Below are 142,297 nucleotides of genomic sequence, written 5' to 3'. Positions count from 1 at the left end.
GATTTACGATCGCGTCATCGGTCGCTCCTCGAATATCCTACCCTGTGGCTCGCCAGACGGTCCCTGATTGGGTTGAACAGGAAGCTGTTAGATAGTTGGCCGAATGTCTGTCCGCAGAGACTCTGGAATGGCTGTCACTGGGGGACAACAAGATCTTCGGCATCCCCACGCAGGCGCTCCGCGGTCTTCACCGGCTCAAGCAGCTCGACCTCAAGCACAACAACATCTCCATCATTCCGGAGGACGCATTCGAGGGCTTTGGGCAGTCGCTTAAGTTCTTGTGCCTGCAGAAAAACCAGTAAGTACCCCCCCCCCCCCCCCCGCCAACTTGATAGAAATGTGACGCGTGCCCCCACCCCCCCACCCCCATACCCCTCTCGTATTTAGGACGGCACGCTCGGTGCACGTCAAGCCGGCCGGCTCAACAATACGAAGGCTACCCACACATCCATTCAGACAGACAGCAAAGGACCCCGGACCTCGGACCCCGGGCCCCGGACCTCAGACCCCGGACAGCTGCTCTGAAGACGCGAGCTGGCGGCGACAGGACCGCACCGCTCACCTCACCGTCAGCGCCGCACCGCTCACCTCACCGTCAGCGCCACACCGCTCACCTCACCGTCAGCGCCGCATCGCTCACCTCAGCGTCAGCGCCACACCGCTCACCTCACCGTCACCGCCGCACCACTCACCTCACCGTCAGCGCTGCACCACTCACCTCACCGTCAGCGCCGCACCGCTCACCTCACCGTCAGCGCCACAGTCTGAAGGGTGAACTGCACGCAGTTCATGACATTCTCCGCTTCGAGAAGTGCCCACTTAAGTGGTGTAGAGTTCTCAGACAACACATCCAGCAGCGGGGCGCGTCCGGCGCAGCTTGCCCGCCGTTCGCCTTGGTCACATCCATGGATTTAGGGAGATATCGAGTGAATTACGCGGGCCTGAACGGCACCTTTGCGGCGCCAGTACGTAGAAGTGCCACCTACGCCAATGGGGTAAACTTGCCGAGAACAGCGCGGAGGCGTCGCTGCCCTCAGCTCTGCTCCGCGTCAGTCGCCGGCTGCCCCGGCCGTCCGGCGGGCTGGTGAACTGAGGGCGTGGGAGAAGCGGGCCGGCCAGCTGGCCGTCCGACAGCCTCATTCATTCGCCCACCCAGCCCACTTCACACGCCCGCATATACCAGACTCCCAGGCGAGACGGGGGTCACCCAGCCCACCGACGCCCATGTAGGCTAGCGGACGGCGTCGGCTCTAGGACCGGCCGTGGGATACGCGGACTTGAAGCAGCCGCGGCGCAGCACTGGGGCGCAGTCCACACTGAGAACGGTGGCTAGCCAAGTGGCCCTTCAATACTGACCGCATCATAACATGTCAAGGAGGGTAGCTCGACGGGTGTGAGTTCGCCGTTGTTCATATCTCAGAATGGATGCCAGGCTGGGACAGCTCGCTGCAGCACGCACTGCGTCCCCCCGTGGTCTGCGGGACTGCATCGCACTGCGCCCCGGGACTGCGTCACACCGCCCCCCCCCCCCCCTCCGCTGGTCCGCGGGACTGCGTCACACTGCGCCCCGGGACTGCGTCACACCGCCCCCCCCCCCTCCGCTGGTCCGCGGGACTGCGTCACACTGCGCCCCGGGACTGCGTCACACCGGCCCCCCCCTCGCTGGTCCGCGGGACTGCGTCACACTGCGCCCCGGGACTGCGTCACACCGCCCCCCCCCCTCGCTGGTCCGCGGGACTGCGTCACACTGCGCCCCGGGACTGCGTCACACCGCCCCCCCCCCCCCTCGCTGGTCCGCGGGACTGCGTCACACTGCGCCCCGGGACTGCGTCACACCGCCCCCCCCCTCGCTGGTCCGCGGGACTGCGTCACACTGCGCCCCGGGACTGCGTCACACCGGCCCCCCCCCCTCGCTGGTCCGCGGGACTGCGTCACACTGCGCCCCGGGACTGCGTCACACCGCCCCCCCCCCCTCGCTGGTCCGCGGGACTGCGTCACACTGCGTCCCGCTCGCGGCGGTCCACACCTGAGGCGCACCCCAAAAACGGCCGTTCCCAGTCATGCAAGCCAGAGAAGGGCTGCAGGGGACGGCCGCTCAACCATGCTGCAGTCCATCGACCAGCTCAACCTACCAATCCCCAGGAGAAATCCCCGTCTGCAGTATCGAAGTTCACCGCAAGAACATAGAAAATGAATGAGCAACGAACTAGTTTTGTACGTAACAGCCCCACGGCACGTGCGCCATAATGGCGTGCGCGGTCTGGCGTTCTGTCCATTTTAATTTGGTCACGACAGCAGCCTAACGGCTTCCTCGTCACGTCAGCCTTAGCTGGTCAGCTCCGATAACAATTCGCCATCACCGATTACCTTCGGCCGTGACTTCACCACACGGGACACTGACAATCGCGTGTCGATAACGCGACAGGCGCAGCTGCACACACACGTCTGACGCGCACGCACGCACGTACGCACGCACACACGCACACACATCTGACGTCAGAACTGCCAGGCCTGCATCACGCCAGGACTAGAGGAGGGCGTGACCCCACTCTGGCACTAGCCCGCCGTCTCGCGGGGGCAGCGCGTGGCGGCCGCCCTCGCGCCAGCTGATGTCGACTGCCCGTCCACAGCATCAAGACCATCCCGCCGGGCACCTTCATGCAGATGCACTCGCTGGAGTGGCTGAAACTCAGCAATAACGAAATCACCACCATCCCACTGGAGACGGTGGAGAGCTTGCTGGACTCACTCGAAGTCATTGACCTTTACCGTGAGTAGCGGGACACACGTCGCACAAAGTACTGAAATGGAGGAACAAATGCAGTTTTCGTTCGCCTGACGTGGATGTGCGGGCCATAACCTACCTCATACTGCTAACTTGTGGTACTCATCAATGACTTGCCTATTAATCTGACTGTCAGGTAAAATTAGCGGGCATGTGATGTGTTCATACGGGTGCACGGTGGATAGAGGAGTGTCCATTACGCCACCGCCTGGACGGTCGCACTGCCGGGCCGGCGGCACCTACAGGTGTCCGCGCGCCGGGCGAGTCGACGTCCTGCTGGGCCGGTGCCAGAGCGTGTCGGCCGGGCGCGTGTTGGGCCGGCGCCGTTTGTCTCCATCTGAGGCGGCGGGCGGGCCGCGCCATTAGACGGGCGGCCATCGATCGGCGCGCGGCCAGGTGCGGTCGGCAGGCGGCGCCACCAGCGCGCACCCCCTCCCCCAGACACCGCCCAAAACACCGCCGGCAAACACGCTCCGCCGCGCCCGGCCAGCTATTTTCAGCGCGCTTTGCACCGGCCAATGGTCCCGGAAGCAGTCAAGATTCCCCATCTTGAAAAATACGCTGGCTGTTGCATTGCATCACTAAGTCGTTTCCAGAAGCGACTGGCACCCAATTCGGTAATACAGCTCTGAAGCACGCAATACCCGTAACACTGAGCGATATTGTCATTATCAAAGTTGCCGGTCCGTTATAGAGTCGCTCGTTTCCTTCTCCACAAACGGATGCTGGTGTGCATCCCTCCTTCCCCCCACTCTCCCCAACGCCAACGCACCACCCGCAGGCTCACGAACTTCAAAGCGGCTTAAATAGCTTGCCAGAAGCACGCATCCTCGATGCCAACGCGTCACAAACACTCAAACCGGATGTCAATTTTGTCCGCGCACAAAAAAGGCGTCCCAGGGTGCGAAACGTGCCGGATCGCGGCATGCGCTGCGAGGCGGTGCTTCAGACGCCGCCGTGGGCACCGCCTGCCACCCGCGCGACCGCGCCAGTCGCCGGCACCGAGGTCCCACTGACGAGCGGCTGCTTTCAGAGAACCCGCTGGTATGCAACTGCGAGCTAGTCTGGTTCAAAGAGTGGATCGACCGGCATTCGGACGACGAAGAGTTCCAGACGTTACACCACGAGCCGCATTGCCGCAAGTTCGACAGCAAGCACATTGTGAGCGTGAAGAAGCTGCCCGCCTCCGAATTCAACTGCCCGACCAGCGGGCAGCCGTCGGCTGCGGAGGCGGCCGCCTGGCCGGCGTTGCTGGCCGCCGCCTGCGCCGCTGCCCGACGCCCGCAGTAGCTCCACCCCGCCCTCCCACGCTCGGACAGCGGCACGTCCGCCGGCTTCCGGGCGTGACGGGCGCAGACGTCAGACGACGCCCAGCTGGATTTCGTCGCCATTTGGACCTGGCGACCCGAATATGGCGGCATCCTGGGAAGCCGATCCGAATACGGCGGCGTCGTGGGAGGTCGATCCGAATACGGCGGCTTCGTGGGAAGTCGATCCAAATATGGCGGCTTCGTGGGAAGCCGATCCCAATACGAAGGCTTCGTGGGAGGCTTTTAGTCCAGATTCATGTGCGGCGTTACAGAGGCACTCAAAGCAAAAGGGCAGCCGGAGGGGTTTCCGTTTGACGTAGAAACGAGAGCAAGAGAAGTGGATAATCGCTTCGGCGAGCCAGTTTACCGTCGGATAGCTGCGGGACCTTGGAGCATTTACCGCAAAGTGCGTAGAACTCTCCGGCACTCCAAGCTGAGCTGCGACAGCCAAACAGGGCTCAAGCATCTAAAAAGGTTTGTCTTAAATTTATCTTCGAACCGCTGGCCAATGAGGAAACGTAAAAAGGAAACAAGAAAAACTAAGCGTGAACGATGGCATCTTAAAATAATTACACATGTAATTATTTGAACTTATGCCATTCAAGCACATTGGGTGCACCTAGGAAGTAAGAAGTGATGGCAGAATCTCTCCGAGGGCATGAAGCCGACACGGTCGATGGCCCCCTAAATAAGCGGCGTAAGCGGCGCAGTCGCGTTCAGGCCTGGAAAATTACGAAGTTTCACCGACCGGGTTCGGGGAAAACCTGCCCGTCGGCAAGAGGGGCCCCAGCCACCCTGTCCGCCAGGTGGGGAGTTTCACCCCGTCCTCGCATGCGTGGCATGCTCGCCGGGCGGACCACGAGACCAGCGCGGCATGTAACGCCGCAGCGTGCAGGGAGTGTGCCACGCCCACGCCCGTGCCGCACACATGCGCACGCGAGCAGCCGCGACTAAGAGGGGCGCAAGGGGAGGAGGTGGCTGTTTTCAAAGCCAGTCGTGTGGCTTAGCTGTGTCAAATGTTCCACCGCGCACGTGCCCGTCTTGGCGCTCGCTGGCGACGGGCGTGTGCGCGCATCGCGGCGGCCCGCCCGCCAGGCCTTGCTGCCTCCGTTCGCGGCACGCGCATCAGCAGCTCAACAGCCTGCGCGAGACTGCGGTGACGGTGGCGGCCCGGCGAGCCACCGGAGGGGCAGGCGTGGGGCTCGAGCCCGGCCGGCCGCTGCTCCCAGTGGCAGCGCCGGCCGAGACTAACCGCGGCCACCGTCGGCAGGCCGCCACCGCAGCGCCCGCACCCAGCGGCCGACGCGGCGCGCTCGCTCGCCGCAGGCATCAGTTGTGATTTGCCAAGGTGTTACCGCTCGGCCGGTACAAAGATCATATCATTGGTGGCCTCCGTGTGTTCCGTCTCCGGCGCGGCTGTCGACCGGTGGCAGCCGGCCGCCGCTAGGCTAAGGTTTGCTGTTGTTTCGGTTGTCCGCTCTACGTCACTGCTGTTGCTTCGTCTCCTGCGCCAGTTAGCGCGTCGTTTTAGCTCCGTGAGCGTTGCCGTTAGCGAGCTATCGGTGTCGTGTTCTCTATTCCCTCCCTGCGGTTTGACGCGACCGGGGCACCTCCCACTGCCCTCGGGAAGGTGGACGGGTGGCGACGCTCCACTCAGAGGACGGCGCCGGGGCCCCGATTGAGGCCGGGGGGCGCCTGGCCCGCCTGCGGCGGCAGCGACGACGCAGGCCAGCTCTCGGCCAGCAAGACAAGGCCCTGGCTCATCCCAAGTCAGTCGAGATCGCCACCCCGCCACGCAGAGGTGCCCAAGGCTCGCCAGCCGTTTCGACACTGTTGCCGCGTGCGTTTTGATATAGTCGATCGTTATCGCTGTTTCCATTTCTCCGTCTCTGGTATGACCAATGTTGCGGTCCTGGCGATGATCCGCGTATTTTTCTACAGAAGTGGGGCTGCTATCGAGGCAGGACCGCATCATTGCTGCGCATACCTCGGCTTGCTATATACCTCTCAATTGTCGTGAATAAAGTACGATCTACACCCGACCGTCATCCGGCGCACCCCGACAAGGGGCCGGCAACTGGAGCGGGGTCGGAGATTATCGGCCATGACCGGCTCAACGCGGCCGACCACGCTATTGCCCGCCGGAGAAAGGGGTGCACAAAGAAGGGTACCTGCGACAAACCTTCCCAGTTTAATGCGACGAGAGCTCGTGCCGCAGGTCTTTCACGCGATTCTTCTCGTGTACATCACTAAATGACCTCCATAATGTCCACTCCAACCAACACTCGCCCCTCCCTTCCTCGAAACGCAGCCTGCCCAGTTATGTTCAGACACATTGCCGAGCGAGGCAGCCGGTCATCGCCCGGTGCCGCAATACCGGAGAACAGCCGACGAGGTGCGGCCTCGCTCATCCGACACCGGCCTGTCCGGCTGAGACGGCCGGCACCCCACACACACCCGGACGTGTAGCGCGCCGCCGCTGCCAGTGCGGCGCGCTGTGATGGGGCAGCCCCGAGCCGCGGCACACGGGCGGCTGGCAGAACGCCTTGCAGCCGACAGCCGCTGCGCTGCGCATGGCCGCGCCGACCGGTCGCAACGACCACCGCGGCTCCGGCCGAGCCTGCCCGTGTCGGCGCCGGGCCGGGGAGCGGACCCCTGGAGAGCGGACTCTTGGGGAGCGGACCCTCAGGAAGCGGACTCTCGAGAAGCGGACCCTCGGGGAGCGAACCCTTGGGGAGTGGACCCTTGGGGAGTGGACCCTTGGGGAGTGGACCCTCAGGGAGTGGATCCACGGGGGGGGGGGTGACCCTCGGGGAGCGGATCCTTGGAGAATAGACCTTTGGGGAGTGGACTCTCGGAGAGCGGATCCTTAGAGAGCGGACCCGTAGCGGTGCCGGGCTGGGGAGCGGACCCTCGGGGAGCGGACCCGTGTTGGTACCAGGCTGGGGAGTGGACTCCCGGGGAGCGGATCCTCGGGGAGTAAACCCTCGGGGAGCGGAACCGTGTCGGTGACGGGCTGGGGAGCGGACGCTCGGGTGCTGGCTCGCAGCCCGGCCCGGCCCGATTCGCCTGCTATGAAACCGGCAGTGACAGGCGGCTGATGGCGCGGCGCCGGTCTCAAGCGCCGGCTGCTCACCGTCCCATCTGCGAGCCAGACATCCCGTTCACACGCTCACGCCCGCCCGCACAAAAAGCAGTGTCGGAGAGACGAACCAATCAGCTGTCGAGCACGCCGGCGCTGACGACCGGCCGGGCCAGCCAATTTGTCGCGTGCGCCGTGCGGCTCTGGTCACGTGACGTGCCCACACAGCTGACGGGTGGGGGGCGGCGAGGCCGAACTTTGTGCTGGCAAGCAGGCGGCTGACTGTGCCGGCCTAACCCGCGGGGCCGGTGCCCGGGGTCAGCCCGGCGTCCCAGCCCGGGTCGCTGGCAGCCGGGCTGACCTCGGCAGCATCACGCCCGCGGGAGGAGACTCGCCAGACGCCGCACAGCGCCGTCCGCCCAGGGGACGTGTTTACCGTGTGCGTTCCCGGCACCCGGGTTCTCTTGGCCGGTGTGCGGGGTCCGCCCGACGCCGTCCGCTGGCCCAGGCTGGGTCTGCGCGCCGCCGGCGCCGCCGCACCACCTGGCGCCACCTGATTTCCCGCGGGAGCGAGCGGCCGGCCGGGGCGGTGCAGCCCCCCGCCCGCTCTATTAAAACTTGGCGCCGTCCGACACGTCAGGTGACGGCACGAGGAAGGCGGGCGCCGCCAGGCCCGGACTGACCTGGACGGAGAGTGACAGCAGCGGCGAGACCGGGACCGGCCCGCCTCCCCGCAGACGATATGTTCACTCTGGAATGAACCCGTCATCCGCTGAGTAGTTGTGGGGTGGGCTGACCACAACGCTGCAGCACAAAGTGATGACCCATCACGTCTGCAAAACATACAGGTCAACACTGTTTACCTCACCTTACGTAACGAGCTGTTGGTGCTAGTCAGGCGAGCAAACGCCTGAGCTACCAACATTCACTGAGATACAACTATCCAGCAAGCCCATATACCCGGTGATTGTGGCTTTGTACCCACCGTTCCGTCGAGGCGATTAAGATCGAGTCCAGGACGTAGCCCGGATTCCCGGAGCGTCGCCACCACACGGCTGCCCTCTGTCGGCATCCCGGTGCTGCCACCCTGCATCTACGTGGCGGAAGGTAACCGTGATGGTCTGTGTGAGGTTGGCGCGCTGGTCTCGCGCTCCGACCGACGCTACAATGACGTCCACCATGGCGTCCACCACCTCCGAGCCGTTCCAGCGGAACACCACCGCCAGCTCCCGGAGTGCACCCTACAGGTGTCGCCGTCCAGTTGGAGGGGCTCGGCGGCGCAGGGGGCGGCCGCGCTCCTGCCCCCGTGCGACGCTGCAGCAGGCTCGCAGAGGCGCCGCACGCTTGCGCGCACCACGCGCTTACTCAGCGGGCCCGCACGCACAGCAAGCGCGCTGAACACGGCCGGATCGAGCGGCGAGCCGGCCTCTGGCCGGCAGCTGCGGCGCACGTCATGCACGGCGCAGCTGCCGGCGGCGGCGCGCAGGAAGCCGACGGGGACGGCGCGGCCGCAGCGGCCGTCCAGCAGCGGGCGCGGCAGCAGCAGCGGCCGGCCGTCGGCGGCTCGCAGCGGTCGGCCCGACCGGTAGGCAGCGTCGGTCGGGCCGGCCGCCGCCGCCGGCAGTCAGCCGCCAGCCCGGCAGGCGGTGAAAACAGCGACAGGTCGGCGGCCGGCGCCAACTTGTGGAAGCTGCCCAGGAACGGCGAGTTGTCGGCCACCACGCAGAACACGGAGTGCCATGGGGGTCGGTTGGCGGCCGAGCACCGGTGCACGGCCGGCGGTCCCAGCCGGTCGGCACGCGGACAGGGAGCGGCGGTGTCGGCGCAGTCCTACGGCGGCATGCGCGGCCCGTCAAACGGACGACGCGGAGCACACAGAGCTGCGGCGAACGGCGCCATCGGATGTGACCAGTAACGGAGGCAGGCACTCTCAGTTGGAGGACACCAATGTCAGTGCATTCAGTCATGCAACAATGTGATGATGATGCAAAGTGATTGTTCCGTTCCTCAATGCCAAAAGACTCACGTGTTGACAAGGCGCCGGCCTTACATTCTCAGCAGCATTCAGTAGTACTGGCTGATATGTCTGGGCGAAGCCCCGCGGGAACGGGCAGGAATATCATATGAAGTGAAAAATGCCAAGCATTGAGTTTAAATAATATTGCACTCACCTGTGGATCCTCCGGTATTATTGTTCCTAGTGTTGCCCCCAATTTAGCATGGAGCGTGCGGTAACGACTCCGTTTACTAAGGGTATCAAAGCACATGCTGCCAAAATACCCCAAAACCCTCTCCATTGCCCTCCACCAGCCAGCCCAAGCCAGAATGGTTGGGTTGGCTGGCGGAGGGCGATGGAGAAATGGTCAGGTCTGGGCCGGGGCGGGCCGGGCGGTGCGTAGCGGAGGCCTCACCGGGTCACAGCAGCAGTGAGGGTCGCACCGCGCGCCTGTCAGGTCACATTCGCAGACAGCACTGTCCAGCAGCACCGGCCGTCGGCCCAGGTTGAGCTCGGCCGCGGCGGCCGACGCACCAGCTGCCTGCCACATTACTGCAAATGATGGCCACCAGGGGTCCACAAGTGGGCTGCTTGCCTCCACAGCATGGAAGGGTACTTGTCATAATAACTTAACTAAGGCTAGAACTAAAGGCTCTCCTGTGGTTTTTGTGTGATAGGTACATAAAAACCAGAGCTCAACATGTAGATAATTTGCAAAACAATGTGCCTGAGCTCTACTTGAAAGTGAGTTAATGACATAGCATATTTTGAATTAAACTTACAATTTTAAATGTTATTTACACTTTTTGCTTTACTCTGTTGTACCTGTGTAGCCAGGGACATTTGGGGCCTCTAATTGCTTCTAAAAAGCTTTGCAAAATTACTCATTGCTTTTCACTTAGCATAACATTCTTAATAAATATTTGCCCAGTTAGGCTTAGCCTGCCACAAGACAGCATCACAAAAATAACTGACAAAATTCTTACCAGCATGAAGTGTGGTGAATGGCAGCAGCCAGACAAAGAGGGGTGAATACATCTTGCTTTATTTAGATGCTATGCACATAACATTAATGCCATGGACCTGGAATCAATATCATTGATCACTGATAATGAAAACGTAGCCCACAGATCAACGTACCCACCATCAATGACGTACCTTTGCTTCCGTCGAAAAAGACACCAATTTACTTGGCCACAACAACTTACAAGCAAAGGGTGCAAGTACCCACTTGCCATTTTGAAAGTCTCATGGGCTTCCTGACACAGCATAAGTACAGAAATAGTGCTTGCAAGCCATGTCACTTAACTGTTTTTTGCATGGGTGGATATATATAGAAAATCTGCACATTATGCAGATCCATGTGGCAATGCATAGCCTCGATGACATTCAGAACAACAAAAATATCTGTAGCTAGGATGGCTATCTGATTTTCTGTTCATTTTATGCTAATGCTCTGCTTCTGATAATGAGTTGTTTTAAATATGTGAACATGAATTGATCAGCACAGAACAGCACCACGGTAGGGATTTCTTTGTCTCCACCGAATGGTGACACACATCTAAGACATTCATGAAACCACACCACGCAAGCATGAGGACATAGCTCGAAAATAATATCCTTTCATCACATGGTTTCAATCCCAGAGCTGGAACTCATCTCTAAACTTTAAAAGCAAGTACCGCCTCCTTGCAACTACCACATGGTGTCTACCAGTTATTTCAGTTTCACAGGTCAAGTTGAATATTTTGTCCAGGCCGCATTCCTGTGTGAGGGCAACGGTGACACCATCCGGCAATACAACGGTTACAGGGCCTTGGGCAACGCAATACGCGCATAACCACCCGTACACCACGCCGCTTCTCTTGTTTTGTTTTGAATTTTGATCCCGGAGCAGACGATGGAATGCTTCGGTTGGCTAGATTCAAGGTCGTGGCTGCTAAAGTACTGCCAAATTTTCAAGGCTGCTTGCGGCAACTATTTTTGCGAGTGTGCAGGTGAAAATAGTATTGTCGTGATGGTAGAAAATGTAGTCTTTCTCATAGGTATTGGCGCACGTACAAAGGCCGGTCTAATTTCAAGGCTTATGCCAGCGCTTTACAAAAAACGGGTGTTCAGCAGTAATTTGGGACTTTGTAGTGAGAACAGTTCGCCCGGAGCCTGCGCAGCGGGCCCACCGGAGTCGAATAAGGTACGCTTTAGCGCACCGCAACGCTTGGGTAAGCAGTACACACACACACACACACACACACACACACACACACACACACACACACACACACACACACACACACACACACACACACACACACACACACACACACACACACACACACACACACACACACACACACACACACACACACACACACACACACACCACACACACACACACACACACACACACACACACACACACACACACACACACCTATTCACATTAATTTGTTTTGCGGGGACATGTGTGTTGGACCTTGTTTGAGGGCGCACATCCAAAGCAGACTTGTTGTTAGTAGATTTGGGCCTTGAAACTCCAATTTACAACTGATTTTGGCTCAATTCGAGCTTAGCCCCAGAAATATCTCGGGATTCTGACAGCGAGTTCTAACACAGCAAAGATTTCGAGATGGTGTAAAAATTTGGTTCATGGGTACATTACGCATGTCCATATTTGGCAGGTCCCCACATACCATGGCATTTCTATTGTGTGTGTTTACCAGCGATTGGATTGAGATTTTACGACGCAGACATTTGATATCGAAGGTTAGATTGTTCGGAAGTCAAGATGTGAGTTTCTCGATTAACAGATTTCACGTTTATTTCCAACGTCCACAAATTTTACCTCAGTTCTTTCAAGATTAGCCCGCGGGCATTAACGATAAGTTGGGTACTGCTCGATTTCTTTCGTTGAATGAAGTAAGCTGTCCATTGTAAGCAATGTGGGATTTTTACATGAGCTTCGATCGTATCCTTGTTCATCATCTGTCCTGCGTGTTTCCATTCTCAGCATTTTTATATGACAACATTTTCCTGCGATTAAGTACTAGCTACTGCTACTGCTGATGTAGAGTGTGGGTCACCTATTCTTTTAAAACGCGTAGGTTCATAAATGTCCCCAAAGTGTATCTCAAGAAAAAGGAGCTATTTTCAGAGGCAAAATGTATCCCTGGACGTTTTAAGCTCGCCCGTGCATCGTGTCCATGGCGATTTGTTTTCCAACACCAATTTTCTAAGCAGCTTTATAAAGCAGTATGCTCCGCAGCCCGGCTCAAAAGAAATGTCATACGGGAAGGAACCGCTCATTGAATACCCATGCAACATGTTTTCAAGCGTTGATTACACAACTTCATAAGCACCGTTTGTTTCACGGGCAGGTGGCACATATACGTTTTCATATGGGTAGGAACGGGTGTGGGCTCCGTGGGTGCAATGCCACCTCAACTGTCTCAGAATGCTTAGCATAAGTGTAATGGTAACGCATAAAGATAATCGATTCCAAGACTGGTTTTGCCTCCCTCCAACCGACGCACATGCAAACCTTTGAGCCACTCCAAAAGCTATGCACATTTTGAAAAAAACGGCAATGATGTATCTAACAAAAATGAAACAGCCGATATATGGAAATGATCACCGGTCCTGTAATTGGGTGGCGTAGCCTGTCATTTGACCATCAGTTGGGTCGCACTTCGCGTAACAGGAACAAATCGTTCAGTTGTAAATTTGCATAGAATTTTGCGCATTATGGATGTCACCAACGCAACAACATAAACAACAAGTATTTGTACTCTGCATGTTTGCACATGCACGTACACAATCGTTGAATACAGAATCATGCGTGATTTGTTTGACTGAGGGCTCATTTATCACGGTTACAGTCTCCGAGCGAATGCTATGGTTTCTTTACCAATTTTCACCTTCTCGCCGATCCACAGACGAAAAACCTCTGCGCTCACAAATGCGATCAGGCCTCTGTACAACACAAAAGCGATGCTCATTAAAACAAAGCTTTGTATTCTGCATCTTAGCACTTGATGCACGTGTAGGATTGTCGAGCACACAGTCACGCCAGTCTTGTTGGACAGAGCTCATTTATCACAGCTACAATTTTTGGGCGAATGCTATAGTTTCCTCATGAACTTTCACATTTTCATCGGTCCACAGACGAATCGCTGCGAGAACATCCTAATCTCCATGGAGTTTTGTCAATGGTGCAGTTAAAAATAGCATGGTTAACTGTGATAGTAATTACTGACACATGGTGCGCTCCAAGCCGACAGCACATTTGACAATTAGTACAGGTTGCATTAGCGCTAGCAATTTTTTTCAGCAGACGATTCACTTGAGGATCTTCAGCACACTGCAGGACCAGTCTCCTCTCAAAAGGCGTGTGATATGCTTCAGAGCATCCCCGCAAACAAGGCCACAGTGTATTTAGATTCATGCGCACATCGGAGGCCAAAAGTTGATGAGATAAGGCGTGACTTGGGAAACGGTCAGCTTGGGATTCACGTCGCTGATTGATGTTTGCAGAAACAACAGTTTTGTAAACGTTGGATGGGCGATGATTTTTTCGCGCTAAGTAGCCTCATACTGAGCAAATGTGAGCGCTGGGAAAACAACTGACGAAAGAACATGTTGGGAAGTAACCGAAGGCACGCTAGTGGTCAACAATGTCACTGTGAAAGCTAGCGCCATGTTCTTGATCTTACGTACAAAGACTGACTACATGCTGGCCCCAGCGATGCACCTTGGTACATAACAACCCTAGCGCCCGAAGTTGGTCGTCACGGCTGAACCTGACGCTGAATACACCGGGACCCGCTGCAAATGTCTCACAAGGGAGCGGCGCCGAAGGGAAAAATTAAAACATGGATTATTAGGCCCACGAGGAGCAAAATTCGTGTGCATTGTTTACCATGACATGGGTTTTGTCTCTTTTGCCAGTTCTCAAAATAGGAGAGGTGAAATAACAAAAGCGTAAAACGGACACCGAAATTGAAGACAGGGGTATTGGGGTACAGGGGCCTAGGTGGAGCACAAAAGGCACAAGCCCCCATCACCCCTTGGTCTCGTAGGAAACGGCGATTAAGGGCCCGATTTTAGGGCCCGAAGGGCCAGCCGGAGAAAGTACTCAAGTGTCATTCCGACCTCCCGAATTGATGAGGATATAGGGCCTGAGGGCCGATTTTCCACTGCGGCAAAGCCGGGGCCCGACGATTTACACCAGTCGGGGTCCCTGCATCCTTCAGGGGCCACAGTCCCTGATATGCAGCCCTATGTTGGCAAGGGGTCCAAATCGGCGAAGGACAGTGTTTGATGAGGCCGAGGAGGGTCCCGGGTATCACCGAAACCGACGATCAAGAGCGCGATTGGAGGGCATGATGGACCGACGGACCAGAAAAAAGATAAGAATCGACTAGGGAAACAAATTACTTCAAAACGTTTCCAGCCTGCCCGGTCGCAATCTCTGAAGAACAGCCTTGGTCGGGGTTGCAGTCTTTGTATGACGGAACGGCGTTCGGCCACTTTAAGCAACGCCAGGGGATGGGAGCCATGCGCGCTAGAATGGCCGTCGTGAAATAATGTTTCCGAAAATCTTTTAAGATAAACCCTTACCGTATAACATTTAACGGTGGCATATCGTTTGTCTGTTTTTTATTACAATTTTGAGGTTTTCCACCTTGTTCCCCAAATTTTCTTCCACCCATTGTCCACCGCTTGCTATTGGCCGCCTTGCTGACGCCGAGCAGCCTGTGGGGCTGCAACGCCGGACGTAGAAGCTTTTGCTGCTAAAATTTGGGAGTGTCTACGTTCAAAACTACGCTACATTGTTTGTATCACTATTCGATTCTGATTGTATGTTCAGCATCTCCAAGACCAGCATGGGCTGGCCATGTTTATACAATTCTTGACGTCTTTCGATCTACAATCTACGTTCACCGGGTCCTCAGTAGGGCTCTGCACGCTCAGTATGTTAAAGTCATCCGTAGAACTCAGATCAAAATTTTGGCAAAGGCTCTCAGTCCTATCATTCAAAAAAGGGTCCGATGCGCCATTGTGAAAGTAAGTGCGCGGGAAATTTGCTACATGCAGTCGTTTGAGACGCCTGATTTCTTAAGTTTGCTGCCTTATCACATAACTCCTCCCACTTCCTACAATACGTAAATCACAATCTAAGCAATCGATTCAAGAATGTAAGAGCTTGGTGGGGTACCCTATGGAATGCTAGTAAATATCTCTGTACAACCAAGATCAAAATGTTCGAAAAATCTTGTTCGAAATATTCGAAATAAAAAAAATGTTCGAAAAATTCGAAATCGAAACTTTGAAAACAACGTTAGTTGACAAATCTTTGGCTTAATTTAGGTGTTCCGCTGTTTGTCAGTCCGCTTGAATTCGGTCATGCAGGCAGAGCCAGCAGACAGCTTGGATGTAAACTCGCCTCAAAGTGCTCTGCGGTACAACAGGTGCCAGCAGATTGTTAGTCTTTGCGAATGCTGCTTCTGGCTTTTGTTGCTATCTCCCACCGGTCTTTTCCTGGAGCCTCGTGATATTTTGGAATGTCACGAGGGGTATGCATTAGGGTGTGTCATCGAGAGGGTGCATCTTTTGGAATCAGCTGAGACAAAATTTTTCCTTGGCACACGGATTAATGATAAACTTGCAGGTCTGTCGCACCGCACCAGTTTTGTTATTCGTGAGGCGAGAGCAGTTTTTCTGTGATAGGCCAATAAAACCGTATTTGATACTAGCGCCACCTATTTTACGCACTGGGATCATCCTCCAACAAGCCTCAAAGCTGCCACTTTTTACGCTACTGGCACGTGGTGGATTAAGTATACAATAGATAGCATGAAAAGCACGAGAAAAGCAGTTATAAACAGCTTTTAAACTGACTCTTTAGTAGCAATAGTAATTTTGGGTAAAACCCAAAGCTGTGCAGTTATGAGAATGCATCAGCAGACCGGGATAGGTTCAAGTTCGTTATTGCTAACGCATCCTTGTGATGTCGATTGGCAATTAATGTGCTTTTTACGTGGGAGATACGAGTTTATTAGTTTGGTTTTGCTGGTACTCAAATATTTCTTTCGAACAATTAATTGCATAAGCATGCCGAAGGCCACACGGTCGCACATGAAACGATTTTTGATAGGCCACCCGGCTATTCTGTCCTACCACCAACTGCCGACCACGGGTAAGCCCTGAGCTACATCAGGTGGCTGAGCGAATCGAAGAGGAATCTCACTGATACCATCTTCAAGACCGCAACGATAGAAATCAGGGTTCTGTGGACCAACGAAGCAATCCCTGCTCATGATCTGAAATATGCAACAAAATTAAATGAGAGGAATTTATATAATACCAACAGAGCTGTCAGCAAGGAAGCAAACAAAGAAAAAGAGTGAGACAGCAACGCTGCCATCGCGAAATTCAGCAAGCTTCTTGATGTTGCGAAATGCAAGTGCAAGCCTCAGTGCTGCTTCCCATACCCAGTTGCCTGCACAATGTGTCAGGAGGAGGTTGCCATGAAGGACCGGTGCAGGCACCGGAAGCTTCCCTGGGGTCATATGACCGGGATACGATTGTGGCTAGGAAGGCTCGCGAGGTGCGGAGGATGGTCAGACAACTCCAGGGGTCGTCGCTCGGCCGCCAGTGAGGCGGCGTCTGCTGCTGAACCTGAGTCGCCTTTCCCGCCGAATGCTGAGCTCGCGTCGCCTGCCGAGCCAGCGCTGGCTGCTAGTGCTGACCCCGAGCCTTCGTAGATTCTGAGATCCAATTATATTGTAGATCCGATTGCTCGTTCCGGCTGAGACCACTATCACTGCAGATTATAACGTTAACGATCTGACTAACACTGCACTGGCGGTTGCCAGCTACGGTGGCTCGAACCGGGCCGCTGCTGTGACCATCACTGCCTTTCAACAAGACAGCAGAGACGGACTGGCTACTTGAAATCAAATATCGTAGATCCTGAGAAGATCTGCTGCGCAAGAGACAGAGCAAGAAAAGAGACGGCACGTTAAAATTTTAAAGCAATCCACGAGTCAGGTTTGACATCCTCTACTCTGACGACCGCGAAGGCAGGGGTTACATGAGCCGCACGGAGCCAAATGAATGCTATCGAAAATCACGTGGTTGTTATCACGGAGCCAGGCGGCCGCTATGTGGCTCATTTTACGTCCGAGTTCGGCCGCGCCCTGCACTTGTTCAACGAGCTACACTCCGTGAACCCGCAGTGCGACGGTCACATCAATATGCTCGACTGCGATGGCACGACTGTCAACACTGAAACGATAGGCAACGTGTTCCGGCTGTCTGAGCTGGCCACCGAGTCACCCGTACACTGGTTTATCTGCCAGCTGCACGGCAACGAGCTGAACCTCCTCCATCTGCTGCTGAGCTTGGACGGCACGACCACAGGATCGACATTTCTTCTGGACCCATCGGCAAGACCTGTGCCGGAGAGGTCTGGGAGAGGGACGTTGTGGCATTCAATCTTAGGTCGGGGCAAGTGCCAAACCTGCCGGTCGACCTGATTCAGCAACTGAGCACCAGCCAGCAGCTGCTGTACCTTCTGGCCTCCGGCGTTCAGAACAGCTTTGTGCGAAACGTGGCAGCCCAGCGGCGAATCGGACCATCGAGTCATATCAGCTAAATATGAAAACGCATTATCTTCGAATTTATAGAAATGAGTGTTTAAAGTTCATCAAGTATCCATTGATTTTGCATGTGCTCACTGCTGAGCATTTCCTTATTATCATACTTTGTGCCGTAGTATGCATGTTATTTGCTGGTTGGTTCATGCTTACTAGCATGTTTGTTGATAGGTGTTCTGTCACATTTAAGGACTCTGGATATCAGCATAATTGCATACACTAAAGAGGCGCAACAATTTTTGTATGATCCAATGCTCAGTTCGTAGCGAATTGTTCTAATATATTCGCTTTTGTTTTCAGATGATTGACACTGGCCGCTCGCCTCTATTTTACATCTCTACCGAGACCTCCAGCAGCGCTCTCAAGGACCTCGTCCAGTGCGTGGTCGGCCACTACGTGCCGGTATGGTCCGCCATCCGGCAGAACAGCATCTGCGACTTTGACTTGTGCAACTTGTTCCGGAGCATTGCGCTGCTCTGCGAGCTGCCGCAGCGCACATAGGTCATGGTGCAGCCAGTCCTCCAGCGTAACGGGTGCTGGGTCCGTACGGAACAGCTGCTGCTGGACATGGTGTGAGATGAGAACCACATGGTCCGCGAACAGGTGGTTCCGATCGTCGCGCCGCTCGTGAGCAGCAAACCGAGGGCCTTTTTCAGCCCAGGGTCTTCGCTAGCTCAGTGGCTGTGGGGTCGTCATTGTGAGGCTCAGCGGTCATCTCATCTTCGAGGCCGTGAGGTACACCGAACTGATATCCTGGCACGGACCAGTCACACAGCCTCCACTGCGAGACCTCAGCGACTGCGAGCTGCGGAACAAAGTGCAGGCACTGCTGGCTATCTTGCTCTTTCTGGTTCACACTAGGAGTGCGACGCAGCGCCGCACTGCCGAGGACGTCTGTGGCTAGAGCTAGAGCTTCGGCAATATGTGAAGCCCAGCTGCAACTGTATTTCTGCTACCGTGCGATATCTGCCAACACGCGCTTTGGGTTACCAGTGTGTGAACAGTTGCTGTTTGGGCCGGTGCATCGAAAACACAGGCTCGGCAAGGAGCAATATGGGCATGGGACCACCCTACCGCCCCTCCCCCTCCTTCTAAATGTCCTTGGTACAGGCTGCAGAACTTGCTGTATGTATTAAGTTGTACACCAGACAATATATCCTAAGTCATATGTTATACCCAGTTGTGTCTGCATCACGTGAGTTGTCTTAGAAAAGTGAAAATCTAAAGCAATACTAACCAGCATACTAGTACAAGTTCATACTCAACAGCACATAACGTTTCCACCAAATGGCAATCAAGGGGGCAATGTCTGATCCAAATATTAGACCTTAGACCGGGACATTCTCGTACGACGGCTTAAGGAGCGCTCGGTAGCATCGTTTCTATACGCGAAGGTATTTTATGGCGGTTGCCGCCCGCGGCTTGGTGTTACCTGCGGCTGCGGACGCCGCCCAGCACCGGGTGACTGCAACGTCGGGCGTCAGCTTACGGCAATATTTCGATCGACTCGCGCCTCACGAGTTTAAGTTTTGGGGAAGAACTTCTCCTAGGTCGTGTACTGTTGGACTCCTGCGCCAAATGATTTCTTTGTCTCACTTGGTTTTGTTACTGATGACACACCCTAGTATGCATGTGTGAACATGAGATGTGGGGCGCTCCCTTTAAAGCCCCAATGGAGGATTGCGTTTGGAAATAACTTTCTACGTGCAGGACCTCAACAAAGCGGCACGCGCCTAGCACTATGCGCACACTGAACTGTGATGTGTCGCTGTTCGTGATCTCTTTGCACTGGGGTAGAGAGCTTGTGCGGCAGTTACATTCCGAAACCTGTTGTGGGAGAGCTGCGACGCTTGCGTGAATAACGATTGTGTTACAATATCCCAGATATCGCAGTGCGTGTATGCGCCCAAAAATGTTGTGGTCTGAAAGTCCATTGCGCACATTCTCGAAACTACGCACATCTGGTTCATCAGCCACATGCCATTGAAAGATAGGTGTGCATTGCGATTGCATTCGTACCCACGAAACATCTTTGAGGCAAAAAAGCCCATCAGATTGCTGATTTGTAAGCAAAATTGTTGAGTCCTAACAAAAAGCAATGCCACAGGCGTTCTCACACCTAGCTGCGTAAAGCCACGTGAACTTGAGACGTGCGGTGGCGTAATATCTAATCTACCAAAAATTTTAATATTTGGGATCAATAATGAAGTAGACAGCTTCGTGCACACAATCACGGGGTTTCGTCAGCTAAAAAGTCTTAGATGTTTCCTTCAATAACCGAATTCCCCTACATCCTTAATAGGCGACAAATCACGCGAAAAATGCTAACTTGCTGAAACGCCATCGTTTTGCGGGCAACGTTCAACACATGTGTATGCAGGTAAGGTCATGATTTAAACACAAAAATTAGATTTCAGACTGAATGCACAACTGCACTACAGCGATGCCGTCCCATGGAACTCCCACGGACTCCATACACATTGCAAAAGCAATTGGCATCTTACCTTTGTTTGTATTTCTAGAACGCTTGATGTATGCACGTCCCCACCACCCTTAACTTGCCCGATCACTGTCACACTGACCTCGGCAGCACTGTCCCGACGGTGCGGTTATCGACGCGTCGGCATCTTCTCGTAGACTGATCGGCCTGGACTCGGATTTGAAGTTACCAGCGCGATTTCCTATTGTTCCCTTCCCGTCATCTAACTCTGACTAGACTGACTAGTTCCTTCTAGACTCGCGCTCTGATGCAACAGCCCGTCATTGTGGGCACATTCGTACTCCACGCCACATCCGGAAAATTCCACGAGTCAGGGATGGCAAGTGTGGGCAGTGACTGCTATGATACAGGAGGCCAAACACACCCGACATGGCAAATGCCTTGTAGCCTAAAAAAGCCAGTCACGGCCAACGGCCCTGAAACTGCTACCGCTCAACGCAGTCAGGGACTGAAACAGCCATCGGCCCAACATGATCAGGAGCCTACTTACCGCCATAGCGTTCGGCCCAGACCACCGTTCTCAGTGTCATGGCACAGGCAGACGTTCAGTGTCTTTATACAGTTAGGGGGCCTGATACATCCACGCGCTCAACGTGCCCAGGTGCTCTGAGACAGTTGAAGCATTAACGGCCAGGGGCCCCGTCATGTTGAGAGGTCAGCAAGGCCAGGAGTTCCGACACAGTCATGACCCATAACGGTCAGGACTCAGCACAGACGAGGACCCCGCCACAGCCATAGACCTCCAAACTTATGAGGGCTCCGACACGACGAAGGGTCCGACTCAACCGGGGCGACGTGTTCAGCGGCCCAACACGATCCGGGCTCCGACACCGACACTGGTCATCACTGTCGCTGCGCCCCCTGACGTATGGAAGGGGCCCAAAAACGGTCATAGGCCCCGACATCGACATCGCCGAAGTCAGGGACTTGCTGCAGTCGGGGACTTCAAACGACAAGGTTCCAAACGACAATCACGGCCAGGGGTCTTCGACACGGTCAGGGATAAAATAAATACGGGACAGACGTTATCAGGGGTTACGACACAATGGGGGTTAAAGCAAAGCCATCGGCCTCATATCATCATATATCTAGACATCGCTAAGTGTTACATACGATCATTGACGTCCGCAAGAATATCAACAACGTCTAGAACACTGAGCAGGTCATGGGCCGGATATCAACAAAGCTATCGACCTGTCAGGGGTCCGAACCACGGACCCTGGCGTTGCCTTTGAATTGCACCCATGGCATAGACCAATTCACTAAGTGGATTTCCCCCTGTTTACGTCAGCATACACTCAGCTGACCAATATTTGTGTTTATGTGTCACTCCTGGTATGTGGGTACATTCAACATACGGGAACTTCCCAACCACAATCGGCTCGGCCCATTTATTTTACATTACACACATTCCTTTGAAAATAATGTTCCACATTTGAAGATATTGAGGTAGATATCTGATATGATGGGATCAGCTTATTTGTAACTATTGGTAAGCTTTCAATGTTAAAAAGCGACGCTAAGTAGCAAAATTTCGAAGTTTGTAAAATGCGCCCCATTACGTCATTGTTTGATGGCGTCATGGAATGGTTTTGTGACGACAGCAATACCTAGCAGTGTCTGGCAGCCGGACCTAAAGAATATCTCGAAACACACGAAAGCTGACACTGGCCGGCCATTCTCGTCGCGGGGGCTGCGCCGGGGGGCGGATTGGTGGGTGGTTTGTTTTGGATTTTTGGTCTTGGTGCTGGCCGTAAGAAAAGCTTTGGTGGACTGTTTGACATATACAACGTAGTAATCGCCAGCTTTATGGAAGATTTTTCATATCAAAGCACGATATGCTGTGCTGTCGCTGTTGCTGTTATGCTGTTGATCAGTTTGTCAATACTGTGTTGTCGACCCATCCTTGCCTGCAGCGCTGTAGTCCAGACATTGATGTCATGTGATGTGCACGGTAGCTACTTTCGTTATTGTTTGTAACTGGAATGTGGTGTCATGCAAAAATTAATGAATTTGTAACGTTACTATGAGTTGGCTGTCAATGCACTGCTGTTGCTATGGCAAAGATGGTTAGGGTGAGCTACCAAGAACGTTTTTCTTGCTTAGGATTATTTATGCATTTAATAGTTAATCCTGATTAACCATTGTGGTGCAATGACATTCTTGCTGTTGATAGTCCCTTGGCATTGTTAAATCAGTTGTTACCAGTCATTCATAAATAATAAGCTGCTGTCTCATAGGCTTGAAATAGAGTAGTCGACCAATGTGGTACATCGCGTAATGGCACAGGTCGACAGCGCCATTGTGGCACTACCTCAGTGCTGTCCTGTGGCATGACGTAATGAACAGCCATATGGTTTTTGTACTGCAATCCATGCTGCTTTCATAATGAATTCCATCATCAAAAGATGGGTCGAGCTTTCTGTCTTGTATTGACTCCCCATGTGACATATGGCTCACCAAAAACACATGATTTAAAATACAAATCACTTTCAGCAAAGCAGACAACCAATAAGTGACATGACTTGCTCAGTCTGTCTGGGGAATCCACAAATTGTAGGTGAGAAAGATACAAACACATCTTTCACTTCCACTGTTATGCAACATGCTACAGCGATCAGGCTGCTTTCTAAAAAGTAATCATAAAATTTGACGTGTGGTGAAATGACAGTGCAAGCACGCTGGCCTTGCACAAGACTGGAGACATGACAAGTGCATGTAGCTATGGTTGGTTGAGCAAAATGCAGGGAAGGGATGAAGCTGCCAGTGCACAGAAGGCTCATGATAACAATATTATTAAGTGCTATCCAAGACACCAACAGCAACACTTCTCCACCTTTCTCAGCACCCCGCATATCACACGAGTTGCAGTGACTGACATTGGTAACTAAGAGCAATGCGAGCCTGCATACAAAATGTGTGAGGGCAGTGGAATGTGCATCGGTAAAAGTTAGCACTATATTTTCAAAACTTTCAGGAAAAAGCAGTTTTGAGAAGCCATATCATGTGAGCCTATACTGAGCATGTCCAGTAAGGAGCTGCTCGCACCAACCCCTACTGCCAAAATGAATCGCTGATATAGTGACATGCAAATTACATGATGTGATACCTCATTAGGTCCAAAATGTTGGCAAGATCATGTTATAGTATGAAGTTGTCTTCGTACATCCCTGCAACATGGGTGCTAGTGTTTTCCTTGGTTTGCCGGCACTCGTTTGTCATGTTCAAACACAAACATAAAGGCAGAGGCAGGTATCGATATATTGCATTTTATTTGGAGCAAAACTATGTAATGAGGTATGATCATCCGGGGATTTTTCCGGCACTCTTCCCTCACCATTACAGTGACGTCACAAAGTCGCAGCCTGGCATCACTGCGCCGCCTGCATTACCTTCGCGTCTGCTACACCGGTGCACCTACTAACAAATGCATCGGGTGATCGACACAGGGCACTTCAAGAAATACTATGAGGAAATATACAAGGGGATTTTTGTCACGCCTGTTGTAAAACAGCGAACTCAGGCCTAGGAACCAGGAACACATGTGCCATGGCACTCCCATTTGCTGAGAATGCCAAACATTGAGTCTATGGCGATGCACTGAAGTTGGCCAGGCTAAAGCTCCTTAAATGCAGGTTAGCGAACCTGCCCAAGGTCCAGCCACTGCCAAAGGAAGAACTGAGCGGCACCAGGATCATCATCCGACCTGTGGCGTTGAAGCTCAGCACCACACACAATAACGCGCTGGGTTGCAATGATGTGCGATTGACGCAGTTGGAGACGACGGAAGTAGTATGCTGCATGGTAGAACATAAGACATTATGGGCATTGCACTTTGTGTCAACTATGCCACGAAGCCTCCGAAGGTCGTGGCGCATGGCGTATATTAAGATTATTTCCGTCACGCCATGCAGCCAATATATCGAACACACGTATGACTCATAAGTCGCCGTATTTTAATAAAACGATCCTTGCACCCAGCATACACTTCATTGTGCACATTTGGCGAGGACCCAAAATAAGCAGGGGGGGGGGGCGAGAACACAGCCATAAATTTTTCAGCATAAGTCCAGAGTTATACGATATGATAACCAGTCTGAAATAACCCAAATGTTTATGTGCGAAGGAACCGTCTATGCCCCAGACAGACACACAAGCATGTAAGACAAAATAGAACGCGTAACGATGCTTATTTAAGCTCACTTTCGTATGCTCACATAAGCACAACGATGTTCACTTCGCGCTGTCCATCTGATGTCGCACCTGTTAAGCTGCGCGCCTGGCAGCAGCTCGCTCAGTGCCAGCCTGATTAAGCCATCTGAGGTGCAGATGGATGCGCGTCCTCACCAGCTTCCGAGTAATCCGCTTTTCCAGCGCAGAACTTTCTCAGCAGGAGGTTTGTGGGGCGGTCCATGATGCCAATGTCTCAGTCCATGCCTCGGTCCATCGGCAGTTGGAACACGATCTCGAAAGCCTCGATAACGCTCGTCCAAGCTGGCAAAAGCACCATCAGACCACCCTGTCTAATCGTGTGTATCCAGCTGTCTGGCACACAGCTGGGTGGTGCCTCTCGGGTCGACTGACCCATACTTGGATCGAGGTGTTTGCACTTGACCGCCACGAAGCCCGCAACTAAGGCCAGCGCCTCGTGCTCGATGTGTGTGTCCTTGTCCATCTCGTCGCCACAGCGGGACCATTTTTGGTCCTCTCGCCGTCACCGTCATGGAGCTTGCCTTTGCCCGACTCGTTGAGCCCGCCGTTCTCGTCCACTTTATTCAGGACGGGCATTGAAGGCATCGCGGCTGCTTGCTGGTAGGCGGCCTCTACGTCGTCCGTATGCGCTGCCACTTCCCCCTAAGCTGTATCTTGGATCTGTGACACAACGAAACAGTCATTTTTGCGCATCATCAGGCGCATTAATCAGACCCTTTTGCAAATCACCGGTTTTGTTTTTTATTACGACAACAAAACGTCTTGGACCCGGACATGCCCATTATTTCGCTATCGCATCCTTGTTTTTTTACACAGCCACATTTATTGTGGTACAGCGTGACATAATCCGAGCGGGTAGGAGGGACGGTCAACGGCCGACGAATACTGCAGTGCTTGCACCACTCTGATATCTCCCGCTCCTGGCCATAACCACGGATCTGTCTGGATGGATCCGTTTCATGGTCCCATTTCATTGCATCGGCTGCCCGAGGAGGCTGGCGCCGCCATTACTGTTTTTCGACGCAAAAATACACGAGAACAGCACGGCCCTCCGCCTCCATTCGTGTCTGCCTGTGAGGTTCAAGGCCTATGGTTTAGGCGCAGCAGCGGTTTTTACCACGATATTACTGTATGTAATTCCGGAGCTTGGCGGCCAGGTGAATAGCCTTAATTTGAAATATCAGACGCTACCATGAACAGTAACACGAACAGCCCAAAAGTGGTTCAAAAGTAACAAGGCCCGCAAAAAGCCGAGTGGACATGTACGGTACGCAGGTGAAAGGACTGTTTAGGGCACCAGGGTAAACCAATATTAGTAGCTCAAGCTCAGTCCAAAAATGTCGTCGCGAGAGGAGGAGAGCATGCCCAAGCCCCCCCCCCCCCCCATTGTTCTTCCCAATTTTCGTCCGTAGAAGTGATCTCCGAACGAGAAAACATTATCCTGGAGATACTGTTCTAAAAGACCACAGATATCCTCTTTTGATAGATCGAATGCATTATTTTCATTGAAATGTTGGTCTACCTTAGCTTTAACGGCAGCTTTAACGGCCTTAACTTTATAATATTTTTAGACCAATTTGAAACGAAGACCCTGGCCACCAGCTCATTAACATTAACTTTTTTAGCTGGATGCATCGATGATTATGTTTGGGTATGGACGCACGGACAGCGTGCCCTTGAGGAGTTTTTGGAGTTCATGAGCCACCAGTATCCAAATCTAGCTTTCACGATGGAGCATACAGGGGGCGGAAAGGGGTCCCATATTTGGATACGCTAGTAACGGTGGAAAGGAGGAACAACCGCGCGACGTTTGAAACGGAGCTCTTTATCAAGCCAACCAACTCTGGTATCATGCTGCACTGCGAATTTGCGCATCGAGCTTCCACTAAGCACAACATAATTTGTAACATGTTCCATAGGGCTCTAAACAACTCATTAAGTAGTGAAAAGGAAAGAAAGAGCATAAACAAAATATGGGCTTTACTGTTGGGTAACCGATATTCTCCGCAGCTTTAAGGCAGAACGTTGAAAGAAGTAAAAGTCTAGAGCGCGTGGAGGGATGGGTGGTAGGAGGCGGGAACACGTCCTATCGGAAAACGGTTTCTTGACGCTACCTTACATAGATGAGCATTTGCTTTGGAAAATCAAACGCCTTGTTAATAAGTCAAAATTGCGCCTACGCATAGCTTGGAAAACGGCAGTAAGCTGGTGAAATCTTCCGTCTTGAAGCCTAAGTGCTCGGGTAGCAACAGATGCTATTTACGCAGTTCTGAGTTTCAAGGGTCTTGCACGCAAAAAACGCGGTGTGCGAAATCAAGTGTAAACTGTGCGAAAAACATGGGACGGACATAGTCTATGCCGACAAGTCCATGCACCATATTCGTTTGAGATATAATGAACACCTGCGAGACGCTAAAAAAAAAACAGGGAATACCCCTTTCGATGACCAGTTTTTCGCAAAACACGCTCAGGCTGCAATCGATGGACGTATGCAACCCAGGGAGGTATGGACCCCATGCCCCTTTTAGATCTCAAGGTCATCTACAGAGCACAGGAAGGAAAATAAGCAAATCTATTCGTATAAAAAGTAGGAGACCAAATTCTGATAAACTCATCATGACCGATTATACGAACGTGATATGTGCCTTTATGTGTGATGTGTGCTACCCTAAAATCATTTGCATGTGTAAGTGATGCCTGACGCGTTGTGCCATGTCTGTTCAACTGAAATCGTTTGTACGCATAATTGATGCGCGATGTGAGATGCACACTTACTTCAAATCGCTTGCATGTTTGAATGAAGCGTGATACGTGATGACTATTGACTTGAATTTGTTTGCATGTACACGTATGTTCGCGCATCATAATCCTTAGATAGGCACTGTATCGTGGTAATGGCTGGCAATCCCTCTTTGCTTCATTCTCTTAATATTGGTGTGCTGTAGAAACTGTGGCTTGCTGTTTAAAAAAACCCTGAAAAATGGGGTAGGATCATTGGCGAGCAGTTTTGAATTTACTTCTGCTATTGTTTCAATAAAGGCATGTTGCCGAAATATCAACCCAACGATATCTCCATTCTCCCTGTCTTTTCTCCGAGGAACAAGGCTAATGCTACTGCCTTATATATGTGAATAATGTTCCTCGCTAATGAACCGAACAATTTACGTAACTCGCTTTGCTTTCATTAAACCATAAATCAGCTCTATAGCCATTGATGGCTTAACCTGGTTTCATTACCACGTTTAAGCTTAATCTGGTAATGTTTCAAGCAACTTGTTCTCCATTCTCAAAGCAATATAGGCCAGTGCAAGGCCCTATGGGTCAGTTGGATGAAATATATCGGAATATGGCGAAATACGCGATATAATGAGACGTGTGCCATCAGTCAAAAAATGATGCATCCCGATATACTACCAAATGGATAGGAACAACGCACAACACGTGTCCAGTCATTTTGACACCATGGCAAGTTCAAGACATTGAATCACCCTGCTGCCATTGGGTGGATGAACAGTTTTAGTGATGCGTGACCTAAGCTGTCAGGTCAGGTCTGTCTAAGTCAGGCATTCCTTCTCTGGTAAAGATGACTTCGAGAACTTGTAAACGGCATTCGTTTGTACGTATTTTGAGATCGGTGTGTTTTAAGTTAGGTCAGGGCGTAGTTTTTTATTGTGAGTCTTGCGCTTATGTTGGCCTCGTGTTCCCTCCTGCGCGCGCGCATTATTATGCGTCGTGATGGGGATGTAATCATTTCAAAAAAGGCCGAGTTGCGGAGCCGGCGGCCGTGCGGGTATCTTAACACATATCCTAGAATGGAACGCTTTAATTGGGTTTGGTGTGCTAGCAGATTGCTTTTTATTGCACGGTTGCTGGTCGTACTGGTCCTGTCATAGATGGTCAGTTTGATTTCGGTATATTCGTCAGTCGGTGTGATATGTGTCCTGATGACGTTCTGCACAACTGTTCCGTCCATCTTATGTTACGGCGGCATTTGACTCCTGTAAAAAGTCGGTGGCTTCTTGAAAGTTCTGAAAGGTCTGTTGAAAGATTGATGATCGGGTTTTTTGTCGTGTGGCTTCAGGTTTCGTCGATTCAAGGTGGACCTACTTTCCCGTCAACTACGCTGTTCGAACAGCCGTTATTAACGAGCAGTTGCTTGACTCGTTCAAGTTCGTGGTGCGTGCTGGACCAGCTGGAGCAATGCTTTGGAGCGCGTCCTACAAACAAACGGATGGCGGCCGCGCGGTAACGCTCCGGGCATTCGCTCGCCGCGTTTGTACATTTGCCAGTATGAATAGGTTTGCGGTTCACTTTCGTAACAAATGGTCCGTTACTCGCAACCACATTGATGTCAAAAAATGGGAGACGATATCGACGCTCAGGCCAGTTATAAATTGTAAGAATGGAACCCTCTGCATAGCGGCCCCATCTCTGGCATCAACACATATACCACACACATGCTCACAGTATATATGTGGTTTAAGGTTTAGGTCTTTGAGGACATGGTTCTTCAGTCAGCACATGTACCTTTTCGCGAGCGAGCATCAGAGGGGTGACCCCATCGCCACACCATCCACCTGACGTCAGAGTTTTTGTATGCAGACAGGAAGGGTGCCTTTGTAATGCAATTTGGGACCATTTTTCAAGGATGGATCCTGCCAGTTTCTATGGTCGCAAGGAAGGATGATTGTAGACGCGCCGGTATAGTCTGGATCATTTTATCAACGGGTGCGCCTATGAGCAGGCTTTCTGCGTCTAATAAAGCAAGTAGGCCAGTGGTATTCCTAGACTTAATAATTAAGATGAACTCTCCTGTCGATTTCGAGCCACACTCTGCCGGTGTGTAGGGTTCAGTCATGGCCTTTAAAGGTTTTGTCTGATTATAGGTTAGGATTTGAGGTGTAAATCATTCAAGGGCGTTACCCGTCTCATGTGTTCTGCGTCTCTGTAGGCATAACCAAGACTATATTCACATGCGAGCTTTGTCAAATCCCCTGCTCACTCACCACGGCGTTCGCCGCCTCGATCAAGTTGCTAGTTTTTGCAGTAAATCTTTTGGTTGGATCCCCTGAGATACGGGTGAACTGGGAGGTGTCAGAGAGAGGATGGCTCATCTTACTGACAAAGGAAGCGTTTCCATGGTGACAGATATACTGCATTTGTGTGCTCTTCTTACGACAGTATGCAACAGCCTGCTCTCGCAACACTTTCTGGTTTTTGTACTTCCACCCACTAGCTGGTCTTTCATGTTTGGGTCAACGGTTACCCTGTTTCCCTTTTTTGAGCTACAGCATATGTTGACATAATAACTGTACCCCGACTCTCTCCTCGACATGATCAACTTTCGGGTATATATATATATATATATATATATATATATATATATGCATGTATATGTTTATATATGTTAGTATATATATAATTATACATATATATGTACATATTTTAGGATAGGGGAAAACAGGGCAAAATGAGGCACCCGGGTAAAACGGGCACCCCGCGATTTCGGCTGTTAGAGGTGGCGCCATCGGAAATCAATGGTTTAAACTAAACCTTCTCTGACAGGGGACGGAAATGACGTGCACCGGGCCTTTCTGTCGGCGGCCGTCGTTGGAGGAGTACGTGAGTTTTCGCTTTCAATTTTTTGTAATTATTTTTATGGTGATTTGAACGTTGTTTATTCCACGAGTATAATGAATCGTGAACTAAAGGGGGCTGCGCTTTGATGGTGTATGCATTCAGGTTCCTTGTGAGCAATTGTGAATTTTTCAGGCCAGTTTTCGTTGCGTGTCAAATCATGTTGTGTTGTTGGCGTCCATCGGGCAGAGTGGTTGGGGCAAAATGGGCACTCGGGGTAAAATAGGACACAAAAGGTCCCGTTTTGCCCCATCTGAAATATGACTATCGCAAGGAAAGTTTGGCTTCAATAAGCCATGAACACAATGTTTCAATGGTAATAGCAGGCACATGAGTAGAGCCCGAAACAAGTGAATCGATCCCGTTCCAGTTCTACGATTAAATAGTGATCAAACTACTGCGTCAAACTGGGAATGTGCGGCCTTGCGATTTGTCGTTTATGATTCATTAAAGGTGCGCTTGTGATTGCTCTATATTTATCGTTCCTGTTAGGCCTGATTTGTTGTAATTATGTTGTTTAACAAAGCTTATTTGTGAACATGAGAATTGTAAGTACATACCTGTGATGACTTGATTCAGTATCACGCAGTATCACGCAGTATCACGCAGCAACTAATTTAACAAAAGAAATGAAATGCCCTACTACCAACTAGTTATAGGCATGCAGTTAGGCATTTCGCCTTGATAATTGTACTTAATTTTTCATAGCAGGTAAATGTTTTCCTAGTTTATAAAAAGGAATGTAGGTACACTGACGGGTCCAGGGAGGGATGGAAAGGGGGGGGGGGGGGCTTAAGGTGCAAATGACCCTCCCAAATCCGTTCAACGTTCACGCTGACGTTCTTTTTTGCAGAGGAACTACTTCGTCAGACGGAGAATGGTTCGAAATTACAAGGGAAAAACCGATCGGCAATCCTGGAAGCAGGATACGATGGCAAAGGTCATCAAAGCAGTCGAGGTGGGAAAAATGTCCACCAAAGAAGCGACACGCCGCTTTCAGGTCCCGAAGTCGACTCTCGACAGACGGCTGAAAAAGGCACGGGCAATGTCAATAAGAGTGGCCTCAGAGAAGATCCTGGGTCGACACAAACCTGTTTTCACGGAAGCTCAGGAGCGAGATTTGGGACAGCACATAATGGAGCTCCAAAACCGGATGTTCGGAATAACGCTGACTGACCTCAAGAAGCTCGCATACGAGTTCGTAGACATAAACAAAATCACTCACCCATTCAACACGGTGACGAAGATGGCAGGGGAGGTGTGGATACGGTGCTTCCGCAAGAGGAACCCCACGGTCTCACTAAGGACATCAGAGGCCACAAGCATTGCTCGCGCCGCGGCGTTCAACTCAGTCAATGTCAACGCGTTCTTCGACAACCTTGAGTCGCGGATGGATTCTGCCCAGTTCGGTCCCACACGCATCTACAACGTGGATGAAACGGGATTCAACACGGTCGCAACAAAACAAGGGAAGGTGCTGGCGAGGAAAGGGTGCAAGCAGGTCGGCCAACCGACATCTGCGGAGCGAGGCACGCTGGTTACCGGTGTGATGTGTATCAACACTGCGGGGAGCTACATACCTCCAGGTGTGATATTCCCAAGAAAGAGGGCCAACCAGCAGTTGGGGAAGTGTCTTCCCCCAGGTAGCCTGGTGCTGAACCATGAGTCTGGTTGGATGCAGAAGGAGCTGTTCGTGAAATGGCTTGTCCATTTCATACAGCACGCTAAGCCCTCGAAACAGGATCCAGTCCTTCTCATACTGGATGGACATGCCAGCCGCACCAAGGGCCTCGCAGCCTCCTGCTGTGCAGGAAAGCAGGTGTGGTGATGCTCACCATTCCTCCGCACACCTCGCACCGTCTTCAACCACTGGACCAGACGTTCATGCTTCCCGTCAGCACCTTCTTCTTCCAAGGTCAGAGAACGTGGCAACCGAGAACTGAAACAACCCCGGTAAAGTCATCACACTGGCAGAGATGGGGTAGCTGATCGGGTCAGCCTGCGTGCAGGCGGCAACAGTGAAGATGGCGTTGAAGGGCTTCGAAGTCACGGAGATCTTTCGCACAAACCGCCACGTGTTTGGCGAAGAAGACTTCGCAGCGGCAGAAACAACGAACATCCCGCTGACCAAGACCGCAGACGCACCAGTGGGTCTCAACTCAGCGGCAGCTCCTCTGCCCATGCCTGGGTCCTCTGACGGTGATGTCTCAGTGAGCACGAACGCTCGGGAGTCCCCGGAAACTGTCGCCGGATGCAACGCAGGCTGGAATATCGGGCAGGGAAGCTCGACTAATGCCGAAACTCAAGCGAAGTTGCCCACCGCTGGGGTTCTGCCAGATGATTCCTCAAGCTCTAGCGATGACGAAGATGACGTTCTAGAAGTGTCATGCTCAACTGGACCGAGCCATGCTTCCCAAGGTCGAAATGACACACCCGCAAGGTCCTATGTGTCTCCCTGCGAAATCCTCCCTGTGCCAAAAGTGCACTCAAGGGAAGAGAGAGGTAAAGGACAAAAGAAAGGTAAAACATGTGTCTTGACTGGCACACCATACAGGGAGGATCTCGAGAAGAGACTCGAAGGAAAAGAAGGTAGACAGGGAGGAAAGAAAAATGACAATATAAGTCAGTCTAAAGGAAAAAAGGAAAAGTGCAGAAACTCAGAAACCGCAGCGCAAACAAAAGAAGCGTACGCCGCGAAAGCTTACCTTTGAGGAGTCCTCGGACGAAGAAGATGTAGCTTGTCTGTACTGCGGGTCCTTCTTCTCCATGTTCAAATCGAGCGAGTCTTGGTCGCATTGTGCTCTTTGCGATAAATGGACGCACGATGTCTGTGCAGGGATTGATGAAGAGGACGAGTGCGTGTTCGTGTGCGAACTGTGCCGGGATGACTAGGCAGGCTGATGTCTTGTCTAGTTTCGCCACTGGTCGTACCTGCTGACGGGTTCACTAGGCTGTGCTCTTCTCGTGTTTTGCGTTCACAGTGACTAAGAAGTGGACTGATGAGAAGAACGAGTGAGTGTTCCTGAGCGAACTTTGCTCGATGACTTGTGTGTTTGAGACTCGATCGTTGTCGTCTCATTGTGTAACCACCAGGCTGTGCTCCTCTAATTCTGTGTCTAAGCCGTGCAGCAATGGCTGTCGCCTCATACTAAGCTGTAATACACATTTGCTGGCCATTATAACTTTTATTCGTGGGATCATACTGAGGAAGCGAGTATGGAGTGGGATGGCTCGAACAAAATATGAGAGCCCAAACTTAAGCAACATAGCTATTGGATGTCCAGATAAATACCTACTCACCGAGCAAGGCATTTATTGATGCGTTTTCATTAAAAAATTATAACTTTGAAAATATTTAATTCGCCTATTCAATATCATCACTTGTCCGTTTTTCCCCGAGTACTGCTTCGTTTTGCCCCAAGCTAGGGGCAAAATGAGGAAAAAACATTGCCTGATTTTTGGGAGGATCACACTTTAACATGAACAGATATCAAACCAGCGCTTTTATAAGGGATAGACAATTGATCAGCCTTCAGTATCTACCTGCTAAAGACTTTCTGGACGGAATTATGAACTTTCCATATTAAAAACCGTTAAGGTGTCCGTCTTGCCCCGCTTTCCCCTATAATTATACATATACATACATACATACATACATATATATATATATATATATATATATATATATATGTGTGTGTGTGTGTATATATATATATATATATATATATATATATATATACATGCTCTATCATGGAAAACTATAACAACACATAGCCACTATCACGCTAACATTAGCTTCCGCCCAACACCTTGTACCTCGAGGTCTGTGCAAGAATTTAACCATTTGTTTAAAGTTGGCAAGGTTTCATTGAGAATCGGAAGCTTACTGAAAAAAGCACATCTATGAACGCTACCAGAGTGCCGTGGTGCGGCAAACGCCAGACGCACCGCCGGCAGATCCTTGGCAATGCCGAGGCTCTAGCGCGGCGTAGGGCCGACCGGTCCCGTCACGGGCAAATGTCACGACTCTGCGACTGGGGTCAGCTGGCTGGGTGACCCCTGGTCCGGTCATCTGGCCACGGTAGTGCCGCAAGTGGTGAGTCAAGTCGGGTCTGATGTTTGCTATATCAAGCGGCTTATCAAGTTTGCTATATCAAGGCTTAAAACAATCCAAGATTCCGGAGTTTTTAGTGACGTCACAGGAACGATGAAGCCATGCGGATACTATCATAACTCGGCAAAATTGCAAAAGCGGCGTGCGCAACACGAGCCACCGTACCATAGTGGTGCGACAAACAACCCACGGTGATGCGACAGACACTGAGGCACGGATACTGCAGCACAACTCTCACCTTATCATCCATATTGGGCAATTCAAAATCGTAACGCGGCGCTCCATGCGTCGTTTTGGCAAGTAAAGTTAATAGGCATTCTCCCAACATACCAACCGACATTACGCGCACACATAACAGACGCACACCAAATTTGACAGTCCCGCACTACCGAAAGCTGGCAATCACACACAACATCGGAGCGCCTCTCCCGCCTCGGCACCATCCGACACCAGCGCCAGCTATTTCTCGTCGCCCGGGACCGGCTTGTAAGGATTGTTGACAAGCAGCCAGTCGGCCAGCCAGGTGATGGGGTCTGCCGGCTTAGTTTGGCAGAGCTGCGTCAGCCCCTTCACCAGCGTGGGGCTAACGTAGTCGTCCATGTAGTCGCGCGCCTCGACTCCCGTCAGCAGCGGCTCCAAGTTTACTGCCGGAGAGGCGACACCGTCAGCCGGGGCCCAGAGACGCTCTACAGGGTCCAAACGCTTACGACCGCCTAAAAAATATACAACCTTACGAAATGGCGGCGAGGCCCACTCAACAGGGTTCATGCACAAGCGAATTGCCCACAATGCATGCTTTGACAAGGCTAAAAAGTACACATTACAATTCCGTTCAGAGAATGAAAGTCAATCTTTTCTCTCCGTCAAGCATTCCTTCAACCATCTTACAATTGCCAAACGTAATATCAACATTGCAATATCTGCACCCATGTCGTCTTGCTCAGAACAGCTAACGGCACTACAATCAAACCGTTCTCGATGACAGGCCAAATGACAGACAGACAGAGATGCTGGCAGTTAACTGTCCGCGAACATGAGTTTGCAACATACCTGAGGCATGCGGATCTCTGTCAATCACCGTCATGCCTGCCTTTTATTTAAAGTTTTTTTAATGTCCGACGATTGAATGCACCCTTCCTACTAAAAATAGCAAGGATAAAGGTATGTTGCCGAAGTATCAACGCATCTTTATCTCCATTCCCCTCGTTTTTCTACGATGAGTACGGTCATCACTGCTGTCTTAAAGGGCAGTTTTGACAACAGCAAACACTTCACGATGACAGTTCGCCCATCCACAAAGACGGAGACCTGATCCTCTTAGTGCCACCTGGCTTTTGGGATAATTACCAAACAGACATTCATAAATTCCGCTGCACATTGTTTACCGTCTTCGACTTCTCTCCCGCGCGGTTACACATTGGTTATGATAGGTACAACCCGCTTCACCTCTTGTGCCAAGGGTAATTTCCCAGAAAAGTATCACCTATTTTAGCCGCTAATTGAGCCAGAGATGCAAACAAATAAGGGGCACGTTCTTCGTCATGAAGAAAGCCAGGAGCACCCGGCTTTTATATTTTAGTGCTTGCTTTTTAATATTGTTACATGCCTTGCAGCCACATCTGAGCGCGACGTTACGTTGTCCAAAACATCCCCACCCCTCCTTCACTTACTACGCTTCCGTTACGCTCCATCAAAAACAGTATTCCACTTCCATGCGTAACACTATGTATAGGCGTTCCAATAGCACATGCTGTCAAGATCGCTTTGAAGGGGTTTTCTTAACAGATTCAATCGGCTATACCACATTGGTACAATCAACACATTTCAACTGTGACTTAACGCGGTGCGATGCGTCTGTCTCGCCCTTGTCTACATGTTCCCACGCACGGCAGGGGTATATTCCATGTTCGGTTTGAGGTCGGCTAATCCGGTGTGAGTACCAAATGGTTCACACCAGACACGTAACATAAAAAATCCAATTTGGCACGATTTACCACTTGAACATGCTTCCGACGGTTACGGGTTGAGCGTGTCGACGGAGTGTGGTTGGCAATGCTTCTCGCTGGAGAACACACCCTCACGTAACCTCCTGGACCATCACTTGAACACCAACAGATATAGCGCCTCTGAAGTAAGGTTTGGCGGCTGTCTGGGGGCGCCTGTGCGCTGGCAGCGGCCAACTCGTCGCCGCTCACCGTCAGGAAAGAAGAAGCGGACCTCTCGCTCAGCGCTGGCGGCCGAGTCACTGCCGTGCGCGGCGTTCTCCGTGTCGCTGGCGCCGAACTTAGCCCTGCAGAGCGAACAGTGGACTCCGTGGAAAGGATTAGTGACCTGGAGGCATCCGCGGTCACGCCACGTCATCAGTGCTCAGGATTTGGCACGCTGTGGCGACAGGCCACAAGTGTGACACGTGGTGTTGGTCCATCATACGGGGTTGTCGCTAAGTCACGGGTCATCAGACCAGGCAAAGCGTCTGCGCGCACAGGCTGTGCAGTTGAGGGCCTTTGGAATATAGCCTTATGTCAGAAGGAGACACTGTCGAAAAAGTTATTGAGGGGAAAATGTCAGCGCGGAAGGGCACAAACGGCCCTTTGAAACGTCATCTTCGGCACAAGAGTTCACGATGAAGAGTGTTAGGAACTGTTGCAAAATATTGTAGAATGTCGCAAAAGCGGTTTATGGTTAAGGTGAGCATCCCACATCTTTTGTACTTCCCAATGATGGTTACATCATTACGATTTGGTCAGTAGTACCAGTTTTCTCGAAATCTTCCTGAATAGCTCAGAATTTCGATTCAAAGTAGGCGACCCTGCGGGAGAAGCCTCACTTGGCTCCCTGCTCACCAATATGAAAATATTACATTTCATTGCCTTGCCTTTTGCAACGTGTGTGTTCGGTAATGGTTGCAGCACAGTAGTGTTAACATGGTGGTGTAATAAATGCCACGAAAGCTTGAAACGTTCTATTTAACTAGAAAACATATGCAAACCTGAAGCCATTACCCCGCGAACAAAACGAAACGCTATGCTTGGCTATGCTCTGATTTCCCTCCCACGGCGTTTACCACCGTGGCTCTTTTAGGGGCGCACTTTGGCTTTGGGAAACGGAGTATCACATGACCCACGTGACGTACTGGTTCAAACTTCAGCCGACCAACTTCTCGATGGCAGGCCCTTGCCCGTTGGGCTAATCACAAACGTCCTTTTATTCGCACCAGTAGCGGCGCGCATGGTGGAGTGCTTCACATTTCTATGAGACTTTGAACTGAGATAGCCACCCTCAAGATCATTTGGTGCAGCTGACATCCCTGCCCGTCCTAAAACTTAAGCCCCTCTTATTTCCAAGCTACATGAGCAGTCTACAGAGCAGAGCAGTCCAGGGCAGTCTTTTCCATTTTAAGATACACCAATATCTATAAGTGAGCTCATGTCATCATACCTGGTATTTGCTTCAATTTTTCAAACGTGGAACACTCCCTTAAAAACGAAGCAATGTAACACCAAGACCCTATCCGTTGTTGTTACGAGGCACAAGAGCTCCCAAAGAAAGATGTGGCAATCTGTCCCAATGGTTGCATAGTGCGGCAAATCATTTTATGGTTAAACAAAAGAGGGCACGGCAATAAACGTATATCCATTGCTCTCGCATGGCACAATAGCACGCAACGAAGGATTTCAGAAGTTGTTGCAAAAATTTGCAGAACGCTGCGCAATCAGCTAACGGATATACCAAGCAAGATAATCCCTAGAATTATGGTTATTGCTGTTGCGAAGTACAAGAGCGCCCACAGGACTTTTTATCCTAAAAATGCAAAATTGCACACAATGTTGCGTATGTTGCCCAATGCTACCCGTTGCAACGCGACACAAGTAATAAGCCAATCTAGGATCCAGAGACCACCAATCCTCGACGATCTGAGCAGATTTTCTTGCCCATGAGGACGCTTCGCCCAGACCACGGCGTTACAAACATGCTACAAGTCGGACGGCAAGATGCCCATTCCGACCACCTGGAAAGAACCTGACCTTATGATGTTTTGGATGTGATGGTAGCCTCTATCCATGTCTCTAGGCACTGCAGGTGAATGCAGTACGTCAGGTATGGCACATATTGAAATTTTATTGTTTCGCTTTGATTTAATATGCCGGTTTGGGTAGGTCTGTCACGCTAACTTCTCCGTCGTGCTTCTCCACCGGTGGATCTCGCGGGAGACCATTGATGGCTGGTGCCGGGGCGGACGCGCGTCAGAAGAAGCGCGGCCGGCCAGCCTTTCTTAACATTGATGCCCAATTTTGGATATGAGACGGCTCAGCCAAGCTCATTTCACATCAAATTCAGTTTATAAGAACTGTCAACGAAAATGAGGATCTTGAGAATGCTGCAAACAAAATGAGTTCTTCCTGCCAGGAGATTATTGAATACACGTCAAGACAGATCGAGGATGTCACAATAGGTAAAGCCTTAAAGTAGATCTTGAATGGCGGAGTATGTGGGGCCCAGCACCTACCACCTAGATCCCGGCACCCCCGTTTGGGATCGACGCACGCCCCTTCTCCGCAAGCATTGGCTAATTAACAGAAGTCAGCATGTCGCGAGGCAGGTCAATGTACGTCCGTTAGTACGTCGGTGCATTCATCCCATTGCCCACCACACGATGCACATCAACGAAGTTTCGCGGAACGCACGGTTCCTCGTCTCTCCGTCCATCAATACCTGACGCTGTCCGGGTGGTGTTTGATGGCGGCGGCCACCCGGGTGGGCCCAAGAACGCGGCGCCAGGCCCGGATGGCGTGCTCCTTGCCGAGCACCATCGCCTGCACCGGACCTGCCACACAGGGTACACAGGACACGGAACGCCAACGACGCACGTCAGAAGGCTGCCAGAAGTGGGAAGCAACGGGGCCATACAGCAATACGCATCACTAAAATAGTAGACACCTTCTTTAACAGTTGTGTGACAGTCACCTACCCTCAGCCTCAGACGATTACCTGGACACTGCACGTAAATCGCAAGCAATCACTCGGCATTGTCTCGTGCCATATCATGTGATGAGTGCCAGTTTAATTTGCACTTCACACTTCCTTCTGTGTAAAGACAGCACAGCATGTCCTGCTCTCGGTACCTGAGGTCATAAAATTGATCAGGTTGCTGAAGAATGGTTTGTCACGATGCTCCGAGTAGAACTCCATGGCCTGTTCTTTCGACAGCTGGATGCGACGACGCTGTGATGACACTTAGTGAGACGCCATCTACCGTGTCGTGGCGCAGATCACAGACAACTGCAGCGAATACAGGTAAGAATGCCGCAATAGACACCGGCAATATCTGGGACCACCATGTGACAAATGACGACCGGTTCGCAATTTCCTTTGAGCATGCCTCCTCAACAAAGTGAATCTCATTATACGGACAAATATAAGAGTGCTTGACAAGGGAGTGACGGCCGGACCTCCTGTACGAGTCGCACTCATCGTGTGACAGATAAGCGTCCCGCCTCCTGTTTCTGAGCATGCAATCCGGCGCAGATAACTTTGGGCACCATAAATACCCAGATATAATACTGCTTACGAACAAACTTACCACCGAGCATGAACAACAGTCGATTGGTAAATCACGTAGGGACACAAACCTGAATGATGGTAAATCCCTCCTTCAGAATGATCTTCTCAATTTCCTCTGCGTGCCCCATGGCATTTGGCTTTATCATTGCAAGTGTCTTCTCCATGTTCGTCTCAGCCTTGTTGCCAGCTGCCGACCAATAACGGCCACCTGCGGTATGACAGCTTGGTCGCAGAATGTCAAGAGAATAGTTGCCGGCCACGCCAGCGAGCAAGCGTCAAAAGGTGAACGACGTCGGTGCCCATCGCTTCCGCCGGACTCAGGCGCCTCGTTTCAAAATGGGAGCTCAGCAATGATTTCGAATCCGGCACTACTCAGGGCCTTCGGAAATCTAGCCGACTCGTGAAGCCTGTCAAAACGTGCCACTTGTATTGGCATGTGGCAAGGCAAATTCAGCACATCTAGGTTCAACCAAATGCGGCAAAATGGCTACCTCGATGTCAGGACTTCAAAATGGCTTCCGACTGATCACACACGCACAGAGCGCACAGGGCCGCAGCGCCGGCCGCGCAGGCCGAACGCAGGCATGTCATGTCATGTCATTGGGACTTAACGATGCACTCAGCTGCTGAGACTATATGGCGTCGCCCGCCTCTCACCCTGGCAGGAAGGGCGGGGACCGTAGGAAATCGAATCCCATGCCTCTGGTTTCCCAGACGCGCAGTGGTCAATGCAGACGCGTTAACCACTACACTACCGGCACCTGACGCAGTGACTGCAGCCTGCACACCGCTAACCCGGGACCCGCTGTGGCCTGCACCCTGACTACTGCTGGGCAACAGGGATCCGCCAGTACATGGTTCATCATACCTGCGCTTAGGGGCGTCGCTCTCTAAAATCGGTTGGGGGGTGGGAACTGAGCCGATGAGGTTGACCAAACCTACCCCAAAGCCTGGTTGCTCCCCCACTTCGGCCACTTTCACTTTCGTCTCGGTTGGAAAATGAATTTATAAAATGATGTTTTGATGCGGAGGAATGACTTCCCATTTTAAGGAAAGGATGAGTTGCACTTTTGTCAACAGCGTCCATGGCAAATAGATTGGTGAAGGTTTCATGGTAATGAGTGCTACAGGTTCGGAGCATGGAGCTGTTGTCTGCACCCAATTTTTGTGGTTTCGATTGTTTTTTTATGGTCTTTGACCTGACCCAAGGTCATCACGAGCTGGATGGGACAGGATACGGGCTATGGTGCATCAATCAGTAAAGGGTTCATGGTGATTGGTGCCATAGGCTCAGAGCACGGGGTTGTCTGCAACCCTCTTTTCTGTTTTTGTGACCTTTGACCTGGCCCAAAGTTACCATGTTCTGGAAAGGATAGGCTATCGACCAAGCGGCATTGAATGGTGAAGGCTTCGTGTCAATCGGAGCCATAGCCTCGGAGCACGGGGCTATCAACAGGCTTCGTCGACGTTAGTCCCTCACCGGCAGCGGCCACTCTTCAAGGGCGCGAATGAACACGGCCCAGTTGACCCCCGCGTCTTCAAAGTCTAAATGGAAGTTTCAGATTTACGTTGCAGGGGACACCAGCGCTAGCCATTAATTCCTTCCAAAGAGACTGGGCGAGGAACAAGGACTAACCAGCCCCGCCATTCCGAAAAAGGGTTTATCCCTACTCCCTACATTTGTTCCACATTTCTCAAAGTTCGGGGGCTGGGCACTGCAACTGAATTGCTGATGAGTGGGGAGTAAATTACTACGAGAACATACTCACACTAGTCGGCCACAAGCACCACACCTACCACCTGTCCTCGATATCCCTCCCGGGCAAGAACACGCCCACCGCTAATACCAACACGCAGCCGCGCGGCTGCCGTCGGCGCCATGAACGATGCTAGGCCAGTGTGCATTCTGGTTGTCATGGATACGTTGCGAACAGCACGTGAAAAGCTTGGACTGGTATGCTGTTGCCGGTTAGGTATTTGCCGTATAACGTTTTAAAATATAAATTGAATAAATCGACCTCAAAATAATTCTACTTTAGTGCGTAATGAAGTGAATGGTACGGCCAAATTCTATAGTTCTCTTGTTCTGTAACATTTTTGTAGCTTGTTTTTTTATGTGTCGAATCATTATTGGGATATGGTAACTAGATATGGAAGCAACAAGTGTTCCTTGATTCGACTTCTTTGCGCAGATCGGGTGCGCATTGAATTTTTGTATCATGCGTATGAATGTAGGGCCTTGTGATATATTACTTTAGGGTCTTCAGTTGTGTACAGCAGAAGGCAAGATTCAAGGTTGGTTGGGATTCGTTTTGTCTGTTGATTTCCTTTTGTTTTGGACGGTGGCGATGCTGGCAATGCGTCATCGTTATCAAAACATGTTTAGGCAGTATCTGAGATTTGGTTTTGGCTGTTGGGGGAGAGAACAAAAATAGTAAAACCACAGCTTGCAGTGAGAACAAAACAGCTCAGGTGAATTTTCAATGCACTCACAGCTTACACTGAAGGACATTCCGTGGCTGGAGATGATAGTAAACACCATGCTCAAGCATGGCTTGGTGATTGCCAAAGACACCTAGAGATGGGCTGCTTGTGATTTTTAGATTTTTTAGCTTCCTAAGTAAGTGCTTTATTCCTAAGTCTATGCTCACATGTATTTATTTTTTAAGCTGTGTGGCTGGTTGAAAGTTGCTGATATTGATAATGTCATTGTAAAGGTGTCAGTCCCAATTAAGGATGAGAGAGCTGTCCCACAGGGTGCAAGAAACCCTGCTTTGGCTTTAAACTCAGGTTCAGATTCTGTGGTGATGCTCTGTAGATCAGTAAAAAAATTCATGCTCTTGTTTATTGCCTCTCTTATGCATTTTCATCATGTATTCAGCTCAGATTTCTTGGAGAATATGCCTTCTCTTCCATGCTAAATTCTTCCCTCAAGAGAGACTTCCAGAGCCATGGTTTTTTGTGTGCCCAAGTACATGCTTGGGATGGTGTTTGACATCATCATTATACCTTCTATACAATATCCATTTTTGATAGTTTCAAATGCAGCTTTAATAAGAGTACTGTTTAAGAAAAATTGCAGCAAGTTTTTCCATCAAGATATGATTAATTAACTATATATTTAGAGGTACATCTTAGTATGGCATCATACACTTTCATATAAATTTGTATTGCATTACAATGATTTCCAAGTGCAATCCAGAAATGCTGAGTCATTATGCAGACAGGATGTTCTCTGTGCTTCTACCAGGCCCCTGAAGAGGTGCTGTTGTTTTGAGTGGGGGCTTGGGCCCCATGTCTGTGTCTGAGCATTTTGGTGTTGTTGGATGGTAGGTGGGTTATATGTGTGCTGGTGAGCAGCAGTTGACCGGGGCACTGAGAGCACTGCAAGGAAAGATTGTGCGCGATATGGCAGAGAGATGTGGCTGTAACTGGCAGGCGGTATCCCTGGTTTAGTTTTGAGTGTGGCGCTGGATGCTGTCAGAAGTGTCATGAACAGCTTGCATTTAGCTATTGTTGTGCACAGAGAACAATTTTTGCATTCTTTGAAGTGCACATTGTGGGAACAAAGTGTCTTGGGGCTTAATGCACCAAGAAACAGCCAAGTTTTAGACCCTATGTTTAGGCTGGATGCCCACTTTTGATTGCTGGGGATGATTGTAGTGCGTCAGCATTTGTTAAATACATTTCCATAAAATGCAACTGAGCTGCTTTCACTCGCTAGTTCATAAACATGTCCAACATCAAAAATGTCTCCAGTCCACTAGGTTAATGCACATGTGATTGAATGGTGCATGTCAAGCATGACATCAGATGAACATTGATGTCCAGCCAACAGAGCAATAGTAACTGCCCATGCTTTGGCTGGGCTAATGCGTGGTGAGGCATCATAAATGTATGGGCTGTTTGCATATTATGCAATGCTTAAACCACTCTCATTTGTTTGATTCGCCACACTTTTTGCTTGTAAAATTCAAAAGTAACTCCAGGGCCATACACAGTCTGGGTGACTCAGGCTGGATACAAATTGGTAGTAATGTACTTTGTTCAAAGTCAAAGGTAAGCTGATTCTTTTTTCCTCTTCTCAGTGTAATTAAAATCCTATGGAAGGATAGATGACAAGTGTCTTAGTTTAGCCACTATTTAAAATAATGATAGCATCCCTGGGAGCAAGATACCAACCATGAAGGCACCAATTGGCAACCTAAGATATGGCTTAAATCATATTAATACCAAAAAAATATAGGATTCATGCACCACTGCCTGTGTTACAGACATTTTCACTAAATGCTTATTAGATTGCATTTATTTATGGTTTTGTGAAATAATTCTGCTGTGGATACACAGCACGGGGTTAAGGTGGTCTCATCATTTCATATATATTGATATGAAATAGCATTGTGATAGAACTGCAAAGTCATGGCAGAATGAGCCTTTTGTAATTAATCCATCACCTTTGAGTAGGGAGGTTATGCTCTTACATTTTCTTTCATTATGTAAACATTTCTTCATGCAGTAGCATAATGTACTTGGGTTATGGAGCATGAGGTTTGGGTATATCAGGAAGACATATGAAGAAGGATTTCCAGTCATGATGCAATGGTATTGGGTCTAGAGTCAACATTGCATGATGATGCATGATAGGCATGCATCATGGGCATGGAACCTGAACAGGTTCATACAAAAAGTTTATTATTGGGGCTGAGTAAATGTATTACTTGATTCATCAACTCTTATAAAGATATGTTGAAATGATGGGCAGTTTTGTATCATTTGATTGTGCTGAGTTATCATTAAGTTTCGAATTTAGGAACCAATGCAATTTAGAGTTAAAAGCATGGCATACCCCTATGGTTATGGTATGGTATGGTTATGGAACAAACTCATGCTTAGCTGTGAAAGATGTTAGAGGCAATGTTAGAATAAATTAAATTTGTGCTGAGTCATGATGGAATTGATACCCTTGGATGCTTAGTGGAGTTAAGGTTAGAGTTCATATGACAAAAGAAGTAGCAGAGGAAGTCGGTCAACAACAAATACTATGATGGATATGTAGTGTGCAAGTACTCATATAGACAAGTGGAATACTCTCATTGATAGTCATTGCTTAAACAAAAGTAGTGTTTTATGTGGGCCTATTGAACAGCATTTCATACTAGCATTGCCTGCATCAGATTGACTTTCAGAATTGAATAATTTGCCTCGCACTTGGATTGAAGATCAGGATAGCCCCCCAATCATGGACACATATTATCAGGTTGATTAGTCGCGTTCATTTCAGATGACTCGCGGCTCTGGGCCGCCACGGCCTGTCTACCTCTGGTCTGTGGCGTTCATTTCAGATGACTCAAGCCTCGACACCCCCACGGCCTGTCTACCTCTGGTCTGTGGCGTTCATTTCAGATGACTCGCGCCTCGGCGCCGCCACGACCTGTCTACCTCTGATCCGTAGCGTTCATTTCAGATGACTCGTGCCTCGGCGCCGCCACGGCCTGTCCACTTCTGGTCCGTGGCGTTCATTTCAGATGACTCGCGCCTCGGCGCCGCCACGGCCTGTCTACCTCTGATCCGTGGCGTTCATTTCAGATGACTCGTGCCTCGGCGCCGCCACGGCCTGTCTACCTTTGGTCCGTGGCGGACGTGCAGAAGTGGTTCCGCCGCCACCTGAGCGAGTACCACACCAGCTACTCAGAACACTTTGTACAGGTAAGTATGTGCTATCTGCCTCCAATGCCTGCTTACAGTTGTGGAGCTTAGGAAACTTGGTGACACAGCATTCTTGTCAAAAAAAATAGAGACTTTTCACTTGTTTTTGTGGTGTATCGTAGTTGTGTTGTCAGTATGGGGTCATGGTAAGTGGTTGGGAAAAGTATACCTCAGGCGTTTGCAAGGGTGTATATTGCTAAATAAGTCGGGAAGGGGGTTGAACAGTGGCATATGATGAAAGCCATTTACAAAATGGCCAAAAAACGAGGTTCGCCTCGATTTTGGTCAACTTCTTTTTCAAAGTTGGGAGGGTGAGAACTGTAGCCTTGTGTGTGTGAGAGGGTATGGACGGGATGGATATGACATGGAATGGACGGGACTGCAATCCTCTACCCGAATTGAAATGGAAATTACACCCCTGAACATGTGGTACCCCAGTGGAGTCACTCATCCCCATTTATTCCTCATTTTAGTTCTGCAGCTCGATCGTCGTTTAATGATCCTGTTGTGGTAAGGCAGAAAGTTGTGTGTTCATAGGTGCCATGTCTCTTTGCTTTTATGTCAGTTACCATAGCATTTTTACCAGTAGGTGATTCAAGCATTTGTTTTTTTCAAAACTGGACCCATGAAGTTCATTACCTCCTACGCATATTGCCCTTTCATCCATTTCGCCCAGTGTTATGCATCATGGTGCACCTCCCACATCAGAGTTTGACCGCAGGCATTCACCAAAGGGAACGACCTCGATACCCCCATCTCACCCAAATTTTCCCAGAATCGACCGTCAATGCAGCGGAGGCACTTTTGTGATATCGTTTTGTCCCAAAAGTATTCCTCCTTTTGTATTTCTCTCTCATTAATATCTTGGCTATGCAGCGGGCTGCGCGCGCTAGATGAACTCGAGTCTGAGTAGACCAGACGGCCGTCGCTTCTGCTCACCGCTGCTCCGGGCCGGCCGCTGGTAGCCTTGTGTGGTGCCTGACCAGCCCGGGCCCTCGGCAGCACGACATCACGGGCGTGGCGCTGGTGCGCCTAACTCGCCCCCAGCTGCAGAACATGGGCATCGGTGACCCGCGGCACCGCGAGGACATCTACCGCGAGATCGCTAAACTACGTCTCAAATCGGACCTGCTCGAGATCCGCAACGTTTACACCAACGTCAAGGGCGACGCCGTGCTCGTGTAGCGGCTGTCGGGGAAGCGCGGACAGGCTGGTCACGTCACCAGGTCGGCTGATGCCATGGAGGTGTGGTGTTCCGGTCAGCCAGGCTGCAGCAGGGCGGTGTTCCCGTCATCCAGGCTACAACGTAACGGTGTTCAGGTCATCCAGGCTGCAGCAGGACGGTGTTCCGGTCATCCAGGCTGCAGCGGGACGGTGTTCCGGTCAGCCAGGCTGCAGTGTGACGCAAGACAGTGGTTCAGTTAAGTAGCGTCAAGTGAGTGATAGTACGCAAGTGGCCAATCATGTATGCGATCAGAAGGGATCCGGCCGTCGGAAGTGGTGAGTGTTGACTTGACGTCAACTCTGGGGAAGGTGGCCGGAGAATGTGACTAGTTGGATGCTGGGTGGGTAATGATGGACGAAAAACGTGTCTGACTTAGATGCTAGATAATTATTGTCAATATGTTTCGCATGGAAAGCTGTGTGCATGGTTTTTACATGAACTTTTTACGAAAAAACATGGTCTTTGAAGCGTCGATTTCTTATTCAAATCAAATATCGTGCATGGTGCCGTCAGTTGGAGCGATCCGTAGCCCACTGCATCTCTCAATTCTAGTCAGGCTCTTACATGTATAGGGACAAGGCGCACCGAAAAGTGTTTTGGGTTGAAATGCGCGGAAACTGCGGCACCTTTCCCCTGAATTATTTGCTTTTTATAGTTTGTTCTTGCCAAGAGTTTGCTTTGAGCACCTTCATCACTCAGAAAGCACTGCTCCGAACACGTAAACTCTAGGGAGAGAGACGGGTACGTTGTAATGTTATTTCAATCGTGACAGTTTGGCAAAGATAGAGGTGTATTATTGCCTCCATGCTCTCGGTCGTGTCCAAGCTTCACAGCTGTATATATAACAGCACCGCAATTGTTACCCCGTTTAGTTGTGTTGAGAGCTACGCATTTTGCGGTGTTGCCATGTGCAACTGCATTCATGCATGTCTATGTTCCGTGCAGTTGGTCAAATAACTTTGCATCATGACGAATTCTAAGCACAGCTTGCAATTTTTGTTACGCGAAACCGGCCATTGCCGGCGATGATCAAAATTGGCCTCTTTGGGACGGCTTTGCCTGGTTCCCACATCTGAGATACAATGCTTGCCGGTGCAGCCGTTCCCTTTCAGGATTTCAAGTGCCGTTCCTGATGCAATGGTGGTGTAGAGTTTGTGCAGGAACTCTGGTACCCACCAGCTTGCACCGTTTCGCAGTCTAAGGGCTCCGTCACTTCATTGGGCGTTGACGGAGTGACTGTTTTTCCCAATCTTGATACGCACGTTGATCTGAATACCTATGTCGTCGTGGATGGTGCTGGCAAGCCCCGAAGATATCACGCCCGCGGGACCTTTCCATTTCTTCATGAACTGTTGTGATCAACTTATACGTTATTCGTTGTGTTCATTATGGATACAGAAATTAAGAAATTAACTGAATTGCGTTAGAGGTTGAAACAAACAACGCTCGTCTATGTGTATGTACCTGAACTCGCCACGTTACATGTGCCTATCTGCATCAACGGCTGTTCCATCTGTGTAATATGTAGCCTGCATGACTACAACGTTCCTAATCAAATTTTTTACCTTGATCACTGTGTAAACTATCTCCATGGTGCACCACGGGAAAATACATGTGAATACTCCTCGTCTCGACTTCGTCGTATCAGGACAACTCAGTGGTCGCTCAAAATGCGTGGTCATGCAGATGGCATGGATTGGGCGCGTCAGACACATGGCGTGAAGGTTTTTCACCACATTACTCGTGTCATGCGCCAAATGCTCACGTAAAACACAAGTTATTGCATCTGCATGCGACACAGGAGAGCTTAATGTGCTGGAAGCATTATTTAGTTCAGTGATGGCCATACACCACTACTCGACATACAACAGAATCAGACTTGAACTACCTCCTTGGATCAACGGGGAAAAAAAATCATGCAGACGAGGAACCGGACACAGAGAACGGCGCGGAGATTTCGCCAGTGGCATCCCGTATTGTAATTTGCTACGTCGAATATGCATATCACAGTGTGATACGAATGATACTTTTTTCGTGGCTATGGAGTTCTGATTTTGCCAGGCTGAAACGGCCGCAAGTGTTATCCAATGAGAAGTCCGTTGCTGTTTGTGCACTCGTGTTTTATGTTCTGATCTTAAGTGCGTCAGTTGCCAACATGAACTGAACAGCGGATGTTGCTTTTCAGAATGGATAGACGACGTATCTGAAACGTTTAACGAAAATATATAAAGAAGACACATGTCTCGGTGAACTGCTTTTCTTTTGTTCATTGTCATGAAACTTGGTCCATTTTTCAACGGATTTATTATTTCAAGGTCCACAACCTCTAATCTCGCTGATCAACGTGAAGAACATCGTGGACGCATCGATCAAATGCCAGAACATGCTCCTGCACTTGTTACGGTACAACGCCACAGCGGTGCCAGGGAAGCGGCAGCTGCTGCCCGACTTCCTCACGTCATCTACTGAAGAAGCACGATGAAATCAACGCTGTTCTGCAAGAGGACGTGCATGAATTCTGCGAGGTAATCTTCAACTATCTTCCCGCCCCACTGTAGCGTCTGGTCGAGATCGGCAAGGTGCAAGGGCAGGGCATCGGCTTCGGTGGTGTAGGGGAGTAGAGCACCTCGGGTTTCAGCTTTGGTAACGAGTGGACAGCGCAAGCTATTCATATCAGGGCATAACAAAGCTGCCTGTACGTAAGCTGTTCCCTGTCGTGCTTGTTCCCTTCCCATCACCCCCTCCTCTTCCGACATCCATCCCTCTCGCCTCTCCTCATCCCCGTTTTATCGGGGTCCCCGTGCCCCCTCGCCTGCGTTCCCGGGTTGATCATATCCTGTTGGCTTAGGGGATTGTCGTGCGGGTCAGTCACAGCACGTTCCGACACTCCACGCTGGCCAGGATATTCAGGGCGCGTGTGTCCCTTCGGGCTCCATGTGGGTCCGGCGGCCCGCCTCCAGCGCGGCGCGGTGGGTGTTCGTCACCGGTTTCCGCTCGGGCGCCCGGCTGTGCGCGGATACTTAAAGAGTGAAGGGGCGGCGGTGCTGAACCACGCTCCGAACGAGTAGAGGTCTCCCCGGTTGCACTTTGCCCAAAGGGAGGCGTCGTCCGCCCCGTATAGCACCGGGGTAGCCCTGGTGGTGACCACCACCCGGGGGAGTGTTGGGTTGCCCTCGAATTGGGCTCTGCGGTGGATGGGGAGCTCCAGTGCTGAAATAAAACTTGCATGACATCTTTCCACTCTAAATACACCCATCCCCGAAAGAGAGGCGGACCTCGATAACCCTAAGGTGCAACGAAGACTGCTCTCCTCGGTCCACGGATCCTCATCTTCGGAAGTGATGGTATTACGCTGGCTTCCCTGTCACCGTTTCAGAGAAGAAGCGGCTGCGTCAGGTTTTGGAAAATTATCCGATACGACAAACTCCGAGATGGAAAAATATAGGTTGAGCTCGCTAGGGGACTGTCGACGAGCCGGGCTATGACAGCAAAGGAATTTGCGTATAATGTTCGGGATGGAACTGGCAAGCATGAAAAGACCGTGACAATATCAGACCGAGACCGTGAGAGACCGAGACCGTGACAATATCAGACCGACCGAGAGACCGAGACCGTGACAATATCAGACCGACCGAGAGACCGAGACCGTGACAATATCAGACCGACCGAGAGACCGAGACCGTGAGAGACCGAGACCGTGACAATATCAGACCGACCGAGAGACCGAGACCGTGACAATATCAGACCGACCGAGAGACCGAGACCGTGAGAGACCGAGACCGTGACAATATCAGACCGACCGAGAACCGAGACCGTGAGACCGAGACCGTGACAATATCAGACCGACCGAGAGACCGAGACCGTGACAATATCAGCCCGGCCGAGAGACCGAGACCGTGAGAGACCGAGACCGTGACAATATAACACCACACAACACCAAAAATGCATCCAAGGGCGTGATCAGCTGTTGTGATCTTCGTGACGTCAACAAGAGCGAGATAGTCGAGGAAATGTCGGAGTTTGGCGTGCCTGTCGCTCGTGCGATTCTTGTCAGAAAGAGGATGAGACCTGTTGCCCGCCAGCAACCTCGTTCTCACGTTCAGTTGTATTAATTTGCCGGTCGAGCTACGTATGAGATACGCTTGCGTGAAGGTCCGCCCTTTTGTGCATAACCCGATGCGGGTGCTACCAGCGCCAGTGATTTGGCCACACCAAAGTCCAATGTCGTAACCGCGCGACGTATGATAAATGTGCGTCATTCGGGCACATGAGCAAAGTTTGCATCTGTCAACTGCGGCAAAGACTACGCCCCACATACGACGTACGGCTGCACATGCCCACCATACGCGAAAAAACGGATTATGTTGATTGGAACCTCTAAAAACGTCTCTTTTCGTGCAGCTTGTGGGATTTACAACGAAACTCACCCGAAAGCACAGCATTCGTCATTAGTGAAAATCTCGTTGCAAATACTAACGTGACCGAGCAAATGACGGCAATTCAGTTCGTGGTACTTTTGAAGTCGTTTGACCTGTCAGTTGTTTCAGCGGTCCAAACGCTGGACTCCCAGCCGGCGCTCCAAGCTGGCTCCCCACCGGCCGAGCGATCAATGGACACCGCTCTGTCGGCCTCCCCGGCACCAGCTAGATAGTCATCGGGCGACGGGTTGACGACGGTTCGACGCAGCTGCAGTCCTCGCGCGCTGTCGGGCGTTCCTTCGTCTGAGACTCCACCGGTCTCCTCGTCGCAGACACCGACGCCGCCAGTGCCTGTGGGCGTGAGGCAGAGACGAAGAAGCGTCAAGAGGCTGACAGGCGTGCCTACGAGGCCAAGGGGCGCTCCTGGCTGAGCGAGAGAGGACGAAGGCGATAAGCCGGCTGTCGGGGGCGCACCAGGGACTCGCTCTCACAAGGGAAGCCGTTCCACCGCACCCTTAAGCCAATGAGAGTGCGGTGGAATAACACACTGGAATAATACACTCAAAGGCCGTGGAGCGTCTTACGTGTAAAGGCAAGGAGTTACACGTGGCAACTTTTCTGCAGAGAAATATTTTTGGTGAACACTAGGCGAGGCACTCTGGGTCGACCAGTTGCACGATAGTTTCGTCATGCAATACTCTTGGGAGTCGAGAAGAGCTCTCTCATCTGCGTTTCGCTAGGTTTTTCACGCATTCTGCCTGTTTTCATATGAATGACGCGATCCATACTTAAAGGGAATGCTCCATATTTGAAGATATTGAGACTAGCGTCCTATATGATGAAATTTGGTCACTTTCCAGCTACTGGTGTGTTGCTAAGTGAAAAACTGCTCTAAGCAACCAAACTTTACTATTTTAAAAACATTCCCCTTCAATACGGCATCGCTTGATTACGCCACAGAACGCGTGTATGATGTCAGAGTCGCTGTTAGACTGGGCGTGTCGTAATTGCCACTTAGCGGACGGACTGACTCACTTGAAATACTTAATCCTGCCGAAAAGTGGGGGTTAACTGGTGCGTATTTATTTAACCGAAAGTCATTGTGTGCGCTTGCTTTGGCCTTTTTGGTGGTTCCCGGGATTTTATATATTTTACTTGCATTCACACGCTCGGTTACGGCGCAATTCTAAGTCATTCGATACTCAGCCTCATTCCTGTCATAACCAGCACCGCTGTATGATCCTGTATGATGTAGCCCAAACGTGATACTCGTTCGAAACTTGCATTCAACACACTAAACTGGTCGTAGGCCCACCAATTTTCATTGATTCCCCAATCGTGCTGACCTACATCAGACATGAATGATTCGATGAGCATATTCTTCTGCACACCTTGAGCCACTGAGTAGGCGGTATTCGCGTGATGTTTTTATGACGTCATGCACATCTGGATGATGTTCTAGCTGGGTCTGGGTTTTGTCATACAAATCCTTCAAATAAGCTGCGCGAAATGATCCGCACAAGTTCACGTGCGTCTAGCTCAGAGACACAAATACTTAAAGTCTTAAAAGGGCATCGCTGTGAATCGCATTGAATGTTCTCTTTCCACATGACTATCCCAATTCAAAACTCCACACAGATGCGGAACCCGCCCTCTTAACACTCACCGAACAACATAATTTCAAAGCTTAGCATTTCTTAATGTTAACGAGACGGAGCGTTTTTGCTTCAATGTACTTGCCAGTCGCAATTCTGGCAATAAAATCATTGGTTATCTGAGCGACAACCATAACCTTGAAAAGGAGGGGAGGAGAGGGAGGGAAGATTCGCGTTGTGACTCCTGTGGGCACGTGGCCCGTATGAAACTTATTACGCGTATCCATATGTGTGAATGCATTTTGATGATGGCGAATTTGAGATGAACAGTAAACCTTAACAGATCGAGAACATGCGATGTTGTGCACCTTGCAAGGAATTTCTCGCGCCTGCAGCTGAACTGAGCTTCCAGGGAACTTTTTGAACTGTGTACCCCCATGGTGGCATTATGTATACAACCCTCAGAAGATTCTTTGTCGTTGACCAGGCAGGTAAGGACTAACTAAAGCATGAAAAGACCAGGATCGGAATGAGGCACGTCGATGTTGGCTTCGTAGTGATGCGTTTAAACTTTTTAATGGTGATTCGCAACGCAAAGCAGAAGACTTCACGGGCTCTTCTGTTTTGAGAATGGTGTAGTCGGATGTGGCCCACTCTATTTCTAGGGGTCACAATTTGCTTCGTTTTTTACTTTTTAGCTGGAACTTGCTCAGCAGCTACTGATAAATGTAGATCTGTTTATATCTTGGTGTCAATGAACTGAAGGATCCGGGCATGGAAACACTGCATGTGATAAACCATCGGCCTTATTCATGTTCACAATGATGTGGCGGGCACTTTCTAAACCAATAGCACTCAAAATATTTGCAAGTGTTAGGGTCTCGTCAACTCAGATTGCATATTGAGATGGAATCAACAACTTGTATTAACATGACCCGCCCACGCTGCTGCGGGAATTTTCAGCCTTTATTCAGAAACGATTGACAAAAACAATTTTGGAGCATAGTTTTGAACACGTGCGCTTGTCGGTCTTAGAACCAAACAGCCGGACACCCGGTGTTGCAGTCTCCGTAGGCTGTGCGGCGTCGGCCACGTAGTTAACAATGAGTGGACAAAAACGATGACGTGTCGGCAAGAAGCACCTTTGAACGCTTTTGGACATAAAGTTGCACAGGTAATGCGGTAGCATATTTTACTTGTGCGAACTGGATATTGATAATAGAAGCGGACGTGCATTTATAGCACCGTGAGTTGATGCTGCGATCTGGTGTTGGAACAGTAAAGGCAGAATAGCTCTCTTTCGTAATGCTGTAACTGGTTATTGCTTGAAATGACGATCCTCGAGTTAAAGGAGGGAAATGCAAGCCCCGCTTTAATCTTTGAAGGCGTCATATGGATTTTGAAAGGCTGAAGGAAGCATTATTTCAAGACGGGTGTTCTCGCGCGCCTGGCTCCCGCCGTCTGGTGTTATCTAGAGCGAACGACGCCGGTGCGACGCAAACTGCAACCCCGGCCATCGGCGTTCTTGCTACTGAGAATGGGAACGCGCGGCTTCTAAACTTGTTGATATAATTTGCTTCATTAGTCGATTCGGCAAAACAGTGGATGTCATCAGGCAAAAATGAATTGTCCTTGCCCATTTTTTTTTTGCCTCAGTTTTCCGTCCATCCAGGCAGCTGGCCGTGGACCGACGCAGTGGCCATTATTAACGAAAAGCGTGCCTCATTGCCGCAGGATGTGCAATAATTGGCACAGACTCCTGTTTGGTTTAACAGGCCCTTGGTTGAAATGGCCTGGAGGACCACTGTTCGGTACTGGGACCCTTGACTGGTCGAAAATGCCCTTACACTCTCTGATTGTGGACTCCCATCGTAGTACCTCATATCTACTTTCATTGCCAAAGGACCCCAGCCAGCGTAAAAGGCTCTCTGGCATCCGGGGCTCAGTCTGTCCCTGTTCAGCAAATGCTACCTGGGCCGACTCGGGCCTCTTGCTGATACAGGACCCTCTGTTAGATACTGTAGACCCATGACGAAGCAGGCGCCCCTCAGTATTTCGGGGCCCCGACCAGTGAAAATCGGAGGTCCTGCCTTGTTCCTGCTCGAAAAATGGGCCCCGGGGCCCGGACCCACACGGGGCCAACTTTTCAGTGTAGTGGTCTCTGGCCGGAATAGAGGCCCGCATCGTCCCAGAGGGCCCCCAATCCGTGCAAGAGGCCCATTGACTGGCATTCCCCCGAGGCCTAGAGGGGGGGGGGGAGGACGCGCACATGCCCTATGTTCCCCTCCCCTTGACTGCGCCATTGGTTGCGTTAGATGTTGTCCGCCAATAGTAAAAACATAAACGGTCAAACTGCACCAGCATGGAAAGTGTTAAATTCAGCATATTGGCTACTGGGGAGCTTTGTGACCCTTTGTGGGGGGGGGGGGGGGGAGCGATCCAGCGGTCGTGACTGGGGACCTGCCGGCCTCACCGGAACGCGCTGGGAAGGTGATGAGATTGTCGGTCGTGGTGCCCGGTTAGGTCCATCCTTTTAGAACACAGGGGGTGCTGAGATACTGGAGGACGACCTCGAGACATCAGTCCGCGCGCGACTGACTAGTGTGGGGCCCAAGCGCCGTCGATTGCAGCATTTTAGTGTGGTGCAGCAATTAATTGCGCTCTGCGCCGCCCCGTAGCCGGCATCGTCTTCTATTGTTTACGTGTACCACTGTTTACGCCTTTGTGCCGAGCGCCGCTATAACAGACATAATCATTTTGAATCACAAAATGTTCCCTGTGTTGAGAGAGAAAAAGGTGATTACAGTATATATTTTTACACCTATATATTGTTTTAAATGTGCAGTTATATATTTTTATTTCATTTTATACATGACAAATAAGTAGTCAAACCATTTTGTCTCGTTTTCAGTACCATATGAACCGGCATCCATGCATCTTCTCGATCTCTCAAATGCAAATATGCGCCTAGAAAAATTGAATCACTTACTGGTATTGTGCAATAACGCACAATTTACGTAGTCACACCGCACGAAAGTCGTAGTAGCGATTTATCACGTAAAGCAGTTCGCACGTTGAAAGTGATACCCAACAATCGTTAACACAGGGACGTATTGCATGGTGCGTCGGGTATGAGGGGCCTTGAATACGTTCAAGATACCCTTTTCGATGGATGCGTATTGAAACATCCAAAGTTCATAGTGCTCAATAATCTGAATGTTCAAAATCGCAGGCATCCAGCGTTCATAAGCATCCAGCAATTGGGAAATGTCCGTAGGCAGGGGAAAATCACAACATCCAAGCTCGCAACATCCGAAATTGCATCATCCAAAGGTTATGACGTCCAAAGGTTGGAAAACAGTGCCAATCAAAGCCAATCAAGTGGACATCGTGGCCGCTGCATAGTGTGAGCGTCGGATGTTATGACTTTGGACGCTGCGAGCTTGGGTGGCATGAAATCCGCCAATGAGCCCGGAAGTTGGATGCATTTTGGATGTTGTGATGTCATGTTATGTTATGAATTGTCATGTTTGATGTTATGTTATGAACGCTGGATGTTTCGATTTCGGGTGATATGATCACTGCACGCTACGATCTTAAACGTTTTGATGGTTTTATGCTCCCCCCCCCCCCCACACACACAACCCCAAAACAGATTCTTCCTGAATTTGTCCCAATTTCTTCTCAAAGTTTGGGCTGGCGTTCCCTTCCAGTTCGGCCATGTGTCTGATGTGCAATAGAGGATCGGCTGGCTGACGGCGTAACAACTAGCGGGCTCCTGCGCACTGAGCCTAATGTACAAGGTGATGGTGCACGGCGAGTCATGATGACCTCATGATGACCGCATGTTTAGTCCATCACATGTGACTCGGGGATTGAGAATCACCGCAACAGTGGACCGCCCCACGACGTTAATACACGTATGCATACATCATGTAGCAATGTCTCACTCACGACTGATCTGATATAGCTTCCCATCGTTGCGTGATATGTTTGAAATTGGAATAAATGTCGAACCACTCGTGATCTTCGAGCGTCTGTCAGTGGTAAGCGACGACATCTTGTTTCGGGGTTGTTACAAATGGGCCTAAATGGGAGTCCGACACCTAAATAGAAGTCTTGTCTCGCAGCATGATGTACTATAACATGGCTACCAGTCCTGTAATTGTAACGGAACTATCAAATTCCGTGTGAGACACGTGGCGTTTGTCATTTCTATCCCGTTGTCCATCTCTAGTCATTGCTTGCTCGGCATACACGGCTTTCTGTCTGGATCCAAGACGAGCGATCTAAAACTGGAGAGCCACGATCATTCGTACCCTAACGGCAACACTGGACACTGAACAACGTGTCAGAAATAGCCCCGAGGGCTGCTGACCTCATAGGCCCTGAGCGTGTCGGTGGCCTCTGACCGTTTCGATGTTTGCTTGTGTTCTGACACTTCTTGGTTACCTGGTGGTGGGGAACACAACGGCATTTTGTCATCCTTCGACCGACCCGAGGATTCTAACCAATCACCTCGGTGCCTTCCACCCATCGCTTTGCGTCCATTGATATAAACTGACCGCTTCTAAAAAAGACTGACCCGTACTATATGCTATTTCATGCAGTGAAATGAAATGCTACTGCGTTGTCTAAAAAATATGCGCTTTTTACTGCGGTCGCATCAATCAATGCCCAGCGATCCAGCAAACTGCTGGCGTGCGCACGTCACTCGAAGTTGACATAAGGGTTAGCTCAAGGCAGGGCCGGATCTACGATTTTCGTTAGGGGGGGGGGGGGGGAGTCACGCAAAATTAGGATCCCATAGAGGGTAGGGCCCTTCCCAAAAAATAATCGCACTTTGGTCGCTAAATTTTAACATTCTTGGCATGTTATTTTTATGTGAGACGACAAATGTGGTGGGCCCCTGAAGCGATCGGGAGTGGCTTGACAGGCTGACATATAGGGCCCCGGCCAGAGCACAGGGACCTCTGAGCAAAGGTGCATTACCCAACACTCAGCAGCTACACAAGACCAAGACAATTATCCAAGCGCGTGAATTAATGCCCCTGTACGATCACGAGCACCCAGGTAGGTTAACAGAAAGGGCCCCGATAGGAGTGAAGGGTCCTCCGCAAACGAGATCAAAGGAAAGAGCCCTAGTGGTGAGTAGTAGTAGTAGTAGTAGTAGTAGTGAGCATCGAGTGGCTTGATATCTTACCTTGCGTGGGTCCCATCAACAGGACGAGGCCCCCAGAGCGATTGAGGAGAACTCAAGACTAATATGGAGGGCCCTGAGCAACTGAATGTTCCCGTCATATGCCGCCCCTCCCCCCCCCCCCCCCCCCCCCCAGCGTATGGCGCCCCGGCTAAAGCACATAGAGCCTTTCGGACCAATGGAAAGAATCCGTGGAGGGCCCCTGATCGACCAAGGGATGTTACCAGAAAGTGCCCCAACAGCAGCGTAGTACACAACAAGATAATGCAAAGAGATCAAGTGCAATGTAGGAGGCTCCTCAGCGATTGGATTGACCCGACAAGTAGACATATAGGGCCCTAGTAGCAGCGTAACGCCTCTGGACAGGGTAATGACCCCCTCAATGTCGTCCAATCCCCACCGTCTCATTCGGCGAAGAATTAATGTCCGGTCACGGGCTCTTTACTTTTGCTTGCAACTGTTCTTGATCGTCTAGAGGCCCAGAGACGCTCAATTTTGTTGTGTTTTTTGTTAGAAAACTGCGTCCGTTCGGCCGGCCATGAACCCCTTCGAAGCCTATGGGTCCCCTCGCGTTACAAGGGGGGGGGGACGTGGTTCTTTACACCTATAGCTCTCTGGATCCGCCACTGGCTCGAGCAGCTTAATGAATGGTGCCTAGGCAAGAACATAGGGCTATGAACTCAAATAAGATATACTCTAGGCACAATATGGAGGTCCCAGGAATGATCGAGTGTGCTCGAGCACGTTAACAGATGGGGCTCCCGACAAGAGCATAGGACTCTTCATTCAAATGAGCAATAACCACGACACATGTGGAGGGTCCCCGAACGATCGAGTTTACCCGAGCAGGTTGGCAGATAGCGGCCCCCGACAGGTGCGTGGAGCCCTCTATTGAAATAGGAAGCGCGCAAAACTCAATGTAGATGGCCCACAATCGATGAGTGTGCCCGAGCGTGTTTTCAGAAGGGACCCCGACAGGGATGTGATGCCATCTATTCAAATAAAAAGCATCCAAGGCCTATGGGTGGAAGGTCCCTAAAATATGGAAGATAATCTAACAGGCCACCAGATGGCCCCTGGCAGAAGCGTAAGGCCCCACATTCAAATGCCAAGACCTAATGTGCAAGGCCCCGAACAATCCAGTGCGTCTGAGGACGTGAACAGATGGGGCCCCAACGCGCGTAGGGCCCTCCACTCAAATAGAAAGTTCCCAAGACGCCATATGGAGGGTTCCGGAGCGATCGAATGTGTCCTAGCAGGTTAGCGGATGGGGCCCCGACAAGACCGTGAGGCCATAAACAAGTGACAGAGAATCGAAACGGCCCTAGACCAGTGAAGAGGGCCCATAAGCATATCGTGAGTGTGTCGGTAGGTCAACCGAGACCAACGTGAAGGGCCCCTGAGCAAACGAGAATACCCCGACAGGTTAACATATGGGGCGCTGGGCTGTACCGCATAGAGCCTTTCGGGGGAATGAAAAGAATCCATGGAAGGCCCCTGACCGACAAGAGCACCCCGAAGCGCTAGCAGGAGGGACCCCAGCACCAGCGCAGGGCCCGCTGGGCAAATGCAAAGGAATCAAAAGGCAACGTAGAAGGCTCCTTACCGATCGGATTGACCCTGCCAGTGGACAGATAGGTCCCCCGGAGACAGCGTAGGGCCTCAGGACAGCGTAAGTAGTCTTAAGACCTGCCAATAACTACGCTCTCAATCAGGAAAAATAACTTGTGTCTACTCGTGGACTCTTTACTCTCGCTTGCGACTGTACCTAGTCGCGTGTAAGCCCAAAGGCGTCGAATTTTGTTGCGTTTTGTGTAAAAAGACCACGTCTTCTCGGCCGCCTACGGAGTTCTTTGGAGTCGATGGGCCATTCAGGGCACAAAGATGGCATGACCCAGAACCTCCCTGGATCCGCGCCTGGGTCACGGGCACATTTGATGCTTACGCAATTTGTGTAGATCTGATGCTTATCCAGAAGCTAAAAATGTCTTGGGCATTCGCCAATTAGGATGTCAAGATCAGCGAGTATCCCTTTTTTGTTCGCGTAACGTGTGTGGACTCCGACAACGCTTGTGGTGGTTTGTGGTTTAAGGGCGCGTCATCACAGAGGTCATTTTGCGTCCATGGTGACTGGAGGCGAGGGGGATCCAGCCGACTGTGATCCGGCCGACGATGACCTTGACAACTCTCCACAGCGGAAACACTATAAACTCTGTTTTACACTTATATCTACTTGCATTCGGTACACCATGTGTGACCTGGTGTTGCAGCAGCACGCGTTACTTCACGCCGCCCAGACAGCCTCTGCTGACATTGAATCCAACATCGAAATTGGGGGCAGCAAGTGCCAAATAACGCGACAGCTATAAAACAGCAAGCCTTGGGGTGAAGGAACCTGTTTTGAAAGTATGGAGGAGTAGCAGTACGTTGTGGCCTGATTCAGGCTGTGCCAGACCCAGGTTAGGTCCGCCGGCCCCGGGGCCCGGCGGCCAGGGCTGCCCGGGTGACCGCTGAAGCGGCGCTGGCCGGCGGAGGCCGTGGCGGTGGCGTGACTATTCAGCCGTGGGCGGAGGCCGCGGGCGGCCGGCCGGCGCAGGGCTGTCTGCGGCGCCCCAGCGGCGCGCGCGCGCGCGCCCGCCCGGCCGGCGGCCCCGCTAGCTGGCACAGCGCGGCCCCGGGCGGCCAGAGCGGCGCGCGCGGGCAGAGCGCGGGCGACGCCGCAGGCGGTGGCGGCTGGCGCGGCCGCCCGGGCCGCCCGCCAGTGTAGGCCTGGCTCCGCCTGCGAGCAGCACGGCTGCTGTGACGATCCATGTGCCATAAGGCCGGTCCGCAGCTCCCGCCAAGCTAGGTGAGTGAAATGGCTCAGACGAGGGAGGAGGATCCCTGTTGGCAAGAGGGGCTCCAGGTGCTTGGACATTGGTCAAAAGCTTACCAGTCCTCTTGTAAAAAGGAGGCCGCATTGTTGACCTACCAAACGATGGTGCTGGATTTCCACTTGCCTTGCCACCGACCATATCTCCTCGTCCCTGTCTTGGTCATGGACTGACGGCGTTAGCGAACTACGACCTCTTGCCATTGTGCTTACGGCGATCACCGCTGCTCTACTGACCTGTTTGCTCTGTAGGACAAAGCAAACCCCAACTTCAGGTTATACAGATTTATTTTGCCACGCTCTAACAAGTCTAGACAGATCATGAGCCATAGCTGTAGTCCAAGAAAACAAATCACGCCTGTCAAGATGTGTTTTACGTCCCAGCTAGTCTGCGTGCCCAGCTGTGCGTGCTCATGCTGTTAACAAGAACTGACTCGCTGACGCGCAGTAAATAGACAAGTTTTTCTGGTGTAGGTCAGACAACGCGACATACGCTAATGCGATTCTCGAAATTCTTCGACACGATAACCGCATTCAAAGTTTCCCAACATCTTGAAGCGAAAATGTGCAATACAATATATTCGTTTTCAGTAACATAAGTGTGAAATCAGAAGAGTATCTCGATCCCCTCAGAATATTCATGTCTTCAGAATAGGTGCCAGACTGCTTCACAGTCAGCTGGTGGGGCGACCCTGAGGTGTGGACGACCCTCTGGTCTCCGCCCAGGGAGAATGCATTGTCCTCCGTACATGCTACTTACCATGCTTCCGCTCCCGGCATTTCATGTCTGGTCAGCTCTGCTTTTGTTACGGATAATTTTGCAAAGGTGCGACTAACGCATTTTTAAACACGTTCGCCATCTGCTCAGAAGCCCTCAGTGGATTGCTGCAGTGCCTTCTTGTTCCTTGATACATCGATTAGGCCTAGAATACTAGACACCCTAGTGATTTGTAGAGAAAGTGATTGTTTATAACGCTAGCTTGCGCCCGTTTCCTTAGAAACCGCTGCTGCCCGGACTTTTCACATCGTTTTGACTTTTCGATCCATGTCTTTTGTGGCGCTTAATTCAAGTTGATTTATCTTACAGGATGCAGGTGGAACGAATGATCACCAAGGCTAATACGAGGTACGTGTCAATTCGCTCATCTCTATTGGTGGTCTGAGCCCCAGAAATGCAGACGCCGTGGGCCATTGGTACGATTTGTGGTGGGATCTGTCACATGATGTCACGCCCTCCAACCTATTTGGCTCATATCTCTAATGCGACAACGTTTGCACCTCAAGGTGGGCTTACGTGGGCCGGTGGTTGGGAGACAAGTCTGTCGAGGGCATTTTGTAAGCAGGGACATTCCAACTGATTGCACTTGTCCTGACGGTTGGTTTATATCGCGTGCATGGAGCCGATTCCAGTTCAGACAACCACTTCGAATGGCTACGACGCTGAGGGACCGTCGGAGCTTTTGAGCAGGATCTACCTCGATCGTCGACTTCGGACCTAAATCAAGAAGATTGTGGTAAATTTCCTAAATCGATAGCAAAAGCTGTGACGTAGTTGGTCACCAGATCAGCTTGGTGTAAAAAAAAACATGGGGCCTAGTCCAATTTGAATTAAGTTTGAGCATAGGCATGAGTCTACCATCGCCTACATTATGCATAACGAGAACATGACGGGGATTTCATTTGGCTGTAGAGCAGAGCGGCACAAACTTCACAAAAGCTGAACAAGTTAAAATACATTTGCTTGCATTCTTTAGAGCTGGAAATGATGATGAGAACAAAATGCAACCCATGATATAAGACGATCCATCGCCGTGCTGTTAATGTGCCAGGAATCAGGTGCCACATACATTTAGCTCGCAGTAGTCTTACAGTAATTGGTTATGATGTGGTGTGATTTTGAAATTATTTCAAGATGAAGCGAACTAGAGACGCAGATTAAAGAAATATGGACCTGCCATCACTATGCGTTTCTCTTTCTTATCATTTGTCGCCAGACAACGTCCGAACTGCAAAAGGGGGGTTCATGGTAGCCAAATTACACGGCGAAATGATTGGTTGGCGCAGTTGCGGAGTGCGACTGGGCGGCCTCATTGAAATCAAGGATGGAGAATGGACAGTGGCAGGCGTTTCTCCGGTCCAGCTAGTGCCCAGCTAAGTTTCTGCAGTCTTTCGTCTTAAAACCATCGAAAGAGGTAGTTCCTTTCTAGGTGGCGCCCACCACCTGTGGTCCACATTGGTACATACCTGAGGCCGTGGCCACGAGCCCAGGGCGAAATCCTTCAGGCCTTTCCCCGGTCTCGATAAGTCTGAAGCATTCCGGTGCTCTGTTCACACTGCGAAGCGAAACATAGCAGAAGAAAGCGTAAGCTGAGCTGATCTCTTGTTACTTTTCAGCCCACGCAGCTGACAGCGTTGTATTTTATAATGTTGAGGTAGCTTATGGGCAGCTTGACGTCATGACTGAATGCTGATGGCGCTGTCATTAAACCAGCTGTATCTAACGCTCACTCTGCATGGGTTGACATCGTGAAAATTACATTGACCTTGAACCATGCGCTATGTCACATTTACGGATGTTAAAACGACCGTCGGATGAACTTAATCCGGCGTTGTTTGTGCATGGTTGGCAACAACACAAGAGGCCGCAATCTGCATTACTTTGAGGACAGGTAATGAGGACACTACGCGCACAGGATTGGCTGTATCGTGTTTGTAGTCTGCAAACTGCCCGCAACTGCACGAGTGACTTTATTGCTAGAACATCATTTGTGACCCTGAATTGTCATTGATGCTGGTTGGCAGTGCCTTAGGTGCATGGACATTGCTTGGATATCACCTGTTGTGTGCATAATACCATATCCACTGTAGTTTAAAAGCAAAAGCAGCACTGGGTCAGGACGTAATGGTAGTAACATGGAGTTAGGTAGCTAATGTTTACAGAGGGGCGGCAGGCTGCAGGCTAGAATTTGGGAAAACTTTGATCTGTACTGCAGTCTTACAGGATCATTTGCAGTGCTGTTTGCTACGTCAGAGAAGGGACTTAATGTCAATACTCCTGTTTTTTTTTTTTTGTTGCGTCCGCTGTCTATGCAGTGGATTTTCGGTTTAATTAAGGAACAAACAGTTGTCCTGGGGTCACGGGAAGTCGCCAGATGTGATAGTTTCAGTCACGCACTGCACCAAGTAGCCTTGGAGCTGCGTCTGGAACATTCCACGATGACATTTCAAATAAGTTACGTGTTCCAAAAGGATCTTTGCACAAGATTATGGCTTGATCCAAGATCCCAACATATTTTTTTTAGCAAACATGTAGCACAGATCTAAGGTCACAAGACAAAAGCTTAGAGTAGATCCTGGATCAATCAAGACATTCCGAAAATAATCAAAATGTATCCTGAATCCCGGCAAATCCGAGATGCGGGACACAGGCATACGATCCCATAATCCATTTAAGGATTTAGGTACAAACCTGATTTTGACAAACATGACTGGCTCAGCTACGAATCCCAGTCAGGCGTTGTTGGTGGGGAATTGATTCCATTCCGATCCTGCCAGATTCCAGATTCCAGAAGTAATTCCGGACATGACTCAGACCCCATCTAGACTTGGGCACAGGTCTGCACTTACAGTCGCAGCAGTATCTCCGGGGCATTCCCGAACTCGGAACCTCAATGGCTGCCTTCGTGTTGTGCACAGCATGTCCATATTAGTCCAGCCATCTGAACGACTGTCATTGCGGCCCTTCTCCTCACAAACGCCATTTAGCGTGTCTCGCACGTCCCGTCGGACAAGTGTCCGTGTGCTGCGACCCCCTCGGGAGCCGCTGCAGCATTCGTTGTCAACCAAGCTGGGCCTTATTTTCAACTCTCGCGAGCATAAATATCGTTGGCGCTCTATCACAGCTGATTAGGCTCTGTTTGACAGCAAGCCATAACCAGTCGATACATGTTTGACACATTCGGGCACAACTTCACCACCAAGTGTGTATGTCTGTCTGTATCTCTCTTTTTCTTTCTTCCCCTGTATCTCTGCCTCTGTCCCTCTGTATTTCTGCCTCTTCCCCCCCCCCCCCCCCCCACTCGCTCTCCCTCCTTCCCTCACTTCCCGTCTTGGCCACCTCTCGAGTCCCGCCTTTCCCGCCGCGCATGGCCGGATGTCCGCCTCTCGCCCCCCCCCCCCCCCTCCCCCCGGCCGGACGCCTCTGTGTGTATGTGTGTGTGTGTGTGTGTGTACACCATGTACCGTGTACTGTGTGCTGTGTACTCTACAATCCGTTGCGACTGGCCGGCAAACAGCTGGCTGGCCGCGAGGTGCGGTGGCCGACCGCCACCCCCTTCCCCTCCCCCTCCCCCCGCCGGTGCCGCCCGTTCGCACCCCGGAAACGCGCAAACAGGGTGCGTCTCCTGGTACGTGCCAGCTGCGTGCCTAGTGCGTAAAATCAGCGAGGCGCGGTTCACAGGAGCGGATACGGTGTCGACCGCTGCCCTCGTGCTGTTTATAGTAAGCCCAGGAATACGGATGATCTCTCAATCTGACGGTTACTTGATGACGCTTGTAACTGCCACGACCATCGGGATCGGGATCTCCCTCGCCAGCGGAGCAGAAAGTTCAAACGCAGTCTGTAGCTGGCTGGAGGACGGCTTCGCACCATGACACCGGCACCTGCCGCCAGCAATATCGCCCCCCCTCTCCCCACTCCTCTCTGCGTCAACGGCGACTGCCGCAAGTCACCCGTGCTTGCAATGTTGCGCAGTTTGCCGTAGTGGTAATGCAATTGACAGCCTGGTATAAGCCTCTCTCTGATATTTTTCTAGCCGTGAACGCGTCATTCTTGCAACCAAGCGACCCTGTTTGTTTCCATGTCATTTGGCAGGGTGGACCTGAATGCCCCCACGGCTGGCGTGCCTACCTGCAGCTGGTGCACGTGCATATCACGTGCCTCAGTCATATTATTGACTCCAATACCTGCCAGACATAAACAGACCCCTTCCAGAGCCATTGGTTGCTTGGATTGAGCATTGCATTAATGTTAAAGCGGGTGACTGCAAAAGGGACGGTCACGTTACGTTTTGGCCACAGGCAAGCAAACACACATCTGAAACTTATGAGGAAGCGAGCATCCAGACGTAAATGCACAGGACCGCATCTTGTGACGGGACGAGACGTAATGCCGCCCGCCCATAACATAAGCCGCCGTGGATCAGCCGTCGCATTACGATGTGCATGCAGTCTGCGGCTCCGTGCGGTAGCAAACGATGCAATAATGCTATGCATAAATCTGTCCGGGCAGCTCTGTTTTGCCTGCGTGCTCAGGGACCGTGTCATCAATGCCACGGTACTTGTCATTTGTACTAGGCTGGCTCTCCGCTTAATGTGGTAGGTGGCTATCTCGCTCAGCGTGGCTTTGGTTGTTTGGATTAGAGCCCTTTTGACCAGAAATGATCATTTCAGGACTATGGGATAAAACAGAATGGATAATGGGGCAGGGCTGCATGCGCCTGGGTTTAACCGCCGAGTTTTAGCTCGCGCGTACGTCCCTCTGCGGGGTGTGCGCTGGGCACCCGGTGGGGGGTTTCCCTCCGTGGGCCTCTCGACCCGCTCGTGGCAGACGCATGCAGCCTGCCCCGGACAAGCGGGGCGTCCCGAAGATGCAGGATACGGCTAGAAAGAGGATAAGAGGGTCGGGTTACCCAGTGTTGCAGCATCTCGTGCTGCGCCACATCGTGTAGTAGCATCCCGGGCTGCGCCACCCAGTGTCGCAGTATATGGCTGCTGTGACGGCGCTGCGCCCAGCGCGGCAGCGGCCGCGGTTCAGACAGCGTGACAGTCGGTCCGGGCCGCCCAGAGGGCGCCGCCGGCCGCCGGACCGCGCCGGGCAGCCGTGGAGCCACTGCCGGCAGGTTTCGGCGGCGGTGGCGGCCGGGCGCTGGTGGCTGGTTTTAAGGAGTGCCGCGAGCCGCTGCGCTGTGTTCGGTACTCTAATATCACGTGAGTCTGCAGGCTGTGGCGGGCCGTCGCCCGGCCCGGTGCCCCCACCCCGGCGCTCCCCGCAGGGCTCACCAGGCCCTCCCCGACAACTGACATTAGGCGACAGCGCTGGACAGGATACGTTTTGTGAGCCTTACGCTTGCTTTGTGCAAGAATCTCTCCTAGTTTTACAGACATTTACCAAGCTTTGTTACGGTTTAGCAAAGCTAGTGAGAATGGAAGCTTCCAGGTACATCGCCCACGACCAGGAAATAATTAAAGCAAGGTAATATTATCTCATTGCCATAAATATCGATTGTTGAAAGCATTGTTATGGCTTGAGCGTCTGTAATCAGCTGCTCAGCGGTCCGTTACACCAGCTGATTGCTATTGTAAGCTGTTTGGGTGAGCTCTTCTCGCATCACTGACTGTGCCGGTATTTGCCTAGTTTTGTCTTCCCAACATTGTGGGCGCTTCTCCTTGCGGCCGTCTTGCTATTGGAGAAGCTCCCGAGTTGGCGATTGCTAGATGCATGGGTTGTGATAGTCCAGACATAGCTGGTTGGCACTGGAGCCGTGGCCTAGTTGTCCTAGTCCGCCGATTTTCCATCGGTATAAATCACTGGCCGATTCCGATCAATGTTGGTTGGACGCGGTTACGGCCTAAAATGCAAAAATTTGGAATGGGGCGGGGGAGGGGGTGGTCTGTAACTCCGACCTTTCTGGCCAACGACTAAAAATGCACCAGATCAAAGGTAGACCTGAGAGGGAACCCAGCAGTTCAGGAACATCGCAACCTCTCCATCTGGATACGAAACCGCTGCACCAATTGTTGCCGGTCGAGGCTGTACTACACAGCGCTGTGCCGCGCCGCCGGCCGTGCGACACAGCGCTGCGCGGCTGGCTGTGCGACGCAGCGGCGCTGTACGCGTCCGGCGGCTGCAGGCAGCGGCTGGGCGGCGGGCGCTGGCGGCGCCGGGCCGGCGGCGGCGCCGGGCCGGCCGCGGCCGTGGGCGGCGCTGCGGCGCGGCCGGCGCCGGCGGCGCTCCCGCCGGCCGCCCCGCCGTACCACATTCCAGAGGTGATCGGGGCCGCCGCCGGCCAGCGCGCCGCTGCCGGCGGCGCCGCGCGCTCTCTCCCTCCCCCCCTCTCTCTCTCTCCCTCTCTCGGAGGCACCGCTGCGCCCAGCTCGACTCTAACCGCTCTCCCGGCTGCCGGGCCGTCCACACAGCGGTCCGCTGATCCGCCGCCGCCGCTGCCGCACTGACACGGCCTGGGTCGCTCCTAGCGGCGGCATGGTTTTTCCCACTGCGGACGGGCTGCGGCTGGGAGACCCCGGGGCTGTCCCCCCTTCCCCTCCCTCCCCGCTCCATCGGGATGGCCCGTGCCCATGACGGTGTTTAGCCCTTGTTTTTCACGCCCGCAATCCAAAGGAATCTTTAAAAATTTTGCCGGTAATTGCGCCAGGAAAGGCCAACCTACTGCTGGGTTCAGAAAGTCTGTTTAAACCGAGGATGAAAAGGCCACGTGATGATAAATGAATTGAAGGGATCTGTATTTGATGCGCATGCAAATATGTATATGCATATAGAAATGCGGGTGTCAGCATTGGTTTTTCGCTTTGGGGTGTGGCGGTAAGCATTTAAGAGTGTTTGAGTGTATTGTTATCCTCGTACACCGACTACCGCGCATGTGTGCGGATCCCTCGAGGCCACTAACACTAGAGCACTAACACTAGGGCACTAACATTAGGGTACTAGCACTAGGGCACTAACATAAGGGCGCTAACACTGGGACACTAACACCAGGGCACTAACACTAGTCTTTTTCAGATCGTGGTTTTTGAACGATTAGTTCAATGTTACTTGCCCTGCCTTTAGATATTTTATATACGGCCCAATCGTTGCGTGGATGAGGGATGTTCCAAATGCTGTTCAATTAATACCTGTTTACACTGTTCGCAAAGTTGTGGCAAACCGTAAAAAATTACGTTTCGATGGCGGTTGACGCTCCTCGCTCCCCCTCCCGTTGCATTGCAGCTCTTTTGTATACTACATTTTCAACAGTGGTGCAGTTGCTAACCACTCCCTTCCAAAGCCGTCTTTATATATGATAAGTGACGTTTTATCCGCTAGACTTGAACTGGCCGTAGATTTGTGCTCACATGTCACTTCGTCCGATCCATGTGTGGTCATGTAGGGAATGTCTTACCCGTCAGGCCCCACGCAATCACCTTCATGACGCTAAACCTGGCTGCATGGCGTGGGTTGGGCGGTTTGTGGTGCTGTGACACGTGAGACGTATGCCTCTCCCCTGACACGGAGAGGCCCGCTGCGACACGTGAGATGTGTGTCCCTCCGCTGGCACGGAGAGGCCCCCTGTGACACGTGAGATGTGTGTCCCTCCGCTGGCACGGAGAGGCCCCCTGTGACACGTGAGATGTGTGTCTCTCCGCTGGGACGGAGAGGCCCCCTGCGACACGTGAGATGTGTGTCTCTCCGCTGGCACGGAGAGGCCCCCTGCGACACGTGAGACGTATGCCTCTCCCCTGACACGGAAAGGCCCCCTGCGACACGTGAGATGTGTGTCTCTCCGCCGGCACGGAGAGGACCTGCGCACGGCTGGCGAAGAAGGCGTGATTCCCGTTGAGTGTGCCTTTTGCAAGGCTGGAGACAACGCGAGCGTCGATAAAGCAGACTGCACACCTCTCATAAACAGTAGTTTTAAAAATAAAAAAGAGCTAAAAAGCACCAGAGCCTCAAAAAACATCATGGGTTTCTGAAAAGTTAGAAATCTCACTCGCGTCAGGTCCTCAAAAACTAGCAGACAAACCGGCCTCGAAGCACCATGAGCAGCAGCAACACCAAGGCTCTGCCAAAACTTCCGGATTTATGCAAAAATATAATGGTTCCCAGAACAGAAAATAATCGGAACCAAAGGCTTCCAAGTCCCCAAAAATCTCAGGGATACCAGCGTAGCTTACAAAAGCATCAGATACCTCAGATATATCAGGGCCCCAAAGAAACCAAGTGTCAGCTTGTGAAGGCGCTCGTTGCTGCATGGGCCGCAATAGAAACTGTCAGCTCCCAGAACGCTTCCCTGCAGCCCTCGACCGATGTGGAAAGCTTGCATTCATATTCCTTCCTAGAAGGGGTCATTTTCCAGCCAAAGCCGTAAAATATTAATGCATCGATCCAAAAACTTGTCTGGTTCTGCGCCTGAAGGGCGAAGGTTACTGTGCATTGGTCCAGAGTGGTGGGGTGCTGTTGTTGATTGGGTGCTGTACAACGTAGCATATTACACCTATGCTTTTGTTCATTGCTTTTTTGTTGGCGGCTGGATTGCTGATTGTTTATTGCGCAATTGTGGGTTGTGGCTTTTAAGCGCATGGACAGTCCATGTATTGACCTGTTTCCAGAGACGGTACTGTCCGCGGCGCGCAGTGCTGGTCGTGCGCTCCATCTCCGGTACTAATCTTCTTGTGCGGAACCCGTTTACGGTTGAAGACATTTTACTTCGATGAGGCATTTTAATTCTCAAATGGATGCCTTGATGAACTCTTAGGTTTCTCCTTCAATCAATTATCCGCCGTGTCGACACATCACAAGTCATCAGCTTTGTCTGCAGCTTTGGCTGAATCTCTCCCGTGACTGACCGAAGAGTCTCAGTAATCCGCTACCTTTGTCCAAGGCTCCTCCCCTACGGACCTTTGCCACGCGGCCACTAAGTATATTTATCCGAGATTCCTGCGCTGCAGACCTGGGACCCTCTGCCGCCCTGCATAGCGGGCTTCCCTGCAGCGCTGCAGCCGTCCGCTGACAATGAGGCGGCCACCTGCTCGATGGCACGTGTTGGCGTCAGATCGGCTGCCATTTGAGTCCGCGCCGGGAGCCTCGCCGGCGGCTGTTCACCTGCCAGTGTCTGATGCGGACTTGAGAGTGGCACTCAGGGCCAGAGTCCCATATCTGACGCGACTGGTGACGAGCCCGCCAGCTCCGCTGGACACGAACGCGGCTGGTGACGACCACGCCAGCTCCGCTGAACTCGGACGCGGCTGGTGACCATCCCGCCAGCTCCGCTGAACACGGACGCGGGGGGTGACGAGCCCGATAGCTTCGCTGGACACGGACGCGGCTGGTGACGAGCCCGCCAGCTCCGCTGAACACGGACGCGGCTGGTGACGATCCCGCGAGCTTCGCTGGACACAGCTGCGGCCGCCGCCCATCTAATGCCGATAGGCGATAGGGTAGACTACTGGGAACATTTAATAATTTTCGCTGCCCTAACACCGCCAGAACCCCAGTGTCGACAGGTTTGCTGTCGACGTAGGCAGGAGTCTCTGTATACTTCCGAACCCTGACAAACGATTTTCCCTTAGGATCCCAAGGGAGAATCGTAATTCAAAAGACCACTGCGAGGAAGCTTTCCCTGGCCCGTCGACGAGGTGCGGGCTCGCCGAACACCATGATGCACGGCCGCAGTAACACTGACACCACCGCAGACTGAGGCTTGTCTGGGCATTGGCGTGGGGAGCGGCGTCACAGGGAAATGCTCTTGGCGCAGTCGTCATCGCTGTGGACGCATAATTCTGTGACCCAGAAATGGTCCTAATAAACCCGTGGGACACTCGCCAGACACCAAATAAACTAAAATAGGTACAGCCAATATCATACTGCTGCTAGCATGATAACTTTTGATTCATGAAAATGTGCCTGTTGCTTACATTGACCTCATTGTCATGAGCATTGAGCGCCCTCTGTTTCCTTGGAGCTAAGAGCTCTTTGACATGTAACCCTGGCTCGTGTAGAAAACCCGTTGACATCGCGGGAAAGGAGAGAAGAACCAGCATGCTCCGGGCAGTTTGACGTGGGAGTAGACGAGTTACTTAGAAAGGCCCGGTGAGCCCCTTCAGGTGCCCGCCAATGGGCCGACAGTTGTGCAGAGTGAGAGTACTTCCTGCCACTGGCACGGCACGTGTGAGCCATTACTCGGCCCGGAGCAGGCCCCGATCAGCTGCTGAGCTGGCGTGAACCGTCCACCAGCTGACTGCAGCCGGCGGCGGTGGCCGGAATGGCGCGGAGGCTTGACCTCTTAGCTCTCCCAGCTGGTCACCCGCCACGACCGCCGACAGCGGCCGTCGTGACACCCGCGGTTTGTCAACTGGTGCGACACCATCAGCTGATGCCAACTTCAGCTGTCGCGGTACCGGCGGTGACTCTGGATGGGTCAGCAGCAGCTGCGACGCGTCTGGCACCGGCCAGGCTGGGTCGGCTGCGGCCGGCGGTCTCGTCCGCCGCACTTAGGCCGCCGGCGGCACTGGCGGCCGCTGGCGTGCCGTTCCGTACTATGTCAGGCGCCCGCGAGAGTGGCCGCGCCGGCCGCCCCGCCGACCGCCGTTTCTAGCCGGAGGGCCGATTTCTCTGACGCGGCGCCTCTCTCGCCGGCGCCGGCTCCGCCGGCGGCGCTGCCGGCGCCGCTGCAGCCAGCGCGCGCCAGCCTTGGCCGCGGTAAAAAGGGTGGCGTCAGGCTGCCGAGCCGGCGGCGACAGGCGCGCCTCACCGGCCGCCCAGCTGCGGCACGGCCGCCGGCGCCGCCGCCGGCCGCCACCCGGCGCTGGCACGTCCCCGCCGCGGGCCGGCGCCGCCGGTGGCGGGCCTCGCCCTGGCCGGGCGAGGCGGCGCAGCCTGCGACGGCATGGGTGAGAGGTCTCGTCGTGCCGTTGGGCAGACGGTACGGCATGCCACTAGGACGACGGAAAGGATGTGTGAGGCAGAGATGGTACTACTATGTTTAGCTCCGTGGAATGGTACCACCATGTCTGGCTCCGTGAGATGGTACCACTATGTTTGGCTCCATGGGGCGGTACCACTATGTTTGGCTCCATGGGGCGGTACCACTATGTTTGGCTCCATGGGGCGGTACCACTATGTTTGGCTCCATGGGGCGGTACCACTATGTTTGGCTCCATGGGGCGGTACCACTATGTTTGGCTCCATGGGGCGGTACCACTATGTTTGGCTCCATGGGGCGGTACCACTATGTTTGGCTCCATGGGGCGGTACCACTATGTTTGGCTCCATGGGGCGGTACCACTATGTTTGGCTCCATGGGGCGGTACCACTATGTTTGGCTCCATGGGGCGGTACCACTATGTTTGGCTCCATGGGGCGGTGCCACTATGTTTGGCTCCATGGGCGGTACCACTATGTTTGGCTCCATGGGGCGGTACCACTATGTTTGGCTCCATGGGGCGGTACACTATTTTGGCTCCATGGGGCGGTACCACTATGTTTGGCTCCATGGGGCGGTACCACTATGTTTGGCTCCATGGGGCGGTACCACTATGTTTGGCTCCATGGGGCGGTACCACTATGTTGGCTCCATGGGGCGGTACCACTATTGTTGGCTCATGGGGCGTACCACTATGTTTGGGCTCCATGGGGCGGTACCACTATGTTTGGCTCCATGGGGCGGTACCACTATGTTGGCTCCATGGGGCGGTACCACTATTTTGGCTCCATGGGCGGTACCACTATGTTTGGCTCCATGGGGCGGTACCACTATGTTTGGCTCCTGGGCGGTACACTATGTTTGGCTCCATGGGGCGGTACCACTATGTTTGGCTCCATGGGGCGGTACCACTATGTTTGGCTCCATGGGGCGGTGCCACTATGTTTGGCTCCATGGGGCGGTACCACTTTTGGCTCCATGGGGCGGTACCACTATGTTTGGCTCCATGGGGCGGTACCACTATGTTGGCTCCATGGGGCGGTACCACTATGTTTGGCTCCATGGGGCGGTACCACTATGTTTGGCTCCATGGGCGGTCCAACTATGTTTGGCTCCATGGGGCGTACCAATATGTTTGGCCCATGGGGCGGTACCACTATATGTTTGGCTCCATGGGGCGGTACCACTATGTTTGGCTCCATGGGGCGGTACACTATGTTTGGCTCCATGGGCGGTACCACTATGTTTGGCTCCATGGGGCGGTACCACTATGTTTGGCTCCATGGGGCGGTACCACTATGTTTGGCTCCATGGGGCGGTACCACTATGTTTGGCTCCATGGGGCGGGTACCACTATGTTGGCTCCATGGGGGTACCACTGTTGGCTCGGTGCGTACCACTATGTTTGGCTCCATGGGGCGGTACCACTATGTTTGGCTCCATGGGGCGGTACCACTATGTTTGGCTCCATGGGGCGGTACCACTATGTCTGGCTCCGTGAGGTGGCTGCGACCTGAGCGTCGCACTCTGCACTTGTTCTGTTCATTTCTCAATGGCATGCGTTCAAAACCTCTGCGCAGGCTTTAAACAGTTTTAGGTAAATGCGGCATGAAAACCACGTGGACCGGGAGCGACCCAGGCTGGGATTCCTGAGGTCGAGCCGGTCGCAGGTGTCTGTTATTGGGCCTAGTGCTGGTCGATGACATCACAAATTCGTCAGATGCTTCTGAAATTGAATTTGTGAAGGTTCCCTGAGATTGCATATCACCTGGCTCTTGGCGATGCATTTTATCTTCCCGCCATACGCCAGTAAATGATAATATGTTTCTAAGATAACGACTCGATGTTTCCCTCACCAAGACCGGGCCAACCCTTTCCCCGCCTGACCGCTGGCAAGTGTTCAGTGTGCCTCACCTGCTACCGACCCTAAATAATCCGTTGCCGCCACGTTCCCCCCGCCCTGCGACTGCTTCACAGCGACACAGACCGTGCTGGGGCATAGCTGAAGCTGATGGCATATCTTGAGGACGTCTCGAGCGGGTGGCGCGTGGTCTGCAGGGCGCCCTCAGACGGGGAAATTGACATTGTGAGCACGGGCACGCGAGATTCTCCATGCAAATTATGGCAATCGGTGTCCCACATGCCTTTGTTCAAAACGAATCCCGTAATAAAAGTTGTGTGAAATTGGCTAGCGTTTGCGGCCCATTACCTCGTTATAATGTGATTCAGGTGTATGGCGGCGCACACACTGCATGAGTCGTTTATTTTGAAAACATGGATGGCAGCAGACAGCCGCCGAGATTGTTCGACACGACTTTGTGGGTTGTAACAGACAGACAAGTCTCGTTTCAATGATCCTCTTAAACGTGCGTCTATAGCATTTGTGTGCATCATCTACGAAATAATGACTTGATTGCCATTGGCTTATTCTTAAATATCGTTGTTTTAACGTTGCACTATCTGATGAGCAGCACGTAACTGTGATCCAATATTAATCTAAAACGTGGTATGATCACCTGAAACAGTTCTATCAGTCGAAAAGGCAGCTTTTCTTGCACGAACTGCCGTTGATGTGTTATAATCAGTGACGTGTGTTGATAGCGTTTAATGCCTATTGGCCTGACTGAAACAGTCAATCGCTCTGATTTCTAAATTGTCGAACGGAGCCGGATCCTTGGTACCTGAGCACCACGTCTATCATCTGTCATCAGCGCCCTGGTGAAGCTCACTGAACCAAGGCTAGCTTTTCGCTATTCCCGCACTGAATCGTAGGATGGTTTTGTTGATAAGCGTGACCTTCACCCCAATACAGTTCACGACGATACTTTTTGTCTGCATATAGAGGGACACATTTCCCCAAAGTTCGCCCATCCGGCATTTCGAGCGACCAAGATGATCATAATTGACCGGAAATGGTGTGCACTGGCATAACAATCAATCATTAAAAGATAATTAAAGGCCAAGGGAAGATCAGCTGCTTCTTGTTTTGTGAGACTGCGGCCGAGCTCCAACTGATCAGGTTTGCTCGACCAGAACCCCATTCCCTCCCCTCTCCGAGTTACCACACGGGCGGCTAGGGTCAAGCCTGTTAACAAGGGTTCAGATGGGGGTTAAATTGAGTCAAATTAAGTCTGCTTTAACCACTGCGCGTCTGGGAAACCAGAGATATGGGGTTCGATTTCCCGCGGTGCCCGCAGGCGACGCCAGGCAGGCGACGCCATATAGCCCCAGCAGCTGAGTGCGTCGTAAAGCCCCAATGACACACATGACACGGGGGTTAAATTGACCCCGAAGGTTTTTCAGAATGATTTCCAAAAACGTGGTTAAGCCACGCTTGACTTTGCGTAGCTGTCGCATTAAATAGCGGATATTTTGATGTACCAAATAAGATGTACGTTCTAAGGTCACTGACCGAGGGCAGGTCAAAATCAGGCCATGGCTGTCAGCCGAGGGCATTTCTGAGGAATTGTTCAATGCGATGCAACAATGGAGTGTTAGACGAAGCTATACATATCTGGGACAATTTCTTAGACAATAAAGCAAGTGAATTCATAATAACATCCAATCCCATTGACCTAGGTCAGGCATGAAGGTCAGAACGAGGTCAAAACTAGTCTGCTTTTTTACTCGAGAGCTTGGTTTTATGGGGTAGTTTCTGGTGCTTAATTCGAATTTATCAATGACAGGGACCGCAGCAAACATGTTTAATGGACTTCTTAAAGATAATACAAGGTCATTGACCTAAAATGATCCATGTCAGCATTACGTTTTTATGAACATACCTACTAGCGCAATCCCTGACGCTTGTATGGATAACAAATAGGACCAATCTCGTATGTATTTGGCCGCTTTGACCTTATAAAGGTCATGCAAGGTCACTGACCGCACTGAACTTTTGCTTAGTACACGTATCTAGCTTCACAGTGCTTACATAAAGGGTTCTGAGGTCACTTGAGACACCAATGTGGAACTGAACTTGTTTGACCTTATTTAGCCTCAAGGTCATGATCTAGGAACCTCAAATTTTGACCCAACAGTGAAACATACAGATAAATTTATTCTGCGAATTTGGTGTTCCTAGCTATCTTTGTCTTTGAGATCTTCGAGGGGCCAAGTTGACCCCCACCTGAGCGAAGAGCATTCAGCCGGCCACCCTGGCGCATGTTAACTCTGTCTCACGCGTTGTCAACGCGCGTTATCAATGCGCGTTGTCAGCGTGGGTCCGGTACATTTTCGTGCTCCGAAATGTTCAGTGCAGCTTCCGACGTGCACTGAAAGTTCAACCATTCTCCGCCGTACATCGAAATCTTGGCTGCTCTCCGCTGTGCACTGAAATTTATGTTTGTCGTGCCACCAAAAAGATGCAGCATGCAACATGCAAAGCACAGAAGTGACCGATTCCGATTAAAACGGTGCCACATCAATAGCACCGAGGCTGAAATTGCACTCGTTTGGCTTTATTTAACCCCAAGGTCATGATCTAGGAACCTGAGATTTTGACCCAACAGCTTAACATACAGATCACTCTATTCTATGAATTTGGTATTCCTAGCGCAATCCCTACGAACTAGGAAGGAATGTGTGATTGTGCTAGGAACACCACATTGAGGCCTATTACGTCGCCCCTTACCGTATTACCCGTTGTGAGACTGATGATGCCAGGTCGCCATGGCTTGAAACGCGCGGCTTACCATGGCGACGACACAGCAGCCGTCTCTGCTTACCATGGGGACGGCACACCAGGCGTCTCTGCTTACCATGGGGACGGCACACCAGGCGTCTCTGCTTACCATGGGGACGGCACACCAGGCGTCCCTATTGATTCAAAAGTGTTTTTTTCTGCCTTTCTTTAAACATTCATCCTTTGATTCACAGCGTACGATTTTGCCACCCGTTCTTCCTTGGGTCTCGTAACTTCTGACGGCTACTGTGAAAACATTCGAGTGCGTAGCCATGGGATGACATTGCAGCTCTAGCTCAAAAACCACCGGCCGATAAAAAAGCCACGCCACTAGTAACACACGATTTTATCTCTCATTTTGAAGATGGCGACTTCAGATCATCGTGGTGACCAAAGATGCACGGATACCAACAGGATGACAGTGCAGCTGTCTCCAGTCTCGGAGGCCGGTCACTTGTCCGTGAACTATTTGCCATGATAATGACGTCCCCGATGGTATCACATGGTAACCAGATTTCGATGTTTGTTGACGTCGGCTGGTTGTGTAACGATGCAAATTTTGTTCTTGCCCCACCAAAAATGCTCATGGTTTGTTGACCTAGCTTTGACATGTAAGCAGAAATTTGGGTAGTTACACGGGAACGCTGTGTTGTAAATCAGGTGGGGGAGGTGAGCAACGTGAAAATGGCTGTTACTACCTCGATTGTCGTGCGAGGTCGGGTTGAATATTCCACCATAAGTTGCTTAGTCATATGAACCATGCTTTGTATGGAATCACTTAAAGCTACCAACTTAACACTACCTACATAACCTTTAATGGGCCAATGGCCACTTACTCTAAGAAATGATTTACAGCGATTACACAGAATGATTACAATCGACGTCGTCCAAAATAACACCTCACCAAAAGCATTCCCGAATAGACCACGACAGCCATGTTTCCAATGTAGCGGTATGCGTTGATAGTTGGCTGGCTGAGAAATCGTATTAAGCCACTATTGCAGTGACTGAACGTTGTATCGCAACATGCCTTGGCTAATGCTTCCGAGGAGTACCGCTGATTTTTTAGATAAAACATTGTCTGGCAGGGACAGGGAGCGTGATCGTGTGTCCGTGGTTTGGTCGAGACAGGCAGGCGGGCGCGCGGCAGTTATGCGTAATATGCCTCCGGTCGTTGGCACCGTCGCTGGTGGCCTTTATCTCCTTGCCGGCCACCTCCATGCTGTTTTGATTGCCATGCCGCCTGCCGCTGGACCGATGCAGCGACCATTAGAGGGTCTGCAGCGACTTTGCAATTACCCACATATTGTTGTACGGAAGGAATTACGCGTCATGTTAGCCTACCGTTAAGGAAACTATCGCTTTTTGCCACACTCCGGGTAGGTTCCCACTGTTGGCTTCCATTTCATGTGTTGGCGCCCCATTTCTGCAAGTTGATCTGATGCGTCACTCTACAAAACGGCCTGGCCTGCCTGATCTGAGCTAAGCGGACCTGGATTGACCTGACCTGAGCAGAGCTCACCTGGCAGACTTTGTCAAGGCAGACCTTAGCGGAAGTGGCCTATCGCAAACTCAAACAGAAATTCGCCTTGGCTTAACTCGTCACGGAGCTTAATTTGAGCTTGCCTAACCAAAACTGACCTGCCCTGACCCGTCTGCAGACTGATCTCGCCCGCCGGGTCGCCCAACATCTCCCCCGGCTCTCTGCACTCTTCCTCGCCGACGCCGCTAAACAACAACAAACTGTCGCCGTCGATAGCGTCGCAGCCCAAGTCGTCGCCGACGGTAGCGTCACACCACGGCAAGGTCACGGGCATCCCCACCGTGGCGGCCGCCTCCAGGTAAGATCATGGGGTCTAGCCTCAGGGCCACTCCTTTGGTTACATGAAGAGGGAGGCGGACGTTGGAGTGCGTTTGGGGTAGCTGCTTCTATCATTACCACATCACTTGGCATAGGCGGATCCTGGCGGGGGGGGGGGGGGGGCCCGGGGCCATGGCCCCTCCCCCTCAAAACCTCTGAGAATATGTTTTGGCCCCAAAAACATTCCCAGAGCTTCATAAAAGTTTCGTCTACTTACCGTCTGTTTTGAATTTAACTGTTTTGTTTCAACTTCTGTTTAAGATTCAAAAGCATTTCGGTGCTTTTTCGGTTTTGAATGGTGTCCCTACTAGGTATTCGCGAGAGGCACCATGCACTGGACCTCGGATCCCACACCAGCTAGCTGGCGACGAACGGTTGCCCCCCCCCCCCCAAAAAAAAAAAACTCCGGGCTAGATCCGCTCCTGTCATTTGGTATTCGTGGTGAGCTCAAATGCTGTTGTTTCCATGCAGGCATGTGATGTTTAATTTTATGTTGATACCGGGGAGAGAATTCTTAAAAGGAAGCATACAGTTATTTTATACCATTGCAAAAACTTTTCCATAAACTTACCAGAGTTCAGAGCGTCCAAACCCCACTTAAGGAATAAGTTAGCACCAAGGGCAGGCTGACCATTTGCGTTACTTACAAATTAGTTGAATGACCATTTGTTAATAGCTGAAAAGCAGAGCGGTCCTCGTCTCACATAAAGCTGCTGCCCTGCAGAAAAAGCTCGGCTCATGTCATGTGCAACGTTCGAACAAAATGCTGTTACCGCAAATGTCGCCGTGAATGTATATGTACGTATGGATGAGGTGTTAGTGTCTTGTGACAGCTCTGCAGTCGACGCTCGTGCGTCAGCAAGTTTGCGTGCCGCAATGCATGGCCTGCTACTGGCCTATCCTCGCGTAACAGTCTCGTCCCGCTCCGGGGGGGAGGGGGATTTGCACGACCCCATGCCGGTGTGTCAGGCTCACTGGGTCATGTCTTTTCATATGCTTTAACTTGTTACACGGCCATGCTGTTTTACTTGTTCTGATGAATGTCGTAATGGTAAAGTAGCTTGGCGAGGAGAAAATAAGAAAGGCAGTCACTGCTATTTGTCCTAATTACGTTTTCGATCATGGTTTCGTGACACAGTTCTTAGATATTCTTGTGTGAAGCGAGAAACGAATGCTCGCAATCGTTGTTCTTTTTTAGAGTCGAATGCCGTGGGGCCTGCGAACAGCTTACCATCGCTCGGCACTCGTGACCAGTGATAATGCCCGATCATCGTCTATGTATCCATGTTCTACCGCAATGCTGCTTTATTGTCCTTGTTGGTGGCCGACCCCTGATGACCTGGAGCGCCGGTAGTACAGTATGCCGCGTGTGTCGAGGAAACAAGAGATCCGGTGTTCGATTCCCCGCGCTGGCCGCCGTCACTGCCTGCCAGCGTGAGAGGCAGTCGGTGCCGTATAACCCCACCAGCGGAGTGCTGTGTCCGGCCAAAATGGGGATGAGACCCGCTGTGGCCCACCAGACAACCCAGGACGTGACCCGCCCGGCTTCCCCAGGTACACGGCCCCGGTGCATATTGACGTGGGTGGCGTCATCTACACGTCGTCACTGGAAACGCTGACCAGGTGAGTGCTCCCAGGTCAGGGCTGGACATTCGTGAACTAGGTCTCAAGCGTCTCATCCCCATACGGCAACGAATGCGAGGCACGGGCGTTGGCAGGCCGCGTTTGAGTGGGGACCGTGGTATATCTTCAGAGGTTGGCTGGACGGCAGAGGTGTGTCGGCGCTGGGCTCCCCAGCCGAAATACACCGCGCAGCTCGGCCACTGCTGAGTAGTCATGCCTTATTGGTGTGGGTAACCAGGGCACTTCCACCAGCCGCCAGGCAGCCATGAATGCGAACTGGCAAGCCGACAGCCTGCCAAACAACAGGTCACCAGGTGAAACCACTGGGCGATGATGATCACGGAGAACAACTCATACTTGCTCGGGAAACGTAACAGGGTTGTGCGTGACTGCCATGGAGGAAGAGGAGGAGGTCTTTTTCTCCCAAAAAGGGCTTGTGACCTTTGGTTACCGCGCCAATGATGGCGCGCCTCGGTTGCCGGGTGGCGGGGCAGCTGGTGGTGACGGTGGCGGCGGGTGTGCTGCGGCAGCGGCGGGGCGCGGAGCCGGTGGTCCCGCCTCCGAGCGGCCCGGTTTTTACCCGCCGCCATGTGGGAGAAACTCGTCCCGGACTCCCGCACGTCTGCACGGGACGCGGCGGTGACACGGCGCCCGGCCGCTGGGCACGGCGCCGAGGTCGGGTCGGGTCGCCAGAGGTCAGGGCCATTGCCGGCGGTGTGTCGAGTCTGGAGAACGAGGCGACCGTCGCCGCATGCTCGGCCCACGTGGCCCAGCTAGTGAGGCTGGGCTCCCTGCCACATGGCCAGCCGTTTGCACTCCAGCGTCACTGGTTGCGCCCTTGAATCCTCCCTGTGCCCAGCATGGGCTCAGGGCCCGGTATGTGACGCGCCACAAGCGGCATGCCCTAACAGCTGTCCAGTTGTCCAGTTGAAAACAGTTGTCCAGATAAACTCGTTTCATCCCAGAGTCGCGGTCCTCATGCCTCTTTATATAAACTGATTCCATTGCATGCTTATGCTTCAACCTTTCATTGCCTCGTGCATGGAAAGTCACGTACTGGCATGAGCGTTGTGCTGGTGTGGCCGCTGTCTCCCGGTGCTGGTGTGGCCGCTGTCTCCCGGTGCTGGTGTGGCCGCTGTCTCCCGGTGTACTGCACTCGCCACTCACAGGCGGCGCCGTTTGATGGCTACCGACTTCAGAACCTGTGGGACTGTGTGACGTGACTGGAGCTGACCCGACATTGCCACCAACACTGCAGACGATGGCGGCCGGGTGGCCGGGAGACGTGGACAACGGATTGCCGGACTGTCCGGAGTTAGCGGCAGCAGCGCTGGCGAGTACACTGGGTGTGTCCGGGATATAAAGGCAGTAGCGCTGGCGAGTACGCTGGGCGTGGTCCGGGATATAAAGGCAGCAGCGCTGGCGAGTACACTGGGCGTGGTACGGGATATAGAGGCAGCAGCGCTGGCGAGTACGCTCGGTGTGGTCCAGGATATAAAGGCAGCAGCGCTGAAGAGTACGCTGGGTGTGGTCCGGGATATAGAGGCAGCAACGCTGGCGAGTACGCTGGGCGTGGTCCGGGGTTCAGGGGCAGCAGCGCTGGCGACGACGCTGGGGCGGTCCGGGATTTCCTGATTCTGCCTTGGCATGCAGTGGTGTCTTTGCTTATTCGAATTTTTCTCTGTCCAGCTTTTCTTTGCAGGCATTTCCATGAAGGCACAGGAAGGTTTTATTCAGTGCCTGTTCAAGCCGCGTTGACCAGTGCCTTGGCAGCTACTATCACGCTGATATTGACCAATAGCGTTTGGCGTGCCATGAGATGTGTGGTCGGATGCCGTCATAGGTTCAGAAATAATAAGATTTGCCAATGTCTTGAAGCTTTTGATGTTATCAACTTGATTGTGGTGCCTTAATGCCAGTAATCTGGTCGAGTCGATAAGGGTCAACTGTTTCCTTGCTTGCGATTTCGTATTGAGAAGGCGTCTCCGCATGAATTAGATTGTAAGTCATGGACCAGGGCTTCAAACACGTTGCAGTGCACTGCCCCGTTCTCACGATCATGATGCGTTGGACAGGAAGCTGACAGCTTCTTCTCACGCTTTGCCGTAAAGAATTACAGAAAGATAAAGGTGATGTTACATGAATATGTTGACGGTAAACATCTGCAAGGAAAAGTGCCTTGAAGATTACGTTGCCTGAAAGTCCAGCGTTATTTCACGGCATGCAATGGTCGATTATTTTTACCATTGATAAGCCATGGACTGCGATGCAAGTGAACCGCACTTTGACGGCAGCGGATTAGCTCATTCTGCCCCAATGGAAGACTTCTATACATTGCATGCCTTGGAGACAGAGGGACAGCTGAGGACGCGACAGCTGTTTCTAGGGGCAAATCTGGGTGTAGAAAGCAGTTGTCCATATAAACTCCGTACGCTCACCGCTTATGCCCCACATTTTGGTAGATTGATCCCATTAACAAAATAATTATTAAATGCACACTTGGCCCGCCCTGACCGGTATGGCATCTTTGTGCTGCTGGCAATCCGCTTTTTTCATCGCGATTCGTCTTCAGAGTCTTGGCTTTGATATTGGATGTTGGTGAGGGTGAATTTAGGTTAGTGTTATATAGTGTATCTGAAAACCACATTGCCAATGCAGCCAACATTTCACAGACTAACTGCAACGGAAAGAGCAAGTAGCCGGCCAAAGGAAATTTTCCGAACCATTACGTTGTTCCCGCAAGTTTCCAGGTGCTCATCTCACAACCGCTTTTTGGTGGAGCGCCTGTCTCGGCACGAAGTCAGCTTGGCTTCGCCAGACACGCGTCCACGGCGCTGCGGCCACACAAGGCCCCGAGCGCCGCCGGCCAGCTGCAGGGCCGGCCAAAACACGGCGACCTTTCTATGCTGCGCGGCCCGGGGCCCAATTGCCACACGGGCCGGGCGGCGGCCCGCAGGCCGGCCGGCTGACCCACATCACGGCAAGCCCGCCGCCGGCGGCCGGCGGCGCAGCCGTATAGGGCGCGCGCCGCCGGCGGCCTGACCGGCTGCCGCGGCTCCGGGCCCGGCTCGGGGAGGTGGCGCCGATCTGGGTTAGTGGCGGGCGCCCGGGCCGCTCGGGACGCGCCGCCGCCGCCGCCGCAGTTGCACGCGTGGTCGGTATGCGGCGCCGGCGGCGCCAGTGCCGCTGCGTCCGGCCGGCGGCGGCGGCGCGTCACATTGCTGGCGTGCCAGGACACGATCGGCGGAGCTCGCGGCCGACCGGCACGGCGCCGCGACAGACCAGTACACGCCAACCAACAGACCAGTACACGCCAACCGACGGACCAGCACACGCCGACCGACAGACCAGTACACGCCATTGCCGGCGCTGCTGGGACTCAGCCGTGGTACTTACAATGTCGGCGATGTTGTCATTACATTTGAATGGGATCTTCTCCATCTTTGATTTCGGAAAGGCCTCTGCGCTTCTACCTGTTTTGCAAGATACCGATGCCAACTTTTTTGACACCTTCCGGTGGTCCCTAATTCCCCCCATCGAAAGTTTTTGTTGTAAACGTTAACTAGACCGTCTGGCGATTCTTGCCGTTGCCGTGGGTTCTCGGCTGTCAGACTGCTGACCTGTTCAGCTTTGGGCGGGGACAATCGGACCACGTGTGCGTCGACGGTAGACATACAGCGTCTTACGCGGGCTTCGTTCGTGCAAATCTCTTGATTAACATCCATCTGGCCTCGTGTGCACATAGACGCTCACAACAGCACTCCTTTGGTTATTGTTGGGCTATTGTTTGTCGCGATATGTAATTAATACGTGGTGCTCTGTGTTAAGAATGTCATGTCATGTGCATGCGTTTAGGCACCCCTATCCGTGCTGTTGTCACGGACAACGCTGCATTAGGACATTACATCACTGCATTCGCTCACCAACCAACATCCCCTCTCTGGTCTTGACGGCCCTGAGCGGCCTGAGCCATCCTCTGAGAACATCTGAGCGGCCTGGGCCATCCCCTGAGAACATCTGACGATCTGATCTACCACCCGTCAGCTCAGTACTAGGTCCGCTCAGCCAGCACCGCCGTTCTCGCAAACTCTGTCGTATTTTCGCTTCCGCCTTGCGCCGGCCGTGGAGCTGGCTCGGTCGCGGCCGGGGGCGCGGGATATTTGCTCTGGCCGCCGGCGCCGGTCCCCCTGCCGTCGTCGTCCCGCTCATTTATTCCGAGCGGCGGCCAGCGCGCGGGGGCCGGCCGGGGCCGGCGGCGCGGCCGACGGCGCCGCGAGTTTCCGCCGTCCATGTTTGCCGCGCTCCGCCGCTACCGCCGCCGGCCCTCCCCCAGGCCCTAATATGGAGGCCAGAGTCGGGCCCGGTCTGAATGCCGCGCCCGCCGGCGACGCCCGCGGCCATTTTCCACATCAAACGCCGGAAAACCATTGGAAATTCAATATGGCCGGAGGGTGGTGCGCTGGTGCGGCCCCCGCCAGGCCTGGTAATGTCGCCGGTCCGCCGGCGCCCGCGGGCCCGGCGGCGCGCGCGCCGGCCGCTGAAGCCACAGCCGAGCTGCCGGAATGCGACACGAGAAGATCCGGGTACCGGCCGCCACTGTAAATGTGAGAGGATGACTCCATTATTAATTGGCTTTCGGTCCGTCGTTTCAGTCAGATATGATTTCAACATCCTATATCAGCTACAGTTGCAGTTGATGATGAATTTAATGTGCAAGGCAGACGCCAATATTGCACTGTGATCCATGCACAGCCACACACATTAATATATATATATATATATATATATATATATATATATATATATATATACGTAGGTAGATTGAGATATATTTCTCTCTTTTTGCCTCTCCCCCCCCCCCCCTGTCTCTCTCTCTGTCTCTCTGTCTCTGTCTCTATTTACGTCTATTGTTTCAGTACTGAGTATTGTTCTGTGTACACCATGTAGGCACTAGGGGAAGGAGGCGATGAACAAAAAGTGAGTATCAACTGGATACCGGATATTAATGACGTTTGTTAAATGTTTTCCAACAGCCAGGCTGTACTAGAAGTGCAATATCAAACGTCCTTCCTCAGCGGACTTACTTGATCCGGAAACGCTGTATGTGAGAAGTTTTGTTTATTGCAGACGAATTATTGTTGGACAGCTGGTTACAAGCAGCATGGCCATCTTCTTGGAATGATGTCGTCAAATCGGGTTTCTGCCGCTTTTCGACACGAATGGTCTTTCTCCTCGGTAGAATGGTCCAAGTGTGACGCCGTCAATCTGTCACAACCTGACGTGCGCTTCCAAAACAGCTGGAAGGAGAGCGAGAATGAAAACAGGATTTTTTCTGCATGTCTTTTCTGTCACGGTTTTTAATAAAGGTCATCCGCCTCGCGTCTACAAAGAATGTTTTGCACCATCTTTCTGCCTGTGTGGCTAGAGCGTCCTGCGCCCCTGGTATAGTCCCTTCTCCTCCCTCGGGCTCTGGGAGAAAAAAGAACTGGGCGTAACGACATCTGCAGAGGGCGAAAAAAGAACTGGGCGTAACGACATCTGCAGAGGGCGATCGTTCCCGTCGCCGTCTGCTCCGTCGTCAGCCGAGCCTGATGGACCAACCCCGTGTCTGCCGTAGGTTTCCGGAGACGCGGCTGGCCAAGCTGTTCAACGGCCAGGTGCCGATCGTCCTGGACACGCTGAAGCAGCACTACTTCATCGACCGCGACGGCAAGATGTTCCGCCACATCCTCAACTTTATGCGCAGCGGCAAGGTGTGCGTGCCGGACGACTTCAGCGAGATCGACTGTCTGATGGAGGAGGCGCGCTACTTCGAGGTCCAGGGTGAGTAGTCCGGCACGACACGCTGCCAAGTCCAGGGTGAGTAGTCCGGCACGACACGCTCCCAAGTCCAGGGTGAGTAGTCCGGCACGACACGCTGCCAAGTCCAGGGTGAGTAGTCCGGCACGACACGCTGCCAAGTCCAGGGTGAGTAGTCCGGCACGACACGCTGCCAAGTCCAGGGTGAGTAGTCCGGCACGACACGCTGCCAAGTCCAGGGTGAGTAATCCGGCACGACACGCTGCCGAGTCCAGGGTGAGTAGTCCGGCACGACACACAGCCCAGTCCAGGGTGAGTAGTCCACCAAGTCCAGGGTGAGCGGTCCAGCACGACACGCAGCCAAACACTGCTGCTGAACGCAGGCTGCAGCCATGGTCTATCCCAACACCATCGATACAACATGATCCATGCACTATGCTGATCTAAACAAATTTGTTTCCTAAAAAAGGTAACTGAACATTATATCGGACTGACAACAAATAGAAAGAGTCGATGAAATAGGGGCGGTTTGAAATGGAACCGGTGAGTTTTGGATGAATTTGTAGCAGCAATGTCAATCATTTCAGCATTACAAGGCTACTGTTTCAAGGCACATCGCATCATTAGAATGCATTTTATGCGGAGCTGGAGCTGAATTTGGATTTATTTTTGAAAACAGGAGTTGACAACCAACAGCAATCTTCGAGAGCTAGACGCTTTCGAAGATTTGCATTTCGTGTAGACTATTTCCAGGTCACCCAGACATCCATGCCATCATAATAGCGACATTCAAATCCTGCCATTCCATCGGCCATGCGGTGATCCAGGCCAAGAAAAAATGTCATTGTTGAGTCATGAATTTCTGGCCTTCGGGAGCACGATTTCCAGGTTTAACGACCGTCAATTGGCTCTCTATTAATGTTGTGCAATGTACAATGGCGTAATAAAATAATGACATATTGAGGAGCACATTAACTTAATAGAGAAATTGTGTTGTATAAAACGGTCTTTTCCACTTCAAATATCAAACACCATGTTTCTGACAGAATCATCATCTTTGCTGCGTGCTTTGTGATGTGACTTTAGTATGAAGGCCATGTAGTGACGCGAACCATCACTGGAGGCGACTTCGTTTGTGTTAGTACGAAAGGGTACAAATACAGCGCCAATAATGACAACATAATTACATGTATTTAACAAAGTTACTGAAATGTGACAATATTACCTGCACAATAGGGTGCATGTGAAATATTTTTCCCACCCCTGGTCACATATCGGAGGAGAATCTGCGCTCTGACCGTACTCAGCACCCATGTGCCCGCCGTCTATAGGTATGGTGAAGCAGCTGGAGCAGCTTCGCCGGCAGAGAGCGGGCCGATCGACCGCACGCGCCGCCCAGGCGGCGCCACTGCCGCAGCACGGCTATCACGTGGTGGCGCTGCACATTTCGCCCGACCTGGGCGAGCGAGTCATGCTGTCCGGCGAACGGAAGCTCATCGAAGAGACGTTCCCAGAGGTGAGCCGACTGCTGCCGAGCGGCCAGGCGCGCCGCTGAACACTTTAACCGTGGCAAAACTGAGCGTAGGCCGCTCCCGCGCTCCGTTACTGCTGTGAGAAACCCAACGTATCGGAAACCTCAACGGCTAGCGAAATGAGACAATGCGTTGACGCGCGCCCTTCGGCCCGGCAGTACCGGTTCAAGAGAGTGCACGTAGGAATTCTGAGTTTAGTGCCTGCGCCTCTCTCCACTGGCGTGATATCGTAACAGGCGGGCGGCAGGATGAATCGGTGCTGAGAACGGAGTGCCTGCGCTTGGCGACGTCTCCAGCTGAGAGCCGTTCGCCACCGGCGGGCCAGCAGTTCTCAGCGGACCACGTTCGCTATCAGCCATCGGCAGGCCTCTGACCCCCCCCCCCCCCCCCCTCTGCCCGCGTCGGCCAGGTGGTGCAGGCACTGATGGACAGCAGGACGTCAGTGGCGTGGAACCAGGCGGACCCCGAACATGTGGTGCGGTTCCCACTTAACGGCTACATCAAGATGACCTCGCTGCAGGCCATCCAGCGGCTGCTGGCCGACGGATTCCAGGTCAGCGCCGGACGGAATCATCTGGCGACGGAGTTCTGACCAAGAACGGTAGATTCGCTTGGAACGAATGCTTTCCGGCTACATAGAACGATACGCGCTGTTAGGAAAGGGATTTCAGATCCCCAATGGCATGAATTGTCTTGACCGCCGTGACTGCGTACCGAGACGACGCCGGGGTGTTGAAGGTAGGCGGAAGACGTGGTTCATGTGTGATTCCGAGGACCACCAGCGGATGCCAGAGATGGCGGCACGCCTGCAGCCACCGCCCGTCTACATATCGAGCTGACCCGCTCGGCCCGTTTTCAGATTGTGGCCAGCCTGGGAGGTGGCGTGGAGGGCCAGCAGTTCTCCGAGTACATCTTCTCCAGATCCCGACTGCCACTGTGAGCGGCGCCCGCCCGTGCCGCCGCGTGCCAAAGCTGCGCCGCCGCGCCCGGGGCCGCAGCGCCCGCCCGTGCCGCCGCGTGCCAAATCTGCGCCGCCGCGCCCGGGGCCGCAGCGCCCGCCCGTGTCGCCGCGTGCCAAAGCTGCGCCGCCGCGCCCGGGGCCGCAGCGCCCGCCCGTGTCGCCGCGTGCAAAAAGCAGCGCCGCCGCGCCCGGGGCCGCGGCGCCCCCCCCCCCCCCCAGATTAGTCAGAGCCGCGTGCCATTACCGCGCTGAAGCGCCGTCATCGCCGGCGCGGCGCCCGCCCGCTGCCAGCCGCTCCCAGCGCTCTCGAGCCAAGCGAGCGCGCGGGCCCGCCAACTGTGTTGCAATGTACACTTTGACATAGCGTGTCGAGATGTGCCGAATCTATGGTCGTTAGGTTTTTAATTCGTAGTTCGTTTATTTACCATCGGGCACCGTGCTCGTGAGATTCTGCGTGCATCGGTGCAGTGAGAGCGAGCGACGATTCAAGCATTCCTACTGAGATGTCTCAGCTGCATTTTGAACTTGGCACCGTGCACCCGGCCATGCTGTGCGCTTACTCAAACAACGGGGACACCCTCGAATCACACAGGACGGCGGCATCCGTTCCTAGTTTGGGAGGCGGACCGCAGGCGAAGGCCATACGTGAACGCATGTGCGCCGCCTCACTCCGGTAGATGTAGAACGAGCTTATTGTGTTCGGTGTTTTGGCCATCTCCCCGGCCTGTCAGTCCGAGGGCGGGCGGCTATACAATACAACCGTGCCATAGCTGGACAGCGTAATTGGGAGCAAGCCGGCCCGTGATCGTACCGAAGGCATGCTGCCACTAGGCATCCGTGAATTTCCACAAGTGCAACGAATACATGTATGAACGGATTCTGAAGGGGGCTTTTGCACCAAAACAGCGCGGCTGACAAACAGCAAGCCATGCAGCCTTCGGCTTGTTACCAAGTTCTACCCTTCTGCAACTAGCGAAGACATCCTGAAACACCCTAAAAGGCGTCCATTCGTCTATTTGTAGTCCAGCATTCCTCATAGTGTGAATTACCTCTGACGTTAACAATCAACTCACGCTGGTAAAATATGACGCCCCGTCCGGACGGCGCCAGGTGCGGCGGGCAGCAACCTCCCCGGCTGCGCGTAAACACCAGCGGCCGCTGCTGAGCCGAGCCGAGCCGAGCCGAGCCGAGCCGAGCCGAGCCGAGCCGAGCCGAGCCGAGCCGAGCCGAGCCGAGCCGAGCCGAGCCGAGCCGAGCCGAGCCGAGCCGAGCCGAGCCGAGCCGGGCCGAGCCGACCGAGCCCGAGCCGAGCCGAGCCGAGCCGAGCCGGGCCGGGCCGCCCGCAGACAGGCGACGCCTGGGACCTCGCCCACCCACCGTTCGCAAGTGACGCCCGGGCCGCGCACGAGCGCATGCGCGGCGGGTCGCGCGGCTCCCACCGCGGCGGGTATGTACATCGCTGTCTGTATTGCATCACTGGTCGGCCGGCCCGGCCACGCTCCGTTTGTACTGGCCAGCATGCGTGCGGTCGACGCCCGGACCGGCACAGTCGCCGTCGCCACTGTCGCAGCAGTCGGTGAAAAACGAGCGTCCGCGAGCACCGTGCATATCACAAAAAAACAAACAACGACCGATAAAATATGACCAAAGCGTGCAGAGCGTCGCGTGCCGCGAGCGGCAGAGGGGCGCGTGTGAAAGAGAGAGAGAGAGAGAGAGCGCGACGGCCCCTCTCTCCAACAACAGAGAGCGGGCAGCCGGAGCGCGACGCAACAGTGCGACTCGCCGCGATCAAACCGAAACACATGCAGCGATGGGTGGACCGACACGTGAATGGATGGACTGGTGGATGGATGGGCACGTTCCAATTCAAAACAGCTTCAGTACAAAACGCGTCATTATACTCTGTCGCAGGTATAACAGCCAGGCACTAGAGCGGGCCGCGGCCGGGCGGGCGGCGACCGCGGCTACTTGACGAACAGCTTGTAGAGCCGGGTGGAGCGCTGGTGGCCCCGCTCCTGCTCCAGCAGAAGCAGCAGGTCTCGCAGGTTGACCCGCTTCAGCCGGGGTCGCAGAGGGATCTGGCGACGACGCACAGAACCGGAGTGTCACCACCAACGGCCCGCTGGGGAGGGGGGGGGGGGGGGGGAGGGCAGCCTGCCATATTCTCACACGCCTCTGGGTGGGTGATTTATTCACCTTTACAAATGTCACTGGATGAACAGTCATACAACATCATCACCAAAGTGAGTGTACCGCTAACGACTCACGCTCATCTGAGCTCACCACTCACAATGTCACATGCCAGGGTAACTCCGTGCTGACACTCGTTTCAGTCCCCATTTCGCATTCCCACCGATCCGGGTAAATGCTACACTCACCTTCTCACCGTTTCTATATTTGCCACTCTCACATTCTCATCTGCCTGGTGAGCACTCCGCTAGCAGTGTCATATATTTCTGGGTTCTTGTACCCCATTCTCACCTGTATCCTAGTGAGTGTCGTTTAAACATTCCCACCAGTTCCTGTACTCGCTAGGACTCAGCATTAGTAATCTCAACATGCCAATTCAGTGTTGGAAAACTTGATGTTTCCTGAAATGATGTATACCAGGAGATTTTATGCTCCAGGATTGTGACTAGATAAAATGAAATATTTTGTACTCCATCATGACGCAACAAGAACAGCTTTTGGAAAAACTCCTTTTACCTCTTTGTGTCAGGACAAAATAAAACCAGAAGGTGCAACAGCTTGAGACTTACTGCTTCCATCAGGAGCCATGTATTCATAACTGCAAGAGCACAAATCTTGCACCCACCAGACTAAGATGCCCAATAGCAAGCAGCCTGCCTTGCCACCTAGGTATATAATAAATCATGTATGGAAATATGAAAAATAAAGCGTGTGAACGTTGAATGGAATCGCCTTTAAACAATACCGGGAAACGAGAAACGAGTACCAGAATCGCACCGGTCTGAAGATTAGCAAAGCTCTCACTTCCTATACCCTACACAGACCAACTCAAACTCGAACAAGACTTAATCTTCCTTTGACGACGAACCGCATTAATTGCCAAGGATGCAACGAACATTCACAGAAAACCGCACGCCCAAACACCTACCGGTGATGGCCGCCCTCCCACGCGCCACCACTGTGTCATGGCAATGCAAATAAGAAAATCACTCGCAATTCAGCGTCGGAAACGTCTCTACTATTCAGCGGCTTGCGCCCGCCTCCCAGCTCAGGTTGGAGGCTGAGCATAGCAAAACTCTCCAATTGGTTATAATGATTCGCCTCCTCGTGACTGATTTGTCAAGAGCATGAATATTCCGCTCGCGCTCATGCCTTGAACAGATTTGTAAACATTTGAAGGAAAGCTGTATAGAGATGGGCATCACGATTATGAAGAACGACTTACTTGTACTCATCCAGAACCGCCATGTGGTTGGATTTTTGGCCACTTCTTGGTATCCGGAGTACAAAAATGTTACGGCAGTTGTGGATTTAAACCAAGTTAAATTTTTCACTCAAGGGTGTAAAATTAAAGCTGGTCGTTCTGGCTTTACAAGAAAACCATTTTAAGTCGAAAAACGTTGCTGTAAATAGCCAAAAAAAATGTTCGGAGACAGCCATCTCACTCTGACAAAAACACCAGGCCACCACAGTAACATGAACCCATAACTTTGGCCCGGCAAATTAAGGAGAAGGGTTAAATAGGACAAAAACATACATTAATTGCAACCTAAGTTATCATATTTCACCATGATATCGGTTAAAACGCATTAAAACCTATTAATACCTTGCATTACCCGCCGGAGTCAGCAGTGACTGACTCCGATCCCTTTTCTGGCCGGCCTGGACGGGTGTGTCACGTATTGTACTTGCGCTGGCTCGGTAAATCGGTTAAGAGTGCTGCCTGGCTCCATTGTTCGAATGGAACGTGCAGGGCCTCGTGTGTTGACCAGGAGTGGGAAGGTGGAGGGTATACATGTTTAGCTGTTTTTGAAACCAGTTAGCTAATGGAGCGTGAGTACCGTGGAGGAGCGTGCGTAGCGTCATCGTGGTGGAGCATGAGTAGCGTGACCGTTTGTGGCACGTTCATTTGCATTTTTTGTGTACCATTTTTGTCTGACTGTATGCAGCGTGCCCACCCTCCATTTTGGAGTGTATAAGCCTGATGCGTGATTATACTCCGTTTCGGAGAATGTATACACAGAGCCTTCCATAAATTGCAAACAATGTATGTGCACACGTGTTTCACAGTACAGAGTATGAGGCTGTTCCGTTTCAGTGTGCCACGTTTAACACTGATGTTTCCTTTCATTTAAAATGGTTTTACACGAATTGCAGTAAACGAAAAGCGGCGCTTTTGTTGAGGGCCACCTATGTACTATTATCTCTCAAAGATAACCTAAATAAAGCTGCAATGACCTGCAGCACTTGGATAATTTTGTACTCAACTATAGAAAGTATACTCCGCTGCCATATTTTTTTGAAATTTCCAACACTGTGCCAATTTCTACTTTATTCTCAACATTCCGCCTGTTAGGATTCGATATATAGGTATTCGATAAACGTATCTGTGTCTAGGGAGCACAACGCTACCAATGTCATCTGCATCTGACCCTTGCACACATTCTCATCCACCCTTACGTGAGCGCTCTCTAGCTTGTTTCTATGCTCAGCACCCAGCCATCCTAGCACACTCGGTCCGTTCAGTTTTTTTTTTTGCAGTCAGTTTTCTGCTCACACTCTCACACGCATTCATGTGAGCGCACTGCTCGCACTACCCACCGTTTTTCTTCCGCACTTGCTCACATGCAGATCTGTACCTGCGTGAGCGTTCTATTCTGAACGCCCCGTACATTCTCATTTTTTTAAGAGAACGCAACACAATTCGTCATGCTCCTCCCATAGAGCGCAAGCAACTGCACTGCGCAATCGGAATTCAAACCGGCAGCCCCACGTGGAAGTCCGACACGCTAGCCACTGGGCCGTCCAGCTCTCCTTGACATTACATTACGCCCTTCTGTCCACACGCTCGGCCCGCTCCCGTGTTCTACCCCCTCCTATTCTTACCTGCTCCTTTGGTGAGCGCCCTGCTGAAGCTCCCACCCGCTTGGCCCAACCCACCGTCGTCCACACTCGCCTGGCTGCGCCCATCCCACCTGCTCGATTGCACACTGCTAACACTCGTACATGTTAGCTAGGCGCCTTGCGCACATTCTCAGAGGCAAGTGACCACTCGGCTGCTGTTCTCCCTTGACTGCGGGTGAGAGCCCCGCTCACATCCTCTCCTGTCTGTGCTCACCCCGCTGCAACTCCCACCATCTCCCGGGGATTGCCCTGCCCCACACACCCACCGTCTCTGGATGATCTCTCCGCTCACAGTTTCAACCGCTCGCTGGTGATCTCTGCTCACATTCTTACCTGGCCGCTGGTGATCTCTGCTTACAGTCTCACCTGTCTCTGGGTGAGCGCTCCGCTAACAGTGGGCCCGTCGGCCGCGGCCGCCGCTGGCTCGCCGTCCAGCCGCGGCTTCTTCCGCGGCCCGATGGCATTGAGCGCTGTAAGGTTAGCCTCGCGCTGCCGCACCTCCTCCATCTCCATCCGCTGCATCTGCAGGCCGGGCGCAAAGCCCAGCGTCACCCCTCAGCACGGCCGTCCACCAGCCAAGCGCTCTCAGCGGGCTGCGACGCAGCTTCAGCCCGCGCGCGCCATCATAGCATGCATCGGACGCGATTCCCTACTCGGCTCACATCATTCACGTTAATGACGTTATACAATTGCTCGTGCAAAGTAACTACATCTTACCGGAATGTTACGCTCTATATTTTGCTCTAACTGGTATCTTTGGTATTTAATGCTTTGCTATACTTGGTATCCTTGGTACCTAATGCTCTGAAGTACTTGGTATGAAGAAATCTAGATTTTAAAAAGCTCCATTCCACCTCATTCCAAACGGAATGCAACGGCGAGGCTTACCTCTTTGGCCTTGGCCTTGAGTTTGGCCTGCTCGGGATCCTCCGTTTTCGAGCGGCTCTTAGCGGCGCGCATCAGCATCTCGCGCTCGGTGTCCTCGTGGCGCTTCTGCTCCAGCTTGTCCAGCTCCTCCAGGAAGCGCAGCTGACCGCGCACGTCACGTGACACCTCGTAGCGGCTCTCTGACTGCAACACCGGCGGACGGCTCAGCGGCCGCAGTCGGACGCGCCTCCCCGGCCGCCCATCAGCACCGCTCGCCAGCGCTGTCACCAGCGGGCTCAGTTCACTGGCCACGGTGCGCAAGCGTTGTCATCAGCAAGCGCCCGACCCCGCGCCCCTCTGACCGTTGAGAGCTCTACAGGATCACGAGGCCCGATCTATCTGGACGCCTATTGAGATCGCCCTGCCCACGGCGAGTTAATATTGCCGCATATCGCCGACGTCGGCCCTTCACTCGATCCCATATCACGACGGAACTGTTTCCAGGCAGCTCGACATGGAATGGAAGACTGGTTACCTCAAATCCCCGTCGATCGAAGACAATCACTCAGGATTTGAACGCCATATTCTGTATGGACTGCGTGCAGCGCACGACTACGGTGTCCATATGCGGACGTCATCGGTGGCCGGAGCACACATCAACACACACACGGCCGTTCCCGGCGGACCGAGCGCACGTCCATATGCGGACGTCCTCGGTGGCCCGAGCACACATCAACGCACACACGGCCGTTCCTGGCGGACCGAGCGCACGTCCATATGCGGACGCCCTCGGTGGCCCGAGCACCAATACACGCCCGGGGCCCCCCGGCGCAGCGGCGGGCCCCGGGCGGTCCTCTCCAGACGTCCGCGCACGCACAACACAAGACAACTGGTCTCCGACAACTCCAACGGTGATTCCTGTCACGGGAGTTGGCTGCTCGCCTGCCACTCCCGAAGTCATATATCCAGCCAGGGGCCTGCTCCAGCTCCCAGAGCACGCGGCTCCACACTTGACGTCAGGATCAGCTCCAGTTCTCAGGCGGCCGAGTGACGCCTGCCCACCAGACCTGCTCCACAGGCCCCACATCTGCCACACAGCTCGTCCCTGAGACGTGCCCCACGGTTGCCCTGACCGCCGCTCGGACGTGCCGCTCCACAGCTCGCCTCGGCGGCCAGCTCACCTTGACCACCTCGATGCGGTGCTCGGCGATGACGGCCAGCTGCTCGAGCAGCGACCTCAGCCGCTCCTGGGTGGCGTGCGACACGAGCGCCACCACGTCCGGGCCGGGCTCCTCCAGACCGTGCCGCATCGCTGGCGGCGGCAGGCGGCCGGTCAGGCCAGCCGCGACACCGCAGTACCGCCAGCACCGCATGACGGCCACAATGGTCAGGCCCACCGACGCGGACGGCACTGGCCAGCTCCGAGCGGCAACATCCGCACTCCGCATCGCCTGAGTCAGCGCCACACAGCTGCCCCCGCCGGTCCACTCCAGCGCATGACTCACCGATCTGCCGCATCTTGAGCTGGAGCGGCGCGCTCGGCAGGAACGTCTCGTCCTTGATGCTGCGGATCTGCGTGCCCACGTATTCAGTGCTGCCCAGGATGTGCTGCGACTCCTCCTGCAGGTTGACGCCGCCCATCGCCGCCACATCGTTGATGTCGTCATCGTGGCCCGACTCTAGCGACGATCTGCCACAGACGCAGCGGCAGCGTTCAGAGACGGAGGCGACACCAGACGTGGCGCAGCCAGCTCAGAACGCGCCGTACTATGCAGCACATGATTTCATGACGCACATAAGGAACAGATCTTAGACCTGAAATCTCGGGCGTCAACTAGATTGCTGAGAACTAAACCCTGCCAAAATTGGTCGGAAAACACGTTCTCACATATGTGACTTCCAATGCTCGCCTGTACGTCAGGCACAATGCCGAGCTCTCTATGTGATAAGCACGTCGAGCCTCCGCCTCTGGCAGCCTCCCGGCATCCGCTTTCCAGGCTCCGCCTCCCAAGCTCCACCCCTCCCCCCCGCCTCCGCCTTCCAGGCTCTATCTCCCAAGCTCCACCCCTCCCCCGCTCCGCCTCCGCCTTCCAGGCTCCTTCCCCCAAGCTCCACCCCTCCCCTCCCCCCGCCTTCCAGGTTCCGTCTCCCAAGCTCCGCCCCCCCCCCGCCTCTGCCTTCCAGGCTCGATCTCCCAAGCTCCGCCCTCCCCCGCCTCCGCCTTCCAGGTTCCGTCTCCCAAGCTCCGCCCCCTCCCCCCCCCCCCCCCCGCCTCCGCCTTCCGGGCTCCATCTCCCAAGCTCCGCCCCTCCCCCCGCCTCCGCCTTCCAGGCTTTATCTCCCAAGCTCCGCCCCCTCCCCCCGCCTCCGCCTTCCAGGCTCGATCTCCCAAGCTCCGCCCCTCCCGCCCCCCCCCCCCCCCCGCCTCCGCCTTCCAGGCTCCACCTCCCAAGCTCCGCCCCCTCCCCCCCCCCCGCCTCCGCCTTCCAGGCTCCATCTCCCAAGCTCCGCCCTCCCTCGCCTCCGCCTTCCAGGCTCCGTCTCCTACGCTCCGCCACCCGGCTTCCGTCTCCCGCTGCCTCTTCAAGCTCCGTCTATGAAGCTCCGCCTCCCGCTCCGTCTCTAAGCTCCGTCTCCCAGGCTAGGCCCCTAAACTCCGCCTCAATCTCCGCCTTCTGCCCGTCTCCCAAGCTCCGCCCCCCCCCCCCCCCATCCCCCAGGCTCCGTCTCCAGGCTCCGCCTCCCAAGCTTCATCTCCCAGGCTCCGCCTTCCCGTCTCCGTCTCCCAAGCTCCGCCTCCAAGGCTCCGTCTCCCAAGCTCCAGCTCCTAAGCTCCATTTGTCCGTCGCCCACCGCGTCTCGGCCGGCGATTGATTCTTACTTGAAGTTGAGCCGTTTGTCCTTCTTGAGGGTGACAACGGGCGGCTGTCGCTGGGTCACGAGGCCTGCGGGCGACGGCGACGGCGACGGCGCAGACGCAGGCGCAGCCGCCGCCACCGCCGTCGGTGTCCGCACCAGCTTGGCGCCCGACTGAAACTGGCGGAGACCAGGCGTTAGCGACCGCGGCCACCCGCCAGCATCACGCCGACAACGATTACGCGCTCCAACGTAACAGCCAGCCGGGACCCGCCAGTGCGGCGGCACGCGTGGGGACCGGACGCGACGATGGACCCAATGAAGACGCCCGTACGGCGGTGAGCGGTACGCTGCGGGGGTGTCTGAATGAGTTGGAGGGTACCCGTACCCTCAAGTAGAGGGTATGGAAGCAAGGTACGCTGGCATGCGGAATAGTGGGCGAACAAGTGTCCTGTGTGTGACGCTGTGACACGGAGTTAATCAGATCTATTTGCTTGGATATTATTGCAAATGCTCGGGCCAGGGGCCAGGGGCCCAGCTTGCAGACGACGTTCACGAACAGCTGATTATCATCTCCTGCCGCGACCCCACGGACAATGGCCGTTCGACAGCGCACCGCAGCGTCGTCAAACTACAGATGGACGTAAAGGACAACTGTTCACACGCAAACGACGTCTGGCTGGGAGGCAGGCCTGATGTGGCAAACGACGTCGCACGCCTACGCCTACCGCACACGAGTCACTACAGTACAGCGGCGGCGGCCTTCGCCCCACACCCGTGCCCGGTCAGCGGGCGCAGCGAGAGCGGGGCGCCGTGGCCGCGTGCACGCACCGGCTGTATGTTCAGCATGGCCGGGTGTCCGGAGGTGACGTTGCGGGGTGCGGCGACGGCACCGGCCAGCTGTCGCGTCGGGCCGGCGGCGCTGACGGCCGGCGATACCGTGACCTGGCGCGGCTGCACCTGCGACCCACGGCCGGCGCCCGGTCACCAGCCGCGGACGACGCACACCGGTCAGCCGTACACACACACATACACACCGCGCCTAGCTGGCGGCCGGGACACCGCGCAGGTGCTAGATCGCACCCATTGCTGGTGGGATGTTCAGCTCTGCAGCCGGGGCCTGAGAACACGACTCGTACCGAACGCTGGCGTCCTGTCTACTGTCCCCACTGGTTGTCCCATACCATACGGTCCAGTTGGCTCGGGTGGCTGCCACTTCACACCCCGCGCCGCGCTACACAGCCCCGCCGAATGCCTCAATGTCACCCTCTCTCGCTCCGCCACTGACCCTCCCCACTCCCGCTCTGCCACTGACCTTCCCCCTCTCCCGCTCCATCACTGACCTTCCCCCACTCCCGTTCTGCCACTGACCCTCCCCACTCCCGCTCTGCCACTGACACTCTCCACTCCCACTCCATCACTGACCTTCCCCCACTCCCGTTCTGCCACTGACCCTCCCCACTCCCGCTCTGCCACTGACACTCCCCACTCCCACTCTGGAACTGACACTCCCCGCTCCCACTCTGCCACTGACCTTCTCCTATCCTGCTCCGCCACTGACCCCCCCCCCCCCCCCCCCAATACTGCTCTGCCACTGACCCTCCCTTCTCCCGCTCTGCCAGTGACACTCCCCCACTTCCGTCCTGCCACTGACCCTCCCCCGCTCCCAATCTGCCACTGACCCTCCCCCCCCCCTTCCACTCCCGCTCTGCCACTGCCACTCCCCTCTTCCGCTCTGCCACTGACACTCCCCCACTTCCACTCTGCCACTGACCCTCCCCCACTCCCACTCTATCACTGACACTTCCCTCTTCCGCTCTGCCATTGACACTCCCCCACTTCTGCTGTGCCACTGACCCTCCCCCACTCCCGCTCTATCACCGACACTCCCCCTCTTCCACTCTGCCAGTGACACTCCCCCACTTCCGCTCTGCCGCCGACACACTGCGCGACCCCGGCGGCGACGCGCCGCCCCTCCGCAGGCCGCCGTACGTACGTGCATGGACGGCACGGTGCCGAGAGGCGTGGGGAGAGCTGACGGCGGCGGAGGCTTCACACCCTCGATGGTGATCTCGCGGTTGTACAGCGACTGGCGCAGGAACGGCAGGCTCTTCTGCGCACGGCAGCAAACGTGGCGTTCAGCAGCGGCACCAAAGCGAGCACCGGGACCACTCTGGGTCGGCGTCACACAGTCGCCGGTTCATCTCGCGGGCCATCAAGGCCGGCCGGCAGCTGCCCATCCAGATTTGCACGAACCATGCGCACGGCTATCACAAACATCCGAACCACTAACCAACTAGGTCATGGAACAGAAGGCCAGACTTGTAATAAGTTAAAAGCAAGCGAGACATGCCGTAACACTCTGAAAATCATAGGATCCAATCAATCATCTACGGTGCTTGGGTCCAGTAAGGAGTTTATGCAGTTCCTTTGGGAGGAAATTGGTGAAATAGCCGTATGTTATATAAATAGCGCTTACAGAGTTGGGAAGCTTTTCATTCGAGGGAGGAAAATCCCATTTGTATAGGGTATTAAACTGAAGTAGCCATCGTAAAGATCATTCAGACTGTTCACAGCCGTGCTATTCAGAAGACCTAAACCGCTCTTGTTTCTGAGCTATACGCTTACAAAAATGTGCACACCGTTTCGTGCAAACTAATTCAATGTCACCCGGGCTTCCAAGACACCATAACATTATTGAAATCCCGCCATTCCATTGGCCGTGCGGCGATCAAGACCAATAGAAACATGATTTTCGAGTCGATGATATCTGGTGTTTGTGAGCCCGATTTCCTGATATAACGGCCGTCCATTGGCTCTTAGTCAAGGTTGTGCTATGTACCATGAAGCAATCGGTGACGTATTGAGGAGCATATTTATTAAATAAAGAAATAGTGTTGTCTAGAACAGTCATTTCCAAAGTGTACCAATAGTTATGAGCGAGCTTATCATCTTCAGAGCTGATAATAATAGTCCGCGCTCAACAGCGTTGAGTACCGTGTTACGCATCTTACAACTGTTTGGTTTCGGGGGGGGGGGGGGACTTTCATTGAGTGGACTGTGCTACTTTACAACGATACCGAATAAGCGGTGATAAGCAATGCCCATACATTGGAATATTCCAAGCCACATAGTAAAAACTAAACAAGAATGTTAATTTTGTAGAGCTATTCAACTTAGCAGTTAAACTACGTACCACTTATATCCGAGAATTAGCTGTTACCAACGGCATCTATCAAAACACCCACATAGTGGAAACATCACAGCACGCGGATAAGACGAAGATGTTCGTGAATGACGCGGGGTAAGCGAGAGACCTGATGAATACACTGACGGAACCTTCTGAGGTATCCGGTCTATTGCTAAACGTGCGCAACTCCAGTTGAAGTGGGTTGGTAGTTCGTCTACCTTCGAGTAGTGTGTGAGTGTGGGTGTGGGGTCCCTGCAACGAAACACTTTCCGATTTCGGGTGGATGGTTTGACACCGTACAGAATTGCGGGGCGGACCGTCTCAATCCGTTAATGAACAACGCACACTTAGGATTAAGATGCGGCATCAAAGAATGCTGAGCATAAAGGGTCAGATAACGGAAGCCGAAAATCTGTTGATATCCAAACCGATTTACATCATGCCCCGTGCTACAATTCAGGCGACGCAGCTGCGGCTAGCACAGTCTCACATGATAAAGGTTCTGTGGAGGGGGAGACCCCAAAAGGTCGCTGTCAGAATATACGCGATGATGGTTTGAGTGCTGTAGCTGTGATGTATGAGGTTTGTGTAAGAGCCTGAGATTAGGTTAGGTGAAGACAATACCGCTAGATGTACCTTAGGCTGAAATGCCACAAGCTAGATGTGCTCCTTATAACTTGTGCGACTTACTAAAATCCAGATTCAATGACGCTTACGAACACCGATCGGGCTTTCAGACTTTTATGTTGACTTGCTGGAATATGAAGAAGTGACCAATCTAAAAAAGATCGAGACGCTGAGCTGAGCGACACGGCCAACACGGCAAACGCATGCTGGCCACACGCCTCGCCCTCCCGCCGCCAGCGCCTTCACCTTGAGGAAGGGCACCAGACACGGCTGGGGTGACGAGTTCAGCTCCTGCTGCAGCCGGCTGGTGAACGCCTCGGGCTCGACACGAGCGTCGATCAGATTCTGGATCAGCGTGCGCACGTTGCCCGCCACCGTGTCGGGTTGTTCCTTGGCCAGCTTCAGCAGGGTGGCCAGGAAGTTCCTGCACTTGAGCTTGGCCGTGTCCGGAGCCATGGCGCTCTGCGGCTGTCGGCCGGTAGCGGACGGTGAGCGAGCGGTGAGACAACGGAGTTGCGGCAGTGGGAGGCGCCATTCACAGAGGCTCTCACAGGCCGGGTCACGTGAGATGGACGCGGCACGGTGCGGGAAGTGGCGACCCACGGGGACATGCTCTGGGGCCGGCTGCTGTGGCAGGGTCGCCAGGCGTGTAGCTCACAGGCCACACCATACTGGGCACGTCACACGGCAACAACGCTGCACTAGCAACATCCGACGTACACTCAGCTCATCTGCAGTCAATGGAAGACCAGTACCACTACTAGCATCCACTACGCGCCTTAAAGGGAGTGTTCCACACTTAAAGATATTGAAGCAATCGTCAGATTTGATGAAATACGTTCACTTGTAACTTTTGGTTGGCTTTCAAGTGGTAAGGGCTGCTTTAAACAACGCAATTTCTGTTTATTAAATATGCTCGTCAATACGACATTGTTTTGTTACATTATCATACCTTGCACAACATTGATTGAAAGCCAACTGACGGTCGTTACATATAGAAATCGTGCTCACCAAGTCTGATATGAAGGACTCGACAATTATATTTTTCCTGGCCAAGATCGCCGCAAGGTCGAGGGAATGACAGGATTTAAATGACTTTATTGTAGCGTCGCGGATGACTGGGTGACCATGAAATAGTCTCCCCGAAAAAGCCTGCACACATTGGCGGTCGTATGGCCCAGAAACTGGAAGGATTTCTAGAAGACACTAGAAGGGTCTCAAGCAGGGCAAGGCCGTGGACTGGGCAGCATGATCTTCAAGACGTCTATTTCAGTGCAAAACCCCGCACAAATGTGGAACATTCCCTTTGAGTGGGTGTCATTGGGGCTTTACAACGCACTCAGCGGCTGAGGCTATATGGCGTCGCCTGCCTCTGACCCTGGCGGGAAGGGCGGGCACCGTGGGGAACCGAACCCCGTATCTCTGGTTTCCCAGACACGTTAACCGCTACACTACCGGCACGCTGAAACGTTTCCTTCGATGGGACATCTGCGTGGGATGACTGGGATATATGAATTACATGCGTGCTAATGAGATGTAAAGGACGCACGTCCTAACGCCGTTAACATTTCCTGTCAACATTCTAATGTTGACATTACGCATCTCAAATACGTTACAGCAAGCCGGCTCTGAGACCAAATCGGGGGCATGCAGACAAAACTGCAAACAACGAACACGCCGGGAATGACTAGCAGCGGAATGGCAGCTCTGATCCACAGGCACCCACACCAAGTCCGCTACTGTTCACCTCAGTGCCCACGGCCCGGGCGACGGCGCGCGGCAGGGCGGCTACATGGAGCCCACGGCCCCGGTGACGGCGCGCGGCAGGGCGGCTACATGGAGCCCACGGCCCCGGTGACGGCGCGCGGCAGGGCGGCTACATGGAGCCCACGGCCCCGGTGACGGCGCGCGGCAGGGGCGGCACATGGAGCCACGGCCCCCGGGGTGACCGGCGCGCGGCAGGGCGCTACATGGAGCCCACGGCCCCGGTGACGGGCGCGCGGCAGGGCGGCTACATGGAGCCCACGGCCCCGGTGACGGCGCGCAGGCAGGGCGGCTACATGGAGCCCACGGCCCCGGTGACGGCGCGCGGCAGGACGGCTACATGGAGCCCACGGCCCCGGTGACGGCGCGCGGCAGGGCGTCTACATGAGCCCACGGCCCCGGACGGCGCGCGGCTGGCTGCTACATGGAGCCCACGGCCCCCGGTTGACGGCGCGCGGCAGGGTCGGCTACATGGAGCCCACGGTCCCCGGTGACGGCGCGCGGCAGGGCGGCTACATGGAGCCCACGGTCCCCGGTTGACGGCGCGCGGCAGGGCGGCTACATGGAAGCCCCGGCCTCGGTGACGGCGCGCGGCAGGGCGGCTACATGGAGCCCACGGCCCCGGTGACGGCGCGCGGCAGGGCGGCTACATGGAGCCCACGGCCCCGGTGACGGCGCGCGGCAGGGCGGCTACATGGAGCCCACGGCCCCGGTGACGGCGCGCGGCAGGGCGGCTACATGGAGCCCACGGCCCCGGTGACGGCGCGCGGCAGGGCGGCTACATGGAGCCCACGGTCCCGGTGACGGCGCGCGGCAGGGCGGTTACACGATCCGCAGCCGGCCACCGGCGGCCGACGGGGCTCACCTGCGGCGTGGACTGGGCAGGCGCCGCCGTCGCCGTCCGTGGTGTTGTTGGCGCCGGCGTCTGCGGCCACAGAGGGGACCGCGTGACAGCCTGGACACACGCGAGACGCCATCTCCACAAGCCACCGTCCCCGGCACTACTGTAGGACAGTACACCACAGGAACGACCACGCCCTGGTCAACCGGCGCGCTCTCTCCGCGGCTTTGCAGAGGACCCCGGGCGTCCAATCACTCTTCGTTCACCCCGTTACCAAAGCAGGACACTGCCCAACCCCAATAACAAAGTGCTTGTGCGAGCGACAAAGACATTACAATTCAGATAGAAATGGCTAGCCACCGAGTGAAAGCCAGAAATCGTATTCTATCATGAAGTGACTACTGTGGTGAGCGATCAGTGACCATAGGTGCACGCACGCATGTTCACCAGGCTGCGAACAGCTACGGCGGTGTTCCGGATTCACACACACACGCGTGTACGCGTGCCGTGTGCCCCGTGTGGTGAAGATAACGCGGACGATAACGCAGATAGCTGTGCGGTGGTGCATTCCAGCGGCCGTGAGCGGCGTGCGCATGTTGACACCCTGGTCCGATAGCCGGCCTGGCCAGCGGCGCCCTCCCATGAGGCGGTCCGAGCGCCGACCGCCCGGACAATGGTGAAGACGGACACGACTGCAGTCTTAGCGCGGTTGACACCAAAGGCACTTCGCGCGCGAGGACGCGGCGGAGCTCGCCTGTCCCTCCCCCTCCTCCTCCCCCCCCCCCCCCCCCCCTAACGTCAGGAACTGCCGCACCTAGACAGATCAGATGAGGTGAGGTGGGATCAGTGGAGCCGCCTCCGGTGCCTCAGACACCGGGCAGACTCCGTGTCCGCTGGTGACCTGCAGCCGCGGCGGGGCCGGCCGGCCGGCCCGCCCCCTCCCGAGCGGCCGCAGTCCGGATCACCATCGAAATGGATCCTCCCTCCACCTCCCGCGCAGCGATGGAGGGCGGGGAACCGACACCAGGAAAGAAGCGCGGCACGGCGACAGTCGAGTGCCAGCGGACAGGCCGGCTTCGTCACCAGGATCAGCCGCCAGCAGGCTCACATACGCCCACACACACCGCAAGCAGGTGTGTTACGTGCAGCACAGAAGCCACGCCCCCACGCCACCCGCCCACACCTGCACCCACACAAGCACACAGGCTAGCCGACGAGGACGGTGCGGTGTGCTCACAGTGCGAGAAAGCGGCATGCTCTTACCGCACCTTGTATATGTTAGGTAGGTAGCCATGGGGCGCGTAAGGGTGGTGGGAGGTGGGCAGCGGCGGCGGAGGCAGCGGCGCGCCCGGGCCGACCGGCCGGTGGAAGGGGCCGGGCGCCGGCTGTGGAGCAGCGGGGCGCCGTCACTCGGGCGGCGCGCGGGGCATGCGCACGGCCGCCCACCGGGCTCGCACGCGCACGGGCAGCCGGCCACAGCACATCGGATGCACACAATAGCCACGCCGAGAACAGCCAAGGAGGGCACAAAGAGCAGCCAAGACCCCCCATCGCTGGGGTGCCTGAGGGAGGCGCCGTCAAAAACGTGCCCTGGACCTCCGCATGGCTTTGAGTTCCCTTTCTCGTTATCTTTTAGCCATCTGTCCGCTTGCTGAGCCTTCATAGTTCTGCACAGATCTGATGTCAGCATGGTCCCTGTAGGAAGTCGTTGCACCACGCCGTGGCGTTTCAGCATTGTGACACAGTATTTACAGCACAGCCCTGCGGCGCCGAGTGAAAACAGCACCGGACAATCGACAATTACGCCAATGGGGAGCATCAGATGACGTTCGTTTTTTGAGATGAGTTTCCTTTCTAATCCAGAAAGCATAGCACTGGAACGTCCCCTAAAAAAGCTCCACCAAAGGCTCACTAACCTCTTTTGAGGAAAACTTTGGGAGAAGGCTGTTCAAAGATAACTGCCTCTTTTTTACATACAGACATCGCCGGGCAAAGCATGCGACGAACCAAACCGCACCATGTTAGCAAGTAGTTTAACCAAAAAAAGCAGCTTGAGGACTCAAAGTCGTTCTCTCAAGTGTCTCCTCGCACGAAAAAGCAGTTCCGAGGGGCGGACAAATTAAGGTTCAGGGTAGGTCATTGCAGCCGCCGAGGTGACATGACATGGCAGGTCATCGCAGCCGCCGAGGTGACATGACGGGGTAGGTCATCACAGCCGCCGAGGTGACATGACATGGTAGGTCATCGCAGCTGCCGGGGTGACATGACATGGTAGGTCATCACAGCCGCCGAGGTGACATGACGGGGTAGGTCATCACAGCCACCGAGGTGACATGACATGGTAGGTCATCGCAGCTGCCGGGGTGACATGCATTGCCGCGCATCGCTGACCATGTCAAAACACATAGGACTAGCACTGCTAATGCAAGGGCATTGCTTTTGTTTCTAAGGCGAGCCTTGTATTATAACTCCTGTATAGCACGCAGGGTGAGCTATCTCAACTAAGGAATCTCCTACTTGCTTACAGCCAGCCTTGAAGTAGAACATAAGGCGAGCCATGATGCACATATATATATATATATATATATATATATATATATATATATATATATATATATATATATATATATATTGGTGGCCAGACTACACATGCGGCATGCTGGTATAACAAAAAGATTACCTCATGGGTTTAGCATGGGAGATGCACAATGAGAATAGCATTTGAAAACCAACATACAATACTATTTGAAAACTGGTTGTCTTTGAGTCTGACCAGTGTCATTGAGACCACCAATTTTCAGTCACCAAAAGCTTATGCTTTTGGTGAATGTCATCTTCATACCACCCACATTGGGGCTTTGCAATGCACTCAGCTACTGAGGCTTTATGGCATTGCCTGCTCTCACCCTGGCAGGAACGGCAGGCACTGCAATGAGTTGAATCACACACCTTTGGTTTCCCGTGTTATGTCATTGGTGCTTTACGATGCACTCAGCTGTTGAGGTTATATGGCGTCGCCTGCCTCTCACCCTGGCAGGAAGGGCGGGCACTGCGGGGAATTGAACCCCGTACCTCTGGTTTCCCAGATGTGCAGCCTAACCACATAACTTTCAGTACCCCATGACCACTTCATTTCAGTACCAAAACTAGCTGAACATTATACACAAGTATGGATCTCCCACGCCAAAGAGTCCATCTATTTAAAACGCATCTAAGATGAAAGGTTTGCATGGGTGGCTTATGTTTAGAGCACCTGAGCATGCTGCATGCATGCTAAGCCCAACAATGTCTTGTTGGCCAGTTCAACAGGTGAAAGGTGATAAACACAATGATAAATGATAGGTGATATGATAGGTGACAAACAATGATAGGTGATACACACAATGACAGGTGATAAACAAAATAATTTGCAAGCTTCTCATCAGAAGCAAAACGATTCTGAGTGCATGCCAAGTTCACTCAAATTCGCAACAAACCTTAACCTAACAACCTGAGTCTAAAACAAAAATTTAGCATTGCATAACACAGACTGGCTATTATATTTCTGTCTGTAGTGGTACATTGTATAGATCAGACAGTCTCTCTCAGTAAACAAGGATACTACAAGAATGAGGAGATGCTGGCACTACTACAGGACAACCAAAACACAGCGAAATATAAACAAATCTCAGGAATGGCTGAGGAGAGCCAACAGTGACGCTTTCCCTCGACAGCTTACCATTTTAGGAAATTATAGCACACTAAGTGAGATTTGGTTTCAGCATATGTGGTTTACAATTTGTTTCACCTGTTTCTCCCAGTCTTATCAAAACTTTTATGCTCTGGTCTGTATATAAGAAGGATTAAGATCATGCAAGAAAGTATGGAGCACTTCTTACAAATTATATGTGCATCATGTAAAACCATACTGCTATGTGTCACATAAAACAATGCTACATATGTTTTTTGTTGCATTTCAAGGCATGGTGGCAGCATATTATAAGATATAAACACCTCTAAATGCTAGTGTGCAATGATGTCATTAGCATGTCTTTTTTTACAAGTTTCATCCTTTTCATGAGTAGGGATGGAATGGCATACTTGTCACATGACCATGACACAAATATTATTTTTCAGGATCTAAGTATGTCTTATCTATCACAGATGGATGAGGCAATTCACACCACTGGGCCTGCTCACGCACCTTATAGGTCGGTGTTGTGGTCAACGCTGTAGTGCTGATGGTGGTGGCAGTGGCTACAGCTCCACCCTGGACTGGCAGCTGGATCAGCTTCAGCTGGCCATTCTCTGTCCTCACCAGGATGTGGTTGGAGCCAGAGTTCTGCAAACCTTGCAGGGCCTGCAGTGTGATTGGCTGCTGCAAAAGAATGACCATTGATGAGAGGTAAGATACAGCAAGTATTTGACAAAAAATGATGACATGTGGATTGATGTTGCCTGTGGACTCTTTGTGCACAAAACTGGCTCTACCTCTACAAGCCAACAGCACCCACACAACATGCATGACAAATGATACTGGAGGCACCATTTATCACAAACAACTGGCAAAGATCAGTGCACTCATGAGGCATTCAAAAATTGTGTATGCACTGTCATGATTATTTCCTAAAGGCAGCACAAGAACTGCAATTTCAAATGTTTACCCCTAGTGGTGCTATCTAATCTCATGGCATATATTGGTCAGTCTAAATGCACTGCTGCCTTATATAATGGAATATTCACTGGCATAGCCAATCAGCAGCTATCAAGAAAACTCATGAAGGTTTGTGAAATCTTTTGAGACCTTGCAGCAGCCTGCACAATGCCACTAAGACAAAATGAGACCTGGACTTTATCAGCTCATAACAACTGAAGTTGAAGAGCTACCTTCCAAACTGTCTTGATTAGTGACATCAATGAGCACAATTTCAAAAAGATATTGCCATAGCATGCAAGCAAAATATGCAGTACAATAATGAAAAGCATTTAAGTGCAGAAGCATCCCATTACTTAAATAACATACTGAAGCAAATGCTATCAAGAAAACCTAAAACCAAACCTGTCAATAACTTGGTGTTAGGCAAATTGTTATCAAAATCTACATCTACATAATTACTTTTTATGTTTTGGAGTGGTATACCACGTTGCAACACAACCAGCAGTTAGAACGCACATGTGACTAAAGGTGTATCTCAAAGGTCCTACTTGATATAATTACAATATACATTGTGGAGTGCATCACATCAAGTACAATAACTCATACACACTTATTGAGAACAGCACAGGAAAGTGCAGGCACACATTAATGCAGTTTCAAATCATATTGCTGTAAAATACATACAAACATAAAACAATACTTGCATCAAATAGCAATATTATTGTTATAGTTACACAAGTACAACTGTAAAAACCTGCATATAACACAAATTAATGTATCATGCCATGTGCAAAATTTCCTATAACTTCTACTGCACTGAATTGCAACTGAAAGTTAACATACCCCAGGTGATGCAGTCCTGTTAAGGCCTTGGGATGACAGAACAATCCGGGGTGCAAGTGCCTTCTGCATGCTGGGTGATTGGGTGCGAGCTTGGTTGACGTTGATAATTTGTACACCACTTGCCAATGCATTGGTGGCACCAACACCAGTCAGTGCTGCTCCAGCTATGCCACCAGGTCTGTTTACTGTGATGACAGTTGCTGGATTAGAAGGCTGTACAACATTTTCCAGCTTATTCCCCACTGCTGTTTGTTTTCCATTAGCTATGACACTTTGGACACTGCTATTGGACCCATTAGGGAAGCTGGCACTGCTGATGGTATACTGTCCTCCAACAGCAGGCTGAGATCCACTTGTATGCACTAATTTCATTACATTAGGGGTGTTCACGGCACTCCCCACGCTGCCAGATGCCTGGTTGCTGGAAGGGAAGTGACCTGTCTGGATCACTCCTGCCTGGCTGTGAGCCGAAACGTTCCTAAGACCTGCACCAGTCACTACGGCACTCCTTGGAACGTTCGAATGCGCATTTTTGTTTCCATCTTGGGCAATAACGACACCATGCTGAATCCCATTTGCGGGAACACGAGCGTCCACGCGCGACACCCCCACCACACTGACGGCCGAAGGAGCACTACTACTGATGTTCGATACACCAGATGCGGCCGTTTGTACACTGGACACTTGTCCAGAGTACAGTTGATCCTCTAATGTGCCAACCAAGGCTGTAAACGCGCTCTCATCCACTTTACTATTCAAGAGGTCGTCGAGCGACCCAGCAGCCGCCATGTTGCCGCGAGGCGGACTGCCCGACTGACACTGCGCATGCGCATGGGCATCCCTACGTCACGAACTACGTATAATCGGTATCAAATGCTTCCATATTTATTTTATTCGCATGATGCTTGTAGTATTATGGCGGTCTGGAGTGAGGTCAACGAAGGATTTTCACCTTCTTTCGTCTTTTTCTTACTATTCTCAAGTTTTTTTCTTGGGGCTTATTAAAAAGCACGTAATGAGGCGTTACACATGTACTGCACCTAAATTACATGAAGACATTTTTACTAACACGAACATATTGAATATACGTATAACGCCAGATGCATGTGGTTACCTTCAACGAACAATTTGTGGACATCGGATCGATGCCAGCCTGTTTCACAACTTTTCATCCAATCAGTTCTAATCCTCTTGCTTTTGACGTACGTGCGCTCTTTTACCTTACCTTGTCTCACCTTATGGCGGTCGAGCATTATAAAAGGCCACTAAGCCTGCCGGTCCCGGTCTCTCAGGCTTCCGGGCCGGTAACAAAACGGTCTCAAATTATAGGTAGATTCACTGTGAAATGTCATACATGTCAGCCCAGTGCATATCAAGGCTAGACTTGAACTGTTCAACTGAGGTTGACGGTACGACCGGGTGTAGAAGAGCGTTCCAATCGTTGACGACCCGCGTGCTGAACGAGTTACGACGAACGAGAGTCCTAGCTGGCGGTTTTCTCAGCTTCCATTGGTGTCCTCTTGTCACCTCCGAGTTGTGTCTTGTCAGGCACTCCTCTTCCGAAGCGACACATGTTGCTGTCGGAAACGGAGTTCTGGAGCCCTGGACTGGAGTTCCAGTCTGGCCCCACATGGACCCTAGGTGGCTTGTCCATATGGGACCCAGTTGGTTGCCCATGACATGCCCATATGGGACCGAAATGGGTCGTAACTAGGCGGTTCAGGTGGACCCCATGTGGGTCCCAGTTTGGCCTCATGTGGGCCCTAGGTGGGCTGGCTGCCCATGTGGGACCCAGTTGGTCGCCCATGACATGCCCACGTGGGACCAAAGTTGGCAGCCCGATGGGCCCCATATGACTGCCCACCTCGGATCCAAACGGGTCCCAGTTGGACATGCTGGCTCGGATACCTCCATGAAACAGCTGGTACACTGTAACCGTGTCTCCCTTGCGACGACGGTACTACAGCGAGGGCAACTAGAGGAGTCTGAGTCTTTCAGGGTATAGTCCGTGCCTCACTTCATAGACAAGACGAGTAGCTCGTCGTTGAACCCGCCCCAGCCGCCTCTGGCTCAGTTTGCCGAACGGGCCCCAGGTGACGTTGTCATACTCCAAGTACGGACGTACCAAGATCTTAAAGAGCAATGGCAACGTGTGGGCATCGATGCTGGCAAAGACCGCCTCACGACCGCCACCATCTGTTTGGCCTTGGAGATATCTTCCGCCGTCTGCACGTGGAACATGAGCCTATAATCCACAAAGATCCCGAGGTCCTTCTCGATGGACTCGACCGCGATTTCAGCACAGTCCAAGAAGAAGGTCAACCTTTGGTATCGGTTCCCGATGTGCAGTACTTTGCACAATGCCGCACTAAGGGGGAGCAGCCAATCCGTTGACCACTTGGGCAGGGCGTCGAGGTCAACCTGTAGAGGTGAGTCGATCAGGGGCCTCGGGACACGACTTCGAGAAATACGAGCTGTGCCACAGCCCAGCTCAGCGACCGGCACACCTTCACCGAGCCGCCAGACCAGCTAGGCCGCCGGACCGGCCGGACCGAAAGCCAGCGCCCAAGGTAAAGGCGCCAGCCCCCGTCCCGGGGGCTGGCGCTCAAGGTCCACACCCGGTCGTCATCGGAAGTGCCACCGTCCCGGCCCGTCCCGGGGGGGGGGGGGGGGGGCTGGTGCTCAAGGTTCACACCCGGCCGTCATCGGAAGCGCTACTGGACCGGCCCGTCCCGGGGGCTGGCGCTCAAGGTCCACACCCGGCCGTCATCGGAAGTGCCACCGGACCGGCCCGTCCCGGGGGCTGGTGCTCAAGGTCCACACCCGGCCGTCATCGGAAGTGCCACCGGACCGGCCCGTCCCGGGGGCTGGCGCTCAAGGTCCACACCCGGCCGTCATCGGAAGTGCCACCGGACCAGCCCGTCCCGGGGGATGGCGCTCAAGGTTCACATCCAGCCGCCTTCGGAGGCGCTGCCGGACCGGCCCGTCCCGGGGGCTGGCGCTCAAGGCCAACGACTACCCACACGAAGGGCGGAAGCCCGCCCGGGGAAGGGGATGGCACTCAATGTCACGCAACCCACGCAACCTGCATCTTGGCAAGATCGCCATGTCGCTACTGTCGGCCGTTACAGCGTCCCTTGCAGCCCGGCACTGCCGCCATGACGCGCCACGCACCGGATAGAACAGCGTCCGAGGCCACGCGACGGCGGGCACGGGAGCCGGGTGTCGCCACTGAGCGGCAGCCCAGCATGGCAACTGCGTCACTCAAGCCTGGCGAACAATTAGCCGTCAGCGTCGGGCCGGTGACATAAAAGGCTCGCTTGTAGGATTCGGGCTCTTTCAAAGCTCTCTTTCGCCAGGACTGGTGAGGCCCAGTGCTACGTGTGCTGCTGAGACTACGGGCTTCTGCCAGACATGTAAGGGCTTGTGCGTTTCATCCGGACTAGCCGGAATGAAATGTGGCTATTGATGGACAGTTGGTCTTTGTAGTTTTCCAGTGCAGTGCCACTTACGATTATATCGCTGAGTGTTGTGGGTGCTGCGTCTCGATCCTTCTGGCCGGACGGCGTGTTAGCTTTTTTTTAGCAGTCTTTGTTAAATGAAAATGCAAGATTAGTCGTGTACCAACACTTAAACCGGCAAGCTAGCTGGGTTCGAACCACCTAGAGCGTATGAATGAAAGGCTAAGGAGAAGGCTCAAAGGATAACAAACAATTGCAGGAAACAATTCCAACACGGCGGTATATCTTGGTGTCATCCGCGAGCATCTTGACCACGCTTCGCACGCGTTCTGATAGGTTGTTCACGGAGGTTATGAATGGCGTTGGTCCCAGCACTGATCCTTGCGGGATGCCGCTGACGATGTCCATCCAACCTAACTTCGAGCCCTGAACTCGCACCCTCTGCGTCCGGTGGGTAAGGAAAGCCCTGATCCAGCGTTGCAAGTTGCCTCTCACACCATAAGCTGGAGCTTCGAGACCAGACGGTTATGATGTACAGAATCAAAGGCTTTGCTTAAGTTCAGGTGCGCTACGTCCACCGGCTCTCCATCCTCTACCGCGGCGCTCCAATCTTCTCATAGCTGGGTGATGCAGGGCTGCTTTGGGAGAAACCCATGCCAGGCTGCATGGATAAGTCCAGACTCCGATAAGTGATTAACTGGGGCATCTCGGACGAAAGATTCGAGTATCTTGGAGGGAGCAACAGCGAGACTCATGGGGCGGTAGCTCGCTGGGGACTGTTGGCTACCTTTATTAAAGATCGGGGCTACCTCGCCAAGCTTCCACTCCCGGGGGAGCCTTCCGGATGTCAAATATTTTTTTTGGAAAAGCGTGCTGGGGACTGCCAGGCATTGTCAAGGCGTCTGCAGGCTCACGGAGAAGCCCACCGTGGTCATCGTCTGATTCAGGGCCGCTCGAGGTCTTCAGAGCAGCCAATTTCTTTTGAACTGCCTGAGTAAAAATATCTACGTCATCAAGAAACGATCCAGTAAAGTTGCAAGGCATAACAGGCAGGGCACTAGTCCCTTCGTCCGTGAAAACACTGGCGAAGAACATACAGAGGACATTGGCGTTCCCTTCGTTGCTGCTTGTCAACACTCCATCATCGTCAAGAAGGTCTTCTATCCTGCATCTTGCGCGTAGTAGTGAGTTGGCGTACCACCAAAAGGCTTTGGGGTCTCTTTTGGGGTCCGCTATTAAATTCATCTCAACTCCTTCCGAAGGTTTCTGGTCAACTACTGAAGCTCGTCGCGACACCGCACAAACCTGGCATGGTCCAGAACATCCTGTGTTCGCATGTACGTACGCCATAGTCTTTCCTTAGTCTTCTTTAGCTGCATGGCCCTTGGATTCATGTACAATTTCTTCTTAGGTTTAGTTCTCTTGAGGGAGCAAACCTCAGTACCCCTGGCGATTCCCTCCTCGAAGAACTTGTAAGCATCTTGGAGGCTGAGGTTATTCATCAGGGGCCAGTGCAGTAACCTGAGGGCGTCTGCCAGATCGCTCGTAATTTGTGTGTCAGCTGTCCTGGACGAGGACAGCTGACATATGTTTTGCCTTCGTAAGTCACGCTAGCTCGTCCTAGCTCCTCGTCGGATAAATTCTTTGGTGTCCAGGTACGGAAAGTTAAAAAGTCGAGGTGAAGGCAATTGGATATTTGGAAGCTATTTCTCATTGGATCCTTGACTTGCGCACATGTATCAAAATATGGCATCGTGCCAAACAACCGCAAGGTTCTTGCATTGTTTCGTGTGTGTAGTGACGTGCCGAGGATTATTTACGTTGCCGCTGTTTGTTTAGCGCCCGGGCGGCGTGGCTTGTGAGGTACTGGAAATCGCCCTCTGGAGCATCGCGGCCTGATCTCCCGGAATCTTCGGTCTTTTGCAGTGTATCACTTTCCGCTGCGGTCATTTTAGAGCGATAGCTGTAATCCCGTTTGTGGATGTCTTGCAGAACATAAGTTAACTCTCCACGCATGTTCTCGGGTTCCGCAAACGGTGCTGGCTTGCTCCTCGTTTTGCAATCTGTGCTACGTACATTGTGAATGACATGGTATCTGAGTCTAATAGTAATGATGGCTGAGAAGTATACAGTGTTGTGTGGCTGTTAAGATGTACTACTCTTCCTTGTATTGTTTGCTTTTTTGATAGTCAGCCTCATTTCTTTTTTGCCAGGCAAGATGCTGACACTGTTGGGGCGCAGCAGTTTGAGCTTGGTAGCCAGGAATTTTGGAGCCGCTCTACGACAACTGCATCACACTCCTTTGTATGACTTTCATGTGGCTCATAATGGCAAGATGGTGGAATTTGCTGGCTATTCTCTCCCTGTGCTTTATGGCAAGGAGGGAATCATCCAGAGCCACATGCATACTCGCACTGCATGTAGCATGTTTGATGTCTCCCACATGCTTCAGGCAAGTATTCTTCTCTATTTCCATGCAGGACTATGACAGGTGGTTAGGATATAAATTATGTGGTTTTATGATTCATTCTGTCATGTGTGGATCAGGCCCTACTAAAGTTAGGTGTGCATATTGCTGTGTTCAACTAATATAGAGTGCTTGTCATGTATTAATGGGATATTTAGCATAAAATAAATGAATTTATAACAAGTCAATTAAGTTCTACACATTAGCAATTCATATAATTCATATAATTCATATAATTCAAAGCAATTCATATAATTAGCATCAAGGATTGTGCATTAGTGCATAGCATTAAGTGTTATTTCTCTTCTACCACAAATCTGTTGCATAGCAGAAAGTGTTGTTCATATAGCATGATAGGTATTGCTAATGCATTGCAAAAACCATGACCCTGGACAGTTAGTTTTGATTCTGTTATAAGTCTGCTGCATATTTGTGGTCAAGGATTCAGGGCTTTTAATGACAGCCAGATCATTTGAATTTAAGTGTAACTCACCAGGTTTCCTCTTGATTATGGTGTTTGAAACAAGGTGCCATTGTTGAAACAAGATGTTTTAAGTTGTGTATACCATTTATTAGATAATGCCCTTCTCTCACAAAGTGGGTTTATAGAAAGATTGCCTTCAGGTGGAAAGAATCAGTGTTGAATAAGCTCAGTTGTACAAAAGTCATAAACAAGGAGGCTGACTGCATTATTCTGCAAAAGCTGTTGCAGCAAATAAATGCACATGGCTAAAGGGCCATAAAAATAGTTTGTGTTTAGAATTGAACATGTGTGATGCAGCCACCTGCAAGCTCTTACTTCTGATGTGGAAAAATGCACCCTTTGGGTAATGAATCAGAATGATGCACTGAAATATGTACAAGACCACATTTCTATGCTAAGGAAATAATAGGCCAGTGCAAAGCACATGACCACAGCACTGCTTACCCTTCCATCAAATCATCTACTTTTTCAGGCTGCTTGCATTTTGTCTGCATGATATTCTTTTTTCAAGTTAGAGTTCAAAGATATGCTACAATAAACCCTCATATTTAAGACTCAGGGTGCCGGTAGTGTAGTGGTTAAGGCGTCTGCGCCAACCAGTGCGTATCTGGGAAACCAGAGGTACGGGTTCGATTTCCCGCAGCACCGGCCCTTCTTGCCAGGGTGAGAGGCTGGCAACGCCATATAGCCTCAGCAGCTGAGTGCGTCGTAAAGCTCCAATGACATGACATATTCAAGACTCACAATTATCATGTGTACTGTGTCAGGAGAGTTACTAAAACTTAACCAATACCCATGTTAACTAATGTCTTGAATGCACTACCACCGCAGGTGCACATTCATGGGAAGGACGCTGTGGCAATGATGGAGTCGCTGGCGGTGGCGGACGTGGTTGGGCTACCACCGGGCTGCGGCACGCTCTCGCTGTTTACCACCGAGACGGGTGGCATCATCGACGATCTGATCGTGACACGTACGGCCGCCGGCCCGCTCTACGTGGTCTCCAACGCCGGCTGCCGGCACAAGGACCTGCCCCTGATGGAGGGGCGCGCCGCCGAGCTGCGGGCCCAGGTCAGCCAATGAGCGCGGCTGTTATCGTACCGCCGGCTCCACTGGAGGCAGTGTCAGACCCAGGTCAGCCGCTGACCACGGCTGCCAGTGTGCCGCCGGCTCCACTGGAGGCAGTGTCGGACCCAGGTCAGCCAATGAGTGCGGCTGTCATTGTGCCGCCGGCTCCACTGGAGGCAGTGTCGGACCCAGGTCAGCCGCTGAGCACGGCTGTCATCGTCCCGCCGGCTCCACTGGAGGCAGTGTCGGACTCAGGCCAGCTGCTGAGCACGGCTGCCAGTGTGCCGCTCGTTCCGGCTGCTGAGCACGGCTGCCAGTGTGCCGCCGGCTCCACTGGAGGCAGTGTCTGACCCAGGTCAGCCGCTGAGCACGGCTGCCAGTGTGCCGCTCGCTCCGGCTGCTGAGCACGGCTGCCAGTGTACCGCCGGCTCCGCTGGAGGCAGTGTCGGACCCAGGTCAGCCGCTGAGCACGGCTGCCAGTGTGCCGCTCGCTCCGGCTGCTGAACACGGCTGGCAGTGTGCCGCCGGCTCCACTGGAGGCAGTGTCGGACCCAGGTCAGCCGCTGAGCACGGCTGCCAGTGTGCCGCTCGCTCCGGCTGCTGAGCACGGCTGGCAGTGTGCCGCCGGCTCCGCTGGAGGCAGTGTCGGACCCAAGTCAGCCGCTGAGCACGGCTGCCAGTGTGCCGCTCGCTCCGGCTGCTGAGCACGGCTGCCAGTGTGCCGCCGGCTCCGCTGGAGGCAGTGTCGGACCCAGGTCAGCCGCTGAGCACGGCTGCCAGTGTGCCGCTCGTTCCGGCTGCTGAGCACGGCTGCCAGTGTACCGCCGGCTCCGCTGGAGGCATGTCGGTTCCAGTTGTGGCTCCTCGCGGATCGGTCGACTGCGTCCTTGAACTCCTTGGTTGACATGTCATTCGTCTTCGTGGGCTTGGGCACGGGGAAGGGGCGATGCACCCCCCATCTTTTTGAAAAGCATTTATTTCCCAACTCGTTCGTCTCGTCGCGTCGCAACTTCGGCCAGCTGTAATCCAAACTTTTTGCACCTGACTGAAAGTGACCGCTTCTATTTTTTAACGGTCGCTCAGTCAAGTTTTCCGGGAGGGACTAAACGGCCGACCAAAACTGTTGACAGCTCTTTGCTCGCAGCCAACGACACCGATTGACATGAAGCCTTCACCATTCGATGTCACTTGGTCGATCGCGGATCCTTTTCAGAATATGGTGACCTTGGGTCAGGTCAAATGTCACCAGAAGCCTTCTCCAATCGATACGCCATAGCGGATATCCTATCTTTTTCAGAACATGGTGACCTTGGGTCAGGTCAAAGATCACCAAAAACGGCCAAAACCACCAAAATTGATCGGAGACAACCCCTTGCTCCGAGCCCATGGCACCGATTGACATGAAACCTTTAGCATTCCATGCCGCTTGGTCGATAGCCTATCCTCTCCGGAATATGTTCACCTTGGGCGAGGTCAAAGGTCACAGAAAGTGCAAAAAAACGGAAAGCAGGTTTGCAGGCAACCTCATGCTCCGAGTCTGTGTCACCATTTGACATGACACCTTCATCAATCGGTGTGCCATAGTTGAAATCCTATCCTGTCCAGAACATGGGGGCCTTGGATCAGGTCAAAGATAAAAAACTGCCAAAACCACCAAAATCGTCTACAGCTAACCCTATGCCCCGAGCCTGTGGCACCGATCACTATGAAACCATTCACCAATTACCGATCAATCACCAATCAGTGCGCCATAGTCGATATCCTATCTTTTCCAGAACATTGTGATCTGGGATCAGGTTAAAGGTTACCAAAAAAGGCCAAAACCGATTGGCGAAGGTTTCATGGTGATCGCTAGCATAGCTTTGGAGCTGGAGGTTGTCTGCAAACCTATTTTTTCGTTTGTCTTTGTATTTTTGGTGACCTTTTACCTGACCCAAGGTCTCCACATCCGGGAAAAGATAGTTAATCGATCAAGCGGTATCGAATGGTGAAGGTTTCATTTCACTCAGTGCCATAGGCCTGGAGTATAGGCTGTCATCGGGTTTGGTCGTCCGCTTAGTTCCTCCTATGTTTTCCTCCACAAAGCATCACAGCGAGGAGGAAATAATAGGGCACTGATTAGACTTAGCTCCTGCTCACAGCCTTGCATGCATGGACGCTATGTGACCTGCAGTTCAAGCTCCTCAAGGCCCCAAATAACCAGCTGCTATCGCAAAGCCTTGTATTGCCACAACCGTGGCAATACAAGGCTTTGGTCCGCCCGTCCGTCCCGGTGGCTCAGTTGGTTAGAGCGCCTGCCCTCCGATCCACCCACCCGTGGCTGGGTGGGTTCGAGTCGCTTTAGGGCGCTCGCTATTTGCCCTTGACGGGTATGGCCTGCGGCCGGTGGCAGCGGTCGCGCTAAAGGTCAGTTGACGTCAGAGGGCAGGACGGACCGTGCCGAGCATTGCGGCACGTTAAGCTTTCGCCACTTAACTCTGTCGTTGCCTGGGATTGCGTGATCGGATGGTGGGGGTCAGAGCTCACACAACAAGCACTACTTAGCGTGAGCGCTGATCCCAGAAATCCATCTATTCAAAGGGTTCGGATCAAATTTATAAAAAAAACCGTAGGCTATTGGCTCGGTACGGGTATTTTCAACTCTGTGTGCACCTTTGTGGCTCGCTCTGTGTGGTTGTCTGGATAGTTCTAAAGGTGTAAGCTGGTAGACATTAATGTTGTCAGTGCTCGTGACCTTCCGCTAAGTTACCCAAAGTCGAATGGCGTCAAGTGAAGCTCTGGAATATTCTTCAAAACTTCTCAAACGTGTTGTATCGTTAAGGCACGCTGGTAGTTTAAGAGTCTTGATGGTCATCACTGAACACCGTTCCTTCAAAACCGCCCAAAGTAATGTTTTCAGAGCTTCTACGCTGTAAAAACATCCCATTTATGCAAAACGTTTTTGAGTGCAGGGTCGGCCAAGGTCATTGTCAGGAGACGTCATGCAATCCTGGCAAGTGACTTCAACGCATCCTCTGGAAGTAAATGGTAACTTGTGTTGACTTGTGTCATCTTCCATCTGTCGACGTGCTTGAAGCCATGCAGAGGTGACTGAAACACAATTCGGCCTCGTCTTGGTTGATCTGACGGTTCAAACGTTAAAGGTATAAGAAATTGTGCTCCTCGGAAGGTGTCGAAAGATAGAAAACTTATGAGGATGAAAGTTAATCCCATTCTCATGGCGTGATTCGACCTTTCTGGGTTTTCTCATTCCATCGTCAAGCCGCATGAGCCGGGGAAAATTGTATTAGTTTGGCATTGCCTGACTAGAAGGTGGTACTTTGCAATGTCAGAGGCGATTCCGAGCTTTATTTTTAGTCAACATGACATGACAAATCGCGGTCATGTCTTGAATGACTCATTTGTAATAGTTAAGACGCGTTTTAACTGTAATAAGCTGTCGTGCCGTCACGTATATCATAACTAACCATTTACCATATATTATATATATATATATATGTATAATATATACATACATATATATATATATATATATATATATATATATATATATATATATATATTGAAGTCCTTGAAGTGCTATCAGCATACACACACATGACATGCCAACATTTTTTTTTTTTGCAGCGATCCTGATCAATGATGACCGTCGATTTCGAAGTCTCGGGAAGGGATGATGCATTTGATGAGGGACGTGCATTTGCTGACTATCCATACTGACAAAAACGAAAATTTCGTTCTTCGGGCGTCTTGGGGACCAAACGGCAGCAGCGAATAGTTGCGCATGAGAACAGGCCACGCATGAGAACACGGCACCGCCTCATCTAAAGATGTTTTCTGTGCCCCAAAACAGATGAAAGCATTGTGGGGAAGCAAGATGTACCCCGTAGCTGCGATCATTGTGAATATGATCCCAGCTTGGTATGGTGAACTAAATGTGCCAACAATCTTTCCATCCATCGTGATCACTTGTTTCGTTACCGTCGAAGACAAGCTGCTTTCGGCTGCACAAACCGTCCCCGACAAAAAAAAAAAACATCGTGACATTACCAGTTAAGGCTTCGCCGCACCAGTGTTCCACACTGCCAGTTTTCAAGCAGGGGTGTCTAATTTAGGGCACATGTGTCACATCTTGAGAACTTGTGGGGAAATATTTCGTGTTGAGGTCAGCTAAAGTCAGGTTCGTACCCATAATTTTCCCCAGGGTGAGGAGCAAATGCGGATTTTTTTCCAAAAACTTGAAATTAAATAACTGCGAAATTGTCCAGCATCTTGTGTGTTTCTTTACTCAAGGTTTGCAATTGTGGTAGGGGGGGGGGGGGGAGAGATTGGAGCCCTTGTCGCCTTCCTTTGCTTATTTGTTTCTGGCTAGCATCCTGTCCTGTCCTGTCCAGCATCCTGTGTATACTTCTTTGCTCGAGGTTTGCAATTGCGGGAGGGGGAGGGGAGGGGGATAGAAGCCCCATGTCCCTTCCCTTTGTTCCATGTCCCTGGTCAAATTCCATCAACCTGGTTTCATCGATGAAATATAGATCTTGCGGTGCGTTGATCAAACCTACGACGTTGGTCTTTAACGTTGTATAGCTCCAATGGGCTACTTTAGGCATCAGCTTCTTTCTGACGGCTGACAACTCTCACTTATGTTATCGCCTTGTTCGTTCCAGGCTGCCAGGGATGTAGCTGGGTACACAGTCATGCCAGCCAGGCTATGGGTGATGCTGTGCCGCTTGGCCTCGTTAGATTCTGACCGTGTGCCGTGACGTCACCGCAGGGCCGCGACGTGTCCGTGGAGGTGTTGGAGAGGGGTCTGCTCGCTGTGCAGGGGCCGGCCACGGCCCGCCTGCTGCAGCCGCTCACCTCGCTCGACCTGACCCGGCTGACGTTCATGACCTCGGCGCCGGCTGACGTGTGCGGTGTGCCCTGCCATGTCACGCGCTGCGGCTACACCGGCGAGGACGGCGTCGAGATTTCGGCGCCGGCCGCGCGTACCGCCGAGCTGGCCGAGAGCTTGCTGACATCTGGCGGCGGGACGCTGAAGCTGGCCGGTCTGGGCGCGCGCGACTCGCTCCGCCTCGAGGCCGGCCTCTGTCTGTACGGCAACGACATCGATGAGGCGACCTCGCCGGTGGAAGCCGGCCTGGCCTGGACCGTGGCCAAGCGGCGCCGCGCCGCACGCGACTTCCCCGGCGCCGAGACGATCCTGGCGCAGCTGCGCGACAAGCCGGCGCGCCGCCGCGTCGGGCTCGTCTCAGAGGGGGCTCCAGCGCGCGCGCAGGCACACATTCTGGATGCCGAGGGACGGCAGGTGGGCTCTGTGACCAGCGGCTGCCCGTCTCCGGCGCTCAAGCACAATGTGGCGATGGGCTACGTGGAGGCAGCGCACGCCAAGGTGGGCACCGAGCTGCTGCTGGAGGTGCGCAAACAGCGTGTGCCGGCGCACGTCGTCAAGATGCCATTCGTTCCCAGTCGGTACTACACGCACGCCTAGAGAGACCTCGGCTGCACGCCCGGCGGAAGTCAGCTGCGGGAAGGTGGGGCACTAGGGCTGTGGTTACGTGGGCTGGGAGGAATAGCTAAGCACTGTGGTGGTCGCCTAGTGGACGATGGTGGATGATACGCTCGGTGCAGTTATGGTGCCACATAACGGGTGCGCTGGGGCAAGCACACGTGCTGTGCTGAGTCTGCAATGGCGCATTCTAGTATGTAGGGTCACTGCTTCCTGCCAGTGCTGCAGGTGTCTTGGACATCCTAGTTCCAGCACCTGCCTGCTCGGAATATCTAAACGATGCTGTACTGTCGTCCTATTTGGTAAGAGCGCCGGTGGTGCGGCAGGTCTTTCGTACGAGCACCGGTGGTGCGGGGGTCTGGTACGAGCACTGGTGATGCGGTGGATCTTTGATAGACCTGTAGGTGGCGACGCGGCCTCGTTCAGCCCGGTCGGCCGGCGCGTGAACCTGCTGCAGGGGCTTGCCAGCAGCATCGGGGGCTGGTGTGGTCCGGGCTGGTTTCCCCCGGTCCACCGATGACGGTTGTTGATAGTGCTATTGCGGGGTCGATTAACCACTGTGTGCTGTATAGGGGGAACTGTTACGGCACGCCTCAAAAAGGTAAAAACCTTCCCAAGGCACACTACCGGGCTCGGATAGTGAAGCAGCGGGTGCTATTACGGGAAACATAGCTAGTCAGAAATGGGCTTACATGAATGGATTATCTGTTTGTTTTACATGCGAAATACTCACTTGATCGTGCCTCTGTATTTTTACGTGTGTTTCATGTGGTGATAGAGGAATCTCAAGGTCAGCTTTTCTTGAATATGTCGATGTTACATGACCCCCAGGATCCTTGTTAGTTGGAAATTAACGAGACTGTTGACGATGGGTATTTCGAAGCAAACCTCGCTTCCGTGCTGTGAGACTGCCTCGAATCAGATGGCATTGAATCCCTTTGTGTGTGATGGTTTTGTGCAATATGTGGTAAGCTAGCTCACTCGGCCAGAGGCCGCGATTCGTCAGCAGTTAATTTTGATATGTTGTGTAGAATTATGCGAGTGTGTCGGGAAACCATTGTAAAACGGCGAGAATTCAGCTCATGCTGCGCGTCAGGCATGCGTCTATGGCGTTGAGGCGTGGAAACTAAAGAACGTTTCGTAATGTTCAGTTATCCCTACCAACCATCGTCAACGCTTTGTAACATGGATGCGTTTCAGAAGTGCTCGATGGAGGCGGGGCCTTACACTGTTGTGTTTTGGTTACAATATGAGAACCACATGGGCACAGTGTTTGAAAGCTTGCTGGAGAAAGGTTCATCAGACTGGAGCTGGGTTTTTGGACTTGGGAAAGAAACACCAACCGCTTACGTTGAGACAACGTGGGCCAAATTCGGGCAGAAACCGGCGATAAAGATGCAACGTACGGTGATAACCCATTGTGTTGTTAGGCTACTATTATTGGGCTACTATTAATAGGTTACCCTACTTTGTGAGCAACTTTACCAATAACCTAGCCCAGATATGTAAGCAACTAGTCAGTGATCCCAAAATTACTACCATCCCCACAGCACATTTCAGATTACATGCATTTCAGACGTGAGAACATGTGATGGCATTCAGATGGACTGAGGTGACTAAAGTGCTACAGTGCCGAACCTACGGTCAGGAGACCTACGCTCGCTGGACCTACACTCAGGAGACCTACGCTCACTGGACCTACACTCAGGAGACCTACGCTCGCTGGACCTACACTCAGGAGACCTACGCTCGCTGGACCTACACTCAAGAGACATACGCTTGCTGGGCGTACGCTCACTAGGCCTGCGGTCGCTGGACCTACGCTCACGAGACCTGCACTCACTGGACCTACGCCCGGGAGACGTGCGATGCCGTTATCCCCACATCATCGAGTCACTGCTGGTGGGCCCGTCGTCACACACCATTGAGGGGATAAACGAAAGCTGACTATCAAAGGCATTAGATAACGCTGTCCGCTGCTTCGCGGGTCTGCATTACACTAAAATACCGTCAACGCAACAAAGGGGGAGAGAGTGAGAGAGAGAGAGAGAGAGGGCCCATTGATAAAAATGGTGCAAAGACGCCACAACAATGGACCTTGATTGTACGTCCGTAGCAGCAGGCCTAATCGTCCTTAAGTCACGTAACGTTTTTTTTTGTAACGTGTGCACGAATTACAAAACCAGATTGGCGTTTTGAAATTTATGAAAGCATTATGTCGCCATCACCCCAATGCTCTTCATTAGGTGCGTTTTTTTACGCTGTGGACCCCTAGACATTCGTTTCTCTGGCCGCCATCGGATCGTGCGCCGTGCATTCCAGCCACGCCATTTCAGGCTGCACGGACGGCAGCAGGGGCTTTCGTACTAGACATCCCGAAGGCTTCGAAGGCGCGTTAGATTTGAAAATTCGAAACACCACCTTCCCGGAACACCTCCACTTTTAGTCAATGTTTTGTGCAGAACATGATTGAAGCGTGCACGCTTTCCATCAGTTCAGTTCATCCTGATATCATCATCATAATCCTGATGCTTCGCCGTCTGGCCGCTGACGTACCCTCCTGGAATCTTGCTTTTGTTCGCTACCTACGCTCCCCATAAAGGGTTAGTTCTGTCGGCGACCACCAGTCATCCATCAAGCCGCGAAAAGTGTCAGCAGCGCCGGAAACTTGCGGGAAATATCTTTTGAAAGCCAAAGGCATGTGCTTGGTGGCCTGTACTCATTCATTGTGCAGGTCAGGCCGGATGGTCGAGTCTGCCTGCGTACACAAGCTGTCGGATGCACCTCGCCCAAGCGGCCCAACCGACGCCAGCAAGCCCCGTGCCGCGGGCGCCGTTACGACCCGCAGCGCCCCACAGGCTGTGAGACTGACCATGGTACGTGGCGTGTGGCACATACTTCACCGGAGATGGGTGTACTGGAAATGTGCACCTGAGGCTCATACGGCGGAAACATGTCAACCGGCATGGGTTAAGTCATCGCCAACGGGTCGAAGACTGAAAATCTCCGTGTAGGCAACGCGTTGAATTTTCATACTGAAATTTGGACGTTTGTACGCCGTCAGTGGGATGGCCCGGACCGTGAACATTGAAGGATTTGACAGATCGATATGCGTGTGCGGCTGGTGCAAGATTTGTCGGCAAGTTTTTCACACGGGATATTGCTCGCCCTCGGGCAGCGTCTCAGCAGCGTTTCTGCCGCCTCAGAAGTGTCGGCCAGCTGCATGACTGGTATTGGGGAGGGTTCCACTTTAAGCAGTGTGCTGACCCACACGCACCGTACGTACCAGTGAGGCATTGGGGGAGGGGAGGGTTCTTTTTTAAGCAGTGTGCTGACCCACTCGCACCGCAGGTACCAGTGAGGCATTGGGGGAGGGGGATGGTTCCACTTTAAGCAGTGTGCTGACCCACTCGCACCGCACGTACCAATGAGGCATTGGGGGGGAGGGTTCTACTTTGCGCGCGCAGGCAAAATCCTTTAATATGTATATGTATATATAAAATCCTTACTAATAGGTATATGGCGCGGCATGTTGACAGCTAAAGCCACTTGAGCGATAAACCTTGATTAACTGCTTAATGTTCATCGCTGCTTTCTAGATATGCATAACTTCGGCCGGAACACGTTCAGGTTGGCTCGTGGCCCGGCCATAAGTTATCAGTACCTAATGACAATGCGTCTGAACGCATAGTGTCTCACCGATCACACATGGCACAATGAGTCGCTGCTTGAGTTTAATGACAATGCGTCTGAACGTATAGTGTCTCACCGATCACACATGGCACAATGAGTCGCTGGTTGAGTTTAATGACGATGCGTCTGAACGCATAGTGTCTCATCGGTCACAATGGCACAATGAGTCGCTGGTTGAGTTTAATGACGATGCGTCTGAACGTATAGTGTCTCACCGATCACAATGGCACAATGAGTCGCTGGTTGAGTTTAATGACGATGCGTCTGAACGCGTAGTGTCTCACCGATCATACATGGCACAATGAGTCGCTGGTCGAGTTTAATGACGATGCGTCTGAACGCATAGTGTCTCATCGGTCACGCATGGCACAATGAGTTGCTGGTTGAGTTTAATGACGACGCGTCTGAACGCATAGGGTTTCACCGATCACACATGGGACAATGAGTCGCTGCTTGAGTTTAATGACAATGCGTCTGAACGCATATGTCTCACCGATCACACATGGCACAATGAGTCGCTGCTTGAGTTTAATGACAATGCGTCTGAACGCATAGTGTCTCACCGATCACAATGGCACAATGAGTCGCTGGTTGAGTTTAATGACGATGCGTCTGAACGTATAGTGTCTCACCGATCACAATGGCACAATGAGTCGCTAGTTGAGTTTAATGACGATGCGTCTGAACGCGTAGTGTCTCACCGATCATACATGGCACAATGAGTCGCTGGTCGAGTTTAATGACGATGCGTCTGAACGCATAGTGTCTAACCGATCACACATCGCACAATGAGTCACTGGTTGAGTCTGCCAAAGTGTTACCAAAGACTCCACGCCTCGAATGTTTGTCCTTGCATGTTTAACTTCAGCTAGTGCTGATTATTCGCTTTCCCTACCCGCCTAATCGTAATGCATGAGGTTAAAAACAATAAGCTCAGGCCATTCAAAAGTAACTTCATAACATCGCACGGCATGCGGGGAGTCAATAATTTGATGCCCCATGTGAAGCAGCCACACTAGCATTTGTACCAATGCAGGGCACGGCTGTGAGTGTTACCGGGACACCTGGGCACGCGCTGTCAGCGTGACATTTTGATGAACCATTCTGCAAAATATCGGCTCGTATATCGTGCATATCCGCACCGACAATGCTAACATGCACGAAAGCGCATTGGACAGGCTGGGACCACCACCACACGAAACCAAAGCAATGCGGCTGAAACAGAAGAGCGTGTGCACGTACCTGTTTGTAAAAAGGATTTTTAAAAAAGATATGGCGAAGAGTTACGCGTGTTCGGGGTTTGGCACGTTGATAACCTCTTAGTTCTGGTGGCACAACGTAAAATGTAACGTTGCTCACCGTGACGTGCTACCCGTGGCAGGGGCAAACGTGTCCCATTGGTTTGACATGGAAGACGCATCATTCGCTGATTAACAAAAAAAAGTCAGCTGGAGGGCAACAGCGAACTTGTTTGATAGTTGCGGTTAGTCTCAATAAAACGAAACTGCATATTCATATGCGGCAAGTAACTGCTGGCTACACTAGTGAAAGCGCGCGTCAACGCGAGCGCACATGCCATCGGCGCACACCACCCTCGCTTGCTGTCGTGATCACACGCTGCTCCACGTCGACAAAGTCTTCCCATCAGATCTTATTCCGGCGTTATTGTACATTAATTACAGCAGTTTTGCTTCCGTGATAATACTACGCAAGTGAGCGATATCTGTGGTCGGGCCAGTTATTAGATCTAACCACATTAGAAATATTTAAACCATCCCACCTATCACCCGAAGTCCAGCATCCAGGCAGGACCGTTTTGATGATCGACTCACTACCGCAGTGAATTAAGTGCAGTAATATGCGTTTTTTAAGGGACTGCGCAGAAACGTTCAAAGATTACAGTGGTAGCAGTGCATCACCTTCACCTGATGTCAAAGGACCGCATGTGTTAAACAATGTAATTGCTATTGCTGTCGAATGTGACCTGCTGCACTGTTGTAAATGCATCGGGCGCTGCACAGTTGCTGCGTTTTAAACGAATTTTTCGACCCGTAGTCATAGCGAACCATTAAAAGTACGATCACCGTCAACGCTTTCTTAGGGCAGCTGGGCTGGCTGAGCGTGGATAGCCTAATAGTATCGAGTATGCGCACCTAAGTGTAATTGCGTGGTCACTAAAAAGCTAGCTCTACTAGCAACACTGTTACAGTTAACGTGCGCTGGACGCGACATTGGTATGAGAGGTGTTTCACATGCGGCACGTTCGAACTCAAGCCTGCAGGGGTCAATTTTCGGCCGAAGACAGCAGCTCGGAGCAGTGTCCCCGGTACTGCAGCACGCTCGCAACGCTTATTCAGTGAAAAAAGCGGTGAAAAAGCATCCTTAATGGCATGAGTCGTCCTGTTAACACATTTGAGGAGCGGCTGAGGATAATTTTCTTAAATAGTTCGTGAAAGTGTTTTATGTTCTATTTTACGCTAGCTGAAATGCACATTTTTGTCAATGGCATTTTGGTGTGTTGTAAATGAATGTGTGAACAGGCTGTAAAAGCCATATGCATTCCTAAGACTCCACATTGGTAAATTTATAGATCAATTCGCAATAGGTTCTGATGGTAAGCAATTTCTTACGGTAATGGTAAACCATACCCATTTTATGTTTCATTTGGCAAGGAACAGATACAATTTCACCACTTCTACTTCACAAAATAGGTATATCCATAAGCAGCTGATACACACTGCCGTTGCAGTGTGCATCAGCCACTGCCATTGCAGGAGCCCCGCATGCTTATCAGCAGTGGCACTCCCGATCACTCCGTGGCCCTCCATTTTGGTCATGGGTTCTAAGGATAAAATCAGAAGGAACTTAATTGATTGCCGAAAGCCCGGATGCGCCTGCTTGCGCCAACAATTCCACCCCTCATAGTGCCTTGCCTGCTGGAATATACGGGATTGATTGAGTTAACGCATGTCCACAAGTCCGAGACGAACACGATATCTATTTTACATATCACGTTCCCCGGAGATAGCACCAGCTGCACATGTGACGATGAATTCCTACGCACTATTGTCTAACATAATTTTACGCGCATTTAACGTATCGTATTTCACTTTCTATGGTGGCCGAATTTGTGACAATCGTCATTCTTCAGAACTACATTGTCAGCACAGTTTGAATGATGGCATAGTTTACACACACCCAACATAGTCCAAACGAAAACCCTGCGTTCGTCATTAGCCATCAGTTTATTACATCAATTAGCCGTCTAACCAGAACGACCCTGAGGGTCAGGTATCAAGCTCCGTTTTGATATTTAGCTGCCAGATGTTACTCATATTGTCACTTACAATGGCGCGAGCAGGGGGTACGGAGGCACGTTCCACCAACCCAAAGCGGACCCTACGCTTAAGGGCCCGATTTAAGAGCCCGAAATTAAGAGGGGACGGAAAGGCCGGCTGGAGGTCGCATTCAGAGGTCCCGGTCCTCATGGTCGGACAATCCAATGCCAGCCACAGAGCCCTTTCCGTCGATGGGGGCTCCTAATTTCACAAGGGTCTTTATGTCGGTCCGACATCACCTGTACCGCATAGTCTGGTCCGTGTCGGTATGAGCCCGAGGGCCCACTTCCCAAGCAGCGACAAAGCGGGCGCCAGCGATTTACACCGATCGGGTCTTCTGTATCTGTCAGGGATCCACAGCGCCAAAGAAAGGTCCGGTGCTGGGAAGATTCGATCGAAGGCAGTGTTCAAAAAGACCCAAAGGTCCAAGGCCCACCAAAACCGACAATCAAAAGCCAGATGAGCGAGCAAAACGACCAAAAAGGCTGAATGTAGATCACATAAAGGATCCCAGCCCGTATGCCCGTGCCCTGAAATATCAGTCAGAAGGCCTGTTACACGGATTTAAGACCCCTGGGACTGTGCAGGCATCTATGTCGGCCAGAGATCACCAACACCGAACACTTGGCTCCGTGTCGATTGGAACCTTGGGGACCCATTTCCCAAGCAGTAGCAAGACCAGGACCCACGATTTGCATTTCTCATTGTTTCAAGATCTGAGTCCTTGAAACAATGATCGGAGCACCTGTGTCGGTCAGGGGCCCAAGACGCCTAACAGGGGGCCCATGTGTCGGCAAGAGGCCCCAAGTCCGTCACTGGTTTTGTTAGAGGAAGCTAGAAGAGGGAGCCCGAATGGTTTCTTAACACGCTCTCGGGTAGTGGGTCAAATTGACCCCCCCGAAGGTTTTTCCAGAATGGCTTCCGAACAGCGCGGCGTAGCGGCGCCAAACTTTGATAGCTGTAGACAGTTGAATAGCGCATCGTTTGACATCAAAAATTTAGACGTACCTTTTAAGGTCACTGACTTATGGCAAGTCAAAAACATGCCATGGTTGCAGCGAAGGCAATTTCTAGGGAATCGTCCAATCTGATATCATAACGCAGTGTTTGACAAAGCCGTACATCTCTGAAATGCTTTCTTAGGCACCAAAAATATTGAATGAGCAAGCAACGTTGACCTAAGGTCAGGTATAAAGGTCAGACCAAGGTCACAACCAACCTGATTTGTTACTCTAGGGCTTGCCGTATGGGATAGTTTGTGGTGCTCCTTTCGAATTTATTGACAACGGGAACCGCATTATACATCATCTATTGACTTCTTTGAGGTCAGAAAAGGTCATTGACCTAAGACGACCCGGGTCGACATTTTGTTTTATGAACATACTGCCTAGCGTAATCATATATATATATATATATATATATATATATATATATATATATATATATATATACGTATATAATAGCGTAATCGTAATCGTAACCTAGTCACTTATTTAAATGCAAAACTCAGAGCAGTGCTGTATGATTTTGATCACCATGACCTTCAAAAGGTCAAACAAGGTCACTGACATCAAATGAGCTTTTGAACTTATGCTTAGAAACACTTTTCTAGGTTCTGCGGCTCTTTGGAGACTAACCTGGAATTTGACCTTGTTTGACGTTATTTGACCTGAAGGTTATGGCCTAGGAAATTCAAACTTTAACCTAAGTGAGTTCACGTACAGGTCAAGACACCTTGTAAATTTGATGTTTCCAGCTTTCTTGGATCCCGAGATCTTAGGGGTTGTCAAGTTGACCCGCCCCCCCCCCCCCCCCACCCGAGCAAAGGGTATTTACGTGGCCACCCGGGCGCGTGTTAAGGCAAAAGGTCAAGGGCCTTATTGCAAGGCTGAAGGCAAGGTATCGCCTGTTATTCTTTCGGGGAGGGGGGGGGGGGGGGTGATCCCCAATGCCAACTTACTCCCCCAAGATGTTATGAAATTAACCGACTGTACTATTGACTCAAAAGTAATCGCACTGTGATGTTGAAATGAAGCGCAAACATCACAAGAGTCTTTGCGTCTTACAATCTTGCGCGTCTTTGCAATCGGCCTTGTGCTGCGCAGGTCACTGGTCGAACAGTGGATACCCTACAGCCACAATGGAAGCCACAGACAATGCTCTACAGTTTTTAAGCGTATTTCTAGGAGTGGATTCAGGATTTCGTCAAGCGAAGAGCCACGCTTCACTGTGGAACTGGTACTTGGTGTCTTGAAACTTGGTGTCTCCCAGCTTTCACAAAATTTCCCCGAATTCCGGTCACTTCATTTTCAAATCTCCATTTTCTTAGCGGGTGACTACCGTCCTTTGCGCACCGTTGAGGGCTAGACATCGGCAGATACATGCTGCACGTTAATGTTTTTTTCCAGAGACTGATGAGTCATGCCACTCCAGAGAAGACACGGCAAAGGAAATTAAAGTTAGCTTTTAAGCACCATCAACGTCAGGCACAGCATGACTCGACTGACAAGCCATCATCAACTTACGCACAATGAAACTAGCGGAAAGTTGCCTTTTGTATGTCGCTAACCGTACACTGAATGGTTGTTTGTCAATTGGGCTTTAGGACGCTACTGAGACTTATTAACGACATCTACCTCTCACCCTGACAGAAAGGCCGGACACCGCGAGGAATCCAACCACACAGTGAATGATTAAACGCCAAAGCAATAACTTGTATACGATGTCTTAATCGTAATGCCACTCAACCGACATGCCATGATATGACATGTTGATGGTGGTGGCAGAAAACGGCGAACCTAAAGATACGCAAATTTTTGGCACGACATACCTTCTTGTAAATCATGCCTAAGCCAAGCTCCGGAATATGTAAACAGCTTTGAATCGTTGACGGGGAAATGATCGACCTTGTGCTGCATGTTTTCAGCATATTGAAGGAGTACCAAATTGCCTAAAATGATAATTGCGGAATGTTACTCGAGCGACGCATAAGCAATATGAGTTGTACATATTCGGAAAAACCCGATGGAAAACAGGTGCACAGCGCGGCCGGTATGTCAACTTACCGTCCATTCGAAGACAACAAATTTATCCAATAGCATGTTTTCCGCTGCCTAAAATGAAGCTGTCGATAAGAAAGAAACGTAACGCACGTTGCAACGCACCCTTTTATGGAACGTGAATATATCGTTCCGTTTTGGCATTACAAAGAAGCTGTTATTCAACTACACATTAATCATGGTTTCAGCTTGGATGGTCAACGGATGTAAATTCGAAGAAGTAACCAACGTATATTCCTTTTTGGTAACAGGCCAGTTAAGTCACTTTTTGACATACGCCAAACATTGTTCATTACAAAGACCCTCGGGGAGGGAGGAGGAATGGTGGTAAAAATGCGCGTTCACAACAAGACCGGGCGTGCCCATTGACAGACATGGTTGGTACTGACGTGACCATGAAAATACGACTGCAAAAACTCCAGATGTGCGAGAAGCGATCTCTTCTTGCCGGGGCGTGGTGGCCGAGTGGTTGGCGCCTTTGACGAGTGGAACGATCTGTTTGTGCGCCAAGCTTTTGTATGTGGATATCCGGCTGCGCACGTGCGTGCCTTCGGGGATCTCACTCAACTCACACTTCAGTCCCTTAGAATTTGCATTCGCTTGATTATGAACATATTCAGCTGCTAGTTGTTTGGTTTGGTGTCAATCTGGCCTGATGTGCGCCGGGTGCCACTAGCGCCACGGCGCGGCGGCTAGCGCCGAGAGTGAGAGTCAGTGATATATCCGCGCACGCGCGCGACACACGTCGGTGTAATATATATTGAAACCTAACATGGCGCGGTCGGTAGGACCACGATATCACGGGTGTACAGCGTGTGACTGCGTGTGATCGTGTCACAGTGAGCGGTGACAGACTCGTGCCATGAGGGATAGTGAGGAACACATAGCGCGCCTAACGGTGCTGCTCGAGCGACGGTCGGAGATGGCCGCCCAGGCCTAACAGGAGGCCTCGCAGCGTGACGCGCGACTGACGGCGATGTTGGGGCGTGCTCTGACGCAGGAGCGTTCAGCAGCTCCACCGCCGGTCGAGGCCAACGCAGTCGTGCAGGCCGCAGCTGCCGCCGCGCCCGCACGTCACCCAGCCGGTTCAAAAGTTCAAACAAGGTCAAGTTCCAGGTTGGTCTCCAAAGTACCCCAGGACCTAGATAACCGTTTCTAAGCAAAACATCACATGCTCATTCAAGGTCAGTGACATTGTCTGACCTTTCGAAGGCCAAGGTGACCGAAATCATACCAGATTGCTGTGAGTTTTGCATTTGACTAAGCGACAAAGATTACGCTAGGCAGTATGCTCCTAAAAACAAAATGCTGACCTGGGTCATTTTAGGTCAACGACCTATTCTGACCTCTAAGAAGTCCATGGAAGACGTGCAATGCGGTTCCTTCTACCAATAAATCGGAGACGAGCATCAGGAACTGTCCCATACGGCAAGGCTCAGAGTAAAAAAAAATGATTGATTTTGACCTTGGTGTGACCTTCATACCTGACCTTCGGTCAATGTGATTTGCTCATTCAACTGTTGTGTTGCCTAAGAAAGTATCTCAAAGATGCATGGCTTTGTCGAACACTCCGTTGTTGAATCAGATTGAAGGATTCCCTAGAAATTGCCTTCGCTGAAACCATGCCCTGATTTTGACCCGTGATAGGTCAGCGACCTTACAAGGTACGTATACATTTTTGATGCCAAACGATTTGCTATTCAATTGTCTACAGCTACACAAAATTTGGCGCGGCTACGCCCCCCTGTTCAGAAGCCATTCTGAAAAAACCCTTGGGGGGTTCAAGTTGACCCCCACCCGAGCGCATGTTAAAGGCGCGAAATGGCGATGCCTGCTGCTCCATAGTTCTGCGTCGCATCTCACCACCATTACGAAAAAAGTGTGCGTGTGTTAGAGAGAGAGAGAGAGAGAGAGAGAGAGAGAGAGAAGAGAGAGAGAGATAGAGAGAGAGGAGAGAGAGAGAGAGAGAGAAGAGAGAGAGGAGAGATAGAGAGAGAGAGAAGAGAGATAAGAGAGAGATAGAGAGAAGAGAGAGAGAGAGAGAGAGAGAGAAGAAGAGAGAGAGAAGAGAGAGAGAGAGAGAGAGAGAGAAGAGAGAGAGAGAGAGAGAGAGAGAGAGAAGAGAGAGAGAGAGAGAGAGAGAGAGAGAGAGAGAGATAGAGAGAGAGAGAGAGAGAGAGAGAGAGAGAGAGAGAGAGAGAGAGAGAAGGAGGAGAGGAAGAGTAGAGATAGAGCGAGAGAAGAGAGAGAGAGAGAGAGAGAGAGAGAGAAGGAGAGAGGAATGCGCTCTCTCGCGAGCTCTACTCTCTCTCTCGCTCGCTCTCTCTCTCTCTCTCCCTCGCTCTCTCTCTCGCCTCTCTCTCTCTCTCTCCTCGAGCCTCCTCTCTCTCTCTCCGCTCCTCTAATCCGTCTCTCGCTCGAGTTCTCTCTCAGCTCACGCGCTCGCGGCTGCTCTCTCGTCTCTCGATCTCGCTCTCTCTCGCGCTCTCTCTCTCTCTCTCGCTCTCTCTCGCTCGCTCCTCTCTCTCGCTCTGCCTCTCGTCGCCTATCCTCTCTATCCTGTCTATCTCACTCTCTCTCTCTGGCTCTCTCTCTCTATCTTCGGACCACATTTATAGAATTTGTACGGAAGTGGTATAACAATGGGCATTGGTGATAAGTCCATGTAAACAGACCTCAGCATCCGAATAATTACGACGTGCGTGTGATTTTTCCATACCGTTCACTGACAACTATGGCCGGGAAGCACTGCAATGACGTGCTCGTCTCAAAGTTGCACGACGTTTTTATAACGTGCTCACGAATTTCGAACTTGGTTGGTATTTTGGAACCTTCGCTGTCTTGCGACATGAAATGAAGTTCTGTTTTTTTTTTGCGAGTACGGCTCACTATGCTGAGAACGTGATGGAAAACTAAAAATCTACTCAGCGCATGGCGCCTAATCCAAGTAGCCGTTGAAGAGTCTGCGGGCTGGTGCTGCAGCTTTGTCGCAGACCAGACCAGGCCAGAGGCATCGACGGGGTGTCTGCTGAACTGTCATTGATGACGGATGATCTGAACACTCCCTGGCGTACCTCTCCCAATGCGCCAGAGAGACTGCGGAAACCTGCCCTCCCTTCCGGGAACGGTCCTTTCATTCTGAGCGTGCGGGGAGGAGGTAAGAGGAGGGAGCGAGCGGCCGGGGTGGTAACATCCGGCTGTTTGGTCTTGCCCGAGACGTTGGCAGTGGAAGCCAGTGGTGGATCTAGGATTTCGTCAAATGGGTAACCACGCAACAATTTAGGCCTTTAAGGAGTTTGTAGCCCTTCCAATACAAAAATATCCGATTTCGGCCATTAAATTCTCGGATTCTTCTTTCCAATTTTTTTGTATGGGAAAACTGAGCGCACCTTTGCACAACCCTTGCAAACGAAGAGTGGAACGTATGTGCACACATAGAGGGCATTAAATTTCTTTCGATCATGGTGGATCCTGAAAGTGAGGTTGTTTCGAAGAAGACATGGCAACATGACCGTAGCCAGAGTCAGCGGGGGAGACCACACGGTTGAAGAAGGACCCCACGACGGCGAAAAGCCCCTCTACAAAAATTGCGGGATATTGTTCACTTGTTAGTGGGGGCACGTTTTTTTTGTTCTGCTATGGTTTTTACCGTCTATAGCTGGAACAGAAGTCAAAAGCCGCCGCGAGATCATTCAATCACGAGAGGAGACGCGGGATACGCGAGATCACACGAGATCACACGAGATGAAGCTATTCGGGCCCCCCTTCGAGCTGCTTCTAACAAAGCCAGTGACGGACTCGGGGACACTTGCCGACACATGACCCCCTGTGAGGCACTGTGGGTCTCTGACCCACAAAAGCCCCGATCATTGTTTCAAGAACCCAGACGTTGAAACGAAGAGGAATGCAAATCATGGGCCCCAGTCTTGCTCATGCTTGGGAAATAGGATCCCAGGGTTCCGACCAACGCAGAGCCCCTAGTGTCCGGTGTTGGTGGTCCCTGGCCGACATAGATGCCTGCACGGTCTCAGCGGTTCTCAGTCGATGCAAGAGGCCCTCTGACTGATATTTCAGGTGGCGGCACTACGGACTGGGATCCTTTATGTGACCTACATCCAGCCTTTTAAGTCCTTACGCCCTTTACTCTGGCCTTTGGCCGTCGGTTTTGGTGGGCCCGGGCCTCTCCACGGGCCTTACAGAACACTGCTCTCGATCGACCCTTGCTAACACCGGACCCTCCGTTTGGCACTATGCGTCCCTGATACAGAAGCCTCGACCAGTGTAAATCGCTGGCGCATGCTTTGTCGCTGCTTGGGAAGTGGGCCCTCGGGCTCATACCGACACGGACCAGACTATGCGGTACAGGTGATGTCGGACCGACATAAAGACCCTTGTGAAATTAGGAGCCCCCATCGACGGAAAGGGCTCTGTGGCTGGCATTGGATTGTCCGACCATGAGGACCGGGACCCCTGAATGCGACCTCCAGCCGGCCTTTCCGTCCCCTCTTAATTTCGGGCTCTTAAATCGGGCCCTTAAGCGTCGGGTCCGATTTGGGTTGGTGGAACGTGCCTCCGTACCCCCTGCTCGCGCCATTGTAAGTGACAATATGAGTAACATCTGGCAGCTAAATGTCAAAACGGAGCTTGATACCTGACCCTCAGGGTCGTTCTGGTTAGACGGCTAATTGATGTAATAAACTGATGGCTAATGACGAACGCAGGGTTTTCGTTTGGACTATGTTGGGTGTGTGTAAACTATGCCATCATTCAAACTGTGCTGACAATGTAGTTCTGAAGAATGACGATTGTCACAAATTCGGCCACCATAGAAAGTGAAATACGATACGTTAAATGCGCGTAAAATTATGTTAGACAATAGTGCGTAGGAATTCATCGTCACATGTGCAGCTGGTGCTATCTCCGGCGAACGTGATATGTAAAATAGATATCGTGTTCGTCTCGGACTTGTGGACATGCGTTAACTCAATCAATCCCGTATATTCCAGCAGGCAAGGCACTATGAGGGGTGGAATTGTTGGCGCAAGCAGGCGCATCCGGGCTTTCGGCAATCAATTAAGTTCCTTCTGATTTTATCCTAAGAACCCATGACCAAAATGGAGGGCCACGGAGTGATCAGGAGTGCCACTGCTGATAAGCATGCCATGTGCCTGCAGTGGTAGTTCGGATCAGTTGCTTATGGATACATTCATTGCGTGAAGCAGAAGTGACGCAACTGTATCTGTTCCTTGCCAAATGAAGCATAAAAATGGATGTGGTTTGCCATTACCGTTATAACTTCTTTACTCTCAGAACTTCTTGCACATTGATTTATGAATTTACGAACATCGAGTTTCAACGATGTATATGGTTTTTGCAAACTGTTCACACGTTCATTCACAACACACCGAAATTTAATTAACAAAAATGTGCATTCCAGCTGGTGTAACATAGAACACAAAACACTTCCATACGCCGTATGAGAAAATTATCCTCAGCCTCTCCTCAAATGTGCTAACAGGGTGACTCATCCTACTAAGGATGCTTTTTCACCGTTTTTTTCACTGAACAAGCGTTGCGAGCATGCTGCAGTACTGGGGACACTGCTCCGACCTGTTGTCTTCGGCCGAAAATTGACCCCTGAAGACTTAGGGCTCAAACACCCCTCATGTGGAACACCCCCCATGCCAATGTCGCATCCAGCGCACGTTAAATGTAAGTGGTGCTAGTAGATCCCTTTAATGACCATGCACCTTCACTCATGCACGCATACTCGATGCTATTAGCTTATCCACGCTCAACCAACCCAGCTGCCCCAAGACAGTGTTGACAATGATCGCACTTTTAATGGTTCGCTTTCGCTGTGAGCCGAAAAATTCGTTTCAAACTCGGCACCTGTGCAGCGCCCGATACACTTACAGCAGTGTAGCAGAGCGCTGTTGTGCAGTGCAGTAACTCTTCACCAGTAGCTAGAAAAAACTTTACTTTTATAAACAGCTATGACTGTCAACGCTCTTTTGTCTCAGCCGCATTGCTTTGGTTTCGTGTGGTGATGGTCCTAGCCTGCCCAATGTACTTTCATGCATGTTAGCACTGTCGGTACGGATATGCAATGTACGAAACGATCTTCGGGAACATTGGTTTATCAAAATATCACGCCCGACCGCGCGGGGCCAAGTGTCCTGGTCGCACTCACAGCTGTCATCTGCATTGACATAAATGATAATGCGGCGGTTTGAGATAGGGCATCAAATTATGGACTCCCCCGCGTGCCAGGAATTGTTATGAAGTTACATTTGAATAACCTGAGGCAATTGTTCTTAACCTCGTGCATTACGATTAGTCAGGGAGGGACAACGCAAAGCACATATATTTTGGTAATTCGTGTACACGTTGCAAAAAAACGTTTCGAAATTGAAGGATGAGCGCATCACTGCGACGTCTTCCGGCCATAGTAACCCGTGCACAGTCTAGAAAAATCCCATGCTACATGGTAATTGGTCGGATGCTTAGGCCTGCTGCCACGGTCATGCTATCAATGCATGGGTGTAGGAACAGGGAGGAGGGGCAGGAGGGCCATGTCCCCCACTTTTAAATTGGGGGCAGAAGGGTTAAGGGTCCCTCCCTTTCAGATTAAGGTTGTGTTCAGCTTACTTTTGCACTGTATTAAACATACTGCCGATTTGCCTAGATCACCAGCCATCTTGCTCACGATGCGTCATTTGTTTTGTTTGTTTATTGGCCATCGCTCAGTGTCGCAGCCCTAGGACCGAAGCCGAGTGGCCTATGGAGACTGCGACGCCGGGCGTCGAGGTTGTTGTTGCTGTGACTTGCGAGCGCGCGTGCTCAAAACCATATTACATAATTTTTTATCAATAATCAGTTTTGACTGAATCTTGAACATTTGAAGACGAACATGAATTAACCGTTTTAATACAAATTTGGTACGCCATTCCATCTACAATCTCCGATTAGGGAGTCCTCAATATATCTGAAGAACACATAAAAACATGGAACTGGAGTCTATGTGACAATTATTGGACCACCTGCAGCTATCAGGGGTGTTGTTGCGCCCATGAGAGCTCCTGTGCTGATCTGGGGCCAGCTGGACGGGTCAGAAGGCCTCCATGTCAGGGATGGGAGCAATGTCATCTGATGCATCATTCTAAGTGCTTCCGGATCGACCAGGAGATCCCGCCCCGCGTCACCAGAATGACAGCTTGAGGACATTTCGCGAAGGGACGGGGTGGCCCTTCAGCCCTTGATCGGAAACGGTCATGCGCCTCTGGTTCTCCACGCAAGAGGTCCCTTGCGCGGAAGGAAACAAGGGGTCTCACGTTTGTTGATTAGAATGGGGGTCACATTATTGTTGAATAGAGGGTCGAAATGAGTATAACAAGTGAACAAGGCCACCATGTTTGCCTGAGCATGTTCATTTTTCAGAATGGATCAGTGACACAAATTACATCGAATGCTTTGATCATGCCCGTCCGCAACTTCGAGAGCAAGGACAGCGCTGGCCTGGATTGCAGCTTCCGTAAAACCGAACGGCGCCGGCCACTGCAAGTGTCACCAGACGGCGGCCGCCGTATTAATCTGTCTTCTGGACAGATAAGCAGTTACAGAAACACGAAAATACAGATTCCACATTTACTCTTCCAGTTCCATCTCCAGATTCCAGCACTACTTCGCGGTGCTTTAAGGGCCAGTCCGTTCTTATCATCAGTCTACAAATCCCGCACGTGAAATATGTTTTCAGACCGTCTTCTAAATGTAACATGTGCTGTCCTGAAGCGTTCAACGGTTCTTCTTTCAGAAGCGTCACTATTTTCTTCCACTCGTTGGTCACAGCTCAGTATTAGCTGCTGGGCCGACGCAGCGCTCCCTACGAATACTGCAACGCCTGTTGTCAAGGGTTTTGTTGCTAAGATTTGCGAGTGCGCATGCTCAAAACTACGTCACATAGCTTACATCACTAATCGATTTAAGTGCTGAAGGTAATGATTTCAGAAGCGTCATTATTTCGACCGCTGGTGAGCCCAAGAATTAGCCACTGGGCTAACATTCCGCTGACTACGGGGACTGCAACGCCTGGTGTTGAGGTCTTTGTTTGGATTTGCGATCGCGCGCGATAAAAAACCGCGTCACATAAATCGCATCCCTTATCGATTCTGACTGAATGTTGGCCATTTCCAGATAAACATGTTGATGTTATCGCCATGTTAGTACACATTTTTGACCATTCGATCTACAACCAATCTTTCATCTGCAAATTTCGATCAAACATATCGATTTACCATTTACCTTTGCGACGTCTTTAATGTCTGTAGCGTCCAGATAAAAATTCTGATAAAGTTTCCGAATTGTATCGATTTGGAAAGAGTCCACTAAGCCGTTATAAATTCAGGGCCCCGGCGTTTAATTCCATGCAGTCTTTCAACGCCTGATTTCTAGCTTATTGATTTCAAAATACAAACAAAATAGATTTCGCGGTGGTTTCTGGTTTCTGTTCTGGTAACAAGGTGAAAATGACTCTAAAACGGAGAAAACCTGTGTCCATTGTTTACAAGCAAACGATACCTGGGATATTTATTTGGGGGGGGGGGGGAGACTCACCATAAGAAGGCCTTTGTCAGCCCTGTGTTCCTCCTTGACAAGGTTCTGGCTACGCTCCTGCTTACACACAAAATCAGATCAAGTCGTCTACGTTGAATGATAGGTAAACGAATGTCCGTTGGGCCAATTCATACCTAAGGCAGACAGCTTCCCGGAGGCTTTTTTCTGCGGTGGTGTGGTATGAGGGGGCAAAATTTTGAGAAAGATATTGTTGAAGGTATCCAACACATGTTTACGCACCAATTAATAGCAACGTCGATACAGAAATGTGCAACAAAGCAGCCATACGATGAGTTCACAGTCAGTCAGGCGGAAGATAGCCGGGCTAGGGCAGTGGCCGCCGACGGCGGACGGGAGCAAGGCCCGGATAAGGAATATATTACAGAAAGGCCTTTATTCGGTGGCTTGGTTTTTAAAGGAGAATCCCCAGTTTATGATTTTTGTCACTTTTTTGGGCAGTTTCAAGCTTCCGAATTTGTTTCCACCTAGAATTAGTTTCCACCTTGAACTCAGAATCCTGCTGCAAGTCTTATCTTTTGAAAAACACCCAGCGAAATAAAGGCGCATGAGAAATCTGTCGCGCTGCGAGCCATCGTTCGCTTTCAAAATTCTCACCGGCCTATATCCAGGCTTCACTGAGGTCCATCTGCCTCTGTGGAGGCAGATGCCTCCTCAGTGTTCTAGATTGCCTACTCGTTCGTGGAATTTCGCCTCCCCAGGAAAGACAATGTTGAAATCGACGAATAATCATGGGAAGCTGGATAGCCTTACTTGCCGAATTGCATATATGAGTCGAAAAGGCAAGATTGTGCACCAGTGAGAAACAGCTCTAGATGCATATCTAGCACAGCAACCATGATACTTGA

At 52.2% G+C, this 142,297-nt stretch overlaps 7 protein-coding genes across 13 annotated transcripts in view; 4 read left to right on the top strand and 3 right to left on the bottom strand.

The window, feature by feature from the left end:
• Window positions 1-5,247, top strand: part of LOC119109163 (phospholipase A2 inhibitor) — a gene marked incomplete at its 5' end in the record, with an annotated part of 7,826 nt that extends 2,579 nt beyond the window's left edge. The window contains 3 exon segments of the mRNA XM_037232739.1: window positions 118-298; window positions 2,631-2,770; window positions 3,819-5,247. Of these exon segments, the coding sequence (XP_037088634.1) occupies window positions 118-298; window positions 2,631-2,770; window positions 3,819-4,075 (578 nt within the window).
• Window positions 5,248-8,628: 3,381 nt separating this feature from the next.
• Window positions 8,629-10,363, bottom strand: LOC119109400 (tectonic-2-like). The gene is made up of 4 exons (XM_037233013.1): window positions 10,160-10,363; window positions 9,589-9,725; window positions 8,819-9,007; window positions 8,629-8,643 (listed from the first exon to the last, which is right to left on the bottom strand). The coding sequence occupies exons 1-4, from the start codon at window positions 10,209-10,211 to the stop codon at window positions 8,629-8,631; spliced, it is 393 nt and encodes a 130-aa protein (XP_037088908.1). The 5' UTR covers window positions 10,212-10,363.
• A 23,927-nt stretch (window positions 10,364-34,290) lies between these two features.
• LOC119109162 (nucleoside diphosphate kinase homolog 5-like) lies at window positions 34,291-41,716 on the bottom strand. Of its 2 annotated transcripts, none has more exons than XM_037232738.1 (6): window positions 41,653-41,716; window positions 39,924-40,063; window positions 39,417-39,516; window positions 39,007-39,118; window positions 36,489-36,583; window positions 34,291-34,937 (listed from the first exon to the last, which is right to left on the bottom strand). In XM_037232738.1, the coding sequence occupies exons 2-6, from the start codon at window positions 40,017-40,019 to the stop codon at window positions 34,753-34,755; spliced, it is 588 nt and encodes a 195-aa protein (XP_037088633.1). In that variant the 5' UTR covers window positions 40,020-40,063; window positions 41,653-41,716; the 3' UTR covers window positions 34,291-34,752. The 2 variants fall into 2 exon arrangements, with proteins under 2 accessions (XP_037088633.1, XP_037088632.1); XM_037232737.1 differs by having other exon boundaries at window positions 41,625-41,713.
• A 380-nt stretch (window positions 41,717-42,096) lies between these two features.
• On the top strand, window positions 42,097-48,420 carry LOC119109161 (protein aveugle-like). The gene is made up of 3 exons (XM_037232736.1): window positions 42,097-42,150; window positions 45,442-45,561; window positions 46,564-48,420. Exons 2-3 carry the CDS (start codon window positions 45,442-45,444, stop codon window positions 46,744-46,746), a joined length of 303 nt encoding a protein of 100 aa, XP_037088631.1. The 5' UTR covers window positions 42,097-42,150; the 3' UTR covers window positions 46,747-48,420.
• Window positions 48,421-60,753: 12,333 nt separating this feature from the next.
• On the top strand, window positions 60,754-89,048 carry twz (BTB/POZ domain-containing protein twz). Its single transcript, XM_037234532.1, has 8 exons — window positions 60,754-60,847; window positions 61,959-61,997; window positions 78,910-79,089; window positions 80,664-80,732; window positions 86,350-86,555; window positions 87,863-88,047; window positions 88,473-88,616; window positions 88,923-89,048. Exons 2-8 carry the CDS (start codon window positions 61,960-61,962, stop codon window positions 89,001-89,003), a joined length of 903 nt encoding a protein of 300 aa, XP_037090427.1. The 5' UTR covers window positions 60,754-60,847; window position 61,959; the 3' UTR covers window positions 89,004-89,048.
• A 1,309-nt stretch (window positions 89,049-90,357) lies between these two features.
• Window positions 90,358-110,542, bottom strand: LOC119109115 (transcription initiation factor TFIID subunit 4). 3 transcript variants are annotated; one of them, XM_037232669.1, is made up of 12 exons: window positions 109,743-110,542; window positions 108,447-108,620; window positions 104,288-104,347; window positions 101,905-102,126; window positions 99,838-99,954; window positions 98,673-98,801; window positions 97,867-98,021; window positions 96,491-96,675; window positions 96,167-96,297; window positions 95,007-95,189; window positions 94,485-94,640; window positions 90,358-91,102 (listed from the first exon to the last, which is right to left on the bottom strand). In XM_037232669.1, the coding sequence occupies exons 1-12, from the start codon at window positions 110,529-110,531 to the stop codon at window positions 90,989-90,991; spliced, it is 2,415 nt and encodes an 804-aa protein (XP_037088564.1). In that variant the 5' UTR covers window positions 110,532-110,542; the 3' UTR covers window positions 90,358-90,988. The 3 variants fall into 3 exon arrangements, with proteins under 3 accessions (XP_037088564.1, XP_037088566.1, XP_037088565.1); XM_037232671.1 differs by having other exon boundaries at window positions 109,866-110,542; XM_037232670.1 differs by lacking the exon at window positions 104,288-104,347.
• Window positions 110,543-114,945: 4,403 nt separating this feature from the next.
• Window positions 114,946-123,987, top strand: LOC119109116 (aminomethyltransferase, mitochondrial). 4 transcript variants are annotated; one of them, XM_037232676.1, is made up of 4 exons: window positions 114,946-114,975; window positions 115,417-115,655; window positions 116,986-117,225; window positions 121,994-123,987. In XM_037232676.1, the coding sequence occupies exons 2-4, from the start codon at window positions 115,422-115,424 to the stop codon at window positions 122,708-122,710; spliced, it is 1,191 nt and encodes a 396-aa protein (XP_037088571.1). In that variant the 5' UTR covers window positions 114,946-114,975; window positions 115,417-115,421; the 3' UTR covers window positions 122,711-123,987. The 4 variants fall into 4 exon arrangements, with proteins under 4 accessions (XP_037088571.1, XP_037088567.1, XP_037088569.1 ...); XM_037232672.1 differs by lacking the exon at window positions 114,946-114,975 and adding an exon at window positions 114,979-115,066; XM_037232674.1 differs by lacking the exon at window positions 114,946-114,975 and adding an exon at window positions 115,076-115,118.
• The last annotated feature ends 18,310 nt before the right edge of the window (window positions 123,988-142,297 follow it).

Source organism: Pollicipes pollicipes, unplaced genomic scaffold (assembly GCF_011947565.3).
Source record: "Pollicipes pollicipes isolate AB1234 unplaced genomic scaffold, Ppol_2.1 Scaffold_7231;HRSCAF=8579_pilon_pilon_pilon, whole genome shotgun sequence".
Classification (NCBI taxonomy): Eukaryota; Metazoa; Arthropoda; class Thecostraca; order Pollicipedomorpha; family Pollicipedidae; genus Pollicipes; species Pollicipes pollicipes.
Note: the sequence above shows the minus strand (reverse complement) of the source record. Positions and strands in the feature narration are given on the sequence as shown.

Bases quoted from the DNA above. Each gene is read 5' to 3' on its own strand.
- LOC119109400 (XM_037233013.1), bottom strand. From the start codon at position 10,211: ATGTATTCACCCCTCTTTGTCTGGCTGCTGCCATTCACCACACTTCAT. The intron at 9,726-10,159 runs GTAAGAATTTTG...CATCATTTGCAG, and splicing joins ATTCACCACACTTCATGCTG to TAATGTGGCAGGCAGCTGGT. The intron at 9,008-9,588 runs GTGAGGCCTCCG...ATGCCGCCGTAG, and splicing joins CTCACTGCTGCTGTGACCCG to GACTGCGCCGACACCGCCGC.
- LOC119109162 (XM_037232738.1), bottom strand. From the start codon at position 40,019: ATGGAGAAGACACTTGCAATGATAAAGCCAAATGCCATGGGGCACGCA. The intron at 36,584-39,006 runs GTATTGATGGAC...TTCGCTCTGCAG, and splicing joins CACCACCCGGACAGCGTCAG to GGCTAAGTTCGGCGCCAGCG. The intron at 34,938-36,488 runs GTGAGCGGCGAC...CCTCTCCGGCAG, and splicing joins CCGCTTCTTCTTTCCTGACG to TAAACTTGGAGCCGCTGCTG.
- LOC119109161 (XM_037232736.1), top strand. From the start codon at position 45,442: ATGACTCGTGCCTCGGCGCCGCCACGGCCTGTCTACCTTTGGTCCGTG. The intron at 45,562-46,563 runs GTAAGTATGTGC...GGCCCTCGGCAG, and splicing joins ACTCAGAACACTTTGTACAG to CACGACATCACGGGCGTGGC.
- twz (XM_037234532.1), top strand. From the start codon at position 61,960: ATGCAGGTGGAACGAATGATCACCAAGGCTAATACGAG. The intron at 86,556-87,862 runs GTGAGTAGTCCG...CGCCGTCTATAG, and splicing joins GCGCTACTTCGAGGTCCAGG to GTATGGTGAAGCAGCTGGAG. The intron at 88,048-88,472 runs GTGAGCCGACTG...CGCGTCGGCCAG, and splicing joins TCGAAGAGACGTTCCCAGAG to GTGGTGCAGGCACTGATGGA.
- LOC119109115 (XM_037232669.1), bottom strand. From the start codon at position 110,531: ATGGCGGCTGCTGGGTCGCTCGACGACCTCTTGAATAGTAAAGTGGAT. The intron at 104,348-108,446 runs GTGCGTGAGCAG...CTGTGGCCGCAG, and splicing joins CCACAACACCGACCTATAAG to ACGCCGGCGCCAACAACACC. The intron at 102,127-104,287 runs GTGAGCCCCGTC...ACCGGCCGACAG, and splicing joins CTGCCCAGTCCACGCCGCAG to CCGCAGAGCGCCATGGCTCC.
- LOC119109116 (XM_037232676.1), top strand. From the start codon at position 115,422: ATGCTGACACTGTTGGGGCGCAGCAGTTTGAGCTTGGTAGCCAGGAAT. The intron at 115,656-116,985 runs GCAAGTATTCTT...CTACCACCGCAG, and splicing joins ATGTCTCCCACATGCTTCAG to GTGCACATTCATGGGAAGGA. The intron at 117,226-121,993 runs GTCAGCCAATGA...ACGTCACCGCAG, and splicing joins CCGCCGAGCTGCGGGCCCAG to GGCCGCGACGTGTCCGTGGA.